General features: G+C 50.6%; 1 protein-coding gene across 1 annotated transcript; it reads right to left on the bottom strand.

Moving 5' to 3' along the window:
- Nucleotides 1-30,558: 30,558 nt before the first annotated feature.
- On the bottom strand, nucleotides 30,559-142,246 carry LOC137307005 (nck-associated protein 1-like). The gene is made up of 6 exons (XM_067976357.1): nucleotides 142,170-142,246; nucleotides 125,183-125,276; nucleotides 120,176-120,292; nucleotides 107,815-107,924; nucleotides 68,852-68,941; nucleotides 30,559-30,786 (listed from the first exon to the last, which is right to left on the bottom strand). The coding sequence occupies exons 1-6, from the start codon at nucleotides 142,221-142,223 to the stop codon at nucleotides 30,670-30,672; spliced, it is 582 nt and encodes a 193-aa protein (XP_067832458.1). The 5' UTR covers nucleotides 142,224-142,246; the 3' UTR covers nucleotides 30,559-30,669.
- Between the last annotated feature and the right edge of the window lie 1,933 nt (nucleotides 142,247-144,179).

Here is a 144,179-nt window from a genome sequence, read left to right as displayed (position 1 = left end):
AGGTGCTGACTCGCACTGGGATGCAATTGGTTTTTCACCCTCTCCTGGAGGTGCTGACTATCACTGGGATACAGTTGGTTTTTCACCCTCTCCTGAAGGTGCTGACTCTCACTGGGATACAGTTGGTTTTTCACCCTCTCCTGAATGTGCTGACTCTCACTGGGAGGCAGTTGGTTTTTCACCCTCTCCTGATGGTGCTGACTCTCACTGTGATACAGTTGGTTTTTCACCCTCTCCTGAAGGTGCTGACTCTCACTGGGATACAGTTGGTTTTTCACCCTCTCCTGAATGTGCTGACTCTCACTGGGAGGCAGTTGGTTTTTCACCCTCTCCTGAAGGTGCTGACTCTCACTGGGATATAATTGGTTTTTCACCCTCTCCTGAAGGTGCTGACTCGCACTGGGATGCAATTGGTTTTTCACCCTCTCCTGGAGGTGCTGACTCTCACTGGGATGCAGTTGGTTTTTCACCCTCTCCTGCAGGTGCTGACTCTCAGTGGGATACAGATGGTTTTTCACCCTCTCCTGAAGGTGCTGACTCTCACTGGGATACAGTTGGTTTTTCACCATCTCCTGAAGATGCTGACTCTCACTGGGATACAGTTGGTTTTTCACCCTTTGCTGACGGTGCTGACTCTCACTGGGATCCAGTTGGTTTTTCACCCTCTCCTGAAGGTGCTGACTCTCACTGGGATACAGTTGGTTTTTCACCCTCTCCTGAAGGTGCTGACTCTCACTGGGATACAGTTGGTTTTTCACCTTCTCCTGAAGGTGCTGACTCTCACTGGGATACAGTTGGTTTTTCACCCTCTCCTGTAGTTGCTGACTCTCACTGGGATAGAGTTGGTTTTTCACCCTCTCCTGAAGGTGCTGACTCTCACTGGGATACAGTTGGTTTTTCATCCTCTCCTGAAGCTGCTGACTCTCACTGGGATACAGTTGGTTTTTCACTCTCTCCTGAAGGTGCTGACTCTCACTGGGATACAGTTGGTTTTTCACCCTCTCCTGAAGGTGCTGACTCTCACTGGGATATAATTGGTTTTTCACACTCTCCTGAAGGTGCTGACTCTCACTGGGATACAATTGGTTTTTCACTCTCTCCTGAAGTTGCTGACTCTCACTGGGATACAGTTGGTTTTTCACCCTCTCCTGAAGGTGCTGACTCTCACTGGGATACAGTTGGTTTTTCACTCTCTCCTGAAGGTGCTGACTCTCACTGGGATACAGTTGGTCTTTCACCCTCTCCTGAAGGTGCTGACTCTCACTGGGATACAGTTGGTTTTTCACCCTCTCCTGAAGGTGCTGACTCTCACTGGGATGCAGTTGGTTTTTCACCATCCACTGAAGGTTCTGACGCTCACTGGGATACAATTGGTTTTTCACCCTCTCCTGATGGTGCTGACTCTCACTGGGAGACAGTTGGTTTTTCACCCTCTCCTGAAGGTGCTGACTCTCACTGGGATACAGTTGGTTTTTCACCCTCTCCTGAATGTGCTGACTCTCACTGGGATGCAGTTGGTTTTTCACCCTCTCCTGAAGGTGCTGACTCTCACTGGGATATAATTGGTTTTTCACCCTCTCCTGAAGGTGCTGACTCGCACTGGGATGCAATTGGTTTTTCACCCTCTCCTGGAGGTGCTGACTCTCACTGGGATACAGTTGGTTTTTCACCCTCTCCTGAAGGTGCTGACTCTTAGTGAGATACAGATGGTTTTTCACCCTCTCCTGAAGGTGCTGACTCTCACTGGGATACAGTTGGTTTTTCACCATCTCCTGAAGATGCTGACTCTCACTGGGATACAGTTGGTTTTTCACCCTTTGCTGACGGTGCTGACTCTCACTGGGATCCAGATGGTTTTTCACCCTCTCCTGAAGGTGCTGACTCTCACTGGGATACAGTTGGTTTTTCACCCTCTCCTGAAGGTGCTGACTCTCACTGGGATACAGTTGGTTTTTCACCCTCTCCTGAAGATGCTGACTCTCACTGGGATACAGTTGGTTTTTCACCCTCTCCTGTAGTTGCTGACTCTCACTGGGATACAGTTGGTTTTTCACCCTCTCCTGAAGGTGCTGACTCTCACTGGGATACAGTTGGTTTTTCATCCTCTCCTGAAGGTGCTGACTCTCACTGGGATACATTTGGTTTTTCACCCTCTCCTGTAGTTGCTGACTCTCACTGGGATGCAGATGGTTTTTCAACCTCTCCTGAAGGTGCGGACTCTCACTGGGATACAGTTGGTTTTTCACCCTCTCCTGAATGTGCTGACTCTCACTGGGATACAGTTGGTTTTTCACCCTCTCCTGAAGTTGCTGACTCTCACTGGGATTCAATTGGTTTTTCTCACCCTCTCCTGAAGGTGCTGAATCTCACTGGGGTGCAGTTGGTTTTTCAGGGTCTCCTGAAGCTGCTGACTCTCACTGGGATACAGTTGGTTTTTCACTCTCTCCTGAAGGTGCTGACTCTCACTGGGATACAGTTGGTTTTTCACCCTCTCCTGAAGGTGCTGACTCTCACTGGGATATAATTGGTTTTTCACACTCTCCTGAATGTGCTGACTCTCACTGGGATACAATTGGTTTTTCACTCTCTCCTGAAGTTGCTGACTCTCACTGGGATACAGTTGGTTTTTCACCCTCTCCTGAAGGTGCTGACTCTCACTGGGATACAGTTGGTTTTTCACTCTCTCCTGAAGGTGCTGACTCTCACTGGGATACAGTTGGTTTTTCTCACTCTACTGAAGGTGCTGACTCTCAATGGGATACAGTTGGTTTTTCACCCTCTCCTGAATGTGCTGACTCTCACTGGGATATAATTGGTTTTTCACACTCTCCTGAAGGTGCTGACTCTCACTGGGATACAGTTGGTTTTTCACCCTCTCCTGAAGGTGCTGACTCTCACTGGGATACAATTGGTTTTTCACTCTCTCCTGAAGTTGCTGATGCTCACTGGGATACAGTTGGATTTTCACCATCTCCTGAAGGTGCTGACTCTCACTGGGATACAGTTGGTTTTTCTCTCCCTCTCCTGAAGATGCTGACTCTCACTGGGATACAGTTGGTTTTACACCCTCTCCTGAAGGTGCTGACTCTCACTGGAATACAGTTGGTTTTTCACCCTCTCCTGTAGTTGCTGACTCTCACTGGGATACATTTCGTTTTTCACCCTCTCCTGAAGGTGCTGACTCTCACTGGGATACATTTGGTTTTTCAACCTCTCCTGAAGGTGCGGACTCTCACTGGGATACAGTTGGTTTTTCACCCTCTCCTGAATGTGCTGACTCTCACTGGGAAACAGTTGGTTTTTCACCCTCTCCTGAAGTTGATGACTCTCACTGGGATTCAATTGGTTTTTCTCACCCTCTCCTGAAGGTGCTGAATCTCACTGGGATACAGTTGGTTTTTCAGGGTCTCCTGAAGCTGCTGACTCTCACTGGGATACAGTTGGTTTTTCACTCTCTGCTGAAGGTGCGGACTCTCACTGGGATACAGTTGGTTTTTCACCGTCTCCTGAAGGTGCTGACTCTCACTGGGAAACAGTTGGTTTTTCACCCTCTCCTGAAGTTGATGACTCTCACTGGGATTCAATTGGTTTTTCTCACCCTCTCCTGAAGGTGCTGACTCTCACTGGGATCCAGATGGTTTTTCACCCTCTCCTGAAGGTGCTGACTCTCACTGGGATACAGTTGGTTTTTCACCCTCTCCTGAAGGTGCTGACTCTCACTGGGATACAGTTGGTTTTTCACCCTCTCCTGAAGGTGCTGACTCTCACTGGGATACAGTTGGTTTTTCACCCTCTCCTGTAGTTGCTGACTCTCACTGGGATACAGTTGGTTTTTCACCCTCTCCTGAAGGTGCTGACTCTCACTGGGATACAGTTGGTTTTTCATCCTCTCCTGAAGGTGCTGACTCTCACTGGGATACATTTGGTTTTTCACCCTCTCCTGTAGTTGCTGACTCTCACTGGGATGCAGATGGTTTTTCAACCTCTCCTGAAGGTGCGGACTCTCACTGGGATACAGTTGGTTTTTCACCCTCTCCTGAATGTGCTGACTCTCACTGGGATACAGTTGGTTTTTCACCCTCTCCTGAAGTTGCTGACTCTCACTGGGATTCAATTGGTTTTTCTCACCCTCTCCTGAAGGTGCTGAATCTCACTGGGGTGCAGTTGGTTTTTCAGGGTCTCCTGAAGCTGCTGACTCTCACTGGGATACAGTTGGTTTTTCACTCTCTCCTGAAGGTGCTGACTCTCACTGGGATACAGTTGGTTTTTCACCCTCTCCTGAAGGTGCTGACTCTCACTGGGATATAATTGGTTTTTCACACTCTCCTGAATGTGCTGACTCTCACTGGGATACAATTGGTTTTTCACTCTCTCCTGAAGTTGCTGACTCTCACTGGGATACAGTTGGTTTTTCACCCTCTCCTGAAGGTGCTGACTCTCACTGGGATACAGTTGGTTTTTCACTCTCTCCTGAAGGTGCTGACTCTCACTGGGATACAGTTGGTTTTTCTCACTCTACTGAAGGTGCTGACTCTCAATGGGATACAGTTGGTTTTTCACCCTCTCCTGAATGTGCTGACTCTCACTGGGATATAATTGGTTTTTCACACTCTCCTGAAGGTGCTGACTCTCACTGGGATACAGTTGGTTTTTCACCCTCTCCTGAAGGTGCTGACTCTCACTGGGATACAATTGGTTTTTCACTCTCTCCTGAAGTTGCTGATGCTCACTGGGATACAGTTGGATTTTCACCATCTCCTGAAGGTGCTGACTCTCACTGGGATACAGTTGGTTTTTCTCTCCCTCTCCTGAAGATGCTGACTCTCACTGGGATACAGTTGGTTTTACACCCTCTCCTGAAGGTGCTGACTCTCACTGGAATACAGTTGGTTTTTCACCCTCTCCTGTAGTTGCTGACTCTCACTGGGATACATTTCGTTTTTCACCCTCTCCTGAAGGTGCTGACTCTCACTGGGATACATTTGGTTTTTCAACCTCTCCTGAAGGTGCGGACTCTCACTGGGATACAGTTGGTTTTTCACCCTCTCCTGAATGTGCTGACTCTCACTGGGAAACAGTTGGTTTTTCACCCTCTCCTGAAGTTGATGACTCTCACTGGGATTCAATTGGTTTTTCTCACCCTCTCCTGAAGGTGCTGAATCTCACTGGGATACAGTTGGTTTTTCAGGGTCTCCTGAAGCTGCTGACTCTCACTGGGATACAGTTGGTTTTTCACTCTCTGCTGAAGGTGCGGACTCTCACTGGGATACAGTTGGTTTTTCACCGTCTCCTGAAGGTGCTGACTCTCACTGGGAAACAGTTGGTTTTTCACCCTCTCCTGAAGTTGATGACTCTCACTGGGATTCAATTGGTTTTTCTCACCCTCTCCTGAAGGTGCTGAATCTCACTGGGATACAGTTGGTTTTTCAGGGTCTCCTGAAGCTGCTGACTCTCACTGGGATACAATTGGTTTTTCACTCTCTCCTGAAGTTGCTGATGCTCACTGGGATACAGTTGGATTTTCACCATCTCCTGAAGGTGCTGACTCTCACTGGGATACAGTTGGTTTTTCTCTCCCTCTCCTGAAGATGCTGACTCTCACTGGGATACAGTTGGTTTTACACCCTCTCCTGAAGGTGCTGACTCTCACTGGAATACAGTTGGTTTTTCACCCTCTCCTGTAGTTGCTGACTCTCACTGGGATACATTTGGTTTTTCACCCTCTCCTGAAGATGCTGACTCTCACTGGGATACATTTGGTTTTTCAACCTCTCCTGAAGGTGCGGACTCTCACTGGGATACAGTTGGTTTTTCACCCTCTCCTGAATGTGCTGACTCTCACTGGGAAACAGTTGGTTTTTCACCCTCTCCTGAAGTTGATGACTCTCACTGGGATTCAATTGGTTTTTCTCACCCTCTCCTGAAGGTGCTGAATCTCACTGGGATACAGTTGGTTTTTCAGGGTCTCCTGAAGCTGCTGACTCTCACTGGGATACAGTTGGTTTTTCACTCTCTCCTGAAGGTGCTGACTCTCACTGGGATACAGTTGGTTTTTCACTCTCTGCTGAAGGTGCGGACTCTCACTGGGATACAGTTGGTTTTTCACCGTCTCCTGAAGGTGCTGACTCTCACTGGGATACAGTTGGTTTTTCACTCTCTCCTGAAGGTGCTGACTCTCACTGGGATACAGTTGGTTTTTCACCCTCTCCTGAAGGTGCAGACTCTCACTGGGATAGAGTTGGTTTTTCACCCTCTCCTGAAGGTGCTGACTCTCACTGGTATACAGTTGGTCTTTCACCCTCTCCTGAAGGTGCTGATTCTCACTGGGATACAGTTGGTTTTTCTCACTCTACTGAAGGTGCTGACTCTCACTGGGATACAGTTGGTTTTTCACCCTCTCCTGAAGGTGCTGACTCTCACTGGGATACATTTGGTTTTTCACCCTCTCCTGAAGGTGCTGACTCTCACTGGGATACAGTTGGTCTTTCACCCTCTCCTGAAGGTGCTGACTCTCACTGGGGTACAGTTGGTTTTTCACCCTCTCCTGAAGGTGCTGACTCTCACTGGGATACATTTGTTTTTCCACCATCTCCTGAAGGTGCTGAATCTCACTGGGATACAGTTGATTTTTCACCCTCTCCTGAAGGTGCTGACTCTCACTGGGATACATTTGTTTTTCCACCATCTCCTGAAGGTGCTGACTCTCACTGGGATACAGTTGATTTTTCACCCTCTCCTGAAGGTGCTGACTCTCACTGGGATACATTTGTTTTTCCACCCTCTCCTGAAGGTGCTGACTCTCACTGGGATACAGTTGGTTTTTCACCCTCCCCTGAAGGTGCTGACTCTCACTGGGATACAGTTGGTTTTTCACCCTCTCCTGAAGGTGCTGACTCACTGGGATACAGTTGGGTCTTAACCCTCTCATGAAGGTGCGGACACTCACTGGGATACAGTTGGTTTTTCTCTCCCTCTCCTGAAGGTACTGACTCTCACTGGGATACAGTTGGTTTTTCAACCTCTCCTGAAGGTGCTGACTCTCACTGGGATACAGTTGGTTTTTCACCCTCTCCTGTAGTTGCTGACTCTCACTGGGATACAGTTGGTTTTTCAACCTCTCCTGTAGTTGCTGACTCTCACTGGGATACAGTTGGTTTTTCAACCTCTCCTGAAGGTGCGGACTCTCACTGGGATACAGTTGGTTTTTCACCCTCTCCTGAATGTGCAGACTCTCACTGGGATACAGTTGGTTTTTCACCCTCTCCTGAAGGTGCTGACTCTCACTGGGATACAGTCGGTTTTTCACCCTCTCCTGAAGGTGCTGACTCTCACTGGGATACAGTTGGTTTTTCACCCTCTCCTGAATGTGCTGACTCTCACTGGGATACAGTAGGTTTTTCACCCTGTCCTGAAGGTGCTGTCTCTCACTGGGATACAGTTGGTTTTTCACTCTCTCCTGAAGGTGCTGACTCTCACTGGGATACAGTTGGTTTTTCACTGTCTACTGAAGGTGCTGACTCTCACTGGGATACAGTTGGTTTTTCACTCTCTCCTGAAGGTGCTGACTCTCACTGGGATACATTTGGTTTTTCACTCTCTCCTGAAGGTGCTGACTCTCACTGGGATACAGTTGGTTTTTCTCCCTCTCCTGAAGGTGCTGACTCTCACTGGGATACAGTTGGTTTTTCGCCGTCTCCTGAAGGTGCTGACTCTCACTGGGATACAGTTGGTTTTTCACCCTCTCCTGAAGGTACTGACTCTCACTGGGATACAGTTGGTTTTTTACACTCTCCTGAATGTGCCGACTCTCACTGGGATACAGTTGGTTTTTCACCCTCTCCTGAAGGTACTGACTGTCACTGGGATACAGTTGGTTTTTTACACTCTCCTGAATGTGCCGACTCTCACTGGGATCCAATTGGTTTTTCACCCTCTCCTGAAGGTGCTGATTCTCACTGGGATACAGTTGGTTTTTCTCACTCTCCTGAAGGTGCTGACTCTCACTGGGATACAGTTGGTTTTTCACCCTCTCCTGAATGTGCTGACTCTCACTGGGATGCAGTTGGTTTTTCACCCTCTCCTGAAGGTGCTGACTCTCACTGGGATATAATTGGTTTTTCACCCTCTTCTGAAGGTGCTGACTCGCAGTGGGATGCAATTGGTTTTTCACCCTCTCCTGGAGGTGCTGACTCTCACTGGGATACAGTTGGTTTTTCACCCTCTCCTGAAGGTGCTGACTCTCAGTGGGATACAGTTGGTTTTTCACCCTCTCCTGAAGGTGCTGACTCTCACTGGGATACAGTTGGTTTTTCACCATCTCCTGAAGGTGCTGACTCTCACTGGGATGCAGTTGGTTTTTCACCCTCTCCTGAATGTGCTGACTCTCACTGGGATGCAGTTGGTTTTTCACCCTCTCCTGAAGGTGCTGACTCTCACTGGGATATAATTGGTTTTTCACCCTCTCCTGAAGGTGCTGACTCGCACTGGGATACAGTTGGTTTTTCACCCTCTCCTGAAGGTGATGACTCTCAGTGGGATACAGATGGTTTTTCACCCTCTCCTGAAGGTGCTGACTCTCAGTGGGATACAGATGGTTTTTCACCCTCTCCTGAAGGTGCTGACTCTCACTGGGATACAGTTGTTTATTCACCATCTCCTGAAGATGCTGACTCTCACTGGGATACAGTTGGTTTTTCACCCTCTCCTGAAGGTGCTGACTCTCACTGGGATACAGTTGGTTTTTCACCCTCTCCTGAAGGTGCTGACTCTCACTGGGATACAGTTGGTTTTTCACCATCCACTGAAGGTGCTGACGCTCAATGGGATACAATTGGTTTTTCACCCTCTCCTGATGGTGCTGACTCTCACTGGGATACAGTTGGTTTTTCACCCTCTCCTGAAGGTGCTGACTCTCACTGGGATACAGTTGGTTTTTCACCGTCTCCTGAAGGTGCTGACTCTCACTGGGATACAGTTGGTTTTTCACCCTCTCCTGAAGGTGCTGACTCTCACTGGGATACAGTTGGTTTTTCACTCTTTCCTGAAGGTGCTGACACTCACTGGGATACAGTTGGTTTTTCACTCTCTCCCGAAGGTGCTGACTCTCACTGGGATACAGTTGGTTTTTCACCCTCACCTGAAGGTGCTGACTCTCACTGGGATACAGTTGGTTTTTCACCGTCTCCTGAAGGTGCTGACTCTCACTGGGATACAGTTGGTTTTTCACCCTCACCTGAAGGTGCTGACTCTCTCTGGGAGTCATTTGGTTTTCTCTCTCGACACTGTCCTTTGACACTCTGGGTCTGGGTGAGACAATTGTTAATCACACTGTCGTTTCACGCACTGGGACCGGGTGATACAGTGGGTTATCACACTGTCCTTTCAAACTCTGGGACTGCCTGATACAGTGGGTTATCACACTGTCCTTTCACACAATGGGACTGGGTGATACAGTGGGTTATCACACTGTCCTTTCACACTCTGGGACTGGGTGATACAGTGGGTTATCACACTGTCGTTTCACACTCTGGGACTGGGTGATACAGTGGGTTATCACACTGTCCTTTCACACTCTGGGAATGGGTGATACAGTGGGTTATCACACTGTCCTCTCACACTCTGGGACTGGGTGATACAGTGGGTTATCACACTGTCGTTTCACACTCTGGGACTGGGTGATACAGTGGGTTATCACACTGTCCTCTCACACCCTGGGAATGGGTGATACAGTGGGTTATCACACTGTCCTTTCACACTCTGGGACTGGGTGATACAGTGGGTTATCACACTGTCCTTTCAAACTCTGGGACTGGCTGATACAGTGGGTTATCACACTGTCCTTTCACACTCTGGGACTGGGTGATACAGTGGGTTATCACACTGTCCTCTCACACTCTGGGACTGGGTGATACAGTGGGTTATCACACTGTCCTTTCACACTCTAGGACTGGGTGATACAGTGGGTTATCACACTGTCCTTTCACACTCTGGGACTGGGTGATACAGTGGGTTATCACACTGTCCTTTCACACTCTGGGACTGGGTGATACAGTGGGTTATCACACTGTCCTCTCACACTCTGGGACTGTGTGATACAGTGGGTTATCACACTGTCCTTTCACACTCTGGGACTGGTTGATACAGTGGGTCATCACACTGTCCTTTCACACTCTGGGACTGGGTGATACAGTGGGTTATCACACTGTCCTTTCACACTCTGGGACTGGGTGATACAGTGGGTTATCACACTGTCCTTTCACACTCTGGGACTGGGTGATACAGTGGGTCATCACACTGTCCTTTCACACTCTGGGACTGGGTGATACAGTGGGTTATCACACTGTCCTTTCACACTCTGGGACTGGGTGATACAGTGGGTTATCACACTGTCCTCTCACACTCTGGGACTGGGTGATACAGTGGATCATTACACTGTCCTTTCACACTCTGGGACTGTGTGATACAGTGGGTTATCACACTGTCCTTTCACACTCTGGGACTGGGTGATACAGTGGGTTATCACACTGTCCTTTCACACTCTGGGACTGGGTGATACATTGGGTTATCACACTGTCCTTTCACACTCTGGGACTGGGTGATACAGTGGGTTATCACACTGTCCTTTCACACTCTGGGACTGGGTGATACAGTGGGTTATCACACTGTCCTTTCACACTCTGGGACTGGGTGATACAGTGGGTTATCACACTGTCCTTTCACACTCTGGGACTGGGTGATACAGTGGGTTATCACACTGTCCTTTCACACTCTGGGACTGGGTGATACATTGGGTTATCACACTGTCCTTTCACACTCTGGGACTGGGTGATACAGTGGGTTATCACACTGTCCTTTCACACTCTGGGACTGGGTGATACAGTGGGTTATCACACTGTCCTTTCACACTCTGGGACTGGGTGATACAGTGGGTTATCACACTCTCCTTTCACACTCTGGGACTGGGTGATACAGTGGGTTATCACACTGTCCTTTCACACTCTGGGACTGGGTGATACAGTGGGTTATCACACTGTCCTCTCACACTCTGGGACTGGGTGATACAGTGGGTTATCACACTGTCCTTTCACACTCTGGGACTGGGTGTTACAGTGGGTGCAGTTAATGCACCAACAAATTAATATATCGAAAAATAACACACACCCCCGCCCAATTCAAAGGCCCCCCATTTAACACACTCCCAATTAACATACCCCCAATTAACACACTCCCCAATTAACACACTCCCAAACTCACACACTCCCAAATTCACACACTCGCCATTTAACACACTCCCGAATCAACACTCTCCCCAATTAATACACTCCCTATTTAATACACTCCCTTTCAGACATCTCTTTGACCAAGCTTTTGTCCTGATATCTCCCTTTGCGGCTCGGAGTCAAACTTGTTGTTGTGGGTGGTGCTTGGCACTGGGCGATCCAGTGGGTCAGCAGTCGGAGGGTCACAACTGACCACCTGTGGGGTGTGAGTGACGTGGGAGGGAAGAAAGAGGCTTTGCTGTGTTGGCCTTTCCTCTCAAGGTTGAATAGACCGCTGGAGCACACTGTCTGGACTCACACATTGGATGAAGTGTCAGCGCATTCAGAATAGGACGGGCAGGAGGAATTATCGAGAGTGGGGAGTCGTTCTGTGGCTTAAAACCTGCAAAAAGACTTCCTCTAAATTTTCTGGGTGATCGCTTTCCCTGATCGTTACATGAGAGAGTCTGGAATGTGACCTTTTGGGCCCATGTGTGTTGCATATGCTGTATCCTATTCCACATTGGATTACAGCGGTATCAATAATTGAACAGAGGCAGTGTTGTGTTCAATGGGTTTTCTACTAATTTGCTGTCCGCTCCCTTTGTCCACTGTCTGATCATGGTTTTAATGGATGTAATGATAATGGGAAGAAATTCAAACCCTCAGCTCCCAGCAGCTGCACAGCTTGACTCGGGAGTAGATTGCGGGTCGATTTGCTGGCAGGTCCAACACTCTCCTGACGAGCAGGACATCGCATAAAACGGTGACACAAGACAAGCTTTTGATTCTAACTATCAAAAGCGGGCCCGGGACAAGGGGTGTGTCAGGGGGAGTGGATTTTAGGGAGTGACGTGTCAGGGGGAGTGGATTTTGGGGAGTGATGTGTGAGGGGGATTGGATTTTGGAAGGAGTGATGTGTGAGGGGTCGTGGATTTTGGGGAGTGATGTGTCAGGGGGATTGGATTTTGGGAGGAGTGATTCACCAGGAGGTGTGGATTTTGGGAGGAGTGATGTGTCAGGGGGAGTGGATTTTGGGAGGAGTGACGTGTCAGGGGGAGTGGATTTTGGGAGGAGTGATGTGTGAGGGGGATTGGATTTTGGGGGGAGTGATGTGTCAGGGGGATTGGATTTTGGGGGGAGTGACGTGTCAGGGGGAGTGGATTTTGGGAGGAGTGATGTGTCAGGGGGAGTGGATTTTGGGAGGAGTGACGTGTCAGGGGGAGTGGATTTTGGGAGGAGTGATGTGTCAGCAGGAGTGGATTTTGGGAGGAGTGATGTGTGAGGGGGAGTGGATTTTGGTGGGAGTGATGTGTCAGCAGGAGTGGATTTTGGGGGGAGTGATGTGTCAGCAGGAGTGGATTTTGGGAGGAGTGATGTGTGAGGGGGATTGGATTTTGGGGGGAGTGATGTGTCAGCAGGAGTGGATTTTGGGAGGAGTGATGTGTCAGCAGGAGTGGATTTTGGGGGGAGTGATGTGTCAGCAGGAGTGGATTTTGGGAGGAGTGATGTGTGAGGGGGATTGGATTTTGGGGGGAGTGATGTGTCAGGGGGAGTGGATTTTGGGAGGAGTGATGTGTCAGGGGGAGTGGATTTTGGGAGGAGTGATGTGTCAGGGGGAGTGGATTTTGGGAGGAGTGATGTGTCAGCAGGAGTGGATTTTGGGAGGAGTGATGTGTGAGGGGTAATGGATTTTGGTGGGAGTGATGTGTCAGCAGGAGTGGATTTTGGGAGGAGTGATGTGTGAGGGGTAGTGGATTTTGGGGGGAGTGATGTGTCAGCAGGAGTGGATTTTGGGGGGAGTGATGTGTCAGCAGGAGTGGATTTTGGGGGGAGTGATGTGTCAGCAGGAGTGGATTTTGGGAGGAGTGATGTGTGAGGGGGAGTGGATTTTGGGAGGAGTGATGTGTCAGCAGGAGTGGATTTTGGGAGGAGTGATGTGTCAGGGGGATTGGATTTTGGGGGGAGTGATGTGTGAGGGGGATTGGATTTTGGGGGGAGTGATGTGTCAGCAGGAGTGGATTTTGGGAGGAGTGATGTGTCAGGGGTAGTGGATTTTGGGGGGAGTGATGTGTCAGCAGGAGTGGATTTTGGGAGGAGTGATGTGTGAGGGGGATTGGATTTTGGGGGGAGTGATGTGTCAGCAGGAGTGGATTTTGGGGGGAGTGATGTGTCAGCAGGAGTGGATTTTGGGAGGAGTGATGTGTGAGGGGGAGTGGATTTTGGGAGGAGTGATGTGTCAGCAGGAGTGGATTTTGGGAGGAGTGATGTGTCAGCAGGAGTGGATTTTGGGAGGAGTGATGTGTGAGGGGGATTGGATTTTGGGGGGAGTGATGTGTCAGCAGGAGTGGATTTTGGGGGGAGTGATGTGTCAGCAGGAGTGGATTTTGGGAGGAGTGATGTGTGAGGGGGATTGGATTTTGGGGGGAGTGATGTGTGAGGGGGATTGGATTTTGGGGGGAGTGATGTGTCAGCAGGAGTGGATTTTGGGGGGAGTGACGTGTCAGGGGGAGTGGATTTTGGGAGGAGTGATGTGTGAGGGGTAGTGGATTTTGGGGGGAGTGATGTGTCAGCAGGAGTGGATTTTGGGAGGAGTGATGGGCTCGATTTTAGCAGGCCTGCGGGTTCCCAGCGGGTGGTCCTTCGGGAGCGTGGAAAACGCGGACGCCTAATTGCGTGCGTCCCCGCGCGATCGCGGGATAATTGAACAGATTAAGCCCTGCTTCCGGGTTCTCCGCTCCCCTGCTCCGCGCCGGCCGGCTGCGCATGCGCAGTACCGTTTACGCGATGTAGGAGCTCCACTTAAAGGGGCAGTCCCCCAAAGCCCCTCCTGCTGCAATCAAGAGGCAACACATGATGGCGCAACCCAGGGGCAAGGCTGCGCCAGGTTTTTCGGACCTCGCGCTGCAGCTGATGCTGGAGGACGTGAGGAGGAGGGACACGCTGTTCCCTGCGGACGGACGCAAGTGCCCTGGCTCCGTCACCAGGAAGGCATGGGCAGAGGTGGCGGCGGAGGTCAGCAGCAGGGCCAACACCCCCAGGACATGGGAGCAGTGCCGCAAGCGCTTCAATGACCTGACTAGGTCCGGCAAGGTGAGTACACCAACGCACCCTCCCACAGCCCGTCCCCACCATCACGGCAAACACATCACAACCCCCTCCTGCACAGCCACCACTGCGCTCCATCAGCAATCCTCACAGCCACTCATTCACCATCCTCGCCGTGCCCGCGAGTACCAACTGTCCCTGACCCCACCCGAACACTACCACACACCCCAATCCCCATGCAATGGGATGGGCACGTGGCACACGCATCCTCCCATCCATCTGCCCCACGCTCAACCCACCCACACCGATGCTCGATGCGTCTCACGATGCAATACGCACCCACTCACACATCTGTGTTTTGCCTTCACTGGAGAAGAGGAGCAAGAACAACAGGGAAAGGGCACGCACCGGAGGTGGCTCGCCGCACGTGGTCGATCTGACGGATGCAGAGGTGGAGGTGCTCGACCTCGCCCGCACGCGACATTGCCTCTCCGTGGCCGATGGCGAGTCTGTCGCTGCAGAAACGGCCGGTAAGGGAAAGCTGACACTCAACACCCATGATCGCGAGTGACCGTATCATCACCTGCCATCAGGCGCACTGTAAAGTTGGTCCACATGCCTCAAAGTGCCCTCTGTTCTCTTGCACCACGTACGGGTACCCGGAAAAGAAATCCAAGGGCGTTATGAGCACAAAGGGAATGCACCAGGGTGTCTGTTCATTTATACACTTTTTGTTTATAGCCGTTGACCATGTACATATTAAATACTATATTCTCACCACTCCTGCCACCTCTCGTCCATTCTTCCGCGGCCTGTGCAATAGGTGCGTTCCGTGCGGCCCATCATGCCGGCGAACACCTGCTGCCGCCCATTGGGCACACTGCTGTGGGTGCAGGATTACTGGCAGCACTCTTCAGTGGAGGGGGCTGGTATGGCCGCTCGCATGTGCAGGTGAGGAGATGCGAGCGCCTCGCAGTGTCTGACTCTAGGAGAACCGTTGACGTATGAGTGCCTCCCTGGCCCGGCGAGCATCCCGGTGAGTCGTGGTTCGGCACATGGGTGGTTCACCATCCTCTGGCGCGTCCTCCTCCTCCTCCACCTCCACCTCCTCATCGTCGTCCTCAATGTGGGTGGCAGGTGTGGATGGGGCCTCCTCCAGCGGCACCCCTCTCTGTTGGGCCATGTTGTAGACCTGGTAGCAGTGTGGCTGTCATTGTACCGACGCTCCGGCTCGGTGATGGGGTTCCTCAGAGGTGTCATGAGCCACGTGTGGAGGGGATACCCCTTGTCGCCGAGGAGCCAGCCGTTGCCGGCGTTGGGTGCCTGCAGGATGGGCGGGACGGCGGACTCCCTGAGGACGAAGGCATCGTGGCAGCTGCCGGGGTATCTGGCGCACACGTGTAGGAATCTCTGGCGGTGGTCACAGATGAGCTGGGCGTTCATGGAGTGATACCCCTTCCTGTTGATGAACAGCCCTGGCTCATGCGGAGGTGCCCGTATTGCGATGTGGGTGCAGTCGATTACACCCTGTACCCGTGGGAAGCCGGCCATGGCATGGAATCCAACCGCCCTCTCCGTCTGGCTGCGCTCGTCCATGGCGAAGTTGATGTAGGTCGAGGCCCTGCTGAACAACCCATCGGTGACCTGCCTTATGCACTTGTGTGCAGAGGACTGAGAGACCCCGGTGATGTCCCCGGTGGCACCCTGGAAGGATCCGGAGGCGAAGAAGTTGAGGGCAGTGGTGACTTTGACGGCGACGGGTAAGAAGATGCTGCTTGGTCCATCAGGGAGCAGCTCGTCGTTAAGGAGGCTGCAGATGTCGGCGACTACCTGGCGATTGACTCTGAGCCTCCGTATGCACTGCTCCTCGGAGAGGTCCATGAAGCTGAGCCTCGCTCTGTACACCCTGTGCGGAGGGTAGTGCCTCCTGCGATGCAGCTCTCTCTGCGGTTGCCCTCCCTCCTGCTGTGCAGGTGGGTGTGCCACAGCACCGTGTTGGGGGGCTCCACGTCTCTGAGGTGGACGGCGTGGACTGCGAGGCTGCTGGGGCTGGTGATGCTGTTCGTCCTCCGAGGATGTCAACGCACCACCCATCTGGCAGGTGTTGGTCTGAGGGGTTGTGCAGGGTGGGTGGGTGTTTCCTCGCACTGGGGCTGTGGTTTCACGTCGGTCTGTCCTCTGGCTTGGAGGGGGGTGGTGGAGGGCAGGGGTTGCCCTATGTGACAGAGTGGCCTCCTGCGTTGGTGAGGGCTCTCCCACCCCCTGTGGAGTGCACCTTGGCAGCTGCCACAGGCTGCTGGCTGGAACACGTCCGTTTGGAGTGAGACTGTTTCCCCCAGTATGTGAAACAGTCTCGGTTGAAGGTAAAATCCCACACTTCCTAATACGACAGCTGAATCAGGTCATTTAATGACCTCAACAAGCAAAGTAAATACACTCAAGTGGAATCCCGCTGGCTTTAATTGCCTGCGGGATTCCCACCAGCGGGGGCTGCGCACTAAGCCCCGCACGTCAGCGCGGAACCCGGAAGTGGCGCGATCCGGTCACGCACCTGGATATCGGGATTTTCGAGGCCCCCCCGCCGAGAACGCACCCGAAACCCAGTGCTAAAATCGGGCCCCATGGAGTTAGATCACAGATCAGCCATGATCTTATCAAATGGCGGAGCAGGCATGAGGGGCTGAATGGCCTCCTCCTGTTCCTGTGTCCCTATGAATGGTGGATAACTGACAATTCCATTTACTTTAAGAAATAAACCTTTAATAATTCCTTTACCAGCCCGTAATCAACCAGCCCGTAATAACCAGCATTGTCCCCATTTCAGGCTGTGAGGAAAACTAGATTTAGCAGTAATAGCAAAAAAAACCATTGGGGAACTGCTTTACTCTGCAGTTTAGTCTGATCTTCCCCTTTGCGCACAAGTAGACATGGTACTGGTTTTGCGATGCCTTTTAACATGTCCAGGATTAAGTCATTTGCATCACAGAATCTTCTGTGAGTTGTGATTCACGACAGACCGTGTAATAATTCTGCAGTCACTTGCTCTGCCTTCCTTGCGGACAGAGCATTGCCTCATATCAATGCTCCTCCTCGTAGCTGGTGTTCGCCTCGGAGTCAGGAGGTTGTGGGTTCAAACCCCACTCCAGAGACACCTGATCAAGGCTGACACTCTGGCACGGTACTGATGCAGTGTCGGTGGATATGAAGGATCCCATTGTAATATTGGAAGGGTCAATATTTCACCCTCAAATACCACCAAAAAACAGGTTAATTTGTTGTTCACCTCACTGGCTGTTTGTGGGAGCTTGCTGTGTGCACACTGGATGCTGTACGCACCTATATAAATACATATATATACATATACATGTGAAGGTACACTTCAAACCAAGTTTGCTGACGATACAAAGCTATATTGGTTCCCCTTTATCTACCCTGCTAGTTACATCCTCAAAGAACTCAAATAAATTTGTCAAACGCAATTTCCCTTTCATAAAACCGTGTTGACTCTGCCTAATCATATTATGATTTTCTAAGTGCCCTGTTACTACATCCTTAATAATAGATTGTACCATTTTCCTGACGACCGATGTCAGGCTAACTGGCCTGTAGTTCCTTGTTTACTTTTGCTATTCTCTTCCTTTTTATATACTTCTTGAAGCTCTTACAATCTGTTTTTATATTTCTTGCTAGTTTACTTTTATATTCTATTTTCTCCCTCTTTATCAATTTTTTGGTCCTCCTTTGCTGTTTCTAAAACTCTCCCAATCCTCAGGCTTTCTATTCTTTTTGGGAACATTATAAACCTCCTCTTTTAATCTAATACTATCCTTAACTTCTCTAATTAGCCACGGATGGATCACTTTTCTTGTGGAGTTTTTATTCCTCAGGGAATGTATATTTGTTGGGAATTATGAATTATTCTTTAATTTTTCACCATTGTTTATCTACAATCATCTCTTTTAATCTAATTTCCCAATCTACCTTAGTCAACTCATGCCTACGGAATTGGCTTTGTTTAAATTTAAGACCCTAATTTCGGACTTAACTACATCACTCTCAAACTTAATATGAAATTCTATCATATTATGATCACTCTTCCCCAAAGGATCCTTTATTATAAGATTACTAATTAATCCTGTCTCATTACACAATACTAGATTTAAGATAGCCCGTTTCCTAGTTGGTTCCTTGACATATTGTTCTTGAAAACTGTCTCAAATGCATTCCACAAACTCATCCTCCAAACTACTTTTGCCAATTTGGTTGATATGAAGATTAAAGTCCCCCTCGATTATCCCATTTCCCTTGTTACATGCTCCTCTAGTTTCCTGATTTCTATTCTGTCCAACACTATAACTACTGTTAGGGGGCCTGTAATCTACCCCCACCAGTGTTTTCCGTCCCTTGTTATTTCTTAGCTCCACCCAAACTGATTCTACATCCTGATTATCTGAGCTAAGATCCATTCTCATGACTGACCTTATCTCATCCTTTATTATCAGGGCCACCCCTCCCTCCCCCGCACCAATCTTTTCCACTTTGCCTGTCTGTTCTAAAAGTCAAGTACCCTGGACTATTTAGTTCCCGACCTTGGTCACCCTGCAGCCACGTCTCTGTGATGGCCATTTTATTTCTGTACCACCTCTTCCTGCAAGCAGAGAATTAGTCTTGAAATGTTGCAAGTTTAAAGAGCATCAGTGCCAACGATAAAGCCCACCCTTGGTGTGAGTAAGTGAACATACATCCTGCAGATAGGTTGTGGAGAAAGGAATCGCTGTGTAAAAACCTTTTAATATTTCAGCGTGATAAGAGTTTCAAGTGCAAGTTGCAGCTTGTATTTGTTCCCTGCTGCAATATGGCCATTTATGGTAAGCATCGAAAGAACTGTACGGTCATATGAACGCATTGGATAGTAAAACAAACTTGTAGTTTATGAGGAAACCCTTTTGTGCCACAAATATTTGGGAGAGCTGACTCGGTAGAGGGGACCTCGCAGCTGTTTGCACATCTGCCATCCTCTTCCTCGGATTGGAACGAGCACTCACATTACCAGCCATCTTCTGCCAAGCTTGTTGGGCCATTCTTTCTGGGGGCGGGCGTCCTGCTCTGGTAAAAAGGACACCCGTCCCTTACCTCATTCCTTCCAGCAGAAGTTCGAGCACAACGTGTGTAACAGAAAGATGAGAGTTGGTACATTTTGGTAGGAAGAATAAGGAGGCCACGTACTCCTTGGATAATAAGAGTCTGATGGGGTAGAGGAACAGAGGGATCTGGGGCTGACAGATACACAAATCACTAAAAGTAGCGACACAGGTTAATAAGGCCATAAAAGAGGCAAACCGTGCATTGGGGTTCATTTCCAGAGGAATAGAATTGAAAAACAGAGAAGTTATGTTCAACTTGTTTTAAGCTTTGGTTAGACCACACTTGGAGCACTGTGCACAGTTCTGGTCTCCATATACCTTGGTTAGACCACACTTGGAGCACTGTGCACAGTTCTGGTCTCCATATACCTTGGTTAGACCACACTCGGAGCACTGTGCACAGTTCTAGTCTCCATATACCTTGGTTAGACTGCACTTGGAGCACTGTGCACAGTTCTGGTCTCCAGACACCTTGGTTAGACTGCACTTGGAGCATTGTGCACAGTTCTGGTCTCCATATACCTGGGTTAGACTGCACTTGGAGCACTGTGCACAGTTCTGGTCTCCATATACCTTGGTTAGACCGCACTTGGAGCACTGTGCACAGTTCTGGTCTCCATACACCTTGGTTTGACCACACTTGGAGCACTGTGGACAGTTCTGGTCTCCATATACCTTGTTTAGACCACACTTGGAGCATTGTGCACAGTTCTGGTCTCCATATACCTTGGTTCGACCACACTTGGAGCACTGTGCACAGTTCTGGTCTCCATATACCTTGGTTAGACCACACTTGGAGCACTGTGCACAGTTCTGGTCTCCATGTACCTTGGTTAGACCACACTTGGAGCACTGTGCACAGTTCTGGTCTCCATATACCTTGTTTAGACCACACTTGGAGCACTGTGCACAGTTCTGGTCTCCATATACTTGGTTAGACCACACTTGGAGCACTGTGCACAGTTCTGGTCTCCATATACCTTGGTTAGACCACACTTGGAGCACTGTGCACAGTTCTGGTCTCCATATACCTTGGTTAGACCACACTTGGAGCACTGTGCACAGTTCTGGTCTCCATATACCATGGTTAGACCACACTTGGAGCACTGTGCACAGTTCTGGTCTCCATATACCTTGGTTAGACCGCACTTGGAGCACTGTGCACAGTTCTGGTCTCCATACACCTTGGTTAGACTGCACTTGGAGCACTGTGCACAGTTCTGGTCTCCATATACCTTGGTTAGACCCCACTTGGAGCACTGTGCACCGTTCTGGTCTCCATATTCCTTGGTTAGACCCCACTTGGAGCACTGTGCACAGTTCTGGTCTCCATATACCTTGGTTAGACCACACTTGGAGCACTGTGCACAGTTGTGGTCTCCATATCCCTTGGTTAGACCGCACTTGGAGCACTGTGCACAGTTCTGGTCTCCATATACCTTGGTTAGACCGCACTTGGAGCACTGTGCACAGTTCTGGTCTCCATACACCTTGGTTAGACCACACTTGGAGCACTGAGCACAGTTCTGGTCTCCATATACCTGGGTTAGACTGCACTTGGAGCACTGTGCACAGTTCTGGTCTCCATATACCTTGGTTAGACCCCACTTGGAGCACTGTGCACCGTTCTGGTCTCCATATTCCTTGGTTAGACCCCACTTGGAGCACTGTGCACAGTTCTGGTCTCCATATACCTTGATTAGACCACACTTGGAGCACTGTGGACAGTTCTGGTCTCCATATACCTGGGTTTGACCACACTAGGAGCACTGTGCACAGTTCTGGTCTCCATATACCTTGGTTAGACCACACTTGGAGCACTGTGCACAGTTCTGGTCTCCATATACCTTGGTTCGACCACACTTGGAGCACTGTGCACAGTTCTGGTCTCCATATACCTTGGTTAGACCCCACTTGGAGCACTGTGCACAGTTCTGGTCTCCATATACTTGGTTAGACCACACTTGGAGCACTGTGCACAGTTCTGGTCTCCATATACCTGGGTTAGACCACACTTGGAGCACTGTGCACAGTTCTGGTCTCCATATACCTTGGTTAGACCACACTTGGAGCACTGTGCACAGTTCTGGTCTCCATATACCTTGTTTAGATCGCACTTGGAGCACTGTGCACAGTTCTGGTCTCCATATACCTTGGTTAGACCGCACTTGGAGCACTGTGCACAGTTGTGGTCTCCATATACCTTGGTTAGACCGCACTTGGAGCACTGTGCACAGTTCTGGTCTCCATACACCTTGGTTAGACTGCACTTGGAGCACTGTGCACAGTTCTGGTCTCCATATACCTTGGTTAGACCCCACTTGGAGCACTGTGCACCGTTCTGGTCTCCATATTCCTTGGTTAGACCCCACTTGGAGCACTGTGCACAGTTCTGGTCTCCATATACCTTGATTAGACCACACTTGGAGCACTGTGTACAGTTCTGGTCTCCATATACCTTGGTTCGACCACACTTGGAACACTGTGCACAGTTCTGGTCTCCATATACATTGGTTAGACCGCACTTGGAGCACTGTGCACAGTTCTGGTCTCCATATACCTTGGTTAGACCGCACTTGGAGCACTGTGCACAGGTCTGGTCTCCATATACCTTGGTTAGACCACACTCGGAGCACTGTGCACAGTTCTGGTCTCCATATACCTTGGTTAGACCGCACTTGGAGCACTGTGCACAGTTCTGGTCTCCATATACCTTGGTTAGACCACACTCGGAGCACTGTGCACAGTTCTGGTCTCCATATACCTTGGTTAGACCGCACTCGGAGCACTGTGGACAGTTCTGGTCTCCATATACCTTGGTTAGACCGCACTTGGAGCACTGTGCACAGTTCTGGTCTCCATACACCTTGGTTTGACCACACTTGGAGCACTGTGGACAGTTCTGGTCTCCATATACCTTGTTTAGACCACACTTGGAGCACTGTGCACAGTTCTGGTCTCCATATACCTTGGTTCGACCACACTTGGAGCACTGTGCACAGTTCTGGTCTCCATATACCTTGGTTAGACCACACTTGGAGCACTGTGCACAGTTCTGGTCTCCATATACCTGGGTTAGACCACACTTGGAACACTGTGCACAGTTCTGGTCTCCATATACCTTGGTTAGACCGCACTTGGAGCACTGTGCACAGTTCTGGTCTCCATATACCTTGGTTAGACCGCACTTGGAGCACTGTGCACAGTTCTGGTCTCCATACACCTTGGTTAGACTGCACTTGGAGCACTGTGGACAGTTCTGGTCTCCATATACCTTGGTTAGACCGCACTTGGAGCACTGTGCACAGTTCTGGTCTCCATACACCTTGGTTTGACCACACTTGGAGCACTGTGGACAGTTCTGGTCTCCATATACCTTGTTTAGACCACACTTGGAGCACTGTGCACTTTTCTGGTCTCCATATACCTTGGTTAGACCGCACTTGGAGCACTGTGCACAGTTCTGGTCTCCATATACCTTGGTTAGACCGCACTTGGAGCACTGTGCACAGTTCTGGTCTCCATATACCTTGGTTAGACCACACTCGGAGCACTGTGCACAGTTCTAGTCTCCATATACCTTGGTTAGACTGCACTTGGAGCACTGTGCACAGTTCTGGTCTCCAGACACCTTGGTTAGACTGCACTTGGAGCATTGTGCACAGTTCTGGTCTCCATATACCTGGGTTAGACTGCACTTGGAGCACTGTGCACAGTTCTGGTCTCCATATACCTTGGTTAGACCGCACTTGGAGCACTGTGCACAGTTCTGGTCTCCATACACCTTGGTTTGACCACACTTGGAGCACTGTGGACAGTTCTGGTCTCCATATACCTTGTTTAGACCACACTTGGAGCATTGTGCACAGTTCTGGTCTCCATATACCTTGGTTCGACCACACTTGGAGCACTGTGCACAGTTCTGGTCTCCATATACCTTGGTTAGACCACACTTGGAGCACTGTGCACAGTTCTGGTCTCCATGTACCTTGGTTAGACCACACTTGGAGCACTGTGCACAGTTCTGGTCTCCATATACCTTGTTTAGACCACACTTGGAGCACTGTGCACAGTTCCGGTCTCCATATACTTGGTTAGACCACACTTGGAGCACTGTGCACAGTTCTGGTCTCCATATACCTTGGTTAGACCACACTTGGAGCACTGTGCACAGTTCTGGTCTCCATATACCTTGGTTAGACCACACTTGGAGCACTGTGCACAGTTCTGGTCTCCATATACCATGGTTAGACCACACTTGGAGCACTGTGCACAGTTCTGGTCTCCATATACCTTGGTTAGACCGCACTTGGAGCACTGTGCACAGTTCTGGTCTCCATACACCTTGGTTAGACTGCACTTGGAGCACTGTGCACAGTTCTGGTCTCCATATACCTTGGTTAGACCCCACTTGGAGCACTGTGCACCGTTCTGGTCTCCATATTCCTTGGTTAGACCCCACTTGGAGCACTGTGCACAGTTCTGGTCTCCATATACCTTGGTTAGACCACACTTGGAGCACTGTGCACAGTTGTGGTCTCCATATCCCTTGGTTAGACCGCACTTGGAGCACTGTGCACAGTTCTGGTCTCCATATACCTTGGTTAGACCGCACTTGGAGCACTGTGCACAGTTCTGGTCTCCATACACCTTGGTTAGACCACACTTGGAGCACTGAGCACAGTTCTGGTCTCCATATACCTGGGTTAGACTGCACTTGGAGCACTGTGCACAGTTCTGGTCTCCATATACCTTGGTTAGACCCCACTTGGAGCACTGTGCACCGTTCTGGTCTCCATATTCCTTGGTTAGACCCCACTTGGAGCACTGTGCACAGTTCTGGTCTCCATATACCTTGATTAGACCACACTTGGAGCACTGTGGACAGTTCTGGTCTCCATATACCTGGGTTTGACCACACTAGGAGCACTGTGCACAGTTCTGGTCTCCATATACCTTGGTTAGACCACACTTGGAGCACTGTGCACAGTTCTGGTCTCCATATACCTTGGTTCGACCACACTTGGAGCACTGTGCACAGTTCTGGTCTCCATATACCTTGGTTAGACCCCACTTGGAGCACTGTGCACAGTTCTGGTCTCCATATACTTGGTTAGACCACACTTGGAGCACTGTGCACAGTTCTGGTCTCCATATACCTGGGTTAGACCACACTTGGAGCACTGTGCACAGTTCTGGTCTCCATATACCTTGGTTAGACCACACTTGGAGCACTGTGCACAGTTCTGGTCTCCATATACCTTGTTTAGATCGCACTTGGAGCACTGTGCACAGTTCTGGTCTCCATATACCTTGGTTAGACCGCACTTGGAGCACTGTGCACAGTTGTGGTCTCCATATACCTTGGTTAGACCGCACTTGGAGCACTGTGCACAGTTCTGGTCTCCATACACCTTGGTTAGACTGCACTTGGAGCACTGTGCACAGTTCTGGTCTCCATATACCTTGGTTAGACCCCACTTGGAGCACTGTGCACCGTTCTGGTCTCCATATTCCTTGGTTAGACCCCACTTGGAGCACTGTGCACAGTTCTGGTCTCCATATACCTTGATTAGACCACACTTGGAGCACTGTGTACAGTTCTGGTCTCCATATACCTTGGTTCGACCACACTTGGAACACTGTGCACAGTTCTGGTCTCCATATACATTGGTTAGACCGCACTTGGAGCACTGTGCACAGTTCTGGTCTCCATATACCTTGGTTAGACCGCACTTGGAGCACTGTGCACAGGTCTGGTCTCCATATACCTTGGTTAGACCACACTCGGAGCACTGTGCACAGTTCTGGTCTCCATATACCTTGGTTAGACCGCACTTGGAGCACTGTGCACAGTTCTGGTCTCCATATACCTTGGTTAGACCACACTCGGAGCACTGTGCACAGTTCTGGTCTCCATATACCTTGGTTAGACCGCACTCGGAGCACTGTGGACAGTTCTGGTCTCCATATACCTTGGTTAGACCGCACTTGGAGCACTGTGCACAGTTCTGGTCTCCATACACCTTGGTTTGACCACACTTGGAGCACTGTGGACAGTTCTGGTCTCCATATACCTTGTTTAGACCACACTTGGAGCACTGTGCACAGTTCTGGTCTCCATATACCTTGGTTCGACCACACTTGGAGCACTGTGCACAGTTCTGGTCTCCATATACCTTGGTTAGACCACACTTGGAGCACTGTGCACAGTTCTGGTCTCCATATACCTGGGTTAGACCACACTTGGAACACTGTGCACAGTTCTGGTCTCCATATACCTTGGTTAGACCGCACTTGGAGCACTGTGCACAGTTCTGGTCTCCATATACCTTGGTTAGACCGCACTTGGAGCACTGTGCACAGTTCTGGTCTCCATACACCTTGGTTAGACTGCACTTGGAGCACTGTGGACAGTTCTGGTCTCCATATACCTTGGTTAGACCGCACTTGGAGCACTGTGCACAGTTCTGGTCTCCATACACCTTGGTTTGACCACACTTGGAGCACTGTGGACAGTTCTGGTCTCCATATACCTTGTTTAGACCACACTTGGAGCACTGTGCACTTTTCTGGTCTCCATATACCTTGGTTAGACCGCACTTGGAGCACTGTGCACAGTTCTGGTCTCCATATACCTTGGTTAGACCGCACTTGGAGCACTGTGCACAGTTCTGGTCTCCATATACCTTGGTTAGACCGCACTTGGAGCACTGTGCACAGTTCTGGTCTCCATACACCTTGGTTAGACTGCACTTGGAGCACTGTGCACAGTTCTGGTCTCCATATACCTTGGTTAGACCCCACTTGGAGCACTGTGCACCGTTCTGGTCTCCATATACCTTGTTTAGACCCCACTTGGAGTATTGTGCACAGTTCTGGTCTCCATATACCTTGGTTAGACCACACTTGGAGTATTGTGCACAGTTCTGGTCTCCATATACCTTGGTTAGACCACACTTGGCGCACTGTGCACAGTTCTGCTCTCCATATACCTTGGTTAGACCACACTTGGAGCACTGTGCACAGTTCTGGTCTCCATATACCTTGGTTAGACCCCACTTGGAGCACTGTGCACAGTTCTGGTCTCCATATACCTTGGTTAGACTCCACTTGGAGTATTGTGCACAGTTCTGGTCTCCATATACCTTGGTTAGACTCCACTTGGAGCACTGTGCACAGTTCTGGTCTCCATATACCTTGGTTAGAGTCCACTTGGAGCACTGTGCACAGTTCTGGTCTCCATATACCTTGGTTAGACCACACTTGGAGCACTGTGCACAGTTCTGGTCTCCATATACTTGGTTAGACCACACTTGGAGCACTGTGCACAGTTCTGGTCTCCATATGCCTTAGTTAGACCCCACTTGGAGCACTGTGCACAGTTCTGGTCTCCATATGCCTTGGTTAGACCACACTTGGAGCACTGTGCACAGTTCTGGTCTCCATATACCTTGGTTTGACCCCACTTGGAGCACTGTGCACAGTTCTGGTCTCCATATACCTTGGTTAGACCCCACTTGGAGCACTGTGCACAGTTCTGGTCTCCATATACCTTGGTTAGACCACACTTGGAGCACTGTGCACAGTTCTGGTCTCCATACACCTTGGTTAGACCACACTTGGAGCACTGTGCACAGTTCTGGTCTCCATATACCTTGGTTAGACCACACTTGGAGCAGTGTGTACAGTTCTGGTCTCCATATTATAAAAAGGATATTGAGGCACTGGAGAAGGTGCAAAAAAGATTCACTCGGATGATACCAGAACTGAGAGGTTGTATCCATCAGAAAAGATTGAACAGGCTGGGGCTCTTTTCTCTGGAAAAGTGAAGACTGAGGGGTGACCTGATCGAGGTTGTTAAGGTTATGAAAGGGTTCGATAGGGTTGATATATAGAAGATATTTCCACTTGTGGGGGAGACCAGAACTAGGGGCCATAAATATAAGATCATCACTAATGAATCCAATAGTGAATTCAGGAGAAACTTCTTTACCCAGAGAGTGGTGAGAATGTGGAACTCGTCAAAACATGGTGTGGTTGAGGTGAATAGTGTCGATGGATTTAAGGGGAAGCTGGATAAACACATGAGGGAGAGAGGAATAGACGGATATGGGGATAGAGTGAGATGAAGGAGGCTCGTGTGGAGCATAAACACCAGCACGGACCTGTGGGGCCGAATGGCCTCTTTCACTTCTGCAGACTCGATGTAATTCTATGTAAAAACTGTAATGGGACTGTAACAGGGGCTGTAACCGGGGCCGGAATTTCCTCCGAGCTTCTCCCGCCCCGCCTCTGTCACTTTGGCCAAAGATTGGCGGAAACCCCGTGCGGAGAAGCTCGGGGGCGGGGTGGCGCGTCCCGGCGATGGCCTGTTACAGGGACGGCCGACAATAGCCTGTGACCCCGAGATTGTAACCACAGCCTCTCAGAGCACAGCACGACAGCAAAGACTGACTCTGACACTCAGAAAATGAGCTGGGGGAAGAATAACAGCAGCAAGTGCCTGAATCCAGTGCTTGAATCCAGTGCCTGAAGTCAGTGCCTGAAGCCAGTGCATGAATCCAGTGCCCGAGGCCAGTGCATGAATCCAGTGCCTGAAACCAGTGCCTGAAGCCAATGCATGAAGCCAGTGCATGAATCCAGTGCCTGAAGCCAGTGCCTGAAGCCAGTGCCTGAAGCCAATGCATGAATCCAGTGCCTGAAGCCAGTGCACGAAGCCAGTGCCTGAAGCCAGTGCCTGAGGCCAGTGCCTGAAGCCAGTGCCTGAAGCCAGTGCCTGAAGCCAGTGCCTGAAGCCAGTTCCTGAAGCCAGTGCATGAATCCAGTGCCTGAAGCCAGTGCCTGAAGCCAGTGCCTGAAGCCAGTGCATGAAGCCAGTGCCTGGGGCCAGTGCCTGGGGCCAGTGCCTGAAGCCAATGCCTGAAGCCAGTGCCTGAAGCCAATGCATGAATCCAGTGCCTGAAGCCAGTGCACGAAGCCAGTGCCTGAAGCCAGTGCCTGAGGCCAGTGCCTGAAGCCAGTGCCTGAAGCCAGTGCCTGAGGCCAGTGCCTGAAGCCAGTGCCTGAAGCCAGTGCCTGAAGCCAGTGCCTGAAGCCAATGCATGAACCCAGTGCCTGAAGCCAGTGCACGAAGCCAGTGCCACCTCATGCTATAGAGAGCAGGTCCAGTCCAATCAGGCATCACCTTGTTGTAAACCATGCGTTGGGACACCTGAAATTAATATTTCCCTTTTTAGGGAGCACATCAACACCACAACAAGGAAAATTCAAATGAATCTTTTTAATCGGCATTCGGAAACTCCACAGAGAACAAGGCGTTAAGGGAATACACTAAGCAGCAAACAACAACTTGCAGCAAAGCGACACGAGCTCCGGAGACCAGCAGTCTCCTTCCGTTAATTTTGTCTCCAGCTGAGTGGCGGAGCAGGTGGAGCTGGAGGCAGTCCTCGCCTCGCTGCGGTGATACCCGCACAGGCAGAAAGTGCCAACTTCCACCATTCACCCACAGACCATCCGATTACTCTGCACCACTGCGAGAATCAATTCGACACGGTCACATTTCAGGCTCACCGCAGTGGGTCACAAATCAGCAAGAAACTGGCTTCCTGCTCAAAAAAAAACTCGGTCCAATCAGCTCAGATATTTAAACGGAATTAATATTAAGTTCAGATGGAACACAGTGTAAACTGATCCCCACAATCAGGAGGTTAATAGTCGCTGACTATGGAAATCCTTTTATCGACCTTTCTGGAAACACTCTGGCAAATATAAGCTTTTCCGAAATGATTAAACGCCAAGCAACAGATTGGATTAAAGTACAAATTCTCTCCACATAAAAAGAATGAGAAATAAAACTGAATAATCAATGCGTTATGAAGTCCCCTCCCCCCATCTCTCCCCCCCACATCTGCACCCACCCCTCTCCGACTCTCCCTCTCTCACTCCTCCTCTGACCCCCCTCACCTCCCTCTCTCTATGACCCCGCCTCTCTCTCCCTGCTCCCCCCTCTAACCCCCCTCTCTCTCTCCCCACCTCCCTCTAATCCCCTCTCTCTCCCCGCCCCCAACCCCCTTCTCCCTCTCCCCCTACCCTCGCTTCCTCTCTCTCTCCCCACGTGCCCCCTCTAACCCCCCTCTCGCTCTCCCTGCTCCCCCCTCAACCCCTCTCTCTCCCCCCTGCTCCCCCCCTAACCCCCTCTCTCTCCCTGCTCCCCCCTGTAACCCCCCTCTCTCTCTCCCCGCCCCCTCTAATCCCCCTCTCTCTCTCCCCACTCACCCCTTCCCTCTCTCTCCCTGCTCCCCCCCCCAAACCCCTCTCTCTCTCTCCTCCCCCCAACGCCCCTCTCTCCTCCCCCCACCCTCTCCCTCCTCCCCCCAACCCCCCTCTCTCCTCCCCCCACCCTCTCTCTCCTCCCCCCACCCTCTCCCTCCTCCCCCCAACCCCCCTCTCTCCTCCCCCCACCCTCTCCCTCCTCCCCCCAACCCCCCTCCCTCCTCCCCCCACCCTCTCCCTCCTCCCCCCACCCTCTCTCTCCTCCCCCCAACCCCCCTCTCTCCTCCCCCCAACCCCCCTCTCTCCTCCCCCCAACCCCCCTCTCTCCTCCCCCCACCCTCTCCCTCCTCCCCCCAACCCCCCTCTCTCCTCCCCCCACCCTCTCCCTCCTCCCCCCACCCTCTCTCTCCTCCCCCCACCCTCTCCCTCCTCCCCCCAACCCCCCTCTCTCCTCCCCCCACCCTCTCTCTCCTCCCCCCACCCTCTCCCTCCTCCCCCCACCCCCTCTCTCCTCCCCCCAACCCCCTCTCTCCTCCCCCCACCCCCTCTCTCCTCCCCCCACCCTCTCCCTCCTCCCCCCACCCTCTCCCTCCTCCCCCCACCCCCCTCTCTCTCCTCCCCCAACCCCCTCTCTCCTCCCCCAAACCCCTCTCTCCTCCCCCAACCCCGTCTCTCCTCCCCCCACCCTCTCCCTCCTCCCCCCACCCTCTCCCTCCTCCCCCCACCCCCTCTCCCTCCTCCCCCCACCCCCTCTCTCCTCCCCCCACCCCCTCTCTCCTCCCCCCAACCCCCCTCTCTCCTCCCCCCAACCCCCCTCTCTCCTCCCCCCACCCTCTCCAAGTCATTTTATCATTACTGCACCCCCCACCACCAAAATTGCATTCAGCTCAAACTGCTCCATTTGAAGATGGGACACACACTCTGCCTCTCCGACCCTCTGCTCTTCATCCTGTGACCATGCCGACTGGTCTGTACACTTCACGGAAGGCGTTCCTGACCAGGGCATACGGGAAACTGGGCTCCAGCATATCCATTTCCAGGAAAGGGGACTCCTCGATGACCTGAGAGACACAACGACACACATTAAGTTTAACAAACACCTCGTCAGGTAATTTTCTGACGTGTGGACATTGGGTGGTCAGTTTTGGTGACTCATTGGGCAGCGCACTCACCTCCGAGTCAGGAGTTTGTGGGTTTGAACCCCAACCCGGGTCTTGAGCTGGCTGACAGTTCCCTGGTCATTTATCACATGGGTGTTGGTGGGATCTTGCTGTGCTGTAAATTGGCTGACATCCTGAAGTGGCGGAAGGCTCGATAGAAATGAAGTGTATTTCAGATCATCATTAACCTTATCCAACCCAAAGAGCCAGCTTCCCTAATCTCCAAACATCCTCGCTGGGGCTCGCGCTGCGGCCATTTAAAGGGCGGTGGGTTCCGTGCGGTGCGACTGGACGAGATAGGGCACTTTATTATAATAGTTAAATCAGGTTGCCATTGCGCAATTGGGCAAATGATTTAAACATGTCGTTTGCCGGCCAGGAGTCCCAGAGCTCGGAGGGAAAATACTTTTCAAAGCATTCAATGAAGGCCAGGGTAGATTCACCCACACCCTCACAGAAGCTGCCGCCTCCCTTCTGCCGATCGCAGTCCCCTCACTGCTCCCCCATCACTCTCTCACCATCACCGGGCTCTCCCCCATTCCCCCATCACTCCCTCACCATCACCGGGCTCTCCCCCATTCCCCCATCACTCTCTCACCATCACCGGGCTCTCCCCCGCTCCCCCATCACTCCCTCACCATCACCGGGCTCTCCCCCGCTCCCCCATCACTCCCTCACCATCACCGGGCTCTCCCCCATTCCCCCATCACTCCCTCACCATCACCGGGCTCTCCCCCATTCCCCCATCACTCCCTCACCATCACCGGGCTCTCCCCCGCTCCCCCATCACTCCCTCACCATCACCGGGCTCTCCCCCGCTCCCCCATCACTCCCTCACCATCACCGGGCTCTCCCCCGCTCCCCCATCACTCCCTCACCATCACCGGGCTCTCCCCCGCTCCCCGATCTCCCTCCCTCTCTCTCTCTCTAAATTTCTCTCTCCCTCTCCCTCCCTCGCCCTATCTCTCCGTCACTCTCTCCCTCTCCCTCTCTGTCTGTCTCTCTCTCTCTCTCTCTCCCTCCCTCTCCCCCTTTCCTTCTCTCTCTCTCTCCCTCTCTCTCTCCCCCTTTCTCTCTTTCTCTCCCCCTCACCCCCCTCACCCACAGCCCACATCCCACTCTCGCCCCCCCAAAATTCTCCCACCCAGCCCCTCCCATCGGGAAGCTGCTGTTTTGGGAACAAACAGCCCCCTGCAGTGTTTGATTTTAATATCAGGAGGAGTGTGGAACACGCAGGGAGTGTGGTGGGAGATTCCCGGTCACTAAATGTGAGAGTGCGAAGGGCCAGGCTTCAGGTAACACGGACTGACGCTCGGCTGTTCTTTCCCCCGAGCATTGCCCGAGAGCAGATGGCAGTCAGTGAGTGAGAGGGGATCAGGTGAGAGATTGAATGACTGAATAACTCAGAGCAACAGTTGTTGGTGTTTCAAAATGTGAGAGAGTCATCACAAATTTATTTAGTCAGACACCGCCCTGTGACACGTGTTACAGGGTGATAACACGTGACCTGTGACCCGTGTTACAGGGTGATAACACGTGACCTGTGACCCGTGTTACAGGGTGATAATACACTCCCTGTGACCCGTGTTACAGGGTGATAATACTCTCCCTGTGACCCGTGTTACAGGGTGATAATACACTCCCTGTGACCCGTGTTACAGGGTGATAATACACTCCCTGTGACCCGTGTTACAGGGTGATAATACACTCCCTCTGACCCGTGTTACAGGGTGATAATACACTCCCTGTGACCCGTGTTACAGGGTGATAATACTCTCCCTGTGACCCGTGTTACAGGGTGATAATACACTCCCTGTGACCCGTGTTACAGGGTGATAATACTCTCACTGTGACCCGTGTTACAGGGTGATAATACACTCACTGTGACCCGTGTTACAGGGTGATAATACTCTCACTGTGACCCGTGTTACAGGGTGATAATACACTCCCTGTGACCCGTGTTACAGGGTGATAATACACTCCCTGTGACCCGTGTTACAGGGTGATAATACACTCACTGTGACCCGTGTTACAGGGTGATAATACACTCCCTGTGACCCGTGTTACAGGGTGATAATACACTCCCTGTGACCCGTGTTGCAGGGTGATAATACACTCCCTGTGACCCGTGTTACAGGGTGATAATACACTCACTGTGACCCGTGTTACAGGGTGATAATACACTCCCTGTGACCCGTGTTACAGGGTGATAATACACTCACTGTGACCCGTGTTACAGGGTGATAATACACTCCCTGTGACCCGTGTTGCAGGGTGATAATACACTCCCTGTGACCCGTGTTACAGGGTGATAATACTCTCACTGTGACCCGTGTTACAGGGTGATAATACACTCACTGTGACCCGTGTTACAGGGTGATAATACTCTCACTGTGACCCGTGTTACAGGGTGATAATACACTCACTGTGACCCGTGTTACAGGGTGATAATACACTCCCTGTGACCCGTGTTGCAGGGTGATAATACACTCCCTGTGACCCGTGTTACAGGGTGATAATACACTCCCTGTGACCCGTGTTACAGGGTGATAATACACTCCCTGTGACCCGTGTTACAGGGTGATAATACACTCCCTGTGACCCGTGTTACAGGGTGATAATACACTCCCTGTGACCCGTGTTGCAGGGTGATAATACTCTCACTGTGACCCGTGTTACAGGGTGATAATACACTCACTGTGACCCGTGTTACAGGGTGATAATACACTCCCTGTGACCCGTGTTACAGGGTGATAATACACTCCCTGTCACCCGTGTTACAGGGTGATAATACACTCGCTGTGACCCGTGTTACAGGGTGATAATACACTCACTGTCACCCGTGTTACAGGGTGATAATACACGCCCTGTGACACGTGTTACAGGGTGATAATACACTCACTGTGACCCGTGTTACAGTATGATAATACACTCACTGTCACCCGTGTTACAGGGTGATAATACACTCCCTGTGACCCGTGTTACAGGGTGATAATACACTCACTGTGACCCGTGTTACAGGGTGATAATACACTCCCTGTGACCCGTGTTACAGGGTGATAATACACTCACTGTGACCCGTGTTACAGTATGATAATACACTCACTGTCACCCGTGTTACAGGGTGATAATACACTCACTGTGACCCGTGTTACAGGGTGATAATACACTCCCTCTGACCCGTGTTACAGGGTGATAATACACTCCCTGTGACCCGTGTTGCAGGGTGATAATACACTCCCTGTGACCCGTGTTACAGGGTGATAATACACTCCCTGTGACCCGTGTTACAGGGTGATAATACACTCACTGTGACCCGTGTTACAGGGTAATAACACGTGACCTGTGACCCGTGTTACAGGGTGATAATACACTCACTGTGACCCGTGTTACAGGGTGATAATACACTCACTGTGACCCGTGTTACAGGGTGATAATACACTCCCTGTGACCCGTGTTACAGGGTGATAATACACTCCCTGTGACCCGTGTTACAGGGTGATAATACACTCACTGTGACCCGTGTTACAGGGTAATAACACGTGACCTGTGACCCGTGTTACAGGGTGATAATACACTCACTGTGACCCGTGTTACAGGGTGATAATACACTCACTGTGACCCGTGTAATAGGGTGATAATACACTCCCTCTGACCCGTGTTACAGGGTGATAATACACTCACTGTGACCCGTGTTACAGGGTGATAACACGTGACCTGTGACCCGTGTTACAGGGTGATAATACACTCACTGTGACCCGTGTTACAGGCTGATAATACACTCCCTCTGACCCGTGTTACAGGGTGATAATACACTCCCTGTGACCCGTGTTACAGGGTGATAATACACTCACTGTGACCCGTGTTACAGGGTGATAATACACTCCCTGTGACCCGTGTTACAGGGTGATAATACACTCCCTGTGACCCGTGTTACAGGGTGATAATACACTCACTGTGACCCGTGTTACAGGGTGATAACACGTGACCTGTGACCCGTGTTACAGGGTGATAATACACTCACTGTGACCCGTGTTACAGGGTGATAATACACTCCCTGTGACCCGTGTTACAGGGTGATAATACACTCCCTCTGACCCGTGTTACAGGGTGATAATACACTCCCTCTGACCCGTGTTACAGGGTGATAATACACTCCCTGTGACCCGTGTTACAGGGTGATAATACACTCACTGTGACCCGTGTTACAGGGTGATAATACACTCCCTGTGACCCGTGTTACAGGGTGATAATACACTCCCTGTGACCCGTGTTACAGGGTGATAATACACTCCCTGTGACCCGTGTTACAGGGTGATAATCCACTCCCTGTGACCCGTGTTACAGGGTGATAATACACTCCCTCTGACCCGTGTTACAGGGTGATAATACACTCCCTGTGACCCGTGTTACAGGGTGATAATACACTCCCTGTGACCCGTGTTACAGGGTGATAATACACTCCCTGTGACCCGTGTTACAGGGTGATAATACACTCACTGTGACCCGTGTTACAGGGTGATAATACACTCCCTGTGACCCGTGTTACAGGGTGATAATACACTCACTGTGACCCGTGTTACAGGGTGATAATACACTCACTGTGACCCGTGTCACAGGGTGATAATCCACTCCCTGTGACCCGTGTTACAGGGTGATAATACACTCCCTCTGACCCGTGTTACAGGGTGATAATACACTCCCTGTGACCCGTGTTACAGGGTGATAATACACTCCCTGTGACCCGTGTTACAGGGTGATAATACACTCCCTGTGACCCGTGTTACAGGGTGATAATACACTCACTGTGACCCGTGTTACAGGGTGATAATACACTCCCTGTGACCCGTGTTACAGGGTGATAATACACTCCCTGTGACCCGTGTTACAGGGTGATAATACACTCCCTGTGACCCGTGTTACAGGGTGATAATACACTCCCTGTGACCCGTGTTACAGGGTGATAATACACTCACTGTGACCCGTGTTACAGGGTGATAATACACTCACTGTGACCCGTGTTACAGGGTGATAATACACTCACTGTGACCCGTGTTACAGGGTGATAATACACTCCCTGTGACCCGTGTTACAGGGTGATAATACACTCCCTGTGACCCGTGTTACAGGGTGATAATACACTCCCTGTGACCCGTGTTACAGGGTGATAATACACTCACTGTGACCCGTGTTACAGGGTGATAATACACTCCCTGTCACCCGTGTTACAGGGTGATAATACACTCCCTGTGACCCGTGTTACAGGGTGATAATACACTAACTGTGACCCGTGTTACAGGGTGATAATACACTCCCTGTGACCCGTGTTACAGGGTGATAATACACTCCCTGTGACCCGTGTTACAGGGTGATAATACACTCACTGTGACCCGTGTTACAGGGTGATAATACTCTCACTGTGACCCGTGTTACAGGGTGATAATGCACTCCCTGTGACCCGTGTTACAGGGTGATAATACACTCACTGTGACCCGTGTTACAGGGTGATAATACACTCACTGTGACCCGTGTTACAGGGTGATAATACACTCCCTCTGACCCGTGTTACAGGGTGATAATACACTCCCTGTGACCCGTGTTACAGGGTGATAATACCCTCCCTCTGACCCGTGTTACAGGGTGATAATACACTCACTGTGACCCGTGTTACAGGGTGATAATACACTCCCTCTGACCCGTGTTACAGGGTGATAATACACTCACTGTGACCCGTGTTACAGGGTGATAATACACTCCCTGTCACCCGTGTTACAGGGTGATAATACACTCCCTGTCACCCGTGTTACAGGGTGATAATACACTCCCTGTGACCCGTGTTACAGGGTGATAATACACTCCCTGTCACCCGTGTTACAGGGTGATAATACACTCCCTGTGACCCGTGTTACAGGGTGATAATACTCTCACTGTGACCCGTGTTACAGGGTGATAATACACTCCCTGTGACCCGTGTTACAGGGTGATAATACTCTCACTGTGACCCGTGTTACAGGGTGATAATACACTCCCTGTGACCCGTGTTACAGGGTGATAATACACTCCCTGTGACCCGTGTTACAGGGTGATAATACACTCCCTGTGACCCGTGTTACAGGGTGATAATACTCTCACTGTGACCCGTGTTACAGGGTGATAATACACTCCCTGTGACCCGTGTTACAGGGTGATAATACACTCCCTGTGACCCGTGTTACAGGGTGATAATACACTCCCTGTGACCCGTGTTACAGGGTGATAATACACTCACTGTGACCCGTGTTACAGGGTGATAATACACTCACTGTGACCCGTGTTACAGGGTGATAATACACTCCCTGTGACCCGTGTTACAGGGTGATAATACACTCCCTGTGACCCGTGTTACAGGGTGATAATACACTCCCTGTGACCCGTGTTACAGGGTGATAATACACTCCCTGTGACCCGTGTTACAGGGTGATAATACACTCCCTGTCACCCGTGTTACAGGGTGATAATACACTCCCTGTGACCCGTGTTACAGGGTGATAATACTCTCAGTGTGACCCGTGTTACAGGGTGATAATACACTCCCTGTCACCCGTGTTACAGGGTGATAATACACTCACTGTGACCCGTGTTACAGGGTGATAACACGTGACCTGTGACCCGTGTTACAGGGTGATAATACACTCACTGTGACCCGTGTTACAGGGTGATAATACACTCACTGTGACCCGTGTTACAGGGTGATAATACACTCCCTCTGACCCGTGTTACAGGGTGATAATACACTCACTGTGACCCGTGTTACAGGGTGATAACACGTGACCTGTGACCCGTGTTACAGGGTGATAATACACTCACTGTGACCCGTGTTACAGGCTGATAATACACTCCCTCTGACCCGTGTTACAGGGTGATAATACACTCCCTGTGACCCGTGTTACAGGGTGATAATACACTCACTGTGACCCGTGTTACAGGGTGATAATACACTCCCTGTGACCCGTGTTACAGGGTGATAATACACTCCCTGTGACCCGTGTTACAGGGTGATAATACACTCACTGTGACCCGTGTTACAGGGTGATAACACGTGACCTGTGACCCGTGTTACAGGGTGATAATACACTCACTGTGACCCGTGTTACAGGGTGATAATACACTCCCTGTGACCCGTGTTACAGGGTGATAATACACTCCCTCTGACCCGTGTTACAGGGTGATAATACACTCCCTCTGACCCGTGTTACAGGGTGATAATACACTCCCTGTGACCCGTGTTACAGGGTGATAATACACTCCCTGTGACCCGTGTTACAGGGTGATAATACACTCCCTGTGACCCGTGTTACAGGGTGATAATACACTCCCTGTGACCCGTGTTGCAGGGTGATAATACTCTCACTGTGACCCGTGTTACAGGGTGATAATACACTCACTGTGACCCGTGTTACAGGGTGATAATACACTCCCTGTGACCCGTGTTACAGGGTGATAATACACTCCCTGTCACCCGTGTTACAGGGTGATAATACACTCGCTGTGACCCGTGTTACAGGGTGATAATACACTCACTGTCACCCGTGTTACAGGGTGATAATACACGCCCTGTGACACGTGTTACAGGGTGATAATACACTCACTGTGACCCGTGTTACAGTATGATAATACACTCACTGTCACCCGTGTTACAGGGTGATAATACACTCCCTGTGACCCGTGTTACAGGGTGATAATACACTCACTGTGACCCGTGTTACAGGGTGATAATACACTCCCTGTGACCCGTGTTACAGGGTGATAATACACTCACTGTGACCCGTGTTACAGTATGATAATACACTCACTGTCACCCGTGTTACAGGGTGATAATACACTCACTGTGACCCGTGTTACAGGGTGATAATACACTCCCTCTGACCCGTGTTACAGGGTGATAATACACTCCCTGTGACCCGTGTTGCAGGGTGATAATACACTCCCTGTGACCCGTGTTACAGGGTGATAATACACTCCCTGTGACCCGTGTTACAGGGTGATAATACACTCACTGTGACCCGTGTTACAGGGTAATAACACGTGACCTGTGACCCGTGTTACAGGGTGATAATACACTCACTGTGACCCGTGTTACAGGGTGATAATACACTCACTGTGACCCGTGTTACAGGGTGATAATACACTCCCTGTGACCCGTGTTACAGGGTGATAATACACTCCCTGTGACCCGTGTTACAGGGTGATAATACACTCACTGTGACCCGTGTTACAGGGTAATAACACGTGACCTGTGACCCGTGTTACAGGGTGATAATACACTCACTGTGACCCGTGTTACAGGGTGATAATACACTCACTGTGACCCGTGTAATAGGGTGATAATACACTCCCTCTGACCCGTGTTACAGGGTGATAATACACTCACTGTGACCCGTGTTACAGGGTGATAACACGTGACCTGTGACCCGTGTTACAGGGTGATAATACACTCACTGTGACCCGTGTTACAGGCTGATAATACACTCCCTCTGACCCGTGTTACAGGGTGATAATACACTCCCTGTGACCCGTGTTACAGGGTGATAATACACTCACTGTGACCCGTGTTACAGGGTGATAATACACTCCCTGTGACCCGTGTTACAGGGTGATAATACACTCCCTGTGACCCGTGTTACAGGGTGATAATACACTCACTGTGACCCGTGTTACAGGGTGATAACACGTGACCTGTGACCCGTGTTACAGGGTGATAATACACTCACTGTGACCCGTGTTACAGGGTGATAATACACTCCCTGTGACCCGTGTTACAGGGTGATAATACACTCCCTCTGACCCGTGTTACAGGGTGATAATACACTCCCTCTGACCCGTGTTACAGGGTGATAATACACTCCCTGTGACCCGTGTTACAGGGTGATAATACACTCACTGTGACCCGTGTTACAGGGTGATAATACACTCCCTGTGACCCGTGTTACAGGGTGATAATACACTCCCTGTGACCCGTGTTACAGGGTGATAATACACTCCCTGTGACCCGTGTTACAGGGTGATAATACACTCACTGTGACCCGTGTCACAGGGTGATAATCCACTCCCTGTGACCCGTGTTACAGGGTGATAATACACTCCCTCTGACCCGTGTTACAGGGTGATAATACACTCCCTGTGACCCGTGTTACAGGGTGATAATACACTCCCTGTGACCCGTGTTACAGGGTGATAATACACTCCCTGTGACCCGTGTTACAGGGTGATAATACACTCACTGTGACCCGTGTTACAGGGTGATAATACACTCCCTGTGACCCGTGTTACAGGGTGATAATACACTCCCTGTGACCCGTGTTACAGGGTGATAATACACTCCCTGTGACCCGTGTTACAGGGTGATAATACACTCCCTGTGACCCGTGTTACAGGGTGATAATACACTCACTGTGACCCGTGTTACAGGGTGATAATACACTCACTGTGACCCGTGTTACAGGGTGATAATACACTCACTGTGACCCGTGTTACAGGGTGATAATACACTCCCTGTGACCCGTGTTACAGGGTGATAATACACTCCCTGTGACCCGTGTTACAGGGTGATAATACACTCCCTGTGACCCGTGTTACAGGGTGATAATACACTCACTGTGACCCGTGTTACAGGGTGATAATACACTCCCTGTCACCCGTGTTACAGGGTGATAATACACTCCCTGTGACCCGTGTTACAGGGTGATAATACACTAACTGTGACCCGTGTTACAGGGTGATAATACACTCCCTGTGACCCGTGTTACAGGGTGATAATACACTCCCTGTGACCCGTGTTACAGGGTGATAATACACTCACTGTGACCCGTGTTACAGGGTGATAATACTCTCACTGTGACCCGTGTTACAGGGTGATAATGCACTCCCTGTGACCCGTGTTACAGGGTGATAATACACTCACTGTGACCCGTGTTACAGGGTGATAATACACTCACTGTGACCCGTGTTACAGGGTGATAATACACTCCCTCTGACCCGTGTTACAGGGTGATAATACACTCCCTGTGACCCGTGTTACAGGGTGATAATACCCTCCCTCTGACCCGTGTTACAGGGTGATAATACACTCACTGTGACCCGTGTTACAGGGTGATAATACACTCCCTCTGACCCGTGTTACAGGGTGATAATACACTCACTGTGACCCGTGTTACAGGGTGATAATACACTCCCTGTCACCCGTGTTACAGGGTGATAATACACTCCCTGTCACCCGTGTTACAGGGTGATAATACACTCCCTGTGACCCGTGTTACAGGGTGATAATACACTCCCTGTCACCCGTGTTACAGGGTGATAATACACTCCCTGTGACCCGTGTTACAGGGTGATAATACTCTCACTGTGACCCGTGTTACAGGGTGATAATACACTCCCTGTGACCCGTGTTACAGGGTGATAATACTCTCACTGTGACCCGTGTTACAGGGTGATAATACACTCCCTGTGACCCGTGTTACAGGGTGATAATACACTCCCTGTGACCCGTGTTACAGGGTGATAATACACTCCCTGTGACCCGTGTTACAGGGTGATAATACTCTCACTGTGACCCGTGTTACAGGGTGATAATACACTCCCTGTGACCCGTGTTACAGGGTGATAATACACTCCCTGTGACCCGTGTTACAGGGTGATAATACACTCCCTGTGACCCGTGTTACAGGGTGATAATACACTCACTGTGACCCGTGTTACAGGGTGATAATACACTCACTGTGACCCGTGTTACAGGGTGATAATACACTCCCTGTGACCCGTGTTACAGGGTGATAATACACTCCCTGTGACCCGTGTTACAGGGTGATAATACACTCCCTGTGACCCGTGTTACAGGGTGATAATACACTCCCTGTGACCCGTGTTACAGGGTGATAATACACTCCCTGTCACCCGTGTTACAGGGTGATAATACACTCCCTGTGACCCGTGTTACAGGGTGATAATACTCTCAGTGTGACCCGTGTTACAGGGTGATAATACACTCCCTGTCACCCGTGTTACAGGGTGATAATACACTCACTGTGACCCGTGTTACAGGGTGATAACACGTGACCTGTGACCCGTGTTACAGGGTGATAATACACTCACTGTGACCCGTGTTACAGGGTGATAATACACTCACTGTGACCCGTGTTACAGGGTGATAATACACTCCCTCTGACCCGTGTTACAGGGTGATAATACACTCACTGTGACCCGTGTTACAGGGTGATAACACGTGACCTGTGACCCGTGTTACAGGGTGATAATACACTCACTGTGACCCGTGTTACAGGCTGATAATACACTCCCTCTGACCCGTGTTACAGGGTGATAATACACTCCCTGTGACCCGTGTTACAGGGTGATAATACACTCACTGTGACCCGTGTTACAGGGTGATAATACACTCCCTGTGACCCGTGTTACAGGGTGATAATACACTCCCTGTGACCCGTGTTACAGGGTGATAATACACTCACTGTGACCCGTGTTACAGGGTGATAACACGTGACCTGTGACCCGTGTTACAGGGTGATAATACACTCACTGTGACCCGTGTTACAGGGTGATAATACACTCCCTGTGACCCGTGTTACAGGGTGATAATACACTCCCTCTGACCCGTGTTACAGGGTGATAATACACTCCCTCTGACCCGTGTTACAGGGTGATAATACACTCCCTGTGACCCGTGTTACAGGGTGATAATACACTCACTGTGACCCGTGTTACAGGGTGATAATACACTCCCTGTGACCCGTGTTACAGGGTGATAATACACTCCCTGTGACCCGTGTTACAGGGTGATAATACACTCCCTGTGACCCGTGTTACAGGGTGATAATACACTCCCTGTGACCCGTGTTACAGGGTGATAATACACTCCCTGTGACCCGTGTTACAGGGTGATAATACACTCCCTGTGACCCGTGTTACAGGGTGATAATACACTCACTGTGACCCGTGTTACAGGGTGATAATACACTCCCTGTCACCCGTGTTACAGGGTGATAATACACTCCCTGTGACCCGTGTTACAGGGTGATAATACACTAACTGTGACCCGTGTTACAGGGTGATAATACACTCCCTGTGACCCGTGTTACAGGGTGATAATACACTCCCTGTGACCCGTGTTACAGGGTGATAATACACTCACTGTGACCCGTGTTACAGGGTGATAATACACTCCCTCTGACCCGTGTTACAGGGTGATAATACACTCCCTGTGACCCGTGTTACAGGGTGATAATACCCTCCCTCTGACCCGTGATACAGGGTGATAATACACTCACTGTGACCCGTGTTACAGGGTGATAATACACTCCCTCTGACCCGTGTTACAGGGTGATAATACACTCACTGTGACCCGTGTTACAGGGTGATAATACACTCCCTGTCACCCGTGTTACAGGGTGATAATACACTCCCTGTCACCCGTGTTACAGGGTGATAATACACTCCCTGTGACCCGTGTTACAGGGTGATAATACACTCACTGTGACCCGTGTTACAGGGTGATAATACACTCCCTGTGACCCGTGTTACAGGGTGATAATACACTCACTGTGACCCGTGTTACAGGGTGATAATACACTCCCTGTGACCCGTGTTACAGGGTGATAATACACTCCCTGTCACCCGTGTTACAGGGTGATAATACACTCCCTGTGACCCGTGTTACAGGGTGATAATACACTCACTGTGACCCGTGTTACAGGGTGATAATACACTCACTGTGACCCGTGTTACAGGGTGATAATACACTCCCTGTGACCCGTGTTACAGGGTGATAATACACTCCCTGTGACCCGTGTTACAGGGTGATAATACACTCCCTGTGACCCGTGTTACAGGGTGATAATACACTCACTGTGACCCGTGTTACAGGGTGATAATACACTCCCTGTGACCCGTGTTACAGGGTGATAATACTCTCACTGTGACCCGTGTTACAGGGTGATAATACACTCCCTGTGACCCGTGTTACAGGGTGATAATACTCTCACTGTGACCCGTGTTACAGGGTGATAATACACTCCCTGTGACCCGTGTTACAGGGTGATAATACACTCCCTGTGACCCGTGTTACAGGGTGATAATACACTCACTGTGACCCGTGTTACAGGGTGATAATACACTCACTGTGACCCGTGTTACAGGGTGATAATACACTCCCTGTGACCCGTGTTACAGGGTGATAATACACTCCCTGTGACCCGTGTTACAGGGTGATAATACACTCCCTGTGACCCGTGTTACAGGGTGATAATACACTCCCTGTGACCCGTGTTACAGGGTGATAATACACTCCCTGTCACCCGTGTTACAGGGTGATAATACACTCCCTGTGACCCGTGTTACAGGGTGATAATACTCTCAGTGTGACCCGTGTTACAGGGTGATAATACACTCCCTGTCACCCGTGTTACAGGGTGATAATACACTCACTGTGACCCGTGTTACAGGGTGATAATACACTCCCTGTGACCCGTGTTACAGGGTGATAATACACTCCCTGTGACCCGTGTTACAGGGTGATAATACACTCCCTGTGACCCGTGTTACAGGGTGATAATACACTCACTGTGACCCGTGTTACAGGGTGATAATACACTCCCTCTGACCCGTGTTACAGGGTGATAATACACTCCCTGTGACCCGTGTTACAGGGTGATAATACACTCCCTGTGACCCGTGTTACAGGGTGATAATACACTCCCTGTGACCCGTGTTACAGGGTGATAATACACTCACTGTGACCCGTGTTACAGGGTGATAATACACTCCCTGTGACCCGTGTTACAGGGTGATAATACACTCCCTGTGACCCGTGTTACAGGGTGATAATACACTCACTGTGACCCGTGTTACAGGGTGATAATACACTCCCTGTGACCCGTGTTACAGGGTGATAATACACTCCCTGTGACCCGTGTTACAGGGTGATAATACACTCCCTCTGACCCGTGTTGCAGGGTGATAATACACTCCCTGTGACCCGTGTTACAGGGTGATAATACACTCCCTGTGACCCGTGTTACAGGGTGATAATACACTCCCTGTGACCCGTGTTACAGGCTGATAATACACTCAATGTGACCCGTGTCACAGGGTGATAATACACTCCCTGTGACCCGTGTTACAGGGTGATAATACACTCCCTGTGACCCGTGTTACAGGGTGATAATACACTCCCTGTGACCCGTGTTACAGGGTGATAATACACTCCCTGTGACCCGTGTTACAGGGTGATAATACACTCACTGTGACCCGTGTTACAGGGTGATAATACACTCACTGTGACCCGTGTTACAGGGTGATAATACACTCCCTGTGACCCGTGTTACAGGGTGATAATACACTCCCTGTGACCCGTGTTACAGGGTGATAATACACTCACTGTGACCCGTGTTACAGGCTGATAATACACTCACTGTGACCCGTGTCACAGGGTGATAATACACTCCCTGTGACCCGTGTTACAGGGTGATAATACACTCCCTGTGACCCGTGTTACAGGGTGATAATAAACTCCCTGTGACCCGTGTTACAGGGTGATAATACACTCCCTGTGACCCGTGTTACAGGGTGATAATACACTCCCTCTGACCCGTGTTACAGGGTGATAATACTCTCAGTGTGACCCGTGTTACAGGGTGATAATACACTCCCTGTCACCCGTGTTACAGGGTGATAATACACTCCCTGTGACCCGTGTTACAGGGTGATAATACACTCACTGTGACCCGTGTTACAGGGTGATAATACACTCCCTGTGACCCGTGTTACAGGCTGATAATACACTCAATGTGACCCGTGTCACAGGGTGATAATACACTCCCTGTGACCCGTGTTACAGGGTGATAATACACTCACTGTGACCCGTGTTACAGGCTGATAATACACTCACTGTGACCCGTGTCACAGGGTGATAATACACTCACTGTGACCCGTGTTACAGGGTGATAATACACTCACTGTGACCCGTGTTACAGGGTGATAATACACTCCCTGTGACCCGTGTTACAGGGTGATAATACACTCCCTGTGACCCGTGTTACAGGGTGATAATACACTCCCTGTGACCCGTGTTACAGGGTGATAATACACTCCCTGTGACCCGTGTTACAGGGTGATAATACACTCCCTGTGACCCGTGTTACAGGGTGATAATACACTCCCTGTGACCCGTGTTACAGGGTGATAATACACTCCCTGTGACCCGTGTTACAGGGTGATAATACACTCCCTCTGACCCGTGTTACAGGGTGATAATACACTCCCTGTGACCCGTGTTACAGGGTGATAATACACTCCCTGTGACCCGTGTTACAGGGTGATAATACACTCCCTGTGACCCGTGTTACAGGGTGATAATACACTCCCTGTGACCCGTGTTACAGGGTGATAATACACTCCCTGTGACCCGTGTTACAGGGTGATAATACACTCACTGTGACCCGTGTTACAGGGTGATAATACACTCCCTGTGACCCGTGTTACAGGGTGATAATACACTCCCTGTCACCCGTGTTACAGGGTGATAATACACTCCCTCTGACCCGTGTTACAGGGTGATAATACTCTCAGTGTGACCCGTGTTACAGGGTGATAATACACTCCCTGTCACCCGTGTTACAGGGTGATAATACACTCCCTGTGACCCGTGTTACAGGGTGATAATACACTCCCTGTGACCCGTGTTACAGGGTGATAATACACTCACTGTGACCCGTGTTACAGGGTGATAATACACTCACTGTGACCCGTGTTACAGGGTGATAATACTCTCACTGTGACCCGTGTTACAGGGTGATAATACACTCCCTCTGACCCGTGTTACAGGGTGATAATACACTCCCTGTGACCCGTGTTACAGGCTGATAATACACTCAATGTGACCCGTGTCACAGGGTGATAATACACTCCCTGTGACCCGTGTTACAGGGTGATAATACACTCCCTGTGACCCGTGTTACAGGGTGATAATACACTCACTGTGACCCGTGTCACAGGGTGATAATACACTCCCTGTGACCCGTGTTACAGGGTGATAATACACTCACTGTGACCCGTGTTACAGGGTGATAATACACTCCCTGTGACCCGTGTTACAGGCTGATAATACACTCCCTGTGACCCGTGTTACAGGGTGATAATACACTCACTGTGACCCGTGTTACAGGGTGATAATACACTCCCTGTGACCCGTGTTACAGGGTGATAATACACTCCCTGTGACCCGTGTTACAGGGTGATAATACACTCCCTCTGACCCGTGTTACAGGGTGATAATACACTCCCTGTGACCCGTGTTACAGGGTGATAATACCCTCCCTGTGACCCGTGTTACAGGGTGATAATACAATCCCTCTGACCCGTGTTACAGGGTGATAATACACTCACTGTGACCCGTGTTACAGGGTGATAATACACTCCCTGTCACCCGTGTTACAGGGTGATAATACACTCCCTGTGACCCGTGTTACAGGGTGATAATACACTCCCTGTGACCCGTGTTACAGGGTGATAATGCACTCCCTCTGACCCGTGTTGCAGGGTGATAATACACTCCCTGTGACCCGTGTTACAGGGTGATAATACACTCCCTGTGACCCGTGTTACAGGGTGATAATACACTCCCTGTGACCCGTGTTATAGGGTGATAATACACTCACTGTGACCCGTGTTACAGGGTGATAATACACTCCCTGTGACCCGTGTTACAGGGTGATAATACCCTCCCTCTGACCCGTGTTACAGGGTGATAATACACTCCCTGTGACCCGTGTTACAGGGTGATAATACACTCCCTCTGACCCGTGTTACAGGGTGATAATACACTCCCTGTGACCCGTGTTACAGGGTGATAATACACTCACTCTGACCCGTGTTACAGGGTGAAAATACACTCCCTCTGACCCGTGTTACAGGGTGATAATACACTCACTGTGACCCGTGTTACAGGGTGATAATACACTCACTGTGACCCGTGTTACAGGGTGATAATACACTCACTGTGACCCGTGTTACAGGGTGATAATACACTCCCTGTGACCCGTGTTACAGCGTGATAATACACTCACTGTGACCCGTGTTACAGGGTGATAATACACTCACTGTGACCCGTGTTACAGGGTGATAATACACTCACTGTGACCCGTGTTACAGGGTGATAATACACTCCCTGTGACCCGTGTTACAGGGTGATAATACACTCCCTGTGACCCGTGTTACAGGGTGATAATACACTCACTGTGACCCGTGTTACAGGGTGATAATACACTCACTGTGACCCGTGTTACAGGGTGATCATACACTCACTGTGACCCGTGTTACAGGGTGATAATACACTCACTGTGACCCGTGTTACAGGGTGATAATACACTCCCTGTGACCCGTGTTACAGGGTGATAATACACTCCCTGTGACCCGTGTTCCAGGGTGATAATACACTCACTGTGACCCGTGTTACAGGGTGATAATACACTCACTGTGACCCGTGTTACAGGCTGATAATACACTCCCTGTGACCCGTGTTACAGGGTGATAATACACTCCCTGTGACCCGTGTTACAGGGTGATAATACACTCCCTGTGACCTGTGTTACAGGGTGATAATACACTCCCTGTGACCCGTGTTACAGGGTGATAATACACTCCCTGTGACCCGTGTTACAGGGTGATAATACACTCCCTGTGACCCGTGTTACAGGGTGATAATACACTCCCTGTGACCCGTGTTACAGGGTGATAATACACTCCCTGTGACCCGTGTTACAGGGTGATAATACACTCCCTGTGACCCGTGTTACAGGGTGATAATCCACTCCCTGTGACCCGTGTTACAGGGTGATAATACACTCCCTGTGACCCGTGTTACAGGGTGATAATACACTCCCTGTGACCCGTGTTACAGGGTGATAATACACTCCCTGTGACCCGTGTTACAGGGTGATAATACACTCCCTGTGACCCGTGTTACAGGGTGATAATACACTCCCTGTGACCCGTGTTACAGGGTGATAATACACTCACTGTGACCCGTGTTACAGGGTGATAATACACTCACTGTGACCCGTGTTACAGGGTGATAATACACTCACTGTGACCCGTGTTACAGGGTGATAATACACTCCCTGTCACCCGTGTTACAGGGTGATAATACACTCCCTGTGACCCGTGTTACAGGGTGATAATACACTCCCTCTGACCCGTGTTACAGGGTGATAATACACTCCCTGTGACCCGTGTTACAGGGTGATAATAGACTCCCTGTGACCCGTGTTACAGGGTGATAATACACTCCCTGTGACCCGTGTTACAGGGTGATAATACACTCCCTGTCACCCGTGTTACAGGGTGATAATACACTCACTGTGACCCGTGTTACAGGGTGATAATACACTCCCTGTGACCCGTGTTACAGGGTGATAATACACTCACTGTGACCCGTGTTACAGGGTGATAATACACTCCCTGTGACCCGTGTTACAGGGTGATAATACACTCCCTGTCACCCGTGTTACAGGGTGATAATACACTCCCTGTGACCCGTGTTACAGGGTGATAATACACTCCCTGTGACCCGTGTTACAGGGTGATAATACACTCACTGAGACCCGTGTTACAGGGTGATAATAGACTCCCTGTGACCCGTGTTACAGGGTGATAATACACTCCCTGTGACCCGTGTTACAGGGTGATAATACACTCCCTCTGACCCGTGTTACAGGGTGATAATACACTCCCTGTGACCCGTGTTACAGGGTGATAATAGACTCCCTGTGACCCGTGTTACAGGGTGATAATACACTCCCTGTGACCCGTGTTACAGGGTGATAATACACTCCCTGTGACCCGTGTTACAGGGTGATAATACACTCCCTGTCACCCGTGTTACAGGGTGATAATACACTCCCTGTCACCCGTGTTACAGGGTGATAATACACTCACTGTGACCCGTGTTACAGGGTGATAATACACTCCCTGTGACCCGTGTTACAGGGTGATAATACACTCACTGTGACCCGTGTTACAGGGTGATAATACACTCCCTGTGACCCGTGTCACAGGGTGATAATACACTCCCTGTGACCCGTGTTACAGGGTGATAATACACTCCCTGTGACCCGTGTTACAGGGTGATAATACACTCCCTGTGACCCGTGTTACAGGGTGATAATACTCTCACTGTGACCCGTGTTACAGGGTGATAATACACTCCCTGTGACCCGTGTTACAGGGTGATAATACACTCACTGTGACCCGTGTTACAGGGTGATAATACACTCCCTGTGACCCGTGTTACAGGGTGATAATACACTCCCTGTGACCCGTGTTACAGGGTGATAATACACTCACTGTGACCCGTGTTACAGGGTGATAATAGACTCCCTGTGACCCGTGTTACAGGGTGATAATACACTCCCTGTGACCCGTGTTACAGGGTGATAATACACTCACTGTGACCCGTGTTACAGGGTGATAATACACTCCCTGTGACCCGTGTTACAGGGTGATAATACACTCCCTGTGACCCGTGTTACAGGGTGATAATACACTCACTGTGACCCGTGTTACAGGGTGATAATACACTCCCTGTGACCCGTGTTACAGGGTGATAATACACTCACTGTGACCCGTGTTACAGGGTGATAATACACTCACTGTGACCCGTGTTACAGGTTGATAATACACTCCCTGTCACCCGTGTTACAGGGTGATAATACACTCCCTGTCACCCGTGTTACAGGGTGATAATACACTCCCTGTGACCCGTGTTACAGGGTGATAATACACTCCCTGTGACCCGTGTTACAGGGTGATAATAGACTCCCTGTGACCCGTGTTACAGGGTGATAATACACTCACTGTGACCCGTGTTACAGGGTGATAATACACTCCCTGTGACCCGTGTTGCAGGGTGATAATACACTCCCTGTGACCCGTGTTACAGGGTGATAATACACTCCCTGTGACCCGTGTTACAGGGTGATAATACACTCCCTGTCACCCGTGTTACAGGGTGATAATACACTCCCTGTCACCCGTGTTACAGGGTGATAATACACTCACTGTGACCCGTGTTACAGGGTGATAATACACTCCCTGTGACCCGTGTTACAGGGTGATAATACACTCCCTGTGACCCGTGTTACAGGGTGATAATACACTCACTGTGACCCGTGTTACAGGGTGATAATACACTCCCTGTGACCCGTGTTACAGGGTGATAATACACTCCCTGTGACCCGTGTTACAGGGGGATAATACACACCCTCTGACCCGTGTTACAGGGTGATAATACACTCACTGTGACCCGTGTTACAGGTTGATAATACACTCCCTGTGACCCGTGTTACAGGGTGATAATACACTCCCTGTGACCCGTGTTAGAGGGTGATAATACACTCCCTGTGACCCGTGTTACAGGGTGATAATACACTCCCTGTGACCCGTGTTACAGGGTGATAATACACTCCCTGTGACCCGTGTTAGAGGGTGATAATACACGCCCTGTGACCCGTGTTACAGGGTGATAATACACTCCCTGTGACCCGTGTTACAGGGTGATAATACACTCCCTGTGACCCGTGTTGCAGGGTGATAATACTCTCACTGTGACCCGTGTTACAGGGTGATAATAGACTCCCTGTGACCCGTGTTACAGGGTGATAATACACTCCCTGTGACCCGTGTTACAGGGTGATAATACACTCCCTGTGACCCGTGTTACAGGGTGATAATACACTCACTGTGACCCGTGTTACAGGGTGATAATACACTCCCTGTGACCCGTGTTACAGGGTGATAATACACTCCCTGTGACCCGTGTTGCAGGGTGATAATACTCTCACTGTGACCCGTGTTACAGGGTGATAATACACTCACTGTGACCCGTGTTACAGGCTGATAATACACTCCCTGTGACCCGTGTTAGAGGGTGATAATATACTCCCTGTGACCCGTGTTACAGGGTGATAATACACTCCCTATGACCCGTGTTACAGGGTGATAATACACTCCCTGTGACCCGTGTTACAGGGTGATAATACACTCACTGTGACCCGTGTTACAGGGTGATAATACACTCCCTGTGACCCGTGTTACAGGGTGATAATACACTCACTGTGACCCGTGTTACAGGGTGATAATACACTCCCTGTGACCCGTGTTACAGGGTGATAATACAGTCCCTGTGACCCGTGTTACAGGGTGATAATACACTCCCTGTGACCCGTGTTACAGGGTGATAATACACTCCCTGTGACCCGTGTTACAGGGTGATAATACACTCCCTCTGACCCGTGTTACAGGGTGATAATACACTCCCTGTGACCCGTGTTACAGGGTGATAATACACTCACTGTGACCCGTGTTACAGGGTGATAATACACTCCCTGTGACCCGTGTTACAGGGTGATAATACACTCCCTGTGACCCGTGTTACAGGGTGATAATACACTCCCTGTGACCCGTGTTACAGGGTGATAATACTCTCACTGTGACCCGTGTTACAGGGTGATAATACACTCCCTGTCACGCGTTTTACAGGGTGATAATACACTCCCTGTGACCCGTGTTACAGGGTGATAATACACTCCCTGTGACCCGTGTTACAGGGTGATAATACACTCACTGTGACCCGTGTTACAGGTTGATAATACACTCCCTGTGACCCGTGTTACAGGGTGATAATACACTCCCTGTGACCCGTGTTAGAGGGTGATAATACACTCCCTGTGACCCGTGTTACAGGGTGATAATACACTCCCTGTGACCCGTGTTAGAGGGTGATAATACACGCCCTGTGACCCGTGTTACAGGGTGATAATACACTCCCTGTGACCCGTGTTACAGGGTGATAATACACTCCCTGTGACCCGTGTTGCAGGGTGATAATACTCTCACTGTGACCCGTGTTACAGGGTGATAATACACTCACTGTGACCCGTGTTACAGGCTGATAATACACTCCCTGTGACCCGTGTTAGAGGGTGATAATACACTCCCTGTGACCCGTGTTACAGGGTGATAATACACTCCCTATGACCCGTGTTACAGGGTGATAATACACTCCCTGTGACCCGTGTTACAGGGTGATAATACACTCACTGTGACCCGTGTTACAGGGTGATAATACACTCCCTGTGACCCGTGTTACAGGGTGATAATACACTCCCTGTGACCCGTGTTACAGGGTGATAATACACTCCCTGTGACCCGTGTTACAGGGTGATAATACACTCACTGTGACCCGTGTTACAGGGTGATAATACACTCCCTGTGACCCGTGTTACAGGGTGATAATACAGTCCCTGTGACCCGTGTTACAGGGTGATAATACACTCCCTGTGACCCGTGTTACAGGGTGATAACACGTGACCTGTGACCCGTGTTACAGGGTGATAATACTCTCACTGTGACCCGTGTTACAGGGTGATAATACACTCCCTGTGACCCGTGTTACAGGGTGATAATACACTCCCTGTGACCCGTGTTACAGGGTGATAATACACTCCCTGTGACCCGTGTTACAGGGTGATAATACACTCACTGTGACCCGTGTTACAGGGTGATAATACACTCCCTGTGACCCGTGTTACAGGGTGATAATACAGTCCCTGTGACCCGTGTTACAGGGTGATAATACACTCCCTGTGACCCGTGTTACAGGGTGATAACACGTGACCTGTGACCCGTGTTACAGGGTGATAATACACTCCCTGTGACCCGTGTTACAGGGTGATAATACACTCCCTCTGACCCGTGTTACAGGGTGATAATACACTCCCTGTGACCCGTGTTACAGGGTGATATTACACTCCCTGTGACCCGTGTTACAGGGTGATAATACACTCCCTCTGACCCGTGTTACAGGGTGATAATACACTCCCTGTGACCCGTGTTACAGGGTGATAATACACTCACTGTGACCCGTGTTACAGGGTGATAATACACTCACTGTGACCCGTGTTACAGGGTGATAATACACTCCCTGTGACCCGTGTTACAGGGTGATAATACACTCCCTGTGACCCGTGTTACAGGGTGATAATACACTCACTGTGACCCGTGTTACAGGGTGATAATACACTCCCTGTGACCCGTGTTACAGGGTGATAATACACTCCCTCTGACCCGTGTTACAGGGTGATAATACTCTCCCTGTGACCCGTGTTACAGGGTGATAATACTCTCACTGTGACCCGTGTTACAGGGTGATAATACACTCCCTGTCACGCGTTTTACAGGGTGATAATACACTCCCTGTGACCCGTGTTACAGGGTGATAATACACTCCCTGTGACCCGTGTTACAGGGTGATAATACACTCCCTGTGACCCGTGTTACAGGGTGATAATACACTCACTGTGACCCGTGTTACAGGGTGATAATACACTCCCTGTGACCCGTGTTACAGGGTGATAATACACTCCCTCTGACCCGTGTTACAGGGTGATAATACACTCCCTGTGACCCGTGTTACAGGGTGATAATACACTCACTGTGACCCGTGTTACAGGGTGATAATACACTCCCTGTGACCCGTGTTACAGGGTGATAATACACTCACTGTGACCCGTGTTACAGGGTGATAATACACTCCCTGTGACCCGTGTTACAGGGTGATAATACACTCCCTGTGACCCGTGTTACAGGGTGATAATACACTCCCTGTGACCCGTGTTACAGGGTGATAATACACTCCCTGTGACCCGTGTTACAGGGTGATAATACAGTCCCTGTGACCCGTGTTACAGGGTGATAATACACTCACTGTGACCCGTGTTACAGGGTGATAATACACTCGCTGTGACCCGTGTTACAGGTTGATAATACACTCCCTGTGACCCGTGTTACAGGGTGATAATACACTCACTGTGACCCGTGTTACAGGGTGATAATACACTCCCTGTGACCCGTGTTACAGGGTGATAATACACTCCCTGTGACCCGTGTTACAGGGTGATAATACACTCGCTGTGACCCGTGTTACAGGGTGATAATACACTCCCTGTGACCCGTGTGACAGGGTGATAATACACTCCCTGTGACCCGTGTTACAGGGTGATAATACACTCCCTGTGACCCGTGTTACAGGGTGATAATACACTCCCTGTGACCCGTGTTACAGGGTGATAATACACTCGCTGTGACCCGTGTTACAGGTTGATAATACACTCCCTCTGTCCCGTGTTACAGGGTGATAATACCCTCCCTGTGACCCGTGTTACAGGGTGATAATACACTCCCTGTGACCCGTGTTACAGGGTGATAATAGACTCCCTGTGACCCGTGTTGCAGGGTGATAATACACTCCCTGTGACCCGTGTTACAGGGTGATAATACACTCACTGTGACCCGTGTTACAGGGTGATAATACACTCCCTGTGACCCGTGTTACAGGGTGATAATACACTCCCTGTGACCCGTGTTACAGGGTGATAATACACTCCCTCTGACCCGTGTTACAGGGTGATAATACACTCCCTGTGACCCGTGTTACAGGGTGATAATACACTCACTGTGACCCGTGTTACAGGGTGATAATACACTCACTGTGACCCGTGTTACAGGGTGATAATACACTCCCTGTGACCCGTGTTGCAGGGTGATAATACACTCCCTGTGACCCGTGTTGCAGGGTGATAATACACTCCCTGTGACCCGTGTTACAGGGTGATAATACACTCCCTGTGACCCGTGTTACAGGGTGATAATACACTCACTGTGACCCGTGTTACAGGGTGATAATACACTCCCTGTGACCCGTGTTACAGGGTGATAATACACTCCCTGTGACCCGTGTTACAGGGTGATAATACACTCCCTCTGACCCGTGTTACAGGGTGATAATACACTCCCTGTGACCCGTGTTACAGGGTGATAATACACTCACTGTGACCCGTGTTACAGGGTGATAATACACTCACTGTGACCCGTGTTACAGGGTGATAATACACTCACTGTGACCCGTGTTACAGGGTGATAATACACTCCCTGTGACCCGTGTTACAGGGTGATAATACACTCCCTGTGACCCGTGTTACAGGGTGATAATACACTCCCTCTGACCCGTGTTACAGGGTGATAATACACTCCCTGTGACCCGTGTTACAGGGTGATAATACACTCCCTGTGACCCGTGTTACAGGGTGATAATACCCTCCCTGTGACCCGTGTTACAGGGTGATAATACTCTCCCTGTGACCCATGTTACAGGGTGATAATACACTCCCTGTGACCCGTGTTACAGGGTGATAATACACTCCCTGTGACCCGTGTTACAGGGTGATAATACACTCCCTGTGACCCGTGTTACAGGGTGATAATACCCTCCCTGTGACCCGTGTTACAGGGTGATAATACTCTCCCTGTGACCCATGTTACAGGGTGATAATACACTCCCTGTGACCCGTGTTACAGGGTGATAATACACTCCCTGTGACCCGTGTTACAGGGTGATAATACACTCCCTGTGACCCGTGTTACATGGTGATAATACACTCCCTCTGACCCGTGTTACAGGGTGATAATACACTCCCTGTGACCCGTGTTACAGGGTGATAATACCCTCCCTGTGACCCGTGTTACAGGGTGATAATACACTCACTGTGACCCGTGTTACAGGGTGATAATACACTCACTGTGACCCGTGTTACAGGGTGATAATACACTCCCTGTGACCCGTGTTACAGGGTGATAATACAGTCCCTGTGACCCGTGTTACAGGGTGATAATACACTCCCTCTGACCCGTGTTACAGGGTGATAATACCCTCCCTGTGACCCGTGTTACAGGGTGATAATACACTCACTGTGACCCGTGTTACAGGGTGATAATACACTCACTGTGACCCGTGTTACAGGGTGATAATACACTCCCTGTGACCCGTGTTACAGGGTGATAATACACTCCCTGTGACCCGTGTTACAGGGTGATAATACACTCCCTGTGACCCGTGTTACAGGGTGATAATACACTCCCTGTGACCCGTGTTCCAGGGTGATAATACACTCCCTGTGACCCGTGTTACAGGGTGATAATACACTCACTGTGACCCGTGTTACAGGGTGATAATACACTCCCTGTGACCCGTGTTACAGGGTGATAATACACTCACTGTGACCCGTGTTACAGGGTGATAATACTCTCCCTGTGACCCATGTTACAGGGTGATAATACACTCCCTGTGACCCGTGTTACAGGGTGATAATACACTCCCTGTGACCCGTGTTACAGGGTGATAATAAACTCCCTGTGACCCGTGTTACAGGGTGATAATACACTCCCTGTGACCCGTGTTACAGGGTGATAATACTCTCCCTGTGACCCATGTTACAGGGTGATAATACACTCCCTCTGACCCGTGTTACAGGGTGATATTACACTCACTGTGACCCGTGTTACAGGGTGATAATACACTCCCTGTGACCCGTGTTACAGGGTGATAATACACTCCCTCTGACCCGTGTTACAGGGTGATAATACACTCCCTGTGACCCGTGTTACAGGGTGATAATACACTCCCTCTGACCCGTGTTACAGGGTGATAATACACTCACTGTGACCCGTGTTACAGGGTGATAATACACTCCCTCTGACCCGTGTTACAGGGTGATAATACACTCCCTGTGACCCGTGTTACAGGGTGATAATACACTCCCTGTGACCCGTGTTACAGGGTGATAATACACTCCCTGTGACCCGTGTTACAGGGTGATAATACACTCACTGTGAACCGTGTTACAGGGTGATAATACACTCCCTGTGACCCGTGTTACAGGGTGATAATACAGTCCCTGTGACCCGTGTTACAGGGTGATAATACACTCCCTGTGACCCGTGTTACAGGGTGATAATACACTCCCTGTGACCCGTGTTACAGGGTGATAATACACTCCCTCTGACCCGTGTTACAGGGTGATAATACACTCCCTGTGACCCGTGTTACAGGGTGATATTACACTCCCTGTGACCCGTGTTACAGGGTGATAATACACTCCCTCTGACCCGTGTTACAGGGTGATAATACACTCCCTGTGACCCGTGTTACAGGGTGATAATACACTCACTGTGACCCGTGTTACAGGGTGATAATACACTCACTGTGACCCGTGTTACAGGGTGATAATACACTCCCTGTGACCCGTGTTACAGGGTGATAATACACTCCCTGTGACCCGTGTTACAGGGTGATAATACACTCCCTGTGACCCGTGTTACAGGGTGATAATACTCTCACTGTGACCCGTGTTACAGGGTGATAATACACTCCCTGTCACGCGTTTTACAGGGTGATAATACACTCCCTGTGACCCGTGTTACAGGGTGATAATACACTCCCTGTGACCCGTGTTACAGGGTGATAATACACTCCCTGTGACCCGTGTTACAGGGTGATAATACACTCACTGTGACCCGTGTTACAGGGTGATAATACACTCCCTGTGACCCGTGTTACAGGGTGATAATACTCTCACTGTGACCCGTGTTACAGGGTGATAATACACTCCCTCTGACCCGTGTTACAGGGTGATAATACACTCCCTGTGACCCGTGTTACAGGGTGATAATACACTCACTGTGACCCGTGTTACAGGGTGATAATACACTCCCTGTGACCCGTGTTACAGGGTGATAATACACTCCCTGTGACCCGTGTTACAGGGTGATAATACACTCCCTGTGACCCGTGTTACAGGGTGATAATACACTCCCTGTGACCCGTGTTACAGGGTGATAATACACTCCCTGTGACCCGTGTTACAGGGTGATAATACACTCCCTCTGACCCGTGTTACAGGGTGATAATACACTCCCTGTGACCCGTGTTACAGGGTGATAATACACTCCCTGTGACCCGTGTTACAGGGTGATAATACACTCACTGTGACCCGTGTTACAGGGTGATAATACACTCCCTGTGACCCGTGTTACAGGGTGATAATACACTCCCTGTGACCCGTGTTACAGGGTGATAATACACTCCCTGTGACCCGTGTTACAGGGTGATAATACACTCCCTGTGACCCGTGTTACAGGGTGATAATACAGTCCCTGTGACCCGTGTTACAGGGTGATAATACACTCACTGTGACCCGTGTTACAGGGTGATAATACACTCGCTGTGACCCGTGTTACAGGTTGATAATACACTCCCTGTGACCCGTGTTACAGGGTGATAATACACTCACTGTGACCCGTGTTACAGGGTGATAATACACTCCCTGTGACCCGTGTTACAGGGTGATAATACACTCCCTGTGACCCGTGTTACAGGGTGATAATACACTCGCTGTGACCCGTGTTACAGGGTGATAATACACTCCCTGTGACCCGTGTGACAGGGTGATAATACACTCCCTGTGACCCGTGTTACAGGGTGATAATACACTCCCTGTGACCCGTGTTACAGGGTGATAATACACTCCCTGTGACCCGTGTTACAGGCTGATAATACACTCCCTGTGACCCGTGTTACAGGGTGATAATACACTCACTGTGACCCGTGTTACAGGGTGATAATACACTCCCTGTGACCCGTGTTACAGGGTGATAATACACTCCCTGTGACCCGTGTTACAGGGTGATAATACACTCCCTGTGACCCGTGTTACAGGGTGATAATACACTCCCTCTGACCCGTGTTACAGGGTGATAATACACTCACTGTGACCCGTGTTACAGGGTGATAATACACTCACTGTGACCCGTGTTACAGGGTGATAATACACTCCCTGTGACCCGTGTTACAGGGTGATAATACACTCCCTGTGACCCGTGTTACAGGGTGATAATACACTCCCTGTGACCCGTGTTACAGGGTGATAATACACTCCCTCTGACCCGTGTTACAGGGTGATAATACACTCACTGTGACCCGTGTTACAGGGTGATAATACACTCACTGTGACCCGTGTTACAGGGTGATAATACACTCCCTGTGACCCGTGTTACAGGGTGATAATACTCTCACTGTGACCCATGTTACAGGGTGATAATACACTCCCTGTGACCCGTGTTACAGGGTGATAATACACTCCCTGTGACCCGTGTTACAGGGTGATAATACACTCACTGTGACCCGTGTTACAGGGTGATAATACACTCCCTGTGACCCGTGTTACAGGGTGATAATACACTCCCTGTGACCCGTGTGACAGGGTGATAATACACTCCCTGTGACCCGTGTTACAGGGTGATAATACACTCCCTGTGACCCGTGTTACAGGGTGATAATACACTCCCTGTGACCCGTGTTACAGGGTGATAATACACTCCCTGTGACCCGTGTTACAGGGTGATAATACACTCCCTCTGACCCGTGTTACAGGGTGATAATACACTCACTGTGACCCGTGTTACAGGGTGATAATACACTCACTGTGACCCGTGTTACAGGGTGATAATACACTCGCTGTGACCCGTGTTACAGGTTGATAATACACTCCCTCTGTCCCGTGTTACAGGGTGATAATACCCTCCCTGTGACCCGTGTTACAGGGTGATAATACACTCCCTGTGACCCGTGTTACAGGGTGATAATAGACTCCCTGTGACCCGTGTTACAAGGTGATAATACCCTCCCTGTGACCCGTGTTCCAGGGTGATAATACACTCCCTGTGACCCGTGTTACAGGGTGATAATACACTCACTGTGACCCGTGTTACAGGGTGATAATACACTCCCTGTGACCCGTGTTACAGGGTGATAATACACTCCCTGTGACCCGTGTTACAGGGTGATAATACACTCCCTCTGACCCGTGTTACAGGGTGATAATACACTCCCTGTGACCCGTGTTACAGGGTGATAATACACTCACTGTGACCCGTGTTACAGGGTGATAATACACTCACTGTGACCCGTGTTACAGGGTGATAATACACTCACTGTGACCCGTGTTACAGGGTGATAATACACTCCCTGTGACCCGTGTTACAGGGTGATAATACACTCCCTGTGACCCGTGTTACAGGGTGATAATACACTCCCTCTGACCCGTGTTACAGGGTGATAATACACTCCCTGTGACCCGTGTTACAGGGTGATAATACCCTCCCTGTGACCCGTGTTACAGGGTGATAATACTCTCCCTGTGACCCATGTTACAGGGTGATAATACACTCCCTGTGACCCGTGTTACAGGGTGATAATACACTCCCTGTGACCCGTGTTACAGGGTGATAATACACTCCCTGTGACCCGTGTTACATGGTGATAATACACTCCCTCTGACCCGTGTTACAGGGTGATAATACACTCCCTGTGACCCGTGTTACAGGGTGATAATACCCTCCCTGTGACCCGTGTTACAGGGTGATAATACACTCACTGTGACCCGTGTTACAGGGTGATAATACTCTCCCTGTGACCCATGTTACAGGGTGATAATACACTCCCTGTGACCCGTGTTACAGGGTGATAATACACTCCCTGTGACCCGTGTTACAGGGTGATAATAAACTCCCTGTGACCCGTGTTACAGGGTGATAATACACTCCCTGTGACCCGTGTTACAGGGTGATAATACTCTCCCTGTGACCCATGTTACAGGGTGATAATACACTCCCTCTGACCCGTGTTACAGGGTGATATTACACTCACTGTGACCCGTGTTACAGGGTGATAATACACTCCCTGTGACCCGTGTTACAGGGTGATAATACACTCCCTCTGACCCGTGTTACAGGGTGATAATACACTCCCTGTGACCCGTGTTACAGGGTGATAATACACTCCCTCTGACCCGTGTTACAGGGTGATAATACACTCACTGTGACCCGTGTTACAGGGTGATAATACACTCCCTCTGACCCGTGTTACAGGGTGATAATACACTCCCTGTGACCCGTGTTACAGGGTGATAATACACTCACTGTGACCCGTGTTACAGGGTGATAATACACTCCCTCTGACCCGTGTTACAGGGTGATAATACACTCCCTGTGACCCGTGTTACAGGGTGATAATACACTCACTGTGACCCGTGTTACAGGGTGATAATACACTCCCTGTGACCCGTGTTACAGGGTGATAATACACTCCCTGTGACCCGTGTTACAGGGTGATAATACACTCCCTGTGACCCGTGTTACAGGGTGATAATACACTCCCTGTGACCCGTGTTACAGGGTGATAATACACTCCCTGTGACCCGTGTTACAGCGTGATAATACACTCCCTGTGACCCGTGTTACAGGGTGATAATACACTCACTGTGACCCGTGTTACAGGGTGATAATACACTCACTGTGACCCGTGTTACAGGGTGATAATACACTCCCTGTGACCCGTGTTACAGGGTGATAATACACTCCCTTTGACCCGTGTTACAGGGTGATAATACACTCACTGTGACCCGTGTTACAGGGTGATAATACACTCCCTGTGACCCGTGTTACAGGGTGATAATACACTCACTGTGACCCGTGTTACAGGGTGATAATACACTCCCTGTGACCCGTGTTACAGGGTGATAATACACTCCCTGTGACCCGTGTTACAGGGTGATAATACACTCCCTGTGACCCGTGTTACAGGGTGATAATACACTCCCTGTGACCCGTGTTACAGGGTGATAATACACTCACTGTGACCCGTGTTACAGGGTGATAATACACTCCCTGTGACCCGTGTTACAGGGTGATAATACACTCCCTGTGACCCGTGTTACAGGGTGATAATACACTCCCTGTGACCCGTGTTACAGGGTGATAATACACTCCCTCTGACCCGTGTTACAGGGTGATAATACACTCCCTGTGACCCGTGTTACAGGGTGATAATACACTCACTGTGACCCGTGTTACAGGGTGATAATACACTCCCTGTGACCCGTGTTACAGGGTGATAATACACTCCCTGTCACCCGTGTTACAGGGTGATAATACACTCCCTGTGACCCGTGTTACAGGGTGATAATACACTCACTGTGACCCGTGTTACAGGGTGATAATACACTCCCTGTGACCCGTGTTACAGGGTGATAATACACTCACTGTGACCCGTGTTACAGGGTGATAATACACTCCCTGTGACCCGTGTTGCAGGGTGATAATACACTCCCTGTGACCCGTGTTACAGGGTGATAATACACTCCCTGTGACCCGTGTTACAGGGTGATAATACACTCCCTGTGACCCGTGTTACAGGGTGATAATACACTCCCTCTGACCCGTGTTACAGGGTGATAATACACTCCCTGTGACCCGTGTTACAGGGTGATAATACACTCCCTGTGACCCGTGTTACAGGGTGATAATACACTCACTGTGACCCGTGTTACAGGGTGATAATACACTCCCTGTGACCCGTGTTACAGGGTGATAATACACTCACTGTGACCCGTGTTACAGGGTGATAATACACTCCCTCTGACCCGTGTTACAGGGTGATAATACACTCCCTGTGACCCGTGTTACAGGGTGATAATACACTCCCTGTGACCCGTGTGACAGGGTGATAATACACTCCCTGTGACCCGTGTTACAGGGTGATAATACACTCCCTGTGACCCGTGTTACAGGGTGATAATACACTCCCTGTGACCCGTGTTACAGGGTGATAATACACTCACTGTGACCCGTGTTACAGGGTGATAATACACTCCCTCTGACCCGTGTTACAGGGTGATAATACACTCCCTGTGACCCGTGTTACAGGGTGATAATACACTCCCTCTGACCCGTGTTACAGGGTGATAATACACTCACTGTGACCCGTGTTACAGGGTGATAATACACTCCCTGTGACCCGTGTTACAGGCTGATAATACACTCCCTGTGACCCGTGTTACAGGGTGATAATACACTCACTGTGACCCGTGTTACAGGGTGATAATACACTCACTGTGACCCGTGTTACAGGGTGATAATACACTCCCTGTGACCCGTGTTACAGGGTGATAATACACTCACTGTGACCCGTGTTACAGGGTGATAATACACTCCCTGTGACCCGTGTTACAGGGTGATAATACACTCCCTGTGACCCGTGTTACAGGGTGATAATACACTCACTGTGACCCGTGTTACAGGGTGATAATAGACTCCCTGTGACCCGTGTTACAGGGTGATAATACACTCCCTCTGACCCGTGTTACAGGGTGATAATACACTCCCTGTGACCCGTGTTACAGGGTGATAATACACTCACTGTGACCCGTGTTACAGGGTGATAATACACTCCCTGTGACCCGTGTTACAGGGTGATAATACACTCCCTGTGACCCGTGTTACAGGGTGATAATACACTCCCTGTGACCCGTGTTACAGGGTGATAATACACTCACTGTGACCCGTGTTACAGGGTGATAATACACTCTCTGTGACCCGTGTTACAGGGTGATAATACACTCCCTGTGACCCGTGTTACAGGGTGATAATACACTCCCTGTGACCCGTGTTACAGGGTGATAATAGACTCCCTGTGACCCGTGTTACAGGGTGATAATACACTCCCTGTGACCCGTGTTACAGGGTGATAATACACTCACTGTGACCCGTGTTACAGGGTGATAATACACTCCCTGTGACCCGTGTTACAGGGTGATAATACCCTCCCTGTGACCCGTGTTACAGGGTGATAATACACTCCCTGTGACCCGTGTTACAGGGTGATAATACACTCCCTGTGACCCGTGTTACAGGGTGATAATACACTCACTGTGACCCGTGTTACAGGGTGATAATACACTCCCTGTGACCCGTGTTACAGGGTGATAATGCACTCCCTGTGACCCGTGTTACAGGGTGATAATACACTCCCTGTGACCCGTGTTACAGGGTGATAATACACTCCCTGTGACCCGTGTTACAGGGTGATAATACACTCACTGTGACCCGTGTTACAGGGTGATAATACACTCCCTGTGACCCGTGTTACAGGGTGATAATACACTCCCTGTCACCCGTGTTACAGGGTGATAATACACTCACTGTGACCCGTGTTACAGGGTGATAATACACTCCCTGTGACCCGTGTTACAGGGTGATAATACACTCCCTCTGACCCGTGTTACAGGGTGATAATACACTCCCTGTCACCCGTGTTACAGGGTGATAATACACTCCCTGTGACCCGTGTTACAGGGTGATAATACACTCCCTCTGACCCGTGTTACAGGGTGATAATACACTCCCTGTGACCCGTGTTACAGGGTGATAATACACTCACTGTGACCCGTGTTACAGGGTGATAATACACTCACTGTGACCCGTGTTACAGGGTGATAATACACTCACTGTGACCCGTGTTACAGGGTGATAATACACTCCCTCTGACCCGTGTTACAGGGTGATAATACACTCCCTGTGACCCGTGTTACAGGGTGATAATACACTCACTGTGACCCGTGTTACAGGGTGATAATACACTCACTGTGACCCGTGTTACAGGGTGATAATACACTCCCTGTGACCCGTGTTACAGGGTGATAATACACTCACTGTGACCCGTGTTACAGGGTGATAATACACTCCCTGTGACCCGTGTTACAGGGTGATAATACACTCCCTGTGACCCGTGTTACAGGGTGATAATACACTCACTGTGACCCGTGTTACAGGGTGATAATACACTCCCTGTGACCCGTGTTACAGGGTGATAATACACTCCCTCTGACCCGTGTTACAGGGTGATAATACACTCCCTGTCACCCGTGTTACAGGGTGATAATACACTCCCTGTGACCCGTGTTACAGGGTGATAATACACTCCCTCTGACCCGTGTTACAGGGTGATAATACACTCCCTGTGACCCGTGTTAAACACTCCCAGGACAGGTACAGCACGGGTTAGATACAGAGTAAAGCTCCCTCTGCACTGTCCCATCAAACACTCCCAGGGCAGGTACAGGGTTAGATACAGAGTAAATCTCCCTCTACACTGTCCCATCAAACACTCCCAGGGCAGGTACAGGGTTAGATACAGAGTAAAGCTCCCTCGACACTGTCCCATCAAACACTCCCAGGACAGGTACAGCACGGGTTAGATACAGAGTAAAGCTCCCTCTGCACTGTCCCATCAAACACTCCCAGGGCAGGTACAGGGTTAGATACAGAGTAAAGCTCCCTCTGCACTGTCCCATCAAACACTCCCAGGGCAGGTACAGGGTTAGATACAGAGTAAAGCTCCCTCTACACTGTCCCATCAAACACTCCCAGGGTCAGGTACAGGGTTAGATACAGAGTAAAGCTCCCTCTGCACTGTCCCATCAAACACTCCCAGGGCATGTGCAGGGTTAGATACAGAGTAAAGCTCCCTCGACACTGTCCCATCAAACACTCCCAGGACAGGTACAGCACGGGTTAGATACAGAGTAAAGCTCCCTCTACACTGTCCCATCAAACACTCCCAGGGCAGGTACAGCACGGGTTAGATACAGTGTGAAGCTCCCTCTACACTGTCCCATCAAACACTCCCAGGGCAGGTACAGGGTTAGATACAGAGTAAAGCTCCCTCTACACTGTCCCATCAAACACTCCCAGGGCAGGTACAGCACGGGTTAGATACAGAGTAAAGCTCCCTCTACACTGTCCCATCAAACACTCCCAGGGCAGGTACAGGGTTAGATACAGAGGAAAGCTCCCTCTACACTGTCCCATCAAACACTCCCAGGGCAGGTACAGCACGGATTAGATACAGAGTAAAGCTCCCTCTACACTGTCCCATCAAACACTCCCAGGGCAGGTACAGGGTTAGATACAGAGTAAAGCTCCCTCGACACTGTCCCATCAAACACTCCCAGGGCAGGTACAGGGTTAGATACAGAGTAAATCTCCCTCTACACTGTCCCATCAAACACTCCCAGGGCAGGTACAGGGTTCGATAGAGAGTAAAGCTCCCTCTACACTGTCCCATCAAACACTCCCAGGGCAGGTACAGCACGGGTTAGATACAGAGTAAAGCTCCCTTGACACTGTCCCATCAAACACTCCCAGGGCAGGTACAGCACGGGTTAGATACAGAGTAAAGCTCCCTCGACACTGTCCCATCAAACACTCCCAGGGTCAGGTACAGGGTTAGATACAGAGTAAAGCTCCCTCTACACTGTCCCATCAAACACTCCCAGGGCAGGTACAGGGTTAGATACAGAGTAAAGCTCCCTCCACACTGTCCCATCAAACACTCCCAGGGCAGGTACAGGATTAGATACAGAGTAAAGCTCCCTCTACACTGTCCCATCAAACACTCCCAGGGCAGGTCGAGGGTTAGATACAGAGTAAAGCTCCCTCTACACTGTCCCATCAAACACTCCCAGGGCAGGTAAAGGATTAGATACAGAGTAAATCTCCCTCGACACTGTCCCATCAAACACTCCCAGGGCAGGTACAGGATTCGGTACAGAGTAAAGCTCCCTCCACACTGTCCCATCAAACACTCCCAGGGCAGGTACAGCACGGGTTAGATACAGAGTAAAGCTCCCTCCACACTGTCCCATCAAACACTCCCAGGACAGGTACAGCACGGGTTAGATACAGAGTAAAGCTCCCTCCACACTGTCCCATCAAACACTCCCAGGGCAGGTACAGGGTTAGATACAGAGTAAAGCTCCCTCCACACTGCCCCATCAAACACTCCCAGGACAGGTACAGCACGGGTTAGATACAGAGTAAAGCTCCCTCTACACTGTCCCATCAAACACTCCCAGGGCAGGTCGAGGGTTAGATACAGAGTAAAGCTCCCTCTACACTGTCCCGTCAAACACTCCCAGGGCAGGTACAGGATTAGATACAGAGTAAAGCTCCCTCTACACTGTCCCATCAAACACTCCCAGGGCAGGTAGAGGGTTAGATACAGAGTAAAGCTCCCTCTACACTGTCCCATCAAACACTCCCAGGGCAGGTACAGGATTAGATACAGAGTAAAGCTCCCTCGACACTGTCCCATCAAACACTCCCAGGGCAGGTACAGGGTTAGATGCAGAGTAAAGCTCCCTCTACACTGTCCCATCAAACACTCCCAGGGCAGGTACAGGGTTAGATACAGAGTAAAGCTCCCTCTACACTGTCCCATCAAACACTCCCAGGGCAGGTACAGGATTAGATACAGAGTAAAGCTCCCTCGACACTGTCCCATCAAACACTCCCAGGACAGGTACAGCACGGGTTAGATACAGAGTAAAGCTCCCTCTACACTGTCCCATCAAACACTCCCAGGGCAGGTACAGAGTTAGATACAGAGTAAAGCTCCCTCTACACTGTCCCATCAAACACTCCCAGGGCAGGTACAGGGTTAGATGCAGAGTAAAGCTCCCTCTGCACTGTCCCATCAAACACTCCCAGGGCAGGTACAGGGTTAGATACAGAGTAAAGCTCCCTCTACACTGCCCCATCTAACACTCCCAGGGCAGGTACAGGATTAGATACAGAGTAAAGCTCCCTCTGCACTGTCCCATCAAACACTCCCAGGGCAGGTACAGGGTTAGATACAGAGTAAAGCTCCCTCTACACTGTCGCATCAAACACTCCAAGGGCAGGTACAGGATTAGATACAGAGTAAAGCTCCCTCGACACTGTCCCATCAAACACTCCCAGGGCAAGTACAGCACGGGTTAGATACAGAGTAAAGCTCCCTCTACACTGTCCCATCAAACACTCCCAGGGCAAGTACAGCACGGGTTAGATACAGTTAACAAAACAGACAGGTAAAGTATCAGACAGGTAATGGATTGGTGCGAGCTGGGATACGGGGCAGCAGAGTTTTGGGTGAGCTGAAGATTACGGAGAGTGGAAGAAGGGAGGCCATCCAGGAGAGTGTTGGAATGGTCCATTCTGGAGGTAACAAAGGCATGGTTGAGGGTTTCAGCAGCAGATGAAATGTGGCAGGGGCGGAGATGGGCGATGTCACGGAGGTGATCCGTCTTAAATCTTATCGATGATCTCTGCGTCTCGTAGTTCCAGGGTACAGACGGGTAGGACTTACCATTTGAAGAAGAAGAAAAACTGACTCTCTGTTTTTCACGAGTGCTTTGTCTGTCTCTTGACCGATCTGCAGGAGACCCATCGAGGCAAACTAAACAGAGAGCAAGAAAAGAACGGGTGAGATCAGTCTGGATAATGCAAAAATGAAGGAGGAATCTGATACAGGAGAAAACAGAAAAACATCATCATAAACCGCAGGGTGAGATCACCGTCATAAACCGCAGGGGGAGATCACCGTCATAAACCGCAGGGGGAGATCACCGTCATAAACCGCAGGGGGAGATCACCGTCATAAACCGCAGGGGGAGATCACCGTCATAAACCGCAGGGGGAGATCACCGTCATAAACCGCAGGGGGAGATCACCGTCATAAACCGCAGGGTGAGATCACCGTCATAAACCGCAGGGGGAGATCACCGTCAAAAACGCCAGGGGGAGATCACCATTATAGATCACAGGGGGAGATCACCGTCATAAACCGCAGGGGGAGATCACCGTCATAAACCGCAGGGGGAGATCACCGTCATAAACCGCAGGGAGAGATCACCGTCATAAACCGCAGGGGGAGATCACCGTCATAAACCGCAGGGGGAGATCACCGTCATACACCGCAGGGGGAGATCACCGTCATAAACCGCAGGGGGAGATCAACGTCATAAACCGCAGGCGGAGATCACCGTCATAAACCGCAGGAGGAAATCACCGTCATAAACCGCAGGGTGAGATCACCGTCATAAACAGCAGGGGGAGATCACCGTCATAAACCGCAGGGGGTGATCACCGTCATAAACCACAGGGGGAGATCACCGTCATAAACCGCATGGGGAGATCACCGTCATAAACCGCAGGGGGAGATCACCGTCATACACCGCAGGGGGAGATCACCGTCATAAACCGCAGGAGGAAATCACCGTCATAAACCGCAGGGTGAGATCACCGTCATAAACCGCAGGGGGAGATCACCGTCATAAACCGCAGGGGGAGATCGCCGTCATAAACCGCAGGGGGAGATCACCGTCATGAACCGCAGGGTGAGATCACCGTCAGAAACCACAGGGGGAGATCACAGTCATAAACCACAGGGGGAGTTCACCGTCATAACCCGCAGGGGGAGATCACCGTGATACACCACAGGGGGAGATCACCGTATTAAACAGCAGGGGGAGATCACCGTCATAAACCGCAGGGGGAGATCACCGTCATAAACCGCAGGGGGAGATCACCGTCATAAACCGCAGGGGGAGATCACCGTCATAAACCGCAGGGGGAGATCACCGTCATACACCGCAGGGGGAGTTCACCGTCATACACCGCAGGGGGAGATCACCGTATTAAACAGCAGGGGGAGATCACCGTCATAAACCGCAGGGGGAGATCACCGTCATAAACCGCAGGGGGAGATCACCGTCATAAACCGCAGGGGGAGATCACCGTCATAAACCGCAGGGGGAGAACACCGTCATAAACCGCAGGGGGAGATCACCGTCATAAACCGCAGGGGGAGATCACCGTCATAAACCGCAGGGGGAGATCACCGTCATAAACCGCAGGGGGAGATCACCGTCATAAACCGCAGGGGGAGATCACCGTCATAAACCGCAGGGGGAGATCACCGTCATAAACCGCAGGGGGAGATCACCGTCATAAACCGCAGGGTGAGATCACCGTCATAAACCGCAGGGGGAGATCACCGTCAAAAACGCCAGGGGGAGATCACCATTATAGATCACAGGGGGAGATCACCGTCATAAACCGCAGGGGGAGATCACCGTCATAAACCGCAGGGGGAGATCACCGTCATAAACCGCAGGGGGAGATCACCGTCATAAACCGCAGGGGGAGATCACCGTCATAAACCGCAGGGGGAGATCACCGTCATAAACCGCAGGGGGAGATCACCGTCAGAAACCACAGGGGGAGATCACCGTCACAAACCGCAGGGGGAGATCACCGTCATAAACCGCAGGGGGAGATCACCGTCATGAACCGCAGGGTGAGATCACCGTCAGAAACCACAGGGGGAGATCACCGTCACAAACCGCAGGGGGAGATCACCGTCATAAACCGCAGGGGGAGATCACCGTCAGAAACCACAGGGGGAGATCACCGTCATAAACCACAGGGTGAGTTCACCGTCATAACCCGCAGGGGGAGATCACCGTCATAAACCGCAGGGGGAGATCACCGTCATAAACCGCAGGGGGAGATCACCGTCATAAACCGCAGGTGGAGATCACCGTCATAAACCGCAGGGGGAGATCACCGTCATACACCGCAGGGGGAGATCACCGTCATACACCGCAGGGGGAGATCACCGTATTAAACAGCAGGGGGAGATCACCGTATTAAACAGCAGGGGGAGATCACCGTCATAAACCGCAGGGGGAGATCACCGTCATAAACCGCAGGGGGAGATCACCGTCATAAACCGCAGGGGGAGATCACCGTCATAAACCGCAGGGGGAGATCACCGTCATAAACCGCAGGGGGAGATCACCGTCATAAACCGCAGGGCGAGATCACCGTCATAAACCGCAGGGGGAGATCACCGTCATAAACCGCAGGGGGGGATTACCGTCACAAACCGCAGGGGGAGATCACCATCACACACCGCAGGGGTTGATCACCGTCATACACCGCAGGGGGAGATCACCGTCATAATCCGGAGGGGGAGATCACCGTCATAAACCGCAGGAGGAGATCACCGTCATAAACCGCAGGGGGAGATCACCGTCATAAACCGCAGGGTGAGATCGCCGTCATAAACCACAGGGTGAGATCGCCGTCATAAACCGCAGGGTGAGATCACCGTCATAAACCACAGGGGGAGATCACCGTCATAAACCGCAGGGGGAGATCACCGTCATAAACCGCAGGGGGAGATCACCGTCATAAACCGCAGGGTAGATCACCGTAATGAACCGCAGGGTGAGATCACTGTCAGAAACCACAGGGGGAGATCTCCGTCATAAACCGCAGGGGGAGATCACCGTCATGAACCGCAGGGTGAGATCACTGTCAGAAACCACAGGGGGAGATCACCGTCATAAACCACAGGGGGAGTTCACCGTCATAACCCGCAGGGGGAGATCACCGTGATACACCGCAGGGGGAGATCACCGTCATAAACCGCAGGGGGAGATCACCGTCAGAAACCACAGGGGGAGATCACCGTCATAAACCGCAGGGGGAGATCACCGTATTAAACAGCAGGGGGAGATCACCGTCATAAACCGCAGGGGGAGATCACCGTCATAAACCGCAGGGGGAGATCACCGTCATAAACCGCAGGGGGAGATCACCGTCATAAACCGCAGGGGGAGATCACCGTCATACACCGCAGGGGGAGATCACCGTCATACACCGCAGGGGGAGATCACCGTATTAAACAGCAGGGGGAGATCACCGTCATACACCGCAGGGGGAGATCACCGTATTAAACAGCAGGGGGAGATCACCGTCATAAACCACAGGGGGAGATCAACGTCATAAACCGCAGGCGGAGATCACCGTCATAAACCGCAGGAGGAGATCACCGTCATAAACCGCAGGGTGAGATCACCGTCATAAACCGCAGGGGGAGATCACCGTCATAAACCGCAGGGGGAGATCACCGTCATGAACCGCAGGGTGAGATCACCGTCAGAAACCACAGGGGGAGATCACCGTCATAAACCACAGGGGGAGTTCACCGTCATAACCCGCAGGGGGAGATCACCGTCATAAACCACAGGGGGAGATCACCGTCACAAACCGCAGGGGGAGATCACCGTCATGAACCGCAGGGGGAGATCACCGTCATGAACCGCAGGGTGAGATCACCGTCAGAAACCACAGGGGGAGATCACCGTCATAAACCACAGGGGGAGTTCACCGTCATAACCCGCAGGGGGAGATCACCGTCATAAACCACAGGGGGAGATCACCGTCACAAACCGCAGGGGGAGATCACCGTCATAAACCGCAGGGGGAGATCTCCGTGATACACCGCAGGGGGAGATCACCGTATTAAACAGCAGGGGGAGATCACCGTCATAAACCGCAGGGGGAGATCACCGTCATAAACCGCAGGGGGAGATCACCGTCATACACCGCAGGGGGAGTTCACCATCATACACCGCAGGGGGAGATCACCGTATTAAACAGCAGGGGGAGATCACCGTCATAAACCGCAGGGGGAGATCACCGTCATAAACCGCAGGGGGAGATCACCGTCATAAACCGCAGGGGGAGATCACCGTCATAAACCGCAGGGGGAGATCACCGTCATAAACCGCAGGGGGAGATCACCGTCATAAACCGCAGGGGGAGATCACCGTCATAAACCGCAGGGGGAGATCACCGTCATAAACCGCAGGGGGAGATCACCGTCATAAACCGCAGGGTGAGATCACCGTCATAAACCGCAGGGGGAGATCACCGTCAAAAACGCCAGGGGGAGATCACCGTCATAAACCACAGGGGGAGATCACCGTCATAAACCACAGGGGGAGATCACCGTCATAAACCGCAGGGTGAGATCACCGTCATAAACCGCAGGGTGAGATCACCGTCATATACCACAGGGGGAGATCACCGTCATAAACCACAGGGGGAGATCACCGTCATATACCACAGGGGGAGATCACCGTCATAAACCACAGGGGGAGATCACCGTCATAAACCGCAGGGGGAGATCACCGTCATAAACCACAGGGAGAGATCACCGTCATAAACCGCAGGGGGAGATCACCGTCAGAAACCACAGGGGGAGATCACCGTCATAAACCGCAGGGGGAGATCACCGTCAGAAACCACAGGGGGAGATTACCGTCAGAAACCACAGGGGGAGATCACCGTCATAAACCACAGGGGGAGTTCACCGTCATAACCCGCAGGGGGAGATCACCGTCATAAACCGCAGGGGTAGATCACCGTCACAAACCGCAGGGGGAGATCACCGTCATAAACCGCAGGTGGAGATCACCGTCATAAACCGCAGGGGGAGATCACCGTCATACACCGCAGGGGGAGATCACCGTCATACACCGCAGGGGGAGATCACCGTATTAAACAGCAGGGGGAGATCACCGTATTAAACAGCAGGGGGAGATCACCGTCATAAACCGCAGGGGGAGATCACCGTCATAAACCGCAGGGCGAGATCACCGTCATAAACCGCAGGGCGAGATCACCGTCATAAACCGCAGGGGGAGATCACCGTCATAAACCGCAGGGGGAGATCACCGTCATAAATCGGAGGGGGAGATCACCGTCATAAATCGGAGGGGGAGATCACCGTCATAAACCGCAGGAGGAGATCACCGTCATAAACCGCAGGAGGAGATCACCGTCATAAACCGCAGTGGGAGTTCACCGTCATAAACCGCAGGAGGAGATCACCGTCATAAACCGCAGGGGGAGATCACCGTCATAAACCACAGGGGGAGATCACCGTCATAAACCGCAGGGTGAGATCACCGTCATAAACCGCAGGGGGAGATCACCGTCATAAACCACAGGGGGAGATCACCGTCACAAACCGCAGGGAGAGATCACCGTCATAAACCGCAGGGGGAGATCACCGTCATAAACCGCAGGGGGAGATCACCGTCATAATCCGTAGGGGGAGATCACCGTCATAAACCGCAGGGGGAGATCACCGTCATAAACCACAGAGGGAGATCACCGTCATAAACCGCAGGGGGAGATAACCGTCATAAACCGCAGGGGGAGATCACCGTTATAAACCGGAGGGGGAGATCACCGTTATAAACCGCAGGGGGAGATCACCATCGTAAACCGCAGGGGGAGATCTCCGTCATAAACCGCAGGGGGAGATCACCGTTATAAACCGCAGGGGGAGATCACCATCGTAAACCACAGGGGGAGATCACCGTCATTGAGCGCAAGGGGAGATCACCGTCACGAACCACAGGGGGAGATCACCGTCATAATCCACAGGGGGAGATCACCGTCATAAACCGCAGGGGGAGATCACCGTCATAAACCGCAGGGGGAGATAACCGTCATAAACCGCAGGGGGAGATCACCGTTATAAACCGCAGGGGGAGATCACCGTCGTAAACCACAGGGGCAGATCACCGTCATTGAGCGCAAGGGGAGATCACCGTCACGAACCACAGGGGGAGATCACCGTCATAATCCACAGGGGGAGATCACCGTCATAATCCACAGGGGGAGATCACCGTCATCAACCGCAGGGGGAGATCACCGTCATAAACCCCAGGGGGAGATCACCGTCATAAACCACAGGGGGAGTTCACCGTCATAACCCGCAGGGAGAGATCACCGTCATAAACCGCAGGGGGAGATCACCGTCATGAACCGCAGGGTGAGATCACCGTCATAAACCGCAGGGGGAGATCACCGTCATAAACCGCAGGGGGAGATCACCGTCATAAACCACAGGGGGAGATCACCGTTATAAACCGCAGGGGGAGATCACCATCGTAAACCACAGGGGGAGATCACCGTCATTGAGCGCAAGGGGAGATCACCGTCACGAACCACAGTGGGAGATCACCGTCATAAACCACAGGGTGAGATCACCGTCATAAACCGCAGGGGGAGATCACCGTCATAAACCGAAGGGGGAGATCACCGTCATGAACCACAGGGTGAGATCACCGTCATAAACGCTGGGGGAGATCACCGTCATAAACCGCAGGGGGAGATCACCGTCATAAACCGCAGGGGGAGATCACCGTCATAAACCGCAGGGGGAGATCACCGTCATAAACCGCAGGGGGAGATCACCGTATTAAACAGCAGGGGGAGATCACCGTCATGAACCACAGGGTGAGATCACCGTCATAAACGCTGGGGGAGATCACCGTCATAAACCGCAGGGGGAGATCACCGTCATAAACCCCAGGGGGAGATCACCGTCATAAACCGCAGGGGGAGATCACCGTCATAAACCGCAGGGGGAGATCACCATCGTAAACCACAGGGGGAGATCACCGTCATTGAGCGCAAGGGGAGATCACCGTCATGAACCACAGGGGGAGATCACCGTCACGAACCACAGGGGGAGATCACCGTCATAATCCACAGGGGGAGATCACCATCATAAACCACAGGGGGAGATCACCATCATAAACCACAGGGGGAGATCACCGTCATAAACCGCAGGGGGAGATCACCGTCATAAACCGCAGGGGGAGATCACCGTCATAAACCACAGGGGGAGATCACAGTCATTGAGCGCAAGGGGAGATCACCGTCATAAACCGCAGGGGGAGATCACCGTCATAATCCACAGGGGGAGATCACCATCAAAAACCACAAGGGGAGATCACCGTCATAAACCGCAGGGGGAGATCACCGTCATAAACCGCAGGGGGAGATCACCGTCATAAACCGCAGGGGGAGATCACCGTCATAAACCGCAGGGGGAGATCACCGTCATAAACCGCAGGGGGAGATCACCGTCATAAACCACAGGGGAGATCACCGTCATAAACCACAGGGGAGATCACAGTCATAAACCGCAGGGGGAGATCACCGTCATACACCGCAGGGGGAGATCACAGTCATAAACCGCAGGGGGAGATCACCGTATTAAACCGCAGGGGTTGATCACAGTCATACACCGCAGGGGGAGATCACCGTCATAAACCGCAGGGGGAGATCACCGTCATAAACCACAGGGGGAGATCACCGTCATAAACCGCAGGGGGAGTTCACCTTCATAAACTGCAGCGGGAGATCACCGTCATAAACCGCAGGGGGAGATCACCGTCATAAACCGCAGGGGGAGATCACCGTCGTAAACCACAGGGGGAGATCACCGTCATAATCCACAGGGGGAGATCACCGTCATAATCCACAGGGGGAGATCACCGTCATAATCCACAGGGGGAGATCACCGTCATAAACCTCAGGGGGAGATCACCGTCATAAACGCCAGGGGGAGATCACCATCATAAACCGCAGGGGGAGATCACCGTCACAAACTACATGGGGGAGATCACCGTCATAAACCGCAGGGGGAGATCACCGTCATAAACCGCAGGGTGAGATCGCCGTCATAAACCAAGGGGGAGATCACCGTCATAAACCGCAGGGGGAGATCACCGTCATAAACCGCAGGGGGAGATCACCGTCATAAACCTCAGGGGGAGATCACCGTCATAAACCTCAGGGGGAGATCACCGTCATAAACCACAGGGGGAGATCACCGTCATAAACCACAGGGGGAGATCACCGTCATAAACCGCAGGGGGAGATCACCGTCGTAAACCGCAGGGGGAGATCACCGTCATAAACCACAGGGGGAGATCACCGTCATAAACCACAGGGGGAGATAACCGTCATAAACCGCAGGGTGAGATCACCGTCATAAACCACAGGGGGAAATCACCGTAATAAACCGCATGGTGAGATCACCGTCATAAACCGCAGGGGGAGATCACCGTCATAAACCGCAGAGGGAGATCACCGTCATAAACCGCAGGGGGAGATCACCGTCATAAACCGCAGGGGGAGATCACCGTCATAAACCGCAGGGGGAGATCACCTTCATAAACCCCAGGGGGAGATCACCGTCATAAACCACAGGGGGAAATCACCGTAATAAACCGCATGGTGAGATCACCGTCATAAACCGCAGGGGGAGATCATCGTCATAAACCGCAGGGGGAGATCACCGTCATAAACCGCAGGGAGAGATCACCGTCATAAACCGCAGGGGGAGATCACCGTCATAAACCCCAGGGGGAGATCACCGTCATAAACCGCAGGAGGGGATCACCGTCATAAACCGCAGGGGGAGATCACCGTCACAAACCGCAGGGGGAGATCACCGTCATTAACCGCAGGGGGAGATCACCGTCATAAACCGGAGGGTGAGATCACCGTCATAAACCGCAGGGGGAGATCACAGTCATACACCGCAGGGGGAGATCACCGTCATAAACCGCAGGGTGAGATCACCCTCATAAACCGCAGGGGGAGATCACCGTCATAAACCGCAGAGGGAGATCACCGTCATAAACCGCAGGGGGAGATCACCGTCATAAACCGCAGGGGGATTTCACCTTCATAAACCCCAGGGGGAGATCACCGTCATAAACCACAGGGGGAAATCACCGTAATAAACCGCATGGTGAGATCACCGTCATAAACCGCAGGGGGAGATCACCGTCATAAACCGCAGGGGGAGATCACCGTCATAAACCGCAGGGGGAGATCACCGTAATAAACCGCAGGGAGAGATCACCGTCATAAACCGCAGGGGGAGATCACCGTCATAAACCCCAGGGGGAGATCACCGTCATAAACCCCAGGGGGAGCTCACCGTCATAAACCGCAGGGGGAGATCACCGTCATAAACCGCAGGGGGAGATCACCGTCATAAACCGCAGGGGGAGATCACCGTCATAAACCGCAGGGTGAGATCACCGTCATAAACCGCAGGGGGAGATCACCGTCATAAACCTCAGGGGGAGATCACCGTCATAAACCACAGGGGGAGATCACCGTCATACACCACAGGGGGAGATCACCGTCATAAACCACAGGGGGAGATCACCGTCATAAACCACAGGGGGAGATCACCGTCATAAATCGCAAGGGGAGATCACCGTCATAAACCACAGGGAGATCACCGTCATAATCCGCAGGGGGAGATCACCTTTATAAACCGCAGCGGGAGATCACCGTCATAAACCGCAGGGGGAGATCACCGTCATAAACCACAGGGGGAGATCACAGTCATACACCGCAGGAGGAGATCACCGTCATAAACCACAGGGGGAGATCACCGTCATAAACCGCAGGGGGAGATCACCGTCATAAACCGCAGGAGGAGATCACCGTCATAATCCGCAGAGGGTGATCACCGTCATAAACCGCAGGGGGAGATCACCATTATAAACCGCAGGGGGGATCACCGTCATAAACCGCAGGGGGAGATCACCGTCATAAACTGCAGGGGAGATCACCGTCATAAACCGCAGGAGGAAATCACCGTCATACACCGCAGGGGGAGAACACAGTCATAAACTGCAGGGGAGATCACCGTCATAAACCGCAGGGGGAGATCACCGTCATAAACCGCAGGGGGAGATCACCGTCATAAACCACAGGGGAGATCACCGTCATAAACCACAGGGGTAGATCACCGTCATAAACCGCAGGGGGAGATCAAAGTCATAAACCGCAGGGGGAGATCACCATCTTAAACCGCAGGGGGAGATCACCGTCATAAACCGCAGGGGGAGATCACCGTCATAAACCGCAGAGGGAGATCACCGTCATAAAACACAGGGATAGATCACCGTCATAAACCGCAGGAGGAGATCACCGTCATAAACTACAGGGATAGATCACCGTCATAAACCGCAGGAGGAGATCACCGTCATAAACCGCAGAGGGAGATCACCGTCATAAAACACAGGGATAGATCACCGTCATAAACCGCAGGAGGAGATCACCGTCATAAACTACAGGGATAGATCACCGTCATAATCCACAGGGGGAGTTCACCATCATAAACTACAGGGGGAGATCACCGTCATATACCGCAGGGGGAGATCACCGTCATAATCCACAGGGGGAGATCACCGTCATAAAGCGCAGGGGGAGATCACCGTCATAAAGCGCAGGGGGAGATCACCGTCATAAACCGCAGGGGGAGATCACCGTCACAAACAACATGGGGGAGATTACCGTCATAAACGGCAGGGGGAGATCACCGTCATAAACCGCAGGGGGAGATCACAGTCATAAACCACAGGGGGTGATCACCGTCATAAACCGCAGGGAGAGATCACCGTCATAAACCCCAGGGGGAGATCACCGTCATAAACGCCAGGGGGAGATCACCGTCATAAACCGCAGGGGGAGATCACCGTCATTGAGCGCAAGGGGAGATCACCATCATAAATCGCAGGGGGAGATCACCGTCATAATCCACAGGGGGAGATCACCATCAAAAACCACAAGGGGAGATCACCGTCATAAACCGCAGGGGGATATCACCGTCATAAACCGCAGGGGGAGATCACCGTCATAAACCACAGGGGAGATCACCGTCATAAACCACAGGGTAGATCACAGTCATAAACCGCAGGGGGAGATCACAGTCATAAACCGCAGGGGAGATCACAGTCAGACACCGCAGGGGGAGTTCACCGTCATAAGCGACAGCGGGAGATCACCGTCATAAATCGCAGTGGTATATCACCGTCATAAACCGCAGGGGTAGATCACCGTCATAAACCGCAGGGGTAGATCACCGTCATACACCGCAGGGGGAGATCACCGTCATAAACCGCAGCGGGAGATCACCGTCATAAACCGCAGGGGGAGATCACCGTCATAAACCGCAGGGGGAGATCACCGTCATAAACCGCAGGGGGAGATCACCGTCATAAACCGCAGGGGGAGATCACCGTCATAAACCGCAGGGGGAGATCACCGTCATAAACCGCAGGGGGAGATCACCGTCATAAACCGCAGGGGGAGTTCACCTTCATAAACCGCAGCGGGAGATCACCGTCATAAACCGCAGGGGGAGATCACCGTCATAAACCGCAGGGGGAGATCACCGTCATAAACCGCAGGGGGAGATCACCGTCATAAGCCGCAGGAGGAGATCACCGTCATAAACCACAGGGGGAGATCACCGTCATAAACCGCAGGGGGAGATCACCGTCATAAACCGCAGGGGGAGATCACCGTCATAATCCACAGGGGGAGATCACCGTCATAAAGCACAGGGGGAGATCACCGTCATAAACCGCAGGGGGAGATCACCGTCATAAACCACAGGGGGAGATCACCGTCATAATCCGCAGGGGGAGATCACCGTCATAATCCGCAGGGGGAGATCACCGTCATAAACTGCAGGGGGAGATCACCGTCACAAACTACATGGGGGAGATCACCGTCATAAACCGAAGGGGGAGATCACCGTCATAAACCGCAGGGGGAGATCACCGTCATAAACCGCAAGGTGAGATCGCCGTCATAAACCAAGGGGGAGATCACCGTCATAAACCGCAGGGGGAGATCACCGTCATAAACCGCAGCGGGAGATCACCATTATAGATCACAGGGGGAGATCACCGTCATAAACCGCAGGGGGAGATCACCGTCATAAACCGCAGGGGGAGATCACCGTCATAAACTGCAGGGTGAGATCACCGTCATAAACCAAGGGTGAGTTCACCGTCATAAACCGCAGGGGGAGATCACCGTAATAAACCGCATGGTGAGATCACCGTCATAAACCGCAGAGGGAGATCACCGTAATAAACCGCAGGGGGAGATCACCGTCATAAACCGCAGGAGGAGATCACCATCAGAAACCACAGGGGGAGATCACCGTCATAAACCACAGGGGGAGATCACCTTCATAAACCGCAGCGGGAGATCAGCGTAATAAACCGCAGGGGGAGATCACCGTCATAAACCGCAGGGGGAGATCACCGTCATAAACCGCAGGGGGAGATCACCGTCATAAACCACAGGGGGAGATCACCGTCATAAACCACAGGGGAGATCACAGTCATAAACCGCAGGGGGAGATCACCGTCATAAACCACAGGGGAGATCACCGTCATAAACCACAGGGGAGATCACAGTCATAAACCGCAGGGGGAGATCACCGTCATACACCGCAGGGGGAGATCACAGTCATAAACCGCAGGGGGAGATCACCGTATTAAACCGCAGGGGGAGATCACAGTCATACACCGCAGGGGGAGATCACCGTCATAAACGACAGCGGGAGATCACCGTCATAAATCGCAGTGGTAGATCACCGTCATAAACCGCAGGGGGAGATCACCGTCATAAACCGCAGGGGGAGATCACCGTCATAAACCGCAGGGGGAGATCACCGTCATAAACCGCAGGGGGAGATCACCGTCATGAACCACAGGGGGAGATCACCATCATTGAGCGCAAGGGGAGATCACCGTCATAAACCGCAGTGGGAGATCACCGTCATAAACCGCAGGGGGAGATCACCGTCATAATCCACAGGGGGAGATCACCATCAAAAACCACAAGGGGAGATCACCGTCATAAACCGCAGGGGGAGATCACCGTCATAAACCGCAGGGGGAGATCACCGTCATAAACCGCAGGGCGAGATCACCGTCATAAACCGCAGGGGGAGATCACCGTCATAAACCGCAGGGGGAGATCACCGTCATAAACCACAGGGGAGATCACCATCATAAACCACAGGGTAGATCACCGTCATAAACCGCAGGAGGAGATCACCGTCATACACCGCAGGGGGAGATCACAGTCATAAACCGCAGGGGAGATCACAGTCATAAACCGCAGGGGAGATCACAGTCATACACCGCAGAGGGAGTTCACCGTCATAAGCGACAGCGGGAGATCACCGTCATAAACCGCAGGGGGAGATCACCGTCATAAACCGCAGGGGGAGATCACCGTCATAAACCGCAGGGGGAGATCACCATCATTGAGCGCAAGGGGAGATCACCGTCATACACCGCAGGGGGAGATCACCGTCATAAACGACAGCGGGAGATCACCGTCATAAACCGCAGGGGGAGATCACCGTCATAAACCGCAGGGGGAGATCACCGTCATAAACCGCAGGGGGAGATCACCGTCATAAACCCCAGGGGGAGATCACCGTCATGAACCACAGGGGGAGATCACCATCATTGAGCGCAAGGGGAGATCACCGTCATAAACCGCAGTGGGAGATCACCGTCATAAACCGCAGGGGGAGATCACCGTCATAATCCACAGGGGGAGATCACCATCAAAAACCACAAGGGGAGATCACCGTCATAAACCGCAGGGGGAGATCACCGTCATAAACCGCAGGGGGAGATCACCGTCATAAACCGCAGGGGGAGATCACCGTCATAATCCACAGGGGGAGATCACCGTCATAAACCGCAGGGGGAGATCACCGTCATAAACCGCAGGGGGAGATCACCGTCATAAACCACAGGGGAGATCACCATCATAAACCACAGGGTAGATCACCGTCATAAACCGCAGGAGGAGATCACCGTCATACACCGCAGGGGAGATCACAGTCATACACCGCAGAGGGAGTTCACCGTCATAAGCGACAGCGGGAGATCACCGTCATAAACCGCAGGGGGAGATCACCGTCATAAACCGCAGGGGGAGATCACCGTCATAAACCGCAGGGGGAGATCACCATCATTGAGCGCAAGGGGAGATCACCGTCATACACCGCAGGGGGAGATCACCGTCATAAACGACAGCGGGAGATCACCGTCATAAACCGCAGGGGGAGATCACCGTCATAAACCGCAGGGGGAGATCACCGTCATAAACGACAGCGGGAGATCACCGTCATAAACCGCAGGGGGAGATCACCGTCATAAACCGCAGGGGGAGATCACCGTCATAAACCGCAGGGGGAGATCACCGTCATAAACCGCAGGGGGAGATCACCGTCATAAACCCCAGGGGGAGATCACCGTCATGAACCACAGGGGGAGATCACCATCATTGAGCGCAAGGGGAGATCACCGTCATAAACCGCAGTGGGAGATCACCGTCATAAACCGCAGGGGGAGATCACCGTCATAATCCACAGGGGGAGATCACCATCAAAAACCACAAGGGGAGATCACCGTCATAAACCGCAGGGGGAGATCACCGTCATAAACCGCAGGGGGAGATCACCGTCATAAACCGCAGGGGGAGATCACCGTCATAAACCGCAGGGGGAGATCACCGTCATAAACCGCAGGGGGAGATCACCGTCATAAACCACAGGGGAGATCACCATCATAAACTACAGGGTAGATCACCGTCATAAACCGCAGGAGGAGATCACCGTCATACACCGCAGGGGAGATCACAGTCATACACCGCAGAGGGAGTTCACCGTCATAAGCGACAGCGGGAGATCACCGTCATAAACCGCAGGGGGAGATCACCGTCATAAACCGCAGGGGGAGATCACCGTCATGAACCACAGGGGGAGATCACCATCATTGAGCGCAAGGGGAGATCACCGTCATAAACCGCAGTGGGAGATCACCGTCATAAACCGCAGGGGGAGATCACCGTCATAATCCACAGGGGGAGATCACCATCAAAAACCACAAGGGGAGATCACCGTCATAAACCGCAGGGGGAGATCACCGTCATAAACCGCAGGGGGAGATCACCGTCATAAACCGCAGGGGGAGATCACCGTCATAAACCGCAGGGGGAGATCACCGTCATAAACCGCAGGGGGAGATCACCGTCATAAACCACAGGGGAGATCACCATCATAAACCACAGGGTAGATCACCGTCATAAACCGCAGGAGGAGATCACCGTCATACACCGCAGGGGGAGATCACAGTCATAAACCGCAGGGGAGATCACAGTCATAAACCGCAGGGGAGATCACAGTCATACACCGCAGAGGGAGTTCACCGTCATAAGCGACAGCGGGAGATCACCGTCATAAATCGCAGTGGTATATCACCATCATAAACCGCAGGGGGAGATCACCATCATAAACCGCAGGGGTAGATCACCGTCATACACCGCAGGGGGAGATCACCGTCATAAACCGCAGGAGGAGATCACCGTCATAAACCGCAGGGGGAGATCACCGTCATAATCCACAGGGGGAGATCACCATCAAAAACCACAAGGGGAGATCACCGTCATAAACCGCAGGGGGAGATCACCGTCATAAACCGCAGGGGGAGATCACCGTCATAAACCGCAGGGGGAGATCACCGTCATAAACCGCAGGAGGAGATCACCGTCATAAACCACAGGGGAGATCACCGTCATAAACCACAGGGGAGATCACAGTCATAAACCGCAGGGGGAGATCACCGTCATACACCGCAGGGGGAGATCACAGTCATAAACCGCAGGGGGAGATCACAGTCATAAACCGCAGGGGGAGATCACAGTCATACACCGCAGGGGGAGATCACCGTCATAAACGACAGCGGGAGATCACCGTCATAAATCGCAGTGGTAGATCACCGTCATAAACCGCAGGGGGAGATCACCATCATAAACCGCAGGGGTAGATCACCGTCATACACCGCAGGGGGAGATCACCGTCATAAACCGCAGGGGGAGATCACCGTCATAAACCGCAGGGGGAGTTCACCTTCATAAACTGCAGCGGGAGATCACCGTCATAAACCGCAGGGGGAGATCACCGTCATAAACCGCAGGGGGAGATCACCGTCATAAACCGCAGAAGGAGATCACCGTCATAAACCGCAGAAGGAGATCACCGTCGTAAACCACAGGGGGAGATCACCGTCATAAACCGCAGGGGGAGATCACCGTCATAATCCACAGGGGGAGATCACCGTCATAAACCTCAGGGGGAGATCACCGTCATAAACGCCAGGGGGAGATCACCGTCATAAACCGCAGGGGGAGATCACCGTCACAAACTACATGGGGGAGATCACCGTCATAAACCGCAGGGGGAGATCACCGTCATAAACCGCAGGGTGAGATCGCCGTCATAAACCGCAGGGGGAGATCACCGTCATAAACCGCAGGGGGAGATCACCGTCATAAACCGCAGGGGGAGATCACCGTCATAAACCTCAGGGGGAGATCACCGTCATAAACCGCAGGGGGAGTTCACCTTCATAAACCGCAGGGGGAGATCACCGTCATAAACCGCAGGGAGAGATCACCGTCATAAACCGCAGGGGGAGTTCACCTTCATAAACCGCAGCGGGAGATCACCGTCATAAACCGCAGGGGGAGATCACCGTCATAAACCGCAGGGGGAGATCACCGTCATAAACCGCAGGAGGAGATCACCGTCATAAACCGCAGGGGGAGATCACCGTCATAAACCGCAGGGGGAGATCACCGTCATAAACCGCAGGAGGAGATCACCGTCATAAACCACAGGGGGAGATCACCGTCATAAACCACAGGGAGAGATCACCGTCATAAACCACAGGGGGAGATCACCGTCATAAACCGCAGGGGGAGATCACCGTCATAAAGCGCAGGGGGAAATCACCGTCATAAACCCCAGGGGGAGATCACCGTCATAATCCACAGGGGGAGATCACCGTCATAAAGCACAGGGGGAGATCACCGTCATAAACCGCAGGGGGAGATCACCGTCATGAACCACAGGGGGAGATCACCGTCATAATCCGCAGGGGGAGATCACCGTCATAATCCGCAGGGGGAGATCACCGTCATAAACTGCAGGGGGAGATCACCGTCACAAACTACATGGGGGAGATCACCGTCATAAACCGAAGGGGGAGATCACCGTCATAAACCGCAGGGGGAGATCGCCGTCATAAACCGCAAGGTGAGATCGCCGTCATAAACCAAGGGGGAGATCACCGTCATAAACCGCAGGGGGAGATCACCGTCATAAACCGCAGGGGGAGATCACCGTCATAAACCGCAGGGGGAGATCACCGTCATAATCCACAGGGGGAGATCACCGTCATAAACCGCAGGGGGAGATCACCGTCATAAACCGCAGGGGGAGATCACCGTCATAAACCACAGGGGAGATCACCATCATAAACCACAGGGTAGATCACCGTCATAAACCGCAGGAGGAGATCACCGTCATACACCGCAGGGGAGATCACAGTCATACACCGCAGAGGGAGTTCACCGTCATAAGCGACAGCGGGAGATCACCGTCATAAACCGCAGGGGGAGATCACCGTCATAAACCGCAGGGGGAGATCACCGTCATAAACCGCAGGGGGAGATCACCATCATTGAGCGCAAGGGGAGATCACCGTCATACACCGCAGGGGGAGATCACCGTCATAAACGACAGCGGGAGATCACCGTCATAAACCGCAGGGGGAGATCACCGTCATAAACCGCAGGGGGAGATCACCGTCATAAACGACAGCGGGAGATCACCGTCATAAACCGCAGGGGGAGATCACCGTCATAAACCGCAGGGGGAGATCACCGTCATAAACCGCAGGGGGAGATCACCGTCATAAACCGCAGGGGGAGATCACCGTCATAAACCCCAGGGGGAGATCACCGTCATGAACCACAGGGGGAGATCACCATCATTGAGCGCAAGGGGAGATCACCGTCATAAACCGCAGTGGGAGATCACCGTCATAAACCGCAGGGGGAGATCACCGTCATAATCCACAGGGGGAGATCACCATCAAAAACCACAAGGGGAGATCACCGTCATAAACCGCAGGGGGAGATCACCGTCATAAACCGCAGGGGGAGATCACCGTCATAAACCGCAGGGGGAGATCACCGTCATAAACCGCAGGGGGAGATCACCGTCATAAACCGCAGGGGGAGATCACCGTCATAAACCACAGGGGAGATCACCATCATAAACTACAGGGTAGATCACCGTCATAAACCGCAGGAGGAGATCACCGTCATACACCGCAGGGGAGATCACAGTCATACACCGCAGAGGGAGTTCACCGTCATAAGCGACAGCGGGAGATCACCGTCATAAACCGCAGGGGGAGATCACCGTCATAAACCGCAGGGGGAGATCACCGTCATGAACCACAGGGGGAGATCACCATCATTGAGCGCAAGGGGAGATCACCGTCATAAACCGCAGTGGGAGATCACCGTCATAAACCGCAGGGGGAGATCACCGTCATAATCCACAGGGGGAGATCACCATCAAAAACCACAAGGGGAGATCACCGTCATAAACCGCAGGGGGAGATCACCGTCATAAACCGCAGGGGGAGATCACCGTCATAAACCGCAGGGGGAGATCACCGTCATAAACCGCAGGGGGAGATCACCGTCATAAACCGCAGGGGGAGATCACCGTCATAAACCACAGGGGAGATCACCATCATAAACCACAGGGTAGATCACCGTCATAAACCGCAGGAGGAGATCACCGTCATACACCGCAGGGGGAGATCACAGTCATAAACCGCAGGGGAGATCACAGTCATAAACCGCAGGGGAGATCACAGTCATACACCGCAGAGGGAGTTCACCGTCATAAGCGACAGCGGGAGATCACCGTCATAAATCGCAGTGGTATATCACCATCATAAACCGCAGGGGGAGATCACCATCATAAACCGCAGGGGTAGATCACCGTCATACACCGCAGGGGGAGATCACCGTCATAAACCGCAGGAGGAGATCACCGTCATAAACCGCAGGGGGAGATCACCGTCATAATCCACAGGGGGAGATCACCATCAAAAACCACAAGGGGAGATCACCGTCATAAACCGCAGGGGGAGATCACCGTCATAAACCGCAGGGGGAGATCACCGTCATAAACCGCAGGGGGAGATCACCGTCATAAACCGCAGGAGGAGATCACCGTCATAAACCACAGGGGAGATCACCGTCATAAACCACAGGGGAGATCACAGTCATAAACCGCAGGGGGAGATCACCGTCATACACCGCAGGGGGAGATCACAGTCATAAACCGCAGGGGGAGATCACAGTCATAAACCGCAGGGGGAGATCACAGTCATACACCGCAGGGGGAGATCACCGTCATAAACGACAGCGGGAGATCACCGTCATAAATCGCAGTGGTAGATCACCGTCATAAACCGCAGGGGGAGATCACCATCATAAACCGCAGGGGTAGATCACCGTCATACACCGCAGGGGGAGATCACCGTCATAAACCGCAGGGGGAGATCACCGTCATAAACCGCAGGGGGAGTTCACCTTCATAAACTGCAGCGGGAGATCACCGTCATAAACCGCAGGGGGAGATCACCGTCATAAACCGCAGGGGGAGATCACCGTCATAAACCGCAGAAGGAGATCACCGTCATAAACCGCAGAAGGAGATCACCGTCGTAAACCACAGGGGGAGATCACCGTCATAAACCGCAGGGGGAGATCACCGTCATAATCCACAGGGGGAGATCACCGTCATAAACCTCAGGGGGAGATCACCGTCATAAACGCCAGGGGGAGATCACCGTCATAAACCGCAGGGGGAGATCACCGTCACAAACTACATGGGGGAGATCACCGTCATAAACCGCAGGGGGAGATCACCGTCATAAACCGCAGGGTGAGATCGCCGTCATAAACCAAGGGGGAGATCACCGTCATAAACCGCAGGGGGAGATCACCGTCATAAACCGCAGGGGGAGATCACCGTCATAAACCTCAGGGGGAGATCACCGTCATAAACCGCAGGGGGAGTTCACCTTCATAAACCGCAGCGGGAGATCACCGTCATAAACCGCAGGGGGAGATCACCGTCATAAACCGCAGGGGGAGTTCACCTTCATAAACCGCAGCGGGAGATCACCGTCATAAACCGCAGGGGGAGATCACCGTCATAAACCGCAGGGGGAGATCACCGTCATAAACCGCAGGAGGAGATCACCGTCATAAACCACAGGGGGAGATCACCGTCATAAACCACAGGGAGAGATCACCGTCATAAACCACAGGGGGAGATCACCGTCATAAACCGCAGGGGGAGATCACCGTCATAAAGCGCAGGGGGAAATCACCGTCATAAACCCCAGGGGGAGATCACCGTCATAATCCACAGGGGGAGATCACCGTCATAAAGCACAGGGGGAGATCACCGTCATAAACCGCAGGGGGAGATCACCGTCATGAACCACAGGGGGAGATCACCGTCATAATCCGCAGGGGGAGATCACCGTCATAATCCGCAGGGGGAGATCACCGTCATAAACTGCAGGGGGAGATCACCGTCACAAACTACATGGGGGAGATCACCGTCATAAACCGAAGGGGGAGATCACCGTCATAAACCGCAGGGGGAGATCGCCGTCATAAACCGCAAGGTGAGATCGCCGTCATAAACCAAGGGGGAGATCACCGTCATAAACCGCAGGGGGAGATCACCGTCATAAACCGCAGGAGGAGATCACCGTCATAAACCGCAGGGGGAGATCACCGTCATAATCCACAGGGGGAGATCACCATCAAAAGCCACAAGGGGAGATCACCGTCATAAACCGCAGGGGGAGATCACCGTCATAAACCGCAGGGGGAGATCACCGTCATAAACCGCAGGGGGAGATCACCGTCATAAACCGCAGGAGGAGATCACCGTCATAAACCACAGGGGAGATCACCGTCATAAACCACAGGGGAGATCACAGTCATAAACCGCAGGGGGAGATCACCGTCATACACCGCAGGGGGAGATCACCGTCATAAACCGCAGGGGGAGATCACCGTCATAAACCGCAGGGGGAGTTCACCTTCATAAACTGCAGCGGGAGATCACCGTCATAAACCGCAGGGGGAGATCACCGTCATAAACCGCAGGGGGAGATCACCGTCATAAACCGCAGGAGGAGATCACCGTCGTAAACCACAGGGGGAGATCACCGTCATAATCCACAGGTGGAGATCACCGTCATAAACCGCAGGGGGAGATCACCGTCATAATCCACAGGGGGAGATCACCGTCATAAACCTCAGGGGGAGATCACCGTCATAAACGCCAGGGGGAGATCACCGTCATAAACCACAGGGGGAGATCACCGTCATAAACCGCAGGGGGAGATCACCGTCATAAACCGCAGGGTGAGATCGCCGTCATAAACCAAGGGGGAGATCACCGTCATAAACCGCAGGGGGAGATCACCGTCATAAACCGCAGGGGGAGATCACCGTCATAAACCGCAGGGGGAGATCACCGTCATAAACCGCAGCGGGAGATCACCATCATAAACCGCAGGGGGAGATCACCGTCATAAACCCCAGGGGGAGATCACCGTCATAAACCCCAGGGGGAGATCACCGTCATAAACCGCAGGAGGAGATCACCGTCATAAACCACAGGGGGAGATCACCGTCATAAACCACAGGGGGAGATCACCGTCATAAACCACAGGGAGAGATCACCGTCATAAACCGCAGGGGGAGATCACCGTCATAAAGCGCAGGGGGAAATCACCGTCATAAACCCCAGGGGGAGATCACCGTCATAATCCACAGGGGGAGATCACCGTCATAAAGCACAGGGGGAGATCACCGTCATAAACCGCAGGGGGAGATCACCGTCATAAACCACAGGGGGAGATCACCGTCATAATCCGCAGGGGGAGATCACCGTCATAAAGCACAGGGGGAGATCACCGTCATAAACTGCAGGGGGAGATCACCGTCATAAACCGCAGGGGGAGTTCACCTTCATAAACCGCAGCGGGAGATCACCGTCATAAACCGCAGGTGGAGATCACCGTCATAAACCGCAGGGGGAGATCACCGTCATAAACCGCAGGAGGAGATCACCGTCATAAACCACAGGGGGAGATCACCGTCATAAACCACAGGGAGAGATCACCGTCATAAACCACAGGGGGAGATCACCGTCATAAACCGCAGGGGGAGATCACCGTCATAAAGCGCAGGGGGAAATCACCGTCATAAACCCCAGGGGGAGATCACCGTCATAATCCACAGGGGGAGATCACCGTCATAAAGCACAGGGGGAGATCACCGTCATAAACCGCAGGGGGAGATCACCGTCATAAACCACAGTGGGAGATCACCTTCATAAACCGCAGGGGGAGATCACCGTCATAATCCGCAGGGGGAGATCACCGTCATAAACCACAGTGGGAGATCACCGTCATAATCCGCAGGGGGAGATCACCGTCATAATCCGCAGGGGGAGATCACCGTCATAATCCGCAGGGGGAGATCACCGTCATAAACCACAGTGGGAGATCACCGTCATAAACCACAGGGAGAGATCACCGTCATAAACCACAGCGGGAGATCACCGTCATAAACCTCAGGGGGAGATCACCATCATAAACCGCAGGGGGAGATCACCGTCATAAAGCACAGGGGGAGATCACCGTCATAATCCGCAGGGGGAGATCACCGTCATAAACTGCAGGGGGAGATCACCGTCACAAACTACATGGGGGAGATCACCGTCATAAACCGAAGGGGGAGATCACCGTCATAAACCGCAGGGGGAGATCGCCGTCATAAACCGCAAGGTGAGATCGCCGTCATAAACCAAGGGGGAGATCACCGTCATAAACCGCAGGGGGAGATCACCGTCATACACCGCAGGGGGAGATCACCGTCATAAACGACAGCGGGAGATCACCGTCATAAACCGCAGGGGGAGATCACCGTCATAAACCGCAGGGTGAGATCACCGTCATAAACCGCAGGGGGAGATCACCGTCATAAACCGCAGGGTGAGATCACCGTCATAAACCGCAGGGAGAGATCACCGTCATAAACCCCAGGGGGAGATCACGGACATGAACCGCAGGGGGAGATCACCGTCATAAACCGCAGGGGGAGATCACCGTCATAAACCGCAGGGGGAGATCACCGTCATAAACCGCAGGGGGAGATCACCGTCATAAACCGCAGGGGGAGATCACCGTCATAATCCGCAGGGGGAGATCACCGTCATAAAGCACAGGGGGAGATCACCGTCATAATCCGCAGGGGGAGATCACCGTCATAAACTGCAGGGGGAGATCACCGTCACAAACTACATGGGGGAGATCACCGTCATAATCCGAAGGGGGAGATCACCGTCATAAACCGCAGGGGGAGATCGCCGTCATAAACCGCAAGGTGAGATCACCGTCATAAACCAAGGGGGAGATCACCGTCATAAACCGCAGGGGGAGATCACCGTCATAAACCGCAGGGGGAGATCACCGTCATAAACCGCAGGGGGAGATCACCGTCATAAACCGCAGGGGGAGATCACCGTCATAAACCGCAGGGTGAGATCACCGTCATAAACCGCAGGGGGAGATCACCGTCATAAACCGCAGGGTGAGATCACCGTCATAAACCGCAGGGAGAGATCACCGTCATAAACCCCAGGGGGAGATCACGGACATAAACCGCAGGGGGAGATCACCGTCATAAACCGCAGGGGGAGATCACCGTCATAAACCGCAGGGGGAGATCACCGTCATAAACCGCAGGGGGAGATCACCGTCATAAACCGCAGGGGGAGATCACCGTCATAAACCGTAGGGGGAGATCACCATCATAAACTCCAGGGGGAGATCACCGTCATAAACCGCAGCGGGAGATCACCATTATAGATCACAGGGGGAGATCACCGACATAAACCGCAGGGTGAGATCACCGTCATAAACCGCAGGGGGAGATCACCGTCATAAACCGCAGCGGGAGATCACCCTCATAAACCGCAGGGGGAGATCACAGTCATAAACCGCAGGGGGAGATCACCGTCATAAACCACAGGGGGAGATCACAGTCATAAACCGCAGGGGGAGATCACCGTCATAAACCGCAGGGGGTGATCACCGTCATAAACCGCAGGGGGAGATCACCGTCATAAACCGCAGGGGGTGATCACCGTCATAAACCACAGGGAGAGATCACCGTCATAAACCGCAGGGGGAGATCACCGTCATAAACCACAGGGGGAGATCACAGTCATAAACCGCAGGGGGAGATCACCGTCATAAACCGCAGGGGGTGATCACCGTCATAAACCACAGGGAGAGATCACCGTCATAATCCGCAGGGGGAGATCACCGTCATAAACTCCAGGGGGTGATCACCGTCATAAACTCCAGGGGGAGATCACCGTCATAAACCGCAGGGGGAGATCACCGTCATAAACCACAGCGGGAGATCACCGTCATAAACCGCAGGGGGAGATCACCGTCATAAACCTCAGGGGGAGATCACCGTCATAAACCACAAGGGGAGATCACCGTCATAAACCACAGCGGGAGATCACCATTATAGATCACAGGGGGAGATCACCATTATAGATCACAGGGGGAGATCACTGTCATAAACCACAGCAGGAGATCACCATTATCGATCACAGGGTGAGATCACCATTATAGATCACATGGGGAGATCACCGTCATAATCCGCAGGGGGAGATCACTGTCATAATCCGCAGGGGGAGATCACCATCATAAACCGCAGGGGGAGATCACCATCATAAACCGCAGGGGGAGATCACCGTCATAAACTCCAGGGGGAGATCACCGTCATAAACCGCAGGGGGAGATCACCGTCATAAACTGCAGGGAGATCACCGTCATAAACCACAGGGAGAGGTCACCGTCATAAACCACAGCGGGAGATCACCGTCATAAACCGCAGGGGGAGATAACCGTCATAAACCGCAGGGGGAGATCACCGTCATAAACCACTTGGGGAGATCACCGTCATAAACCCCAGGGGGAGATCACCGTCATAAACCGCAGGGGGAGATCACCGTCATAAACCGCAGGAGGAGATCACCGTCATAAACCGCAGGGGGAGATCACCGTGATAAACCGCTGGGAGAGATCACCGTCATAAACCCCAGGGGGAGATCACCGTCATAAACCACAGGGGGAGATCAACGTCATAAACCGCAGGGGGAGATCAACGTCATAAACCGCAGGGGGAGATCACCGTCATAAACCGCAGAGGGAGATCACCGTCATAAACCGCAGGGGGAGATCACCGTCATAAACCGCAGGGGGAGATCACCGTCATAAACCGCAGGGGGAGATCACCGTCATAAACCGCAGGGTGAGATCACCGTCATAAACCGCAGGGGGAGATCACCGTCATAAACCGCAGGGTGAGATCACCGTCATAAACCGCAGGGGGAGATCACCGTCATAAACCGCAAGGGGAGATCACCGTCATAAACCGCAGGGGGAGATCACCCTCATAAACCGCAGGGGGAGATCACAGTCATAAACCGCAGGGGGAGATCACCGTCATAAACTCCAGGGGGAGATCACCGTCATAAACCGCAGGGGGAGATCACCGTCATAAACCGCAGGGGAGATCACGGTCATAAACCGCAGGGGGAGATCACCGTCATAAACCGCAGGGGGAGATCACCGTCATAAACCGCAGGGGGAGATCACCGTCATAAACCACAGGGGGAGATCACCGTCATAAACCGCAGGGGGAGATCACCGTGATAAACCACAGGGGGAGATCACCGTCATAAACCGCAGGGTGAGATCACCGTCATAAACCGCAGGGAGAGATCACCGTCATAAACCACAGGGGGAGATCACGGTCATAAACCGCAGGGGGAGATCAGCGTCATAAACCGCAGGGGGAGATCACCGTCATAAACCGCAGGGGGAGATCACCGTCATAAACCGCAGGGGGAGATCACCGTCACAAACCGCAGTGGGAGATCACCGTCATAAACCGCAGGGGGAGATCACCGTCATAAACCGCAGGGGGAGTTCACCGTCATAAACCGCAGGGGGAGATCACCGTCATAAACCGCAGGGGGAGATCACCGTCATAAACCGCAGGGGGAGATCACCATCATAAACTCCAGTGGGAGATCACCGTCATAAACCGCAGCGGGAGATCAGCATTATAGATCACAGGGGGAGATCACCGTCATAAACCGCAGGGTGAGATCACCGTCATAAACCGCAGGGGGAGATCACCGTCATAAACCGCAGGGGGAGATCACCCTCATAAACCGCAGGGGGAGATCACCGTCATAAACCGCAGGGGGAGATCACCGTCATAAACCGCAGGGGGAGATCACCGTCATAAACCACAGGGGGAGATCACCGTCATAAACCGCAGGGGGAGATCACCGTCATAAACCGCAGGGGGTGATCACCGTCATAAACCACAGGGAGAGATCACCGTCATAATCCGCAGGGGGAGATCACCGTCATAAACTCCAGGGGGTGATCACCGTCATAAACCCCAGGGGGAGATCACCGTCATAAACCGCAAGGGGAGATCACCGTCATAAACCGCAGGGGGAGATCACCGTCATAAACCACAGCGGGAGATCACCGTCATAAACCACAGGGGGAGATCACCGTCATAAACCGCAGGGGGAGATGACCGTCATAAACCGCAGGGGGAGATCACCGTCATAAACCGCAGGGGGAGATCACCGTCATAAACCGCAGGGGGAGATCACCGTCATAAACCGCAGGGGGAGATCACCGTCATAAACCGCAGGGGGAGATCACCGTCATAAACCGCAGCGGGAGATCACCATTATAGATCACAGGGGGAGATCACCGTCATAAACCACAGGGGGAGATCACCGTCATAAACCGCAGGGGGAGATCACCGTCATAAACCACAGGGGGAGATCACCGTCATAAACTCCAGGGGGAGATCACCGTCATAAACTCCAGGGGGAGATCACCGTCATAAACCGCAGGGGGAGATCACCGTCATAAACCACAGCGGGAGATCACCGTCATAAACCACAGGGGGAGATCACCGTCATAAACCGCAGGGGGAGATCACCGTCATAAACCACAGCGGGAGATCACCGTCATAAACCACAGGGGGAGATCACCGTCATAAACCGCAGGGGGAGATCACCGTCATAAACCACAGCGGGAGATCACCGTCATAAACCACAGGGGGAGATCACCGTCATAAACCGCAGGGGGAGATCACCGTCATAAACCACAGGGGGAGATCACCGTCATAAACTCCAGGGGGAGATCACCGTCATAAACTCCAGGGGGAGATCACCGTCATAAACCGCAGGGGGAGATCACCGTCATAAACCACAGCGGGAGATCACCGTCATAAACCACAGGGGGAGATCACCGTCATAAACCGCAGGGGGAGATCACCGTCATAAACCACAGCGGGAGATCACCGTCATAAACCACAGGGGGAGATCACCGTCATAAACCGCAGGGGGAGATCACCGTCATAAACCACAGCGGGAGATCACCGTCATAAACCACAGGGGGAGATCACCGTCATAAACCGCAGGGGGAGATCACCGTCATAAACCGCAGGGGGAGATCACCGTCATAAACCGCAGGGGGAGATCACCGTCATTAACCACAAGGGGAGATCACCGTCATAAACCACAGCGGGAGATCACCATTATAGATCACAGGGGGAGATCACCATTATAGATCACAGGGTGAGATCACTGTCATAAACCACAGCAGGAGATCACCATTATCGATCACAGGGTGAGATCACCATTATAGATCACATGGGGAGATCACCATCATAAACCGCAGGGGGAGATCACCGTCATAAACTCCAGGGGGAGATCACCGTCATAAACCGCAGGGGGAGATCACCGTCATAAACCACAGCGGGAGATCACCGTCATAAACCGCAGGGTGAGATCACCATCATAAACCGCACGGGGAGATCACCGTCATAAACCGCAGGGGGAGATCACCGTCATAAACTCCAGGGGGAGATCACCGTCATAAACCGCAGGGGGAGATCACCGTCATAAACCGCAGGGGGAGATCACCGTCATAAACTCCAGGGGGAGATCACCGTCATAAACCGCAGGGGGAGATCACCCTCATAAACCGCACGGGGAGATCACCGTCATAAACCGCAGGGGGAGATCACCGTCATAAACTCCAGGGGGAGATCACCGTCATAAACCGCAGGGGGAGATCACCGTCATAAACCGCAGGGGGAGATCACCGTCATAAACAGCAGGGGGAGATCACCGTCATAAACCACAGGGTGAGATCACCGTCATAAACCACAGGGTGAGATCACCGTCATAAACCACAGGGTGAGATCACCGTCATAAACCGCAGGGGGAGATCACCGTCATAAACCCCAGGGGGAGATCACCGTCATAAACCGCAGGGGGAGATCACCGTCATAAACCACAGGGGGAGATCACCGTCATAAACCACAGGGGGAGATCACCGTCATAAACCGCAGGGTGAGATCACCGTCATAAACCGCAGGGAGAGATCACCGTCATAAACCCCAGGGGGAGATCACGGTCATAAACCGCAGGGGGAGATCACCGTCATAAACCGCAGGGAGAGATCACCGTCATAAACCCCAGGGGGAGATCACGGTCATAAACCGCAGGGGGAGATCACCGTCATAAACCGCAGGGGGAGATCACCGTCATAAACCGCAGGGGGAGATCACCGTCATAAACCGCAGGGGGAGATCACCGTCATAAACCGCAGGGGGAGATCACCGTCATAAACCGCAGGGGGGAGATCACCGTCATAAACCGCAGGGGGAGATCACCGTCATAAACTCCAGGGGGAGATCACCGTCATAAACCGCAGCGGGAGATCACCATTATAGATCACAGGGGGAGATCACCGTCATAAACCGCAGGGTGAGATCACCGTCATAAACCGCAGGGGGAGATCACCGTCATAAACCGCAGCGGGAGATCACCCTCATAAACCGCAGGGGGAGATCACAGTCATAAACCGCAGGGGGAGATCACCGTCAAAAACCACAGGGGGAGATCACCGTCATAAACCGCAGGGGGAGATCACCGTCATAAACCGCAGGGGGTGATCACCGTCATAAACCGCAGGGAGAGATCACCGTCATAATCCGCAGGGGGAGATCACCGTCATAAACTCCAGGGGGTGATCACCGTCATAAACCCCAGGGGGAGATCACCGTCATAAACCGCAGGGGGAGATCACCGTCATAAACCGCAGGGGGAGATCACCGTCATAAACCACAGCGGGAGATCACCGTCATAAACCACAGGGGGAGATCACCGTCATAAACCGCTGGGGGAGATCACCGTCATAAACCGCAGGGGGAGATCACCGTCATAAACCGCAGGGGGAGATCACCGTCATAAACCGCAGGGGGAGATCACCGTCATAAACCACAAGCGGAGATCACCGTCATAAACCACAGCGGGAGATCACCATTATAGATCACAGGGGGAGATCACCATTATAGATCACAGGGGGAGATCACTGTCATAAACCACAACAGGAGATCACCATTATAGATCACATGGGGAGATCACCGTCATAATCCGCAGGGGGAGATCACCGTCATAATCCGCAGGGGGAGATCACCGTCATAAACCGCAGGGGGAGATCACCGTCATAAACCGCAGGGGGAGATCACCGTCATAAACCGCAGGGGGAGATCACCGTCATAAACCACAGCGGGAGATCACCGTCATAAACCGCAGGGGGAGATCACCGTCATAAACCGCAGCGGGAGATCACCATTATAGATCACAGGGGGAGATCACCGTCATAAACCGCAGGGTGAGAATACCGTCATAAACCGCAGGGGGAGATCACCCTCATAAACCGCAGGGGGAGATCACCGTCATAAACCACAGGGGGAGATCACCGTCATAAACTCCAGGGGGAGATCACCGTCATAAACTCCAGGGGGAGATCACCGTCATAAACTCCAGGGGGAGATCACCGTCATAAACCGCAGGGGGAGATCACCGTCATAAACCACAGCGGGAGATCACCGTCATAAACCACAGGGGGAGATCACCGTCATAAACCGCAGGGGGAGATCACCGTCATAAACCGCAGGGGGAGATCACCGTCATAAACCGCAGGGGGAGATCACCGTCATAAACCGCAGGGGGAGATCACCGTCATAAACCACAAGGGGAGATCACCGTCATAAACCACAGCGGGAGATCACCATTATAGATCACAGGGGGAGATCACCATTATCGATCACAGGGTGAGATCACTGTCATAAACCACAGCAGGAGATCACCATTATCGATCACATGGGGAGATCACCGTCATAATTCGCAGGGGGAGATCACCATCATAAACCGCAGGGGGAGATCACCGTCATAAACTCCAGGGGGAGATCACCGTCATAAACCGCAGGGGGAGATCACCGTCATAAACCACAGCGGGAGATCACCGTCATAAACCGCAGGGGGAGATCACCGTCATAAACCGCAGGGGGAGATCACCGTCATAAACCGCAGGGGGAGATCACCGTCATAAACCGCAGCGGGAGATCACCATTATAGATCACAGGGGGAGATCACCGTCATAAACCGCAGGGTGAGAATACCGTCATAAACCGCAGGGGGAGATCACCCTCATAAACCGCACGGGGAGATCACCGTCATAAACCGCAGGGGGAGATCACCGTCATAAACTCCAGGGGGAGATCACCGTCATAAACCGCAGGGGGAGATCACCGTCATAAACCGCAGGGGAGATCACCGTCATAAACAGCAGGGGGAGATCACCGTCATAAACCACAGGGTGAGATCACCGTCATAAACCGCAGGGTGAGATCACCGTCATAAACCACAGGGTGAGATCACCGTCATAAACCGCAGGGTGAGATCACCGTCATAAACCGCAGGGGGAGATCACCGTCATAAACCCCAGGGGGAGATCACCGTCATAAACCGCAGGGGGAGATCACCGTCATAAACCGCAGGGGGAGATCACCGTCATAAACCACAGGGGGAGATCACCGTCATAAACCACAGGGGGAGATCACCGTCATAAACCGCAGGGTGAGATCACCGTCATAAACCGCAGGGAGAGATCACCGTCATAAACCCCAGGGGGAGATCACGGTCATAAACCGCAAGGGGGAGATCACCGTCATAAACCGCAGGGAGAGATCACCGTCATAAACCCCAGGGGGAGATCACGGTCATAAACCGCAGGGGGAGATCACCGTCATAAACCGCAGGGGGAGATCACCGTCATAAACCGCAGGGGGAGATCACCGTCATAAACCGCAGGGGGAGATCACCATCATAAACTCCAGGGGGAGATCACCGTCATAAACCGCAGCGGGAGATCACCATTATAGATCACAGGGGGAGATCACCGTCATAAACCGCAGCGTGAGATCACCGTCATAAACCGCAGCGGGAGATCACCCTCATAAACCGCAGGGGGAGATCACAGTCATAAACCGCAGGGGGAGATCACCGTCAAAAACCACAGGGGGAGATCACCGTCAAAAACCACAGGGGGAGATCACCGTCATAAACCGCAGGGGGAGATCACCGTCATAAACCGCAGGGGGTGATCACCGTCATAATCCGCAGGGGGAGATCACCGTCATAATCCGCAGGGGGAGATCACCGTCATAAACTCCAGGGGGTGATCACCGTCATAAACCCCAGGGGGAGATCACCGTCATAAACCGCAGGGGGAGATCACCGTCATAAACCGCAGGGGGAGATCACCGTCATAAACCACAGCGGGAGATCACCGTCATAAACCACAGGGGGAGATCACCGTCATAAACCGCTGGGGGAGATCACCGTCATAAACCGCAGGGGGAGATCACCGTCATAAACCGCAGGGGGAGATCACCGTCATAAACCGCAGGGGGAGATCACCGTCATAAACCGCAGGGGGAGATCACCGTCATAAACCACAGCGGGAGATCACCATTATAGATCACAGGGGGAGATCACCATTATAGATCACAGGGGGAGATCACTGTCATAAACCACAGCAGGAGATCACCATTATCGATCACAGGGTGAGATCACCATTATAGATCACATGGGGAGATCACCGTCATAATCCGCAGGGGGAGATCACCGTCATAAACTCCAGGGGGAGATCACCGTCATAATCCGCAGGGGGAGATCACCGTCATAATCCGCAGGGGGAGATCACCGTCATAAACCGCAGGGGGAGATCACCGTCATAAACCGCAGGGGGAGATCACCGTCATAAACCGCAGGGGGAGATCACCGTCATAAACCACAGCGGGAGATCACCGTCATAAACCGCAGGGGGAGATCACCGTCATAAACTCCAGGGGGAGATCACCATCATAAACCGCAGGGGGAGATCACCGTCATAAACCGCAGGGGAGATCACCGTCATAAACCGCAGGGGGAGATCACCGTCATGAACCGCAGGGGGAGATCACCGTCATGAACCGCAGGGTGAGATCACCGTCATAAACCTCAGCGGGAGATCACCGTCATAAACCACAGCGGGAGATCACCGTCATAAACCCCAGGGGGAGATCACCGTCATAAACCACAGCGGGAGATCACCGTCATAAACCGCAGGGCGAGATCACCGTCATAAACCACAGCGGGAGATCACCGTCATAAACCGCAGGGGGAGATCACCGTCATAAACCACAGCAGGAGATCACCATTATCGATCACAGGGTGAGATCACCATTATAGATCACATGGGGAGATCACCGTCATAATCCGCAGGGGGAGATCACCGTCATAAACTCCAGGGGGAGATCACCGTCATAATCCGCAGGGGGAGATCACCGTCATAATCCGCAGGGGGAGATCACCGTCATAAACCGCAGGGGGAGATCACCGTCATAAACCGCAGGGGGAGATCACCGTCATAAACCGCAGGGGGAGATCACCGTCATAAACCACAGCGGGAGATCACCGTCATAAACCGCAGGGGGAGATCACCGTCATAAACTCCAGGGGGAGATCACCATCATAAACCGCAGGGGGAGATCACCGTCATAAACCGCAGGGGAGATCACCGTCATAAACCGCAGGGGGAGATCACCGTCATGAACCGCAGGGTGAGATCACCGTCATAAACCTCAGCGGGAGATCACCGTCATAAACCACAGCGGGAGATCACCGTCATAAACCCCAGGGGGAGATCACCGTCATAAACCACAGCGGGAGATCACCGTCATAAACCGCAGGGCGAGATCACCGTCATAAACCACAGCGGGAGATCACCGTCATAAACCGCAGGGGGAGATCACCGTCATAAACCACAGCGGGAGATCACCATTATAGATCACAGGGGGAGATCACCATTATAGATCACAGGGGGACATCACTGTCATAAACCACAGCAGGAGATCACCATTATCGATCACATGGGGAGATCACCCTCATAAACCGCAGGGAGATCACCGTCATAAACCACAGGGAGAGATCACCGTCATAAACCACAGCGGGAGATCACCGTCATAAACCGCAGGGGGAGATCACCGTCATAAACCGCAGGGGGAGATCACCGTCATAAACCACAGGGGGAGATCACCGTCATAAACCGCAGGGGGAGATCACCGTCATAAACCACAGGGAGAGATCACCGTCATAAACCACTTGGGGAGATCACCGTCATAAACCCCAGGGGGAGATCACCGTCATAATCCGCAGGGGGAGATCACCGTCATAAACCGCAGGAGGAGATCACCGTCATAAACCGCAGGGGGAGATCACCGTCACAAACCGCAGGGGGAGATCACCGTCACAAACCGCAGGGGGAGATCACCGTCATAAACCGCAGGGGGAGATCACAGTCATAAACCGCAGGTGGAGATCACCGTCAAAAACCGCAGGGGGAGATCACCGTCATAAACCGCAGGGGGAGATCACCGTCATAAACCGCAGGGGGAGATCACAGTCATAAACCGCAGGTGGAGATCACCGTCAAAAACCGCAGGGGGAGATCACCGTCATAAACCGCAGGGGGAGATCACCGTCATAAACCACAGGGGGAGATCACCGTCATAAACCACAGGGGGAGATCACCGTCATAAACCACAGGGTGAGATCACCGTCATAAACCACAGGGAGAGATCACCGTCATAAACCACAGGGGGAGATCACCGTCATAAACCACAGGGGGAGATCACCGTCATAAACCACAGGGTGAGATCACCGTCATAAACCACAGGGAGAGATCACCGTCATAAACCACAGGGGGAGATCACCGTCATAAACTCCAGGGGGAGATCACCGTCATAAACCACAGGGTGAGATCACCGTCATAAACTCCAGGGGGAGATCACCGTCATAAACCACAGGGAGATCACCGTCATAAACCACAGGCCTGAGTATCTCTGTGTGCGATGTTAATCAGCCTGCGTCTGCCTCCAATTGTCCTCTGCCCGAAGGTGTCTGCCTTTCAGTGTCCGTCTGTCAGTGTCTGATCCTCTGTCTCCATCTCTCTGTCTCTGTATCTATATCTGTGTCTCTCTCTGTGTCTGTCCGTGTCTCTGTGTCTGTGCCAGTGTATCTCATAGAAATATCGAAACATAGAAAAATTGACAGCACAGAAGGAGGCCATTCAGCCCATCGTGTCTGTGCCGGTCAAAATAGAGCTATTCAGCTTTATCCCAATTACCAGCACTTGGTCTGTTGCCCTGTGGGTCACCGCTCTTCAGGTGCTCATCCAGATACTTTTAAAAATGAGTTGAGGGTTTCTGCCTCTCCCACCCTCTCAGGCAGTGAGTTCCAGACCCCCACCACCCTCTGGATGAAAAAATCTCTCCTCAGTCCTCCAGTCCTCCGGCACTACGCCTGCATCCAGGGAGGATCGAAAAATGATGGTCAGAGCCTCTGCTATTCCCTCCCTGGCTTCTATTAACAGCCTGGGATACATTTCATCCGGCCCTGGCGATTTATCCACTTTCAAAGATGCTAATCCCCTTAATACTTCCTCTCTCACTGTGTTTATCTCATCCAATATTTCACACTCCTCCTCCTTAACTACAATCCCAGTATCATCCCCCTTCTTTGTGAAGACAGACACAAAGTTAAGAACCATTCCCACATCCTCACACAGGTCACCTTTTTGGTCTCTAATAGGCCCTACTCTTTCTTAATTATCCTCTTGCTCTTAATGGGTTTATAAAACATTTTGGGGTTTTCCTTGATTTTACTTGCCAGTATTTTTTCATGCCCTCTCTTTGCTTTCCTAATTTCATTTTTAATTTCACCCCTGCACTTTCTGTACTTCTCTAGGCTTTCTGCAGTATAGAGCTCTCAGTGTCTGACATAAGCATCTCTTTTCTGCCTTATCTTACCCTCTATGCTCCTTGTTATCCAGGGGCCTCTTGAGTTGGCAGTTCCACCCTTTTTCTTTGTGGGACTCTGAATCCTCACTATCTCCCCCTTGAATGTCTCCCACTGCTCCGACACTGATTTACCTTCCAGTAGCTGTTTCCAGTCCACTTTTGCTGAATCACTTCTCAGTTTAGTAAAATTGGCCTTTCCCCAATTGAGAACTTTAACTCCTGATCTGTCTTTGTCCTTTTCCATAACTAGAATCATAGAATCATAGTAGGGTAACAGAATGGAAGGCGGCCATTCGGCCCATCGAGTCCACGCCAGCTCTATGCAACAGCAAACCAGCTATATTAAATCCAACTGTATTATGATCACTACACCTACATGCTCCCCCACTGATTCTCCTTCCACCTGCCCAGCCTCATTCCCTAAAGCTAAATCCAGAACTGACCCCTCTCTTGTTGGGCTTGCTACGTACTGGCTAAAAAAGTTCTCCTGAATGCAATTTAAGAATTCTGCGCCCTCTATACCCTTCACACTGATTGTATCCCAGTTAATATTAGGGTAGTTGAAATCCCCTACTATTACTGTCCTATTGTTTTTGCACTTCTCAGAAATTTGCCTACATATTTGCTCCTCTATCTCCCTCTGACTGTTCGGGGGTCTACAGTACACTCGCAGCAGTGTGACTGCCCCTCTTTTGTTCTTTAGCTCAACCCATATGGCCTCATTTGATGATCATTCTCACATATAATCCCTCCTCACAGCTGTAATTGTTTCTTTAACCAATATTGCCACCCCCCACTCCTTTTTTATCCCCCTCTCTATCTCGTCTGGGTCTGTGCTTGTGTATCTGTATCTGTACCTGTGTCTGTATGTCTGTCTCTATGTCAGTCTCTCTGTTTCTCTATCGGTGTCTGTATCTGTGTCTGTATCTGTGTCTGCGTATCTGTGTCTGCGTATCTGTGTCTGCGTATCTGTGTCTGCGTATCTGTGTCTGCGTATCTGTGTCTGCGTATCTGTGTCTGCGTATCTGTGTCTGCGTATCTGTGTCTGCGTATCTGTGTCTGCGTATCTGTGTCTGCGTATCTGTGTCTGCGTATCTGTGTCTGCGTATCTGTGTCTGCGTATCTGTGTCTGCGTATCTGTGTCTGCGTATCTGTGTCTGCGTATCTGTGTCTGCGTATCTGTGTCTGCGTATCTGTGTCTGCGTATCTGTGTCTGCGTATCTGTGTCTGCGTATCTGTGTCTGCGTATCTGTGTCTGCGTATCTGTGTCTGCGTATCTGTGTCTGCGTATCTGTGTCTGCGTATCTGTGTCTGCGTATCTGTGTCTGCGTATCTGTGTCTGCGTATCTGTGTCTGCGTATCTGTGTCTGCGTATCTGTGTCTGCGTATCTGTGTCTGCGTATCTGTGTCTGCGTATCTGTGTCTGCGTATCTGTGTCTGCGTATCTGTGTCTGCGTATCTGTGTCTGCGTATCTGTGTCTGCGTATCTGTGTCTGCGTATCTGTGTCTGCGTATCTGTGTCTGCGTATCTGTGTCTGCGTATCTGTGTCTGCGTATCTGTGTCTGCGTATCTGTGTCTGCGTATCTGTGTCTGCGTATCTGTGTCTGCGTATCTGTGTCTGCGTATCTGTGTCTGCGTATCTGTGTCTGCGTATCTGTGTCTGCGTATCTGCGTATCTGCGTCTGCGTATCTGCGTCTGCGTATCTGCGTCTGCGTATCTGCGTCTGCGTATCTGCGTCTGCGTATCTGCATCTGCGTATCTGCGTCTGCGTATCTGCGTATCTGCGTCTGTATCTGCGTCTATGTATCTGTGTCTCTGTGTCTGTGTTAATGTCTGTGTATCTGTATCCGTATATCTGTATCTGTGTCTCTGTATCTGTGTCTCTGTATCTGTGTCTCTGTATCTGTGTCTCTGTATCTGTGTCTCTGTATCTGTGTTAGTGTCTGTGTATCTGTATCTGTGTATCTGTATATCTGTGCATCTGTATATCTGTGTATCTGTATATCTGTGCATCTGTATATCTGTGCATCTGTATATCTGTGCATCTGTATATCTGTGCATCTGTATATCTGTGTATCTGTATATCTGTGCATCTGTATATCTGTGTATCTGTATATCTGTGTATCTGTATATCTGTGCATCTGTATATCTGTGTATCTGTATATCTGTGCATCTGTATATCTGTGCATCTGTATATCTGTGCATCTGTATATCTGTGTATCTGTATATCTGTGCATCTGTATATCTGTGTATCTGTATATCTGTGTATCTGTATATCTGTGCATCTGTATATCTGTGCATCTGTATATCTGTATATCTGTGTATCTGTATATCTGTGCATCTGTATATCTGTGCATCTGTATATCTGTATATCTGTGTATCTGTATATCTGTGTATCTGTATATCTGTGTCTGTGTCTCTGTATCTGTGTCTGTGTCTGTGTCTCTGTATCTGTGTTAGTGTCTGTGTATCTGTATATCTGTGTATCTGTATATCTGTATATCTGTATATCTGTGTATCTGTATCTGTGTTTCAGTATTTGTGTATCTGTATCTGTGTATCAGTGTCTGTGTATTTGTGTCTGCGTCTTTGTATCTGTATCTGTGTCTCTGTATCTGTGTCTCTGTATCTGTGTCTCTGTATCTGTGTCTCTGTATCTGTGTCTCTGTATCTGTGTCTCTGTATCTGTGTCTCTGTATCTGTGTCTCTGTATCTGTATCTGTGTATCAGTGTCTGTGTATTTGTGTCTGCGTCTTTGTATCTGTATCTGTATCTGTCTCTCTGTATCTGTCTCTCTGTATCTGTCTCTCTGTATCTGTCTCTCTGTATCTGTCTCTCTGTATCTGTCTCTCTGTATCTGTCTCTCTGTATCTGTGTCTCTGTATCTGTGTCTCTGTATCTGTGTCTCTGTATCTGTGTCTCTGTATCTGTGTCTCTGTATCTGTGTCTGTGTTTCAGTATTTGTGTATCTGTATCTGTGTATCAGTGTCTATGTATTTGTGTCTGCGTCTTTGTATCTGTGTCTCTGTATCTGTGTCTCTGTATCTGTGTCTCTGTATCTGTGTCTCTGTATCTGTGTCTCTGTATCTGTGTCTCTGTATCTGTGTCTGTGTTTCAGTATTTGTGTATCTGTATCTGTGTATCAGTGTCTATGTATTTGTGTCTGCGTCTTTGTATCTGTATCTGTCTCTCTGTGTGTCCCCTCTCTCCGTTTCCCCTCTCCGTGTGTCCCCTCTCTCCGTGTCCCCTCTCTCCGTGTCCCCTCTCTCCGTGTCCCCTCTCTCCGTGTCCCCTCTCTCCGTGTCCCCTCTCTCCATGTCCTCTCCCCGTGTCCCCCCTCTCCCCGTGTCCCCTCTCTCCGTGTCCCTGTAGGATTGGTCTTGTCTGTGATACTGTCTGTGGTATACAGATGCCAAGCCTTTTGATCCAATGATAGTTTGCCACATCACAACGATCTCAAGAGCAGCGCCTCACTTACCGACAGGAACTCCTTGAGGTGCTCCTGAATATTCTGATTGTGAACGGTGTAGAGTGCGGCCGCGATCTGGTTGATGGCTTTGGCCAAACAATGGATGTTGTTACGGTGACCTAAAGAAAGATACAATTGTTCAATATACAGAGGAGGCCCAGAGCAGCCTGTAATATACAGAGGAGGCCCAGAGCAGCCTGTAATATACAGAGGAGGCCCAGAGCAGCCTGTAATATACAGAGGAGGCCCAGAGCAGCCTGTAATATACAGAGGAGGCCCAGAACAGCCTGTAATATACAGAGGAGGCCCAGAGCAGCCTGTAATATACAGAGGAGGCCCAGAGCAGCCTGTAATATACAGAGGAGGCCCAGAGCAGCCTGTAATATACAGAGGAGGCCCAGAGCAGCCTGTAATATACAGAGGAGGCCCAGAGCAGCCTGTAATATACAGAGGAGGCCCAGAGCAGCCTGTAATATACAGAGGAGGCCCAGAGCAGCCTGTAATATACAGAGGAGGCCCAGAGCAGCCTGTAATATACAGAGGAGGCCCAGAACAGCCTGTAATATACAGAGGAGGCCCAGAGCAGCCTGTAATATACAGAGGAGGCCCAGAGCAGCCTGTAATATACAGAGGAGGCCCAGAGCAGCCTGTAATATACAGAGGAGGCCCAGAGCAGCCTGTAATATACAGAGGAGGCCCAGAGCAGCCTGTAATATACAGAGGAGGCCCAGAGCAGCCTGTAATATACAGAGGAGGCCCAGAGCAGCCTGTAATATACAGAGGAGGCCCAGAACAGCCTGTAATATACAGAGGAGGCCCAGAACAGCCTGTAATATACAGAGGAGGCCCAGAACAGCCTGTAATATACAGAGGAGGCCCAGAACAGCCTGTAATATACAGAGGAGGCCCAGAGCAGCCTGTAATATACAGAGGAGGCCCAGAGCAGCCTGTAATATACAGAGGAGGCCCAGAGCAGCCTGTAATATACAGAGGAGGCCCAGAACAGCCTGTAATATACAGAGGAGGCCCAGAGCAGCCTGTAATATACAGAGGAGGCCCAGAGCAGCCTGTAATATACAGAGGAGGCCCAGAGCAGCCTGTAATATACAGAGGAGGCCCAGAGCAGCCTGTAATATACAGAGGAGGCCCAGAGCAGCCTGTAATATACAGAGGAGGCCCAGAGCAGCCTGTAATATACAGAGGAGGCCCAGAACAGCCTGTAATATACAGAGGAGGCCCAGAACAGCCTGTAATATACAGAGGAGGCCCAGAACAGCCTGTAATATACAGAGGAGGCCCAGAGCAGCCTGTAATATACAGAGGAGGCCCAGAGCAGCCTGTAATATACAGAGGAGGCCCAGAGCAGCCTGTAATATACAGAGGAGGCCCAGAGCAGCCTGTAATATACAGAGGAGGCCCAGAACAGCCTGTAATATACAGAGGAGGCCCAGAGCAGCCTGTAATATACAGAGGAGGCCCAGAACAGCCTGTAATATACAGAGGAGGCCGAGAGCAGCCTGTAATATACAGAGGAGGCCCAGAACAGCCTGTAATATACAGAGGAGGCCCAGAGCAGCCTGTAATATACAGAGGAGGCCCAGAACAGCCTGTAATATACAGAGGAGGTCCAGAACAGCCTGTAATATACAGAGGAGGCCCAGAACAGCCTGTAATATACAGAGGAGGCCCAGAACAGCCTGTAATATACTGAGGAGGCCCAGAACAGCCTGTAATATACAGAGGAGGCCCAGAACAGCCTGTAATATACAGAGGAGGCCCAGAACAGCCTGTAATATACAGAGGAGGCCCAGAACAGCCTGTAATATACAGAGGAGGCCCAGAACAGCCTGTAATATACAGAGGAGGCCCAGAACAGCCTGTAATATACAGAGGAGGCCCAGAGCAGCCTGTAATATACAGAGGAGGCCCAGAGCAGCCTGTAATATACAGAGGAGGCCCAGAGCAGCCTGTAATATACAGAGGAGGCCCAGAACAGCCTGTAATATACAGAGGAGGCCCAGAGCAGCCTGTAATATACAGAGGAGGCCCAGAACAGCCTGTAATATACAGAGGAGGCCCAGAGCAGCCTGTAATATACAGAGGAGGCCCAGAACAGCCTGTAATATACAGAGGAGGCCCAGAGCAGCCTGTAATATACAGAGGAGGCCCAGAACAGCCTGTAATATACAGAGGAGGCCCAGAACAGCCTGTAATATACAGAGGAGGCCCAGAACAGCCTGTAATATACAGAGGAGGCCCAGAGCAGCCTGTAATATACAGAGGAGGCCCAGAGCAGCCTGTAATATACAGAGGAGGCCCATAACAGCCTGTAATATACAGAGGAGGCCTGGAACAGCCTGTAATATACAGAGGAGGCCCAGAACAGCCTGTAATATACAGAGGAGGCCCGGAACAGCCTGTAATATACAGAGGAGGCCCGGAACAGCCTGTAATATACAGAGGAGGCGCAGAACAGCCTGTAATATACAGAGGAGGCCCAGAACAGCCTGTAATATACAGAGGAGGCCCAGAACAGCCTGTAATATACAGAGGAGGCCCAGAACAGCCTGTAATATACAGAGGAGGCCCAGAACAGCCTGTAATATACAGAGGAGGCACAGAACAGCCAGTAATACACAGAGGAGGCACAGAACAGCCTGTAATACACAGAGGAGGCACGGAACAGCCTGTAATACACAGAGGAGGCCCGGAACAGCCTGTAATACACAGAGGAGGCCCGGAACAGCCTGTAATATACAGAGGAGGCCCGGAACAGCCTGTAATATACAGAGGAGGCCCTGAACAGCCTGTAATATACAGAGGAGGCCCTGAACAGCCTGTAATATACAGAGGAGGCCCAGAACAGCCTGTAATATACAGAGGAGGCCCAGAACAGCCTGTAATATACAGAGGAGGCCCAGAGCAGCCTGTAATATACAGAGGAGGCCCAGAACAGCCTGTAATATACAGAGGAGGCCCAGAGCAGCCTGTAATATACAGAGGAGGCCCAGAACAGCCTGTAATATACAGAGGAGGCCCAGAACAGCCTGTAATATACAGAGGAGGCCCAGAACAGCCTGTAATATACAGAGGAGGCCCAGAACAGCCTGTAATATACAGAGGAGGCCCAGAACAGCCTGTAATATACAGTGGAGGCCCAGAGCAGCCTGTAATATACAGAGGAGGCCCAGAACAGCCTGTAATATACAGAGGAGGCCCAGAACAGCCTGTAATACACAGAGGAGGCCCAGAACAGCCTGTAATACACAGAGGAGGCCCAGAACAGCCTGTAATATACAGAGGAGGCCCAGAACAGCATGTAATACAGAGAGGAGGCCCAGAGCAGCCTGTAATATACAGAGGAGGCCCAGAGCAGCCTGTAATATACAGAGGAGGCCCAGAGCAGCCTGTAATATACAGAGGAGGCCCAAAACAGCCTGTAATGTATGGAGGAGGCCCAGAGCGGCCTGTGATATACTGAGGAAGCCCAGAGCGGCCTGTAATACAGAGGAGGCCCAGAGCGGCCTGTGATATACGGAGGAAGCCCAGAGCAGCCTGTAATGCACAGAGGAGGCCCAGAGCAGCCTGTAATATACAGAGGAGGCCCAGAGCAGCCTGTAATATGCAGAAGAGGCCCAGAGCAGCCTGTAATATATAGAGAGGCCCAGAGCATCCTGTAATATTTAGAGGAGGCCCAGAGCGGCCTGTAATATATGGAGGCCCAGAGCGGCCTGTCATATACAGAATAGACCCAGAGCAGCCTGTAATATAAGGAGGAGGCCCAGAGTGGTCTATAATTTAGAGAGGAGGCTCAGAGAGGCCTCTAATATACGGAGGAGCCCGAGACCAGCGCAGATAGGTATTAACGGTTATGATATAGTTGCGATTACGGAGACATGGCTGGTCCCAGAGCGGCCTGTAATACACAGAGGAGGCCCAGAGCGGCCTGTGATACACAGAGGAGGCCCAGAGCGACCTGTGATACACAGAGGAGGCCCAGAGCGACCTGTGATACACAGAGGAGGCCCAGAGTGGCCTGTAATATACAGAGGAGGCCCAGAACAGCCTGTAATATACAGAAGAGGCCCAGAGCAGCCTGTAATATATAGAGAGGCCCAGAGCAGCCTGTAATATTTAGAGGAGGCCCAGAGCAGCCTGTAATATAAGGAGGCCCAGAGTGGTCTGTAATATACAGAGGAGGCCCAGAACAGCCTGTAATATACAGAAGAGGCCCAGAGCAGCCTGTAATATATAGAGAGGCCCAGAGCAGCCTGTAATATACAGAGGAGGCCCAGAACAGCCTGTAATATACAGAAGAGGCCCAGAGCAGCCTGTAATATATAGAGAGGCCCAGAGCAGCCTGTAATATTTAGAGGAGGCCCAGAGCAGCCTGTAATATAAGGAGGCCCAGAGTGGTCTGTAATATACAGAGGAGGCCCAGAACAGCATGTAATACACAGAGGAGGCCCAGAGCAGCCTGTAATATACAGAGGAGGCCCAGAGCAGCCTGTAATATACAGAGGAGGCCCAGAGCAGCCTGTAATATACAGAGGAGGCCCAAAACAGCCTGTAATGTATGGAGGAGGCCCAGAGCGGCCTGTGATATACTGAGGAAGCCCAGAGCGGCCTGTAATACACAGAGGAGGCCCAGAGCGGCCTGTGATATACAGAGGAGGCCCAGAGCGACCTGTGATACACAGAGGAGGCCCAGAGCGACCTGTGATACACAGAGGAGGCCCAGAGTGGCCTGTGATATACAGAGGAGGCCCAGAGCGGCCTGTAATATACAGAGGAGGCCCAGAGCAGCCTGTAATATACAGAAGAGGCCCAGAGCAGCCTGTAATATATAGAGAGGCCCAGAGCAGCCTGTAATATTTAGAGGAGGCCCAGAGCGGCCTGTAATATAAGGAGGCCCAGAGTGGTCTGTAATTTAGAGAGGAGGCTCAGAGAGGCCTCTAATATACGGAGGAACCCGAGACCAGCCTGTAATATACAGAGGAAGCCCAGAGCAGCCTGTAATATACACGGGATGCCTGGACTAAACTGTAATATTCAGGGGAGGGCCAGACCAATCTGTAATATTCAGGGGAGGCCCAGATCAGCCTGTAATATACAGAGGAGTCCCAGAGCGGCCTGTAATATATAGAGAAGGCCCAGAACGGCCTGTAATATACAGAGGAGGCCCAGACCAGTCTGTTATATACAGAGGAGGGCCATGCCGGCCTGTAATATACAGAGGAAGCCCAGAGCGGCCTGTAATATATAGAGGAGGCCCAGACCAGTCTGTAATATACAGAGGAGGCCCGGCCCAGCCTGTAATATACACGGGATGCCTAGACCAGTCTGAAATATACAGTAGAGGTCCAGACCAGTCTCTAATATTCAGGGTAGGCCCAAACCAATCTGTAATACACAGGAGAGGCCAATCTGTAATACACAGGAGAGGCCAATCTGTAATACACAGGAGAGGCTGTATATTACAGACTAGTCTGTAATATACAGGAGGGACCCAGACTAGTCTGTAATATAGAGGAAAGGCTCAGACCAGTCTGTAATATACAGGAGAGGCCCAGACCTGTCTGTAATAAACATGGGAGGCCCAGGCCAGTCTGTAATATACACGGGATGTCTAGACTAATCTGTAATATTAAGCGGAGGCCCAGACCGGTCTGTAATATTCAGGGGAGGCCCAGACCAGTCTGTAATATTCAGGAGAGTCCCAGATCGGCCTGTAATATGCAGGGGAGGCCCAGATCGGCCTGTAATATGCAGGAGAGGCCAGTACCTGTCTGTAACATATAGGACAGGCCCAGACAGGTCTGTAATATACAGGAGGGACCCAGACTAGTCTATAATACAGAGGAGAGGCTCAGACCAGTCTGTAATATGCAGGGGAGGCCCAGACCAGCCTGTAATATACAGGAGGGGCCAGGACCAGTCTGTAACATGTAGGAGAGGCCCAGACAGGTCTATAATATACAGGAGAGGCTTGGATTTAGATTCCTGGGACATTGGGACCAGTTCTGGGGAAGGTGGGACCTGTACAAGCGGGACGGGTTACACCCGAGCAGGACCGGGACCGATGTCCTCGGGGGGGTGTTTGCTAGTGCTGTTGGGGAAGGTTTAAACTAGAATGGCAGGGGGATGGGAACCTGAGCAGGGAGACAGAGGAGTGGGAAACAAGGATAGAAACAAAAGACAGAAAGGGAAGAAGCAATTGTGGAAGGCAGAGAAAACAAGGGTGAAAAACAAATAGGGCCATAGTGAAAAATAAAACTAAGATGACTAGCAATCTTAAAAAGACAAGTCTAAAGACATTGTGTCTTAATGCGCGGAGCATTCGCAATAAGCTAGATGAATTAACAGCGCAGATAGATATTAACGGTTCTGATATAGTTGCGATTACGGAGACATGGCTGCAGGGTGACCAAGGATGGGAACTGAACATCCAGGGGTATTCAATATTTAGGAAGGACAGGCAAAAAGGGAAAGGAGGTGGGGTAGCGTTGTTAGTAAAGGAGGAAATCAATGCAATAGTGAGGAAGGATATTGGCTCGGAAAATCACAATGTGGAAACTGTATGGGTGGAGCTAAGAAACACCAAGGGGCAGAAAACGTTGGTGGGAGTTGTTTATTGGCCCCCAAACAGTAGTGGAGATGTAGGGGAGGGCATTAAACAGGAAATTAGAGACGCATGCAAGAAGGGTACAACTCTAATCATGGGTGACTTTAATCGACATATAGATTGGTCAAACCAAATTAGCAATAATACTGTGGGGGAGGAATTCCTGGAGTGTGTACGTGATGAATTTCTAGACCAATACGTTGAGGAACCAACTAGAGAACAGGTGATCCTAGACTGGGTATTGTGCAATGAGAAAGGATTAATTCACAATCTTGTTGTGCGGGGTCCCTTAGGGAAGAGCGACCATAACATGATAGAATTCCTCATTAAGATGGGGAGTGAAGTAGTTGAATCTGAAACTAGGGTCCTGAATCTAAATAAAGGAAATTACGAAAGTATGAGGTGCGAGTTGGCTATGATAGAATGGGGAACTTTACTAAAAAGGATGACGGTGGATAGGCAATGGCTAATATTTAAAGAACATGTGCAGGAATTACAACAGTTATTCATTCCTGTCTGGCACAAAAATAAAACAGGAAAGGTGGCTCAACCGTGGCTTACAAAAGAAATTAGGGATAGTATTAGATCCAAAGAGGAGACATATAAAATTGCCAGAAAAAGCGGCAAGCCTGAGGATTGGGAGCAGTTCAGAATTCAGCAAAGGAGGACAAAGAGATTGATTAAGAGGGGAAAAATAGAGTATGAGAGTAAACTAGCAGGGAACATAAAAACTGACTGTAAAAGCTTCTATAAATATGTCAAGAGATAAAGATTAGTGACGACAAATGTAGGTCCCTTACAGTCAGAAATGGGGGAAATTATAATGGGGAACAAAGAAATGGCAGAACAATTAAACACATACTTTGGTTCTGTCTTCACAAAGGAGGACACAAATAACCTGCCATAAATGTTAGGGAGCCAAGGGTCTAGTGAGAGGGAGGAACTGAAGGAAACCAGTATTAGTAAAAAAAAATAGTGCTAGGGAAATTAATGGGGCTAAAGGCTGACAAATCCCCAGGGCCTGATAATCTACATCCCAGAGTAATAAAGGAAGTGGCCCTGGAAATAGTGGATGCGTTGGTGATCATCTTCCAAAATTCTATAGACTCTGGAACAGTTCCTACAGATTGGAGGGTGGCAAATGTAACCCCACTATTTAAAAAAGGAGGGAGAGAAAAAACAGGGAATTACAGACCAGTTAGCCTAACATCAGTCGTGGGGAAAATGCTAGAATCCATTATAAAGGATGTGATAACAGAACATTTGGAGGGCATTAACGGGATTGGACAAAGCCAGCATGGGTTTATGAAAGAGAAATCATGCTTAACAAATCTACTGGAGTTTTTTGATGAGGTAACTAGTAGAATCGATAGGGGAGAACCAGTGGATGTGGTGTATTTGGATTTTCAGAAGGCTTTTGATAAGGTCCCACACAAGAGGTTAGTGTGCAAAATTAAAGCACATGGGATTGGGGGAATATCCTGGCATGGATTGAGAATTGGTTGACAGACAGGAAACAGAGAGTAGGAATAAACGGGTCTTTTTCGGGGTGGCAGGCAGTGACGAGTGGGGTACCGCAGGGATCAGTGCTTGGGCCCCAGCTATTCACAATATATATCAATGATTTGGATGAGGGAACTGAATGTAACATTTCCAAGTTTGCAGACGACACAAAGCTGGGGTGGAATGTGAGCTGTGAGGAGGATGCAAAGAGGCTCCAATGTGATTTAGACAAGTTGGGTGAGTGGGCAAGAACATGGCAGATGCAGTATAACGTGGATAAATGTGAGGTTATCCACTTTGGTTGTAAAAACAGAAAGTCAGATTATTATCTGAATGGTGATAGATTGGGAAAAGGGGAGGTGCAACGAGACCTGGGTGTCCTTGTACACCAGTCGCTGAAAGTGAGCATTCAGGTACAGCAAGCAGTTAGGAAGGTGAATGGTATGTTGGTCTTCATTGCAAGACGATTTGAGTACAGGAGCAGGGATGTCTTACTGCAGTTATACAGGGCCTTGGTGAGACCACATCTGGAGTATTGTGTGCAGTTTTGGTCTCCTTATCTGAGGAAGGATGTCCTTGCCATGGAGGGAGTGAAACGAAGGTTTACCAGACTGATTCCTGGGATGGCAGGACTGATGTATGAGGAGAGATTGGGTCGACTAGGCCTACATTCACTGGAGTTTAGAAGAATGAGAGGTGATCTCATCGAAACATATAAAATTCTAACAGGACTGGACAGACTAGATGCAGGGAGGATGTTCCCGATGGCTGGGGAGTCCAGAACCAGGGGTCACAGTCTCAGGATACGGGGTATGCCATTTAGAACAAAGATGAGGAGAAATTTCTTCACTCAGAGGGTGGTGAACCTGTGGAATTCTCTACCACAGAAGGCAGTGGAGGCCAAGTCATTAGATGTATTCAAGAAGGAGATAGATATATTTCTTAATGCTAAAGGGATCAAGGGATATGGGGAAAAAGCGGGAACAGGGTACTGAGTTAGACGATCAGCCATGATCATTTTGAATGGCGGAGCAGGCCCGAAGGGCCGAATGGCCTACTCTTGCTCCGATTTTTCTATGGACCAGCCTGTAATATACAGGGGAGGCCAGGACTGGTCTGTGATATATAGGAGATGCCCAGAGCAGCCTGTTCCATCACTGATCTCAGCCAGGACAGTGGTACAGGTATTATGTTCGAACTTAGTGATCGTGGGTTAAGGAGGGAAGAATGAGCCAGAGTTCTCAGTGCTGCACTGTCGGAGGGTCAGTACTGAGGGAGCGCCGCACTGTCAGAGGGTCAGTCCTGAGGGAGCGCCGCACTGTCAGAGGGTCAGTCCTGAGGGAGCGCCGCACTGTCAGAGGGTCAGTCCTGAGAGAGCGCCGCACTGTCGGAGGGTCAGTACTGAGGGAGTGCCGCACTGTCGGAGGGTCAGTACTGAGGGAGTGCCGCACTGTCGGAGGGTCAGTCCTGAGGGAGCGCTGCACTGTCAGAGGGTCAGTCCTGAGGGAGCGCTGCACTGTCAGAGGGTCAGTCCTGAGGGAGCGCCGCACTGTCAGAGGGTCAGTCCTGAGGGAGCGCCGCACTGTCAGAGGGTCAGTCCTGAGGGAGAGCTGCACTGTCAGAGGGTCAGTCCTGAGGGAGTGCCGCACTGTCAGAGGGTCAGTCCTGAGGGAGAGCTGCACTGTCGGAGGGTCAGTACTGAGGGAGTGCCGCACTGTCGGAGGGTCAGTACTGAGGGAGCGCCGCACTGTCGGAGGGTCAGTACTGAGGGAGCGCCGCACTGTCGGAGGGTCTGTACTGAGGGAGCGCCGCACTGTCGGAGGGTCAGTACTGAGGGAGCGCCGCACTGTCGGAGGGTCAGTACTGAGGGAGCGCCGCACTGTCGGAGGGTCTGTACTGAGGGAGCGCCGCACTGTCGGAGGGTCAGTACTGAGGGAGCGCCGCACTGTCGGAGGGTCAGTACTGAGGGAGCGCCGCACTGTCAGAGGGTCTGTACTGAGGGAGTGCCGCACTGTCGGAGGGTCAGTACTGAGGGAGCGCCGCACTGTCGGAGGGTCAGTACTGAGGGAGTCCTGCACTGTCGGAGGGGCAGTACTGAGGGAGTGCCGCACTGTCGGAGGGTCAGTACTGAGGGAGTGCCGCACTGTCGGACGGTCAGTACTGAGGGAGCGCCGCACTGTCGGAGGGTCAGTACTGAGGGAGCGCCGCACTGTCGGAGGGTCAGTACTGAGGGAGCACTGCATTGTCGGAGGGTCAGTACTGAGGGAGCGCCGCACTGTCGGAGGGTCAGTACTGAGGGAGCGCCGCACTGTCGGAGGGTCAGTACTGAGGGAGCGCCGCACTGTCGGAGGGTCAGTACTGAGGGAGCGCCGCACTGTCGGAGGGTCAGTACTGAGGGAGTGCCGCACTGTCGGAGGGTCAGTACTGAGGGAGTGCCGCACTGTCGGACGGTCAGTACTGAGGGTGCGCCGCACTGTCGGAGGGTCAGTACTGAGGGAGCGCCGCACTGTCGGAGGGTCAGTACTGAGGGAGCGCTGCATTGTCGGAGGGTCAGTACTGAGGGAGCGCCGCACTGTCGGAGGGTCAGTACTGAGGGAGCGCCGCACTGTCGGAGGGTCAGTACTGAGGGAGTGCTGCACTGTCGGAGGGTCAGTACTGAGGGAGCGCCGCACTGTCGGAGGGTCAGTACTGAGGGAGTGCTGCACTGTCGGAGGGTCAGTACTGAGGGAGCGCCGCACTGTCGGAGGGTCAGTACTGAGGGAGCGCCGCACTGTCGGAGGGTCAGTACTGAGGGAGCGCTGCATTGTCGGAGGGTCAGTACTGAGGGAGCGCCGCACTGTCGGAGGGTCAGTACTGAGGGAGCGCCGCACTGTCGGAGGGTCAGTACTGAGGGAGCGCTGCATTGTCGGAGGGTCAGTACTGAGGGAGCGCCGCACTGTCAGAGGGTCAGTCCTGAGGGAGCGCTGCACTGTCAGAGGGTCAGTCCTGAGGGAGCGCCGCACTGTCGGAGGGTCTGTACTGAGGGAGTGCCGCACTGTCGGAGGGGCAGTACTGAGGGAGTGCCGCACTGTCGGAGGGTCAGTACTGAGGGAGTGCCGCACTGTCGGAGGGTCAGTACTGAGGGAGTGCCGCACTGTCGGAGGGTCAGTACTGAGGGAGCGCCGCACTGTCGGAGGGTCAGTACTGAGGGAGCGCCGCACTGTCGGAGGGTCAGTACTGAGGGAGTGCCGCACTGTCGGAGGGTCAGTACTGAGGGAGTGCTGCACTGTCGGACGGTCAGTACTGAGGGAGCGCCGCACTGTCGGAGGGTCAGTACTGAGGGAGCGCCGCACTGTCGGAGGGTCAGTACTGAGGGAGCGCCGCACTGTCGGAGGGGCAGTACTGAGGGAGCGCCGCACTGTCGGAGGGTCAGTACTGAGGGAGTGCTGCACTGTCGGACGGTCAGTACTGAGGGAGCGCCGCACTGTCGGAGGGTCAGTACTGAGGGAGCGCCGCACTGTCGGAGGGTCAGTACTGAGGGAGCGCCGCACTGTCGGAGGGTCAGTACTGAGGGAGCGCCGCACTGTCGGAGGTGCCATCCTTCGAATGCATTTTTATATATCGTTCCCACCTGTTTGTTGAAGTGGATGTAATTAATCCCCTGAAGAGGAGCAGTGAGGTGTCCTGAGCCAACATTCCCTCATCAACCAACCCTGGAAACACTTTAACTGGACCTTTATGAAACAACAGAAAATTCTGGAAGTGCACAGGTCGGTCAAAGTCCATCAATAAAACAGACAAGACAAGCCCATGAATGGTCCACCCTCCAGTCTTAAGCTGCCGAGGCGAACCTGACCTGCTGCGTATTCCTTCGAATTACATCGCAGTGAAAGAGGCCATTCGGCCCCACAGGTCCGTGCTGGTGTTTATGCTCCACACGAGCCTCCTTCATCTCACTCTATCCCCATATCCGTCTATTCCTCTCTCCCTCATGTGTTTATCCAGCTTCCCCTTAAATGTATTTCCAGCATTTGTGGTTTCACCTTTCTCATTTTAACTGGCCAATCATATTCATTGTCTGTTTCTGGGACCTTGCTGTGTCCAAAATGGCTGACACATTTCCCCTCAGGAGTGAACCTCAAACAAAAATAATTGATTTCCTGTTGTCTCTGAGGAATGGGATCAGATGATGTCCAAATGCAAACTCCCTTTACTGAGACCATTAATAGCCTGCTCGCTGAGGGCTCAGTCTTTGCTACTCACCCTGGTGCTCCTGACTATAAAAGGACTGGGGGTCACTGGCGAGAGATGGGAGGGAGACGGCTACGTACACCATCAGGAGATAGGTCAGTCTGTAATCTTCTTCAGGAGAATAATTCTCTGGGAATAAAGCAGAGAATCGTTAGCAATCACACACTGCTGAATTTCTACTTCTCATTTCGAAGTGCTGCTCTGGCTGACACAAGGGGTTAAATGTTTGTGTATTCAGCCAGACAAACAATTTTAACATTCCCTGAACACGTCTGCCGTGACCTCTGAAAGATACCATGGAGACGGAGGCGATTGACATGTGAAGAAAAGGTGAGTTTTTGCAGCAGGGCAATCAGTTCTCTCAGACAGACCTTCGACTGGGAGCAGGGCAATCAGTTCTCTCAGACAGACCTTCGACTGGGAGCAGGGCAATCAGTTCTCTCAGACAGACCTTCGACTGGGAGCAGGGCAATCAGTTCTCTCAGACAGACCTTCGACTGGGAGCAGGGCAATCAGTTCTCTCAGACAGACCTTCGACTGGGAGCAGGGCAATCAGTTCTCTCAGACAGACCTTCGACTGGGAGCAGGGCAATCAGTTCTCTCAGACAGACCTTCGACTGGGAGCAGGGCAATCAGTTCTCTCAGACAGACCTTCGACTGGGAGCAGGACAATCAGTTCTCTCAGACAGACCTTCGACTGGGAGCAGGGCAATCAGTTCTCTCAGACAGACCTTCGACTGGGAGCAGGGCAATCAGTTCTCTCAGACAGACCTTCGACTGGGAGCAGGGCAATCAGTTCTCTCAGACAGACCTTCGACTGGGAGCAGGGCAATCAGTTCTCTCAGACAGACCTTCGACTGGGAGCAGGGCAATCAGTTCTCTCAGACAGACCTTCGACTGGGAGCAGGGCAATCAGTTCTCTCAGACAGACCTTCGACTGGGAGCAGGGCAATCAGTTCTCTCAGACAGACCTTCGACTGGGAGTTCTTCGGTGTTTAGACTGAGATTTCTTGATTCACACTCAGAATTCTTGTGTTCAGACAGATTTACCTACATTTTGGACCCCCTCAAACTGACACCATCAGGATGGGGGGGGGTTGCAGTGGATTTATTCCACAGTACATCCGAGGAGGAGGCACATCACCATCCCGGCCGGCACTGCGTGTAGTTCTGGGAGTTGCAGGTGCACAAAACAGAGGTGCTCCACAAGGAATCAAAATTCATTCGAGTTTTTTGAGGATGTAACTAGCAGGGTGGATAAAGGGGAACCAGTAGATGTCGTATATTTGGATTTTCAAAAGGCACTCAATAAGGTGCCACATAAAAGGTTGTTACACAAGATAAGGGCTCATGGGATTGGGGGTAATATATTAGCACAGATAGAGGATTGGTTAACGGACAGAAAACAGAGAGTAGGGATAAACGGGTCATTCTCAGGATGGCCACAAGGATCAGTGCTTGGGCCTCAGCTATTTACAATCTATATCAATGACTTAGATGAAGGGACCGAGTGTAATGTATCCAAGTTTGCTGATGATACAAAGCCAGGTGGGACAGTAAGCTGTGAGGAGGGCACAAAGAGTCTGCAAAGGGATATAGACAGGTTAAGTGAGTGGGCAAGAAGGTGGCAGATGGAGTATAATGTGGGAAAATGTGAGGTTATTCACTTTGGTGGGAAGAATAGAAAAACAGAATATTGTTTAAATGGTGAGAGACTAAGAAAGGTTGGTGTTCAGAGAGATTTGGGTGTCCTCGTACAAGAAACTGAGGAAAGTTAACATGCAGGTACAGCAAGCAATTAGGAAGGGAAATGGTATGTTGGCCTTTATTGCAAGGGGGTTGGAGTACAAGAGTAAGGAAGTCTTACTACAATTGTACAGGGCTTTGGTGAGACCACACCTGGAGTACTATGTACAGTTTTGGTCTCCTTATCTAAGGAAGGATATACTTGCCTTAGAGGGGGTGCAACGAAGGTTCACTAGATTGATTCCTGGGATGAGAGGATTGTCCTATGAGGAGAGGGTGAGTAGAATGGGCCCATACTCTCTGGAGTTGAGAAGAATGAGAGGTGATCTCATTGAAACGTATAAGATTCTGAGGGGGCTTGACAGGGTAGATGCTGAGAGGCTGTTTCCCCTGGCTGGAGAGTCGAGAACTACGGGGGCATTCAATGGCGGAGCAGGCTCGAGGGGCCGAATGGCCTACTCCTGCTCCTATTTCTTATGTTCTTATGTTCTTAAGTATATACGATAGGTGACGGATGGCTTGTTTGCCAGGGAATAAGAACATAAGAAATAAGAGCAGGAGTAGGCCATTCGGCCCTTTGAGCCTGCTCCACCATTCAATAAGATCATGGCTGATCTTCTATCTCAACGCCATTTTCCTGCACTATCCCCATATCCCTTGATGCCTTTAATATCTAGAAATCTATGGATCTCAGTCTTGAATATACTCAATGACTGAGCCTCCACAGCCCTCTGGGCTAGAGAATTCCAAAGATTCACAACCCTCTGAGTGAAGAAATTTCTCCTCATCTCAGTCCTAAATGGCCTACCCCTTATCCTGAGACTGTGACCCTTGGTTCCAGACTCCCCAGCCAGGGGAAACATCCTCCCTGCATCTACCCTGTCGAGCCCTGTAAGAATTTTGTATGTTTCAATGAGATCACCTCTCATTCTTCTAAACTCTAGAGAATACAGGCCTAGTCTACTCAATCTCTCCTCATACGACAATCCCGCCATCCCAGGAATCAGTCTGGTGAACCATCGTTGCACTCCCTCTATGGCAAGTATATCCTTTCTTAGGTAAGGAGACCAAAATTGTACACAATACTCCAGGTGCGGTCTCACCAAGGCCCTGTATAATTGCAGTAAGATATCCTTGCTCCTGTACTCAAATCCTCTTGTAATAAAGGCCAACATACCATTTGCCTTCCTAACTGCTTGCTGCACCTGCATGTTTGCTTTCAGTGACTGGTGTACAAGGACACCCAGGTCCCTTTGTACATCAACATTCCCCAATCTCACCATTTAAATAATACTCTGTCTTTCTGTTTTTCCTTCCGAAGTGGATAACTTCACATTTTTCCACATTATATTCCATCTGCCATGTATTTGCCCACTCACTCAACTTGTCTAAATCGCCCTGAAGCCTCTTTGCATCCTCCCCACAACTCACGATCTCACCTAGTTTTGTGTCATCAGCAAACTTGGAAATATTACATTTGGTTCCCTCATCCAAATCATTGATATATATTGTGAATAGCTGGGGCCCAAGCACTGATCCCTGCGGTACCCCACTAGTCACTGCCTGCCACCCGGAAAAAGACCTGTTTATTCCTACTCTGTTTCCTGTCTGTCAACCAATTTTCAATCCATCCCAGTATATTACACCCAATTCCATGTGCTCTAACTTTGTTCACCAACCTCCTGTGTGGGACCTTATCAAAAGCCTTCTGAAAATCCAAATACACCACATCCATTGGTTCCCCCTTATCTATTCTACCAGTTACATCCTCAAAGAACTCCAGTAGGTTTGTCAAGCATGATTTCCCTTTCATAAATCCATGTTGACTTTGTCTAATCCCGTTGATAATTTCTAAGTGTCCTGTTATCACATCCTTTATAATAGACTCCAGCATTTTCCCTACTACTGATGTCAGGCTAACAGGTCTGTAGTTCCCTGTTTTCTTTCTCCCTCCTTTCTTAAATGGTGGGGTTACATTTACCACCCTCCAATCTGCAGGAACCATTCCAGAATCTACAGAATTTTGGAAGATGACAACTAATGCATCCACTATCTCGACAGCACCTCTTTCAAAACCACGACATCAACTTCCCCATTGACGACATCAGCCAGACTGAGAGGGCAGTGGGTTTCCATTCTCTGGCTGGCTTCCCACGGGTACAGGGCGCAATTGATTGTACACACGTAGCAATCCGAGGACCTGCACATGAGCCAGGACTGTTCATCAGCAGAATGGGATATCACTCCATCAATATTCAACTGGTTTGCAACCACCGGAGGAGATTCTGCAGGTGTCTGACAAATTCCCTGGCAGCTGCCATGATTCCTTCATTCTGTGAGACCGAAATATCCTGGACCACTCCCAACACCAGACTCCATTGTAACTGGTCCATCTCTAACCAGACTCAGTATCACTCCCAACACCAGACTCCATTGTAACTGGTCCCTCTCTAACCAGACACAGTATCACTCCCAACACCAGACTCCATTGGAACTGGTCCCTCTCTATCCAGACTCAGTATCACTCCCAACATCAGACTCCATTGTAACTGGTCCCTCTCTATCCAGACTCAGTATCACTCCCAACACCAGACTCCATTGTAACTGGTCCCTCTCTATCCAGACTCAGTATCACTCCCAACATCAGACTCCATTATAACTGGTCCCTCTCTATCCAGACTCAGTATCACTCCCAACACCAGACTCCATTATAACTGGTCCCTCTCTTTCCCCTCCCCTTTGCTACACTCGTTTAAATGAAACACCACTGCCTGAAATACCCTGTCTGTAATCACAATTTTGCCCATCCAGTTCACGTGAAGTCCGTCCCAACTCCTCTCTGCCCGAGAACTGATCCCAATATCGGAGGATTCTGAAACCGGGCAGAATGGATCGAATTTGTCCCTGCCTTATTCGCCCAGATTAACCATATCGAGGCATTCACCTTTAGACTTGACATGAACTCCACATCACGTCTGTACTAGTGTGTCCGACATAACTGGTTCACGCATGGACCACGATATCTGGTGACTCTCTCTCTCTGTCCGAAGGTTTTCCAACCCACTCTGTTATGTCATTTACCCTGGAACCAGTGTGGCAATAGGCCATTCAGGACTCAATATCACGGCTGCAGAAAGGGGGCCGATCCCTCGAATAATTGGATCTCCCTCCACTCTCACTCACCGAGCCTCCTCTCCCTCGAATAATTGGATCTCCCTCCACTGCCACTCACCGAGCCCCCTCTCCCTCCAATTGTTCCCCCAGTATACTTACCATTCCTTTGATTGGAGAGTGCGGTGACCAGTGCGGGATCCACCTGGCACGGTGTACCTGCTGCTGATGTCAGTTCATAGATGGCCATCATATCCTGCAGAGGACCAGAAACAAGGCACTGAGGACATTGTTTCTCTATCACCGTCTGGTGTATTCTCGGAGGCCTCTTCTCCCAGTGGTGTTGGGATGGGAGACCCGACAGCACCACTATGATATGGGACCTCCTGACTATCTGTGATTTTTGGATGTTTCTTCAGAAGCATCGCACAGTAACCTGATGCTTCTAATTTGGACCAGCGGCCCAGAGGTCATGAGTTCAAACCCCACCATGGCGAGTTGGGAAACTGAACTTAATTTGGTCATTTGTGGGCTGACACCAGAAAATAACCACAACAAAGAGAACTCCCATTTATATCGTGCCTGTAACGTAGTAAAACGTCCCAAGGTGCCTCACAGGAGTGATTATCAAACACAAATTGACACCGAGCCACATAAGGAGATATTAGGACAGGTGACCAAAAACTTGTTCAAAGAGGCAGGTTTTAAGCAGCATCTTAAAGGAGGAGAGAGAGGCGGAGAGATTTCGGGAGGGATTCCAGAGCTTCAGGCCCAGGCAGCTGAAGGCACGGCCGCCAATGGTGTGGAAAAGGGACTGGGGCATGGACAAGAGGCCCCTGGAGGAGCGGAGATCTCGGAGGGTTGTAGGGCTGGAGGAGGTTATTGAGATAGGGAGGGGCGAGGCCATGGAAGGATTTTTAAACGAGGATGAGAATTTTAAAATAGAGAAATGTTAAAATAGAGAAATAGAGGAGTGCGTTTATTGAGGAGAGTGTTAATTGGGGAGTGTGTTAAATGGGGAGTGTGTTTATTGAGGAGAGTGTTAATTGGGGAGTGTGTTAAATGGGGAGAGTGTTAATTGGGGAGAGTGTTAACTGGGGAGTGTGTTAAATGGGGAATGTGTTAATTGGGAGTGTGTTAAATGGGGAGTGTGTTAATTGGGGAGAGTGTTAACTGGGGAGTGTGTTAAATGGGGAATGTGTTAATTGGGAGTGTGTTAAATGGGGAGTGTGTTAATTGGGGAATGTGTTAAATGGGGAGTGTGTTAATTGGGGAGAGTGTTAAATGGGGAGTGTGTTAATTGGGAGTGTGTTAAATGGGGAGTGTGTTAATTGGGGAATGTGTTAAATGGGGAGTGTGTTAATTGGGAGAGTGTTAAATGGGGAGAGTGTTAAATGGGGAGAGTGTTAACTGGGGAGTGTGTTAAATGGGGAGTGTGTTAATTGGGAGTGTGTTAAATGGGGAGTGTGTTAATTGGGGAGAGTGTTAAATGGGGAGTGTGTTAAATGGGGAGTGTGTTAAATGGGGAGAGTGCTAACTGGGGAGTGTGTTAAATGGGGAGTGTGTTAAATGGGGAGTGTGTTAAATGGGGAGTGTGTTAATTGGGGAGAGTGTTAAATGGGGAGTGTGTTAAATGGGGAGTGTGTTAAATGGGGAGTGTGTTAATTGGGGAGAGTGTTAACTGGGGAGTGTGTTAAATGGGGAGTGTGTTAAATGGGGAGTGTGTTAAATGGGGAATGTGTTAAATGGGGAGTGTGTTAATTGGGGAGAGTGTTAAATGGGGAGTGTGTTAAATGGGGAGTGTGTTAAATGGGGAGTGTGTTAAATGGGGAGTGTGTTAATTGGGGAGAGTGTTAACTGGGGAGTGTGTTAAATGGGGAGTGTGTTAAATGGGGAGTGTGTTAATTGGGGAGAGTGTTAACTGGGGAGTGTGTTAAATGGGGAGTGTGTTAATTGGGGAGTGTGTTAAATGGGGAGTGTGTTAACTGGGGAGTGTGTTAAATGGGGAGTGTGTTAATTGGGGAGTGTGTTAAATGGGGAGTGTGTTAAATGGGGAGTGTGTTAATTGGGGAATGTGTTAAATGGGGAGTGTGTTAAATGGGGAGTGTGTTAAATGGGGAGTGTGTTAAATGGGGAGTGTGTTAATTGGGGAGAGTGTTAACTGGGGAGTGTGTTAAATGGGGAGTGTGTTAATTGGGGAGTGTGTTAAATGGGGAATGTGTTAACTGGGGAGTGTGTTAAATGGGGAGTGTGTTAAATGGGGAGTGTGTTAAATGGGGAGTGTGTTAATTGGGGAATGTGTTAAATGGGGAGTGTGTTAAATGGGGAGTGTGTTAAATGGGGAGTGTGTTAAATGGGGAGTGTGTTAATTGGGGAGAGTGTTAACTGGGGAGTGTGTTAAATGGGGAGTGTGTTAATTGGGGAGTGTGTTAAATGGGGAGTGTGTTAATTGGGGAGTGTGTTAATTGGGGAGTGTGTTAATTGGGGAGTGTGTTAATTGGGGAGAGTGTTAACTGGGAGCGTGTGAAATGGGGAGTGTGTTAAATGGGGAGAGTATTAAATGGGGAGTGTGTTAATTGGGGAGAGTATTAAATGGGGAGTGTGTTAATTGGGGAATGTGTTAAATGGGGAGTGTGTTAAATGGGGAGTGTGTTAAATGGGGAGTGTGTTAACTGGGAGCGTGTGAAATGGGGAGTGTGTTAAATGGGGAGAGTATTAAATGGGGAGTGTGTTAATTGGGGAATGTGTTAAATGGGGAGTGTGTTAAATGGGGAGTGTGTTAAATGGGGAGTGTGTTAAATGGGGAGTGTGTTAATTGGGGAGAGTGTTAACTGGGGAGTGTGTTAAATGGGGAGTGTGTTAATTGGGGAGTGTGTTAAATGGGGAGTGTGTTAATTGGGGAGTGTGTTAATTGGGGAGTGTGTTAATTGGGGAGAGTGTTAACTGGGAGCGTGTTAAATGGGGAGTGTGTTAAATGGGGAGTGTGTTAAATGGGGAGTGTGTTAAATGGGGAGTGTGTTAAATGGGGAGTGTGTTAATTGGGGAGAGTGTTAACTGGGAGCGTGTGAAATGGGGAGTGTGTTAAATGGGGAGAGTATTAAATGGGGAGTGTGTTAAATGGGGAGTGTGTTAAATGGGGAGCATGTGAAATGGGGAGCGTGTTAAATGGGGAGAGTATTAAATGGGGAGTGTGTTAATTGGGGAGAGTGTTAACTGGGGAGTGTGTTAAATGGGGAGTGTGTTAATTGGGGAGTGTGTTAAATGGGGAGTGTGTTAACTGGGGAGTGTGTTAAATGGGGAGTGTGTTATTTGGGGAGTGTGTTAATTGGGGAATGTGTTAAATGGGGAGTGTGTTAAATGGGGAGTGTGTTAAATGGGGAGTGTGTTAATTGGGGAGTGTGTTAAATGGGGAGTGTGTTAAATGGGGAGTGTGTTAACTGGGGAGTGTGTTAAATGGGGAGTGTGTTAATTGGGGAGTGTGTTAAATGGGGAGTGTGTTAATTTGGGAATGTGTTAAATGGCGAGTGTGTTAAATGGGGAGTGTGTTAAATGGGGAGTGTGTTAAATGGGGAGTGTGTTAATTGGGGAGAGTGTTAACTGGGGAGTGTGTTAAATTGGGAATGTGTTAATTGGGGAGTGTGTTAATTGGGGAGAGTGTTAACTGGGAGCGTGTGAAATGGGGAGTGTGTTAAATGGGGAGAGTATTAAATGGGGAGTGTGTTAATTGGGGAGAGTGTTAAATGGGGAGTGTGTTAATTGGGGAGAGTATTAAATGGGGAGTGTGTTAATTGGGGAATGTGTTAAATGGGGAGTGTGTTAAATGGGGAGTGTGTTAAATGGGGAGTGTGTTAACTGGGAGCGTGTGAAATGGGGAGTGTGTTAAATGGGGAGAGTATTAAATGGGGAGTGTGTTAATTGGGGAATGTGTTAAATGGGGAGTGTGTTAAATGGGGAGTGTGTTAAATGGGGAGTGTGTTAATTGGGGAGAGTGTTAACTGGGGAGAGTGTTAACTGGGGAGTGTGTTAAATGGGGAGTGTGTTAATTGGGGAGTGTGTTAAATGGGGAGTGTGTTAATTGGGGAGTGTGTTAATTGGGGAGTGTGTTAAATGGGGAGTGTGTTAATTGGGGTGTGTGTTAAATGGGGAGTGTGTTAAATGGGGAGTGTGTTAAATGGGGAGTGTGTTAAATGGGGAGTGTGTTAATTGGGGAGAGTGTTAACTGGGAGCGTGTGAAATGGGGAGTGTGTTAAATGGATAGAGTATTAAATGGGGAGTGTGTTAAATGGGGAGTGTGTTAATTGGGAGCGTGTGAAATGGGGAGTGTGTTAAATGGGGAGAGTGTTAAATGGGGAGTGTGTTAAATGGGGAGTGTGTTAATTGGGGAGAGTGTTAATTGGGAGTGTGTGAAATGGGGAGTGTGTTAAATGGGGAGAGTATTAAATGGGGAGAGTATTAAATGGGGAGTGTGTTAAATGGGGAGTGTGTTCATTGGGAGTGTGTTAATTGGGAGTGTGCGAAATGTGGAGTGTGTTTATTGGGGAGTGTGTAAAATGGGGAGTGTGTTAATTGGGGAGTGTGTTAATTGGGGAGTGTGTTAAATGGGGAGTGTGTTTATTGGGGAGTGTGTTTATTGGGGAATGTGTTAAATGGGGAATGTGTTAAATGGGGAGTGTGTTAATTGGGAGTGTGTTAATTGGGAGTGTGTTAATTGGGGAGTGTGTTAAATGGGGAGTGTGTTAAATGGGGAGTGTGTTAAGTGGGAGTGTGTTAATTGGGAGTGTGCAAAATGTGGAGTGTGTTTATTGGGGAGTGTGTTTATTGGGGAGTGTGTTAAATGGGGACTGTGTTAATTGGGGAGTGTTTTAATTGGGGAGTGTGTTAAATGGGGAGTGTGTTAATTGGGGAGTGTGTTAATTGGGAGTGTGCGAAATGTGGAGTGTGTTCATTGGGGAGTGTGTTAAATGGGGAGTGTGTTAATTGGGGAGTGTGTTAAATGGGGAGTGTGTTAAATGGGGAGTGTGTTAAATGGGGAGTGTGTTAAATGGGGAGTGTGCGAAATGGGGAGTGTGTTAAATGGCAAGTGTGTTAATTGGGAGTGTGCAAAATGTGGATTGTGTTAATTGGGGAGTGTGTTTATTGGGGAGTGTGTGAATTGGGGAGTGTGTTAATTGGGGAGTGTGTTAATTGGGGAGTGTGTTTATTGGGGAGTGTGTTAATTGGGGAGTGTGTTAAATGGGGAGTGTGTTAATTGGGAGTGTGTTAATTGGGAGTGTGCGAAATGTGGAGTGTGTTAAATGGGGAGTGTGTTAATTGGGGAGTGTGTTAATTGGGGAGTGTGTTAAATGGGGAGTGTGTTAATTGGGGAGTGTGTTAATTGGGAGTGTGCGAAATGTGGAGTGTGTTTATTGAGGAGTGTGTTAAATGGGGAGTGTGTTAAATGGGGAGTGTGTTAATTGGGGAGTGTGTTAATTGGGGAGTGTGTTAAATGGGCAGTGTGTTAATTGGGGAGTGTGTCAATTGGGGAGTGTGTTAAATGGGGAGTGTGTTAATTGGGGAGTGTGTTAATTGGGAGTGTGCGAAATGTGGAGTGTGTTTATTGGGGAGTGTGTTAAATGGGGAGTGTGTTAATTGGGGAGTGTGTTAAATGGGGAGTGTGTTAATTGGGGAGTGTGTTAAATGGGGAGTGTGCGAAATGGGGAGTGTGTAAAATGGCGAGTGTGTTAATTGGGAGTGTGCAAAATGTGGATTGTGTTAATTGGGGAGTGTGTTTATTGGGGAGTGTGTGAATTGGGGAGTGTGTGAATTGGGGAGTGTGTGAATTGGGGAGTGTGTTAATTGGGGAGTGTGTTAAATGGGGAGTGTGCTAAATGGGGAGTGTGCGAAATGGCGAGTGTGTTAATTGGGAGTGTGCAAAATGTGGATTGTGTTAATTGGGGAGTGTGTTTATTGGGGAGTGTGTGAATTGGGGAGTGTGTTAATTGGGGAGTGTGTTAATTGGGGAGTGTGTTAAATGGGGAGTGTGTTAAATGGGGAGTGTGCGAAATGGGGAGTGTGCGAAATGGGGAGTGTGTTAATTGGGAGTGTGTTAATTGGGAGTGTGTTAATTGGGGAGTGTGTGAATTGGGGAGTGTGTTAAATGTGGATTGTGTTAATTGGGGAGTGTGTTTATTGGGGAGTGTGTGAATTGGGGAGTGTGTTAAATGGGGAGAGTATTAAATGGGGAGTGTGTTAATTGGGGAGTGTGTTTATTGGGGAGTGTGTTAATTGGGGAGTGTGTTAAATGGGGAGTGTGTTAATTGGGAGTGTGTTCATTGGGAGTGTGCGAAATGTGGAGTGTGTTAAATGGGGAGTGTGTTAATTGGGGAGTGTGTTAAATGGGGAGTGTGTTAATTGGGAGTGTGTTAATTGGGAGTGTGCGAAATGTGGAGTGTGTGAAATGGGGAGTGTGTTAATTGGGGAGTGTGTTAAATGGGGAGTGTGTTAATTGGGGAGTGTGTTAATTGGGAGTGTGCAAAATGTGGATTGTGTTAATTGGGGAGTGTGTTTATTGGGGAGTGTGTGAATTGGGGAGTGTGTTAAATGGGGAGAGTATTAAATGGGGAGTGTGTTAATTGGGGAGTGTGTTGATTGGGGAGTGTGTTTATTGGGGAGTGTGTTAATTGGGGAGTGTGTTCAATGGGGAGTGTGTTAATTGGGAGTGTGTTAATTGTGAGTGTGCGAAATGTGGAGTGTGTTAAATGGGGAGTGTGTTAATTGGGGAGTGTGTTAATTGGGGAGTGTGTTAAATGGGGAGTGTGTTAATTGGGGAGTGTGTTAATTGGGGAGTGTGTTAATTGGGAGTGTGCGAAATGTGGAGTGTGTTTATTGAGGAGTGTGTTAAATGGGGAGTGTGTTAATTGGGGAGTGTGTTAAATGGGGAGTGTGTTAATTGGGGAGTGTGTTAATTGGGGAGTGTGTTAAATGGGGAGTGTGTTAATTGGGGAGTGTGTTAATTGGGAGTGTGCGAAATGTGGAGTGTGTTTATTGGGGAGTGTGTTAAATGGGGAGTGTGTTAATTGGGGAGTGTGTTAAATGGGGAGTGTGTTAATTGGGTAGTGTGTTAAATGGGGAGTGTGTTAAATGGGGAGTGTGCGAAATGGGGAGTGTGCGAAATGGGGAGTGTGTAAAATGGCGAGTGTGTTAATTGGGAGTGTGCAAAATGTGGATTGTGTTAATTGGGGAGTGTGTTTATTGGGGAGTGTGTGAATTGGGGAGTGTGTGAATTGGGGAGTGTGTTAATTGGGGAGTGTGTTAATTGGGGAGTGTGCGAAATGGGGAGTGTGCGAAATGGCGAGTGTGTTAATTGGGAGTGTGCAAAATGTGGATTGTGTTAATTGGGGAGTGTGTTTATTGGGGAGTGTGTGAATTGGGGAGTGTGTTAATTGGGGAGTGTGTTAATTGGGGAGTGTGTTAATTGGGGAGTGTGTTAATTGGGGAGTGTGTTAAATGGGGAGTGTGTTAAATGGGGAGTGTGCGAAATGGGGAGTGTGCGAAATGGGGAGTGTGTTAATTGGGAGTGTGTTAATTGGGAGTGTGTTAATTGGGGAGTGTGTGAATTGGGGAGTGTGTTAAATGGGTAGTGTGTTAATTGGGAGTGTGCGAAATGTGGAGTGTGTTAATTGGGGAGTGTGTTAAATGGGGAGTGTGTTAAATGGGGAGTGTGTTAAATGGGAAGAGTGTTAATTGGGGAGAGTGTTAATTGGGGAGAGTGTTAACTGGGAGCGTGTTAAATGGGGAGTGTGTTAAATGGGGAGAGTATTAAATGGGGAGTGTGTTAAATGGGGAGTGTGTTAATTGGAGAGAGTGTTAATTGGGAGCGTGTGAAATGGGGAGTGTGTTAAATGGGGAGAATATTAAATGGGGAGTGTGTTAAATGGGGAGTGTGTTAAATGGGGAGTGTGTTAATTGGGGAGAGTGTTAATTGGGGAGAGTGTTAATTGGGAGCGGGTGAAATGGGGAGTGTGTTAAATGGGGAGAGTATTAAATGGGGAGTGTGTTAATTGGGAGTGTGTTAATTGGGAGTGTGCAAAATGTGGATTGTGTTAATTGGGGAGTGTGTTTTTTGGGGAGTGTGTTAATTGGGGAGTGTGTTAATTGGGGAGTGTGCGAAATGGGGAGTGTGTTAATTGGGAGTGTATTTATTGGGAGTGTATTAATTGGGGAGTGTGTTAATTGGGGAGTGTGTTAATTGGGGAGTGTGCAAAATGTGGAGTGTGTTAATTGGGGAGTGTGTTAATTGGGAGTGTGCAAAATGTGGAGTGTTTTAATTGGGGAGTGTGTTAAATGGGGAGTGTGTTAATTGGGAGTGTGTTAATTGGGAGTGTGTTAAATGGGGAATGTGTTAATGGGGAGTGTGTTAATTGGGAGTGTGTTAATTGGGAGTGTGTTAAATGGGGAATGTGTTAATGGGGAGTGTGTTAATTGGGGAATGTGTTAATTGGGGAATGTGTTAATTGGGAGTGTGCGAAATGTGGATTGTGTTAATTGGGAGTGTGTTAAATGGGGAGTGTGTTCATTGGGGAGTGTGTTTATTGGGGAATGTGTTTATTGGGAGTGTGTTAATTGGCGAATGTGTTAATTGGGAGTGTGTTAATTGGGGAATGTGTTAATTGGGGAATGTGTTAATTGGGAGTGTGTTAATTGGGAGTGTGTTAATTGGGAGTGTGCGAAATGTGGATTGTGTTAACTGGGAGTGTGTTAAATGGGGAGTGTGTTAACTGGGAGTGTGTTAAATGGGAGTGTGCGAAATGTGGATTGTGTTAATTGGGGAGTGTGTTAATTGGGGAGTGTGTTAATTCGGGAGTGTGTTCATTGGGGAGTGTGTTCATTGGGGAGTGTATTAAATGGGTTGTGTGTTAATTGGGAGTGTGTTAATTGGGAGTGTGTTAAATGGGGAGTGTGTTAATTGGGGAGTGTGTTAAATGGGGAGTGTGTTTATTGGGGAGTGTGTTTATTGGGGAGTGTGTTAACTGGGAGTGTGTTAAATGGGGAGTGTGTTAATTGGGGAGTGTGTGAATTGGGGAGTGTGTTAATTGGGGAGTGTGTTAAATGGGGAGTATGTTAATTGGGGAGTGTGTTAATTGGGAGTGTGTTAATTGGGAGTGTGTTAAATGGGGAATGTGTTTATTGGGGAGTGTGTTTATTGGGGAGTGTGTTAAATGGGGAGTGTGTTAATTGGGGCGTGTGTTAAATAGGGAATGTGTTAATTGGGAGTGTGTTAATTGGGAGTGTGTTAATTGGGAGTGTGTTAAATGGGGAGTGTGTTAAATGGGGAGTGTGTTAATTGGGAGTGTGTTAATTGGGAGTGTGTTAATTGGGGCGTGTGTTAAATAGGGAATGTGTTAATTGGGAGTGTGTTAATTGGGAGTGTGTTAAATGGGGAGTGTGTTAATTGGGGAATGTGTTAAATGGGGAGTGTGTTAATTGGGAGTGTCTTAATTGGGAGTGTGTTAAATGGGGAGTGTGTTAAATGGGGAGTGTGTTAAATGGGGAGTGTGTTAAATGGGGAGTGTGTTAATTGGGGCGTGTGTTAAATAGGGAATGTGTTAATTGGGAGTGTGTTAATTGGGAGTGTGTTAATTGGGAGTGTGTGAAATGTGGATTGTGTTAAATGGGGAGGGTGTTAAATGGGAGTGTGTTAATTGGGAGTGTGTTAATTGGGAGTGTTAATTGGGAGTGTGTTAAATGGGAGTGTGTTAAATGGGGAGTGTGATAATTGGGGAGTTTGTTAAATGGGGAATGTGTTAAATGGGGAATGTGTTAAATGGGGAGTGTGTTAATTGGGGAGTGTGTTAATTGGGAGTGTGTTAATTGGGAGTGTGTTAAATGGGGAATGTGTTAATTGGGGAGAGTGTTAAATGGGGAGTATGTTAATTGGGGAATGTGTTAATTGGGAGTGTGTTAATTGGGAGTGTGTTAAATGGGGAATGTGTTAATTGGGGAGAGTGTTAAATGGGGAGTATGTTAATTGGGGAATGTGTTAATTGGGGAATGTGTTTATTGGGGAGTGTGTTAATTGGGGAGAGTGTTAAATGGGGAGTATGTTAATTGGGGAATGTGTTAATTGGGGAATGTGTTAATTGGCAGTGTGTTAAATGGGGAGTGTGTTAATTGGGGATTGTGTTAAATGGGGAATGTGTTAAATGGGGAGTGTGTTAAATGGGGAATGTGTTCATTGGGGAGAGTGTTAAATGGGGAGTGTGTTAAATGGGGAGTGTGTTAATTGGGGAGTGTGTTAATTGGGGAGTGTGTTAATTGGGGAATGTGTTAATTGGGGGGTGTGTTAATTGGGGAGTGTGTTAATTGGGGAGTGTGTTAATTGGGGAGTGTGTTAATTGGGGAGAGTGTTAAATGTGGATTGTGTTAATTGGGAGTGTGTTAAATGGGGAGTGTGTTAATTGGGGAGTGTGTTTATTGGGGAGTGTGTTTATTGGGGAGTGTGTTAACTGGGAGTGTGTTTATTGGGGAGTGTGTTAATTGGGGAGTGTGTTATTTGGGGAGTGTGTTAAATGGGGAGTGTGTTAAATGGGGAGTGTGTTAATTGGGGAGTGTGTGAATTGGGGAGTGTGTTAATTGGGGAGTGTGTTAAATGGGGAGTATGTTAATTGGGGAGTGTGTTAATTGGGAGTGTGTTAATTGGGAGTGTGTTAAATGGGGAATGTGTTTATTGGGGAGTGTGTTAAATGGGGAATGTGTTAAATGGGGAATGTGTTAATTGGGGAGTGTGTTTATTGGGGAGTGTGTTAATTGGGAGTGTGTTAATTGGGAGTGTGTTAAATGGGGAATGTGTTAAATGGGGAATGTGTTAAATGTGGATTGTGTTAATTGGGAGTGTGTTAAATGGGGAGTGTGTTAATTGGGGAGTGTGTTTATTGGGGAGTGTGTTTATTGGGGAGTGTGTTAACTGGGAGTGTGTTAACTGGGAGTGTGTTAATTGGGGAGTGTGTTAATTGGGGAGTGTGTTAAATGGGGAGTGTGTTAATTGGGGAGTGTGTGAATTGGGGAGTGTGTTAATTGGGGAGTGTGTTAATTGGGGAGTGTGTTAAATGGGGAGTATGTTAATTGGGAGTGTGTTAATTGGGAGTGTGTTAAATGGGGAATGTGTTTATTGGGGAGTGTGTTAAATGGGGAATGTGTTAAATGGGGAATGTGTTAATTGGGAGTGTGTTAAATGGGGAGTGTGTTAATTGGGGCGTGTGTTCATTGGGGCGTGTGTTAAATAGGGAATGTGTTAATTGGGAGTGTGTTAATTGGGAGAGTGTTAATTGGGAGTGTGCGAAATGTGGATTGTGTTAAATGGGGAGGGTGTTAAATGGGAGTGTGTTAAATGGGGAATGTGTTAAATGGGGAGTGTGTTAATTGGGAGTGTGTTAATTGGGAGTGTGTTAAATGGGGAATGTGTTAATTGGGGAGAGTGTTAAATGGGGAGTGTGTTAATTGGGGAGAGTGTTAAATGGGGAGAGTGTTAAATGGGGAATGTGTTAATTGGGGAATGTGTTTATTGGGGAGTGTGTTAATTGGGAGTGTGTTAATTGGCAGTGTGTTAAATGGGGAGTGTGTTAATTGGGGAGTGTGTTAAATGGGGAATGTGTTAAATGGGGAATGTGTTAATTGGGGAGAGTGTTAAATGGGGAGTGTGTTAATTGGGGAGTGTGTTAATTGGGGAATGTGTTAATTGGGGAATGTGTTAATTGGGGAGTGTGTTTATTGGGGAGTTAGTTTATTGGGGAGTGTGTTAATTGGGAGTGTGTTAATTGGGAGTGTGTTAAATGGGGAATGTGTCAATTGTGGAGAGTGTTAAATGGGGAGTGTGTTAAATGGGGAGTTTGTTAATTGGGGAGAGTGTTAAATGTGGATTGTGTTAATTGGGAGTGTGTTAAATGGGGAGTGTGTTAATTGGGGAGTGTGTTAAATGGGGAATGTGTTAAATGGGGAGTGTGTTAAATGGGGAGTGTGTTAATTGGGAGTGTGTTAATTGGGAGTGTGTTAATTGGGAGTGTGTTAAATGGGGAGTGTGTTAATTGGGGAGTGTGTTAAATGGGGAATGTGTTAATTGGGGAGAGTGTTAAATGGGGAGAGTGTTAAATGGGGAGTGTGTTAATTGGGGAGTGTGTTAAATGGGGAGTGTGTTAATTGGGGAGCGTGTTAATTGGGGAGTGTGTTAATTAGGGAGTGTCTAAATTGGGAGTGTGTGAAATGGGGAGTGTGTTAATTGGGGAGCGTGTTAATTGGGGAGTGTGTTAATTAGGGAGTGTGTTAATTGGGGAGAGTGTTAACTGGGAGCGTGTGAAATGGGGAGTGTGTTAAATGGGGAGAGTATTAAATGGGGAGTGTGTTAAATGGGGAGTGTGTTAATTGGGGAGAGTGTTAATTGGGAGTGTGTGAAATGGGGAGTGTGTTAAATGGGGAGAGTATTAAATGGGGAGTGTGTTAAATGGGGAGTGTGTTAATTGGGGAGAGTGTTAATTGGGGAGAGTATTAATTGGGAGCGTGTGAAATGGGGAGTGTGTTAAATGGGGAGAGTATTAAATGGGGAGTGTGTTAAATGGGGAGTGTGTTAATTGGGGAGAGTGTTAATTGGGAGCGGGTGGAATGGGGAGTGTGCGAAATGTGGAGTGTGTTTATTGGGGAGTGTGTTAAATGGGGAGTGTGTTAATTGGGGAGTGTGTTAATTGGGGAGTGTGTTAATTGGGGAGTGTGTTAAATGGGGAGTGTGTTAAATGGGGAGTGTGTTAATTGGGGAGTGTGTTAATTGGGAGTGTGCGAAATGTGGAGTGTGTTTATTGGGGAGTGTGTTAAATGGGGAGTGTGTTAAATGGGGAGTGTGTTAAATGGGGAGTGTGTTAATTGGGGAGTGTGTTAATTGGGGAGTGTGTTAAATGGGGAGTGTGCGAAATGGGGAGTGTGTTAAATGGCGAGTGTGTTAATTGGGAGTGTGCAAAATGTGGATTGTGTTGATTGGGGAGTGTGTTAAATGGGGAGTGTGTTAAATGGGGAGTGTGTTTATTGGGGAGTGTGTGAATTGGGGAGTGTGTTAATTGGGGAGTGTGTTAAATGGGGAGTGTGCGAAATGGGGAGTGTGTTAATTGGGAATGTGTTAATTGGGGAGTGTGTAAATTGGGGAGTGTGTTAAATGGGGAGTGTGTTAATTGGGAGTGTGCGAAATGTGGATTGTGTTAAATGGGGAGTGTGTTAAATGGGGAGTGTGTTAATTGGGGAGAGTGTTAATTGGGGAGAGTGTTAATTGGGGAGTGTGTTAACTGGGAGCGTGTTAACTGGGAGCGTGTTAAATGGGGAGTGTGTTAAATGGGGAGTGTGTTAAATGGGGAGTGTGTTAATTGGGGAGAGTGTTAATTGGGAGCGTGTGAAATGGGGAGTGTGTTAAATGGGGAGAATATTAAATGGGGAGTGTGTTAAATGGGGAGTGTGTTAATTGGGGAGAGTGTTAATTGGGGAGTGTGTTAATTGGGAGCGGGTGAAATGGGGAGTGTGTTAATTGGGGAGTGTGTTAATTGGGAGTGTGTTAATTGGGAGTGTGCAAAATGTGGATTGTGTTAATTGGGGAGTGTGTTTATTGGGGAGTGTGTTAATTGGGGAGTGTGTTAATTGGGGAGTGTGTTAAATGGGGAGTGTGTTAATTGGCAGTGTGTTAATTGGGGAGTGTGTTAATTGGGGAGTGTGTTAATTGGGGAGTGTGTTAAATGGGGAGTGTGTTAATTGGGAGTGTGCAAAATGTGGAATGTGTTAATTGGGGAGTGTGTTAATTGGGAGTGTGCAAAATGTGGAGTGTGTTAATTGGGGAGTGTGTTAAATGGGGAGTGTGTTAAATGGGAGTGTGTTAATTGGGAGTGTGTTCAATGGGGAATGTGTTAATGGGGAGTGTGTTAAATGGGGAATGTGTTAATTGGGAGTGTGTTAATTGGGAGTGTGCGAAATGTGGATTGTGTTAATTGGGAGTGTGTTAAATGGGGAGTGTGTTAATTGGGGAGTGTGTTTATTGGTGAATGTGTTAATTGGGAGTGTGTTAATTGGGGAATGTGTTAATTGGGGAGTGTGTTCATTGGGGAGTGTATTAAATGGGTTGTGTGTTAATTGGGAGTGTGTTAAATGGGGAGTGTGTTAATTGGGAGTGTGTTCAATGGGGAGTGTGTTCAATGGGGAGTGTGTTAATTGGGGAGTGTGTTAATTGGGAGTGTGCGAAATGTGGATTGTGTTAAATGGGGAGTGTGTTCATTGGGGAGTGTGTTTATTGGGGAGTGTGTTAAATGGGGAGTGTGTTAATTGGGGAGTGTGTTAAATGGGGAGTGTGTTAAATGGGGAGTGTGTTAAATGGGGAGTGTGTTAAATGGGGAGTGCGTTAAATGGGAAGGCCTGTTATTTGGGTGCGCTTGATAAACTGTCTGATCGGAGACTGATTGAAACACTCACTGATAAACTGTCTGATCGGAGACTGATTGTAACACTCACTGATAAACTGTCTGATCGGAGACTGATTGTAACACTCACTGATAAACTGTCTGATCGGAGACTGATTGTAACACTTCCTGATAAACTGTCTGATCGGAGACTGATTGTAACACTCACTGATAAACTCTCTGATCGGAGACTGATTGTAACACTCACTGATAAACTGTCTGATCGGAGACTGATTGTAACACTCACTGATAAACTGTCTGATCGGAGACTGATTGTAACACTCACTGATAAACTGTCTGATCGGAGACTGATTGAAACACTCACTGATAAACTGTCTGATCGGAGACTGATTGTAACACTCACTGATAAACTGTCTGATCAGAGACTGATTGAAACACTCACTGATAAACTGTCTGATCGGAGACTGATTGTAACACTCACTGATAAACTGTCTGATCGGAGACTGATTGTAACACTCACTGATAAACTGTCTGATCGGAGACTGATTGTAACACTCACTGATAAACTGTCTGATCGGAGACTGATTGTAACACTCACTGATAAACTGTCTGATCGGAGACTGATTGTAACACTCACTGATAAACTGTCTGATCGGAGACTGATTGTAACACTCACTGATAAACTGTCTGATCGGAGACTGATTGTAACACTCACTGATAAACTGTCTGATCGGAGACTGATTGTAACACTCACTGATAAACTCTCTGATCGGAGACTGATTGTAACACTCACTGATAAACTCTCTGATCGGAGACTGATTGTAACACTCACTGATAAACTGTCTGATCGGAGACTGATTGAAACACTCACTGATAAACTGTCTGATCGGAGACTGATTGTAACACTCAACTGATAAACTCTCTGATCAGAGACTGATTGTAACACTCACTGATAAACTGTCTGATCGGAGACTGATTGTAACACTCACTGATAAACTGTCTGATCGGAGACTGATTGTAACACTCACTGATAAACTGTCTGATCGGAGACTGATTGTAACACTCACTGATAAACTGTCTGATCGGAGACTGACTGTAACACTCACTGATAAACTGTCTGATCGGAGACTGATTGTAACACCGACTGATAAACTGTCTGATCGGAGACTGATTGAAACACTCACTGATAAACTGTCTGATCAGAGACTGATTGTAACACTCACTGATAAACTGTCTGATCGGAGACTGATTGTAACACTCACTGATAAACTTTCTGATCGGAGACTGATTGTAACACTCACTGATAAACTGTCTGATCGGAGACTGATTGTAACACTCACTGATAAACTCTCTGATCAGAGACTGATTGTAACACTCACTGATAAACTGTCTGATCGGAGACTGATTGTAACACTCACTGATAAACTCTCTGATCAGAGACTGATTGTAACACTCACTGATAAACTGTCTGATCGGAGACTGATTGTAACACTCACTGATAAACTGTCTGATCGGAGACTGATTGTAACACTCACTGATAAACTGTCTGATCGGAGACTGATTGTAACACTCACTAATAAACTGTCTGATCGGAGACTGATTGTAACACTCACTGATAAACTCTCTGATCAGAGACTGATTGTAACACTCACTGATAAACTGTCTGATCGGAGACTGATTGTAACACTCACTGATAAACTGTCTGATCGGAGACTGATTGTAACACTCACTGATAAACTGTCTGATCGGAGACTGATTGTAACACTCACTGATAAACTGTCTGATCGGAGACTGATTGTAACACTCACTGATAAACTGTCTGATCAGAGACTGATTGTAACACTCACTGATAAACTGTCTGATCAGAGACTGATTGTAACACTCACTGATAAACTGTCTGATCAGAGACTGATTGTAACACTCACTGATAAACTGTCTGATCGGAGACTGATTGTAACACTCACTGATAAACTGTCTGATCAGAGACTGATTGTAACACTCACTGATAAACTGTCTGATCGGAGACTGATTGTAACACTCACTGATAAACTGTCTGATCGGAGACTGATTGTAACACTCACTGATAAACTGTCTGATCAGAGACTGATTGTAACACTCACTGATAAACTGTCTGATCGGAGACTGATTGTAACACTCACTGATAAACTGTCTGATCGGAGACTGATTGAAACACTCACTGATAAAATGTCTGATCGGAGACTGATTGAAACACTCACTGATAAACTGTCTGATCGGAGACTGATTGAAACACTCACTGATAAAATGTCTGATCGGAGACTGATTGAAACACTCACTGATAAACTGTCTGATATCAGATGCAGTATGGTGATCATTCATGTATATTGTACATTGGAACATAGGAACAAGAGGAGGCCATTCAGCCCCTCGAGCCTGTTCCGCCATTCAATTAAATCATGTCAGATCGGTATCTTAACCCCATTTACCCACCTTGGTTCCATAACCCTTCATTCCTTCACCCAATCGCAATGCTCGTTCAGTGCTGTCCCCTGTTACTTTGTTTTTACCCAATTGTATTGGGTAAAATGTCCGCAGCGTTTCACCCAATCACGGGCCGAACGTTCCCCCGCCCCCACCCACCACCGCCGGTGAGCAGTGTGAACGGCCCTTCACACCGATGATGGCCCGAGATCGGAGGCTCTCCCCTCAGAAATGTTGCCTCATTGAGTCGAAGCACAGGCCCACCTCACTCTTACCTTCATGTCAGTGGCTGGGTTGATGTTGTCACTCAGGGTCTGAATGGAGCCCATGAGGAATGGGATGTGACCGGACAAAACCTGGGAAAGGATGAGAATCAAAGTCAAATCAGCGTTCAGCAGAGCAGCTCGCCTTGGTCCCGGGGGAGTGGGTCCCTGCCCTTCAGGTCCAGCAACGTGGTGAGCCCGAGGGGTAATACACTTTAGGAACTGGTCATAAGGGTTGTCGGTCTCTCAATTGTATATAACTTGTTGATGACACTCCTGAAAATGACACACACGGGCTCTGGGTGAGGGGAGAGAGAGAGAGCGCTGGGTGAGGGGAGAGAGAGAGAGAGAGAGAGCTCTGGGTGAGGGGAGAGAGAGAGAGCGCTGGGTGAGGGGAGAGAGAGAGAGAGAGAGCGCTGTGTGAGGGGAGAGAGAGAGAGAGAGAGAGCTCTGGGTGAGGGGAGAGAGAGAGAGCTCTGGGTGAGGGGAGAGAGAGAGAGAGCTGGGTGAGGGGAGAGAGAGAGAGAGAGAGAGCTCTGGGTGAGGGGAGAGAGAGAGAGAGAGAGCGCTGGGTGAGGGGAGAGAGAGAGAGAGAGAGAGAGAGCTCTGGGTGAGGGGAGAGAGAGAGAGCGCTGGGTGAGGGGAGAGAGAGAGAGAGAGAGAGCTCTGGGTGAGGGGAGAGAGAGAGAGCGCTGGGTGAGGGGAGAGAGAGAGAGAGAGCGCTGGGTGAGGGGAGAGAGAGAGAGCGCTGGGTGAGGGGAGAGAGAGAGAGCGCTGGGTGAGGGGAGAGAGAGAGAGAGAGTGCTGGGTGAGGGGAGAGAGAGAGAGCGCTGGGTGAGGGGAGAGAGAGAGAGCGCTGGGTGAGGGGAGAGAGAGAGAGAGAGAGCGCTGGGTGAGGAGAGAGAGAGAGAGCGCTGGGTGAGGGGAGAGAGAGAGAGAGCTGGGTGAGGGGAGAGAGAGAGAGCGCTGGGTGAGGGGAGAGAGAGAGAGAGAGAGCGCTGGGTGAGGGGAGAGAGAGAGAGCGCTGGGTGAGGGGAGAGAGAGAGAGAGAGAGCGCTGGGTGAGGAGAGAGAGAGAGAGCGCTGGGTGAGGGGAGAGAGAGAGAGAGAGAGCGCTGGGTGAGGGGAGAGAGAGAGAGCGCTGGGTGAGGGGGAGAGAGAGAGAGAGAGAGCGCTGGGTGAGGGGAGAGAGAGAGAGAGCTGGGAGAGGGAGAGAGAGAGAGAGAGAGAGAGCGCTGGGAGAGGGGAGAGAGAGAGAGAGAGAGCTGGGAGAGGGGAGAGAGAGAGAGAGAGAGAGAGCTGGGAGAGGGGAGAGAGAGAGAGAGAGAGCGCTGGGTGAGGGGAGAGAGAGAGAGAGAGAGCGCTGGGAGAGGGGAGAGAGAGAGAGAGAGAGCGCTGGGTGAGGGGAGAGAGAGAGAGCGCTGGGTGAGGGAGAGAGAGAGAGAGCGCTGGGTGAGGGGAGAGAGAGAGAGAGAGAGCGCTGGGTGAGGGAGAGAGAGAGAGAGCGCTGGGTGAGGGGAGAGAGAGAGAGAGCGCTGGGTGAGGGGAGAGAGAGAGAGAGAGAGAGCGCTGGGTGACGGGAGAGAGAGAGAGAGAGAGAGAGCTGGGTGAGGGGAGAGAGAGAGAGAGCGCTGGGTGAGGGGAGAGAGAGAGAGAGAGAGAGCGCTGGGTGAGGGAGAGAGAGAGAGAGAGAGAGAGCTGGGTGAGGGGAGAGAGAGAGAGAGAGAGCGCTGGGTGAGGGGAGAGAGAGAGAGAGAGAGAGCTGGGTGAGGGGAGAGAGAGAGAGAGAGAGCGCTGGGTGAGGGGAGAGAGAGAGAGAGAGAGAGCTGGGTGAGGGGAGAGAGAGAGAGAGAGAGAGCTGGGTGAGGGGAGAGAGAGAGAGAGCTGGGTAAGGAGAGAGAGAGAGAGAGCGCTGGGTGAGGAGAGAGAGAGAGAGAGAGAGCTCTGGGTGAGGGGAGAGAGAGAGAGAGAGAGCGCTGGGTGAGGGGAGAGAGAGAGAGAGCTGGGTGAGGGGAGAGAGAGA

This window comes from Heptranchias perlo, chromosome X, assembly GCF_035084215.1.
Source record: "Heptranchias perlo isolate sHepPer1 chromosome X, sHepPer1.hap1, whole genome shotgun sequence".
Taxonomy (NCBI): Eukaryota; Metazoa; Chordata; class Chondrichthyes; order Hexanchiformes; family Hexanchidae; genus Heptranchias; species Heptranchias perlo.
The sequence above is the reverse complement of the archived record's forward strand: the minus strand, read 5'-3'. Positions and strand labels throughout refer to the sequence as shown.

Bases quoted from the DNA above. Each gene is read 5' to 3' on its own strand.
- LOC137307005 (XM_067976357.1), bottom strand. From the start codon at position 142,223: ATGGGCTCCATTCAGACCCTGAGTGACAACATCAACCCAGCCACTGAC. The intron at 120,293-125,182 runs GTAAGTATACTG...CTTTATTCCCAG, and splicing joins ACTCTCCAATCAAAGGAATG to AGAATTATTCTCCTGAAGAA. The intron at 107,925-120,175 runs GTGAGTAGCAAA...ATCTTTCTTTAG, and splicing joins TTATAGTCAGGAGCACCAGG to GTCACCGTAACAACATCCAT.